At 37.3% G+C, this 139,976-nt stretch overlaps 4 protein-coding genes across 6 annotated transcripts in view; 1 reads left to right on the plus strand and 3 right to left on the minus strand.

The window, feature by feature from the left end:
• The window catches only part of LOC106870385 (hephaestin-like protein), a 65,148-nt gene extending 55,760 nt beyond the window's left edge, over positions 1 to 9,388 (minus strand). The window contains exon 1 of the mRNA XM_014916428.3: positions 9,208 to 9,388. Within this exon, the coding sequence (XP_014771914.2) occupies positions 9,208 to 9,356 (149 nt within the window). The 5' untranslated portion in view covers positions 9,357 to 9,388. The remainder of the gene's footprint in view (positions 1 to 9,207) is intronic.
• A 52,840-nt stretch (positions 9,389 to 62,228) lies between these two features.
• Positions 62,229 to 71,717, minus strand: LOC106870389 (RING finger protein 37). Of its 2 annotated transcripts, none has more exons than XM_014916434.3 (2): positions 71,613 to 71,717; positions 62,229 to 64,505 (listed from the first exon to the last, which is right to left on the minus strand). In XM_014916434.3, the coding sequence occupies exon 2, from the start codon at positions 64,444 to 64,446 to the stop codon at positions 62,770 to 62,772; it is 1,677 nt and encodes a 558-aa protein (XP_014771920.2). In that variant the 5' UTR covers positions 64,447 to 64,505; positions 71,613 to 71,717; the 3' UTR covers positions 62,229 to 62,769. The 2 variants fall into 2 exon arrangements, with proteins under 2 accessions (XP_014771920.2, XP_014771921.2); XM_014916435.3 differs by having other exon boundaries at positions 71,129 to 71,694.
• Positions 71,718 to 75,867: 4,150 nt separating this feature from the next.
• Positions 75,868 to 103,372, plus strand: LOC106870384 (uncharacterized). Of its 2 annotated transcripts, XM_014916425.3 has the most exons (10): positions 75,868 to 76,135; positions 80,810 to 80,934; positions 82,116 to 82,336; positions 85,528 to 87,120; positions 88,266 to 88,432; positions 91,493 to 91,634; positions 94,089 to 94,899; positions 96,851 to 96,979; positions 99,514 to 99,870; positions 102,232 to 103,372. In XM_014916425.3, the coding sequence occupies exons 1-10, from the start codon at positions 76,007 to 76,009 to the stop codon at positions 103,025 to 103,027; spliced, it is 4,470 nt and encodes a 1,489-aa protein (XP_014771911.2). In that variant the 5' UTR covers positions 75,868 to 76,006; the 3' UTR covers positions 103,028 to 103,372. The 2 variants fall into 2 exon arrangements, with proteins under 2 accessions (XP_014771911.2, XP_014771912.2); XM_014916426.3 differs by lacking the exon at positions 99,514 to 99,870.
• Positions 103,373 to 105,178: 1,806 nt separating this feature from the next.
• LOC106870386 (peroxiredoxin-2) lies at positions 105,179 to 121,610 on the minus strand. The gene is given in 8 exon segments (XM_014916429.3): positions 105,179 to 105,413; positions 106,123 to 106,253; positions 108,118 to 108,166; positions 108,169 to 108,187; positions 111,040 to 111,175; positions 113,732 to 113,876; positions 116,597 to 116,678; positions 121,452 to 121,610. Coding segments are annotated over 8 exon segments (663 nt in total). The 5' UTR covers positions 121,467 to 121,610; the 3' UTR covers positions 105,179 to 105,327.
• Positions 121,611 to 139,976: the final 18,366 nt, after the last annotated feature.

A 139,976-nucleotide genomic window follows, 5' to 3' on the forward strand; every position in this document is an offset into this window, starting at 1 on the left:
CCAGCATGGGTTGGACGATTTGACTGAGGACTGTTGGACCAGGAGGCGACACCAGGCTCCAATCTGATTTGGCAGAGTTTCTACAGCTGGATGCCCTTCCTAACGCCAACCACTCCGAGAGTGTAGTGGGTGCTTTTACGTGCCACCGGCATGAAGGCCAGTCAGGCGGTACTGGCAACGGCCACACTCAAAATGGTGTATTTTATGTGCCACCTGCACAAGAGCCAGTGCAGGGGCACTGGCAACGATCTCGCTTGAAAATCCTTACACATGCCACGGGCACAAGTGCCAGAAAGGCGACGCTGGGCACAGGTGCCATCACGATTTTGCTTTTGCTTGCCCCAATAAGTCTTCGCAAGCTGAGTTTCGTGTTCAATGAAGGAGACGACGTTGGCATGGGTGCCAGTCGTCGAATTTAGTTCGGTTTCGAAATAAACATAAAAAAAAAAAAAGAGTAGACTACATTTATAGCCCAAGCTAAGTAATTTGCATAAATTAAACAAAAATAAGCTAAGAGAAATAACTCAGTGTGAGCGTTAGATTAGATTTGTATAGAGGCTCATATGACAAATAGATTATGCTCAAGGACTACTGCTTGTGTTTGTTGAAGGTATTCTTCAGAAGAGCTTAGAATTTATTTTACTAGGAAAAAGCAGACAGTTTATTTTGATGGCAGTGGAACACTCAGTATCTCAAATGTAATCTTTCATCTTTTATTATGCTGGGACACCACCTTGAAGTGTTTTAGTTGAACAAATTGACCCCAGGACTTATTTTTTAAAGCTTAGTACTTATTCTATCGGTCTCTTTTGCTGAACTGCTAGTTACAGGAATGTAAACACACCAAGCGGTGATGGGGGGGGGGGGACATGAACACACACATACACTTATGATAGTCTTCTTTCAGTTTCTGTCTACCAAATCCACTCACAAGGCTTTGGTCAGTCTGAGGCTATAGTAGAAGACTTTGGTCAAGATACCACACAGTGGGACTGAACCCAGAACTATGTGGTTGGGAAGTAAGCTTCTTATCACACAGCCCTATATAATGTAATATGCACCTATATAATGTAATATGAATTTTTCTTTAAACATAGGAAATGACTGTAAGTTCTAATTTTTATGACACCTACCACCACCACTACCACCACCACCACTCCAACTGATGAATCATATCCTTGACAGTACTTAAGGATGAGAAAATCACTAAATGGATGTAGAAAATTGAATGAAGGTTAACTTATTCTTTCCACATATTTTCAGTCCTGCTTAGGGAATAAAAAAGTTCTTAAGGATGAGAGAATTACTAAATAAATGTAGAAAGTTGTATTGAGGTTAACATTCTTTCTACATATTTTCAGCCCTATTGTCAATCATAGTCATAAAATTTCAAATATGCTATAAGGTGGGTTTTTCTATACAATGTCAAGGGAGTGTTTTCATTTACTTTCTTGAGATCGCATGAATTAATAGTGTAAGTTTAATTGTTATTTGATCAGTGCTGCTTCACTTGAGCTTTGTGTGTACGTGTGTGTAAGCACATACCGACATGGCTCAGATGAAGTCAGCTATCAAATGAAATTACTGTATGTACAAGAAATTAATGCACACACAATGTTAGTTGCTGAAAATAATGTAGGGATTAATAATCAGGTATCCTTTTGGTATATAATCACAAATTATGATCTCTCTCTCTTTCTCTCTCTCTCTCTCTCTCTCTCTCTCTCTCTCTCTCTCTCTCTCTCTTTCTCTCTCTTTGTATGAGCTTTGTTAAGTATTGGTTATCACAAAAGTATTAAAATGCAGATATATATTCTTTGATAATAATAAGAAAATGTTCAAAACAGTTTACAAGAAAGTACTTAAGAAACAAATAAAATCAGTGACAGTTAAAAATCTGCTTAGAATTAATTACTAGCTTGTATGGTCTGGCTAAATCAAAATGGTTTTTTTGTATTCTTCCTTTCCATTTGGAGAGTTTAAATATAGTTATAAAAATATGTCCTTCTGTTGAAATGAAATTTCAGTATATTTCTATATCTTTGTGCAGCTGAGGATTGTTCTGCATTTTACATTTGATGTAATGTTCACATTGCTTAAATAAATGGAATCGCATGAAACGATCGTACTGCATTAACTTTGGATATCCTTGTTGCTTATTTTGATATATATATATATTCACTCTACACTGAATTGTGGCACAATATGGACAGATTTCGGAGTACCGATGAACTTTTATGTAAATATATCAAATTAAAGATTCTATGAAGTATATTACAATGGACAATACCAAGTGGAATCTCACCTTTTATCTCTCATGTTTCTGCCTATTTTAATTTCTTCTTTGTGATATAATTCTTGGGAAAGAATATATTTGCGGCTGAAGATAGCTTTATACTATCAATTATATACCAATAATGATGCAACAACTATAAAGCTTGAAACATGTGTACTGCAGAATCCCTTGTGTTTTGTTTTTAATTTTACATTTCCAATTTATATATATATATATATATATATATATATATAAGCAATGTTAAATCTCTGAACGAGGTATTAACAGTAACTGCATGATAAAGTGAAGTATAGTTGCCATTTAAATGTGGCTGACCCCTAAGGGTAGATGTTACTGTTGCTTTTAGCCCCAGGAGAACATCTCCTCCAGCTGGCTTATCGACACACATCTGTGTCCTGTCTATTTTTGCCAAGGGAAGTTATCCCTCCCATCTTGATCTGCGATACGTACGAACCCGAGTTTCAGGGTTATTTCCTTTCTTCGGCGTACGATAATCGCCGACCTTCGATGAGAAAGACAATCTCTTGGCAAAATATAAGTCTTTTTCCAGTGAAGTTATTCTCTGATATCGAAAAAGTGAAAACAAGCAATGTTAAATCTCTGAACGAGGTATTAACAGTAACTGCACGATAAAGTGAAGTATAGTTGCCATTTAAATGTGGCTGACCCCTAAGGGTGGATGTTACTGTGGCTTTTAGCCCCAGGAGAACATCTCCTCCAGCTGGCTTATCGACACACATCTGTGTCCTGTCTATTTTTGCCAAGGGAAGTTATCCCTCCCATCTTGATCTGCGATACGTACGAACCCGAGTTTCAGGGTTATTTCCTTTCTTCGGCGTACGATAATCGCCGACCTTCGATGAGAAAGACAATCTCTTGGCAAAATATAAGTCTTTTTCCAGTGAAGTTATTCTCTGATATCGAAAAAGTGAAAACAAGCAATGTTAAATCTCTGAACGAGGTATTAACAGTAACTGCACGATAAAGTGAAGTATAGTTGCCATTTAAATGTGGCTGACCCCTAAGGGTGGATGTTACTGTTGCTTTTAGCCCCAGGAGAACATCTCCTCCAGCTGGCTTATCGACACACATCTGTGTCCTGTCTATTTTTGCCAAGGGAAGTTATCCCTCCCATCTTGATCTGCGATACGTACGGAAAAATAGACAGGACACAGATGTGTGTCGATAAGCCAGCTGGAGGAGATGTTCTCCTGGGGCTAAAAGCAACAGTAACATCCACCCTTAGGGGTCAGCCACATTTAAATGGCAACTATACTTCACTTTATCGTGCAGTTACTGTTAATACCTCGTTCAGAGATTTAACATTGCTTGTTTTCACTTTTTCGATATCACTGGAAAAAGACTTATATTTTGCCAAGAGATTGTCTTTCTCATCGAAGGTCGGCGATTATCGTACGCTGAAGAAGGGAAATAACCCTGAAACTCGGGTTCGTAAGTATCGCAGATCAAGATGGGAGGGATAACTTCCCTTGGCAAAAATAGACAGGACACAGATGTGTGTCGATAAGCCAGTTGGAGGAGATGTTCTCCTGGGGCTAAAAGCAACAGTAACATCCACCCTTAGGGGTCAGCCACATTTAAATGGCAACTATACTTCACTATATATATATATATATATAGGCAAATCAGAAATTAAAAAAAAACATGTAAAAAACAACAAAAGTCAATTAGACTACACAGTGAATATATTAGATTGAATGCTGTAAAAGTTTTAGATGGAAAAATAGGAGTGGAAATGACGTTTTGAGCATGAGTTTTGTTGGAAAAAGGAATATGTCCAAAGAAGATGGGAAAAGAGGAAGGAACAGAGTCTGGAGAAAAGCATGTAAGTCCTTATATTTTGGCCATGTATTTTGCCATCTAAAACTTTCACTGAACATCAATCTAATATATTCACTGTGTACGTCAAATTGAGTTTTGTTGGGGTCTTTTTTCTTCCTGTCCTGTAATTTTGATCTGCTCACACAGATCTTCTATGTCCATCCATACGTACAGGCATGTTCTTTATGGTCATAATCATCACTCCCCCCACCACACGCACACACACACACATCTAATTCTGTCCTCTGGCAAAACTCACCCACAACCCATCTCCCCAAAACACCCACCATCCACTGCAGGCCCCTCCAGGTCCTCTCAACATTACTTGCTATCTTTAAGTATCTCACCTCACATTCTTATGGTACATTGCTATCCCTTCTGTGCTATTTATACTCCCTCCTCCACTATTCTATGTGGCGAGGCTCTCTCTCTCTCTCTCACACACACACACACACACACACACACACACACACACATGCTCTGACTGTCTCTACTTTCTCTTTCTCTCTCCCACATCCTTCTGTTTCCTTGTCCTACTGGGATAGCCAAGCATCTCTTGTGTAGTAATGTGGATACCCCTGTCTCTCTATCATACTACAACCTAGCACATGGCCACTTCTCTGGGTTTCTCTCCCTTTCTCAGCAGAATCATCCATGTCTTGCAAGCTACTTGTCAACCTCACAGCTCCTGGCGCCACATAAAAAGCACCAGTGCTAGCACCACATAAAAAACACTTGTGCTGGTGCACGTAAAATGCACTTAGTACACTTTGTAAAGTGGTTGACATCAGGAAGGGCATCCAGCCATAGAAGCCATGCCAAAACAGACGACTGGAGCTGGGTGCAGCTCTCCAGCTTGCCGGCTCCTGTGAAACCATCCAATGTATACCAGCATGGAAAATAGATGTTAAACAATGATGATGATATATCATCATCATCATCATTTGACATTCACCTCCATGCTGGTATGAGTTGGATGGTTTGATGGGAGGCAGCCAGATAGAAGACTATACCAGGTTACTGTGTTTTGGCATGGTTTCTATGGCTGAATCCCCTTCCAGATGCCAACCACCCCACAGAGTGGACTGAGTGATTTTTATATGGCACCAGCACAGGCAAGGATATAATGATCTATATCTATCTATCTGTCTGTCTGTCTGTCTGTCTGTCTGTCTGTCTGTCTGTCTGTCTGTCTGTCTGTCTGTCTGTCTGTCTGTCTGTCTGTCTATCTATCTATCTCTCTATCTATCTATATATATATATATATACACACACACACACACCAATCAAAAATACTTGGCAGCGCTTCTTCAGGCTTTGCCGTCTGTGTTCAAATGGTGCCAAGGTTGACTTTGACTTTCATCCTTTCAGAGACAAAAAAAAACAAAACTACCGGTTTCGTACTGGGGTCTATGTAATTGACTATCCTCATCCCCAAAATTTCAGATCTTGTGCCTATAGTAGGAAGAATGTCTATTCTGTATTTTATACACACACACACTTACACACATGCATAAAATGTGTGCATGTGTGTGTATCTATATGTGCATGCACGCGAAACACTTGCATTCTCATAGCAATGTTAGAAATTATCAAGACGGTGGGTTGGTAGAACTGCTGCAGTGCCAGATAAATTACTTTGTGATATATTCCTTCTGGTTCTTCACGTTCCGTGTTCAAATCCCACCGATTTGTCTTTCATCCTTTTGGGATTAATAAAATAGAGTAGCAGTCAAACGCTGGCACAGATTTAAATGACAATCCTCTCTCCTTAGTATTGCTGGCCTTCTGCCTAACTTGAAAACATTATCGTTATTATTATTATTATTCAGTAGTTTTATTTTTATAACGTGCTTTCACTTCACTACCGAGCGCAGCTCTGTGTACCTTGGATATATGCTGTTGTTTGTTGTGATGCTCTTATGGTTACTGTATTGAAAGTGTTTTGCGTAGGATGTGTGCAGTGCCCAGTAGTGCAATTTTCTGTATGTTATATATATTTGTAAGTCCTGGTGTTTTTGTTATGTATTTGTCTGAATATTTTTTTATCATACCTAAGGCGTCTACTATGGATAGGAATTGTTTCTGTTTTTAGATTTCATATTCAAGTTTATTATGATCATTATTATTATTATTATTATTATATGGAAAGTATTAGATTTCTCCGAGATCAGTAAGGTACCAGTAACATACTAAGTTTAATTGAATCGATTAACCACTCCCATATGTCTTTATGTTAGAAGTGATTACAACAAAGGCAGTGGATAGCAGAATCAGTAGAGGACTGGTCATGTTCTGAGGTCAAATCTTGCCGGGGTTGATTTTACATTTCATCTTTTCAAGAGAGATAAATGCCTTCTGATTTTTAGGCGCAAGATGAGGAATTTTGAGAAGGTGTTAGTTGATACCATTGATCCCAGTGTTTGACTTTATCGAGCCTGAAAGGGCAGAATTTGAACTCAGAATGTAAAGAGATGGAACAAATACTGTAAAGTTCTAACGATTCTTATTTCTTTATTGCTCACAAGGGGTTAAACATAGAGGGGACAAACAGGGACTGACAAAGGGAATAAGTCGATTACATCAACTCCAGTGCGTAACTGGTACTTAATTTATCGACCCCAAAAGGATGAAAGGCAAAGTTAACCTCTGCGGAATTTGAACTCAGAACGTAACGGCAGACGAAATACCACTAAGTATTTCGTCCAGCGTGCTAATGATTCTGCCATCTCATCACTCTCTTTCCAGGCCGAAATAAATAACTGTCATCTACTGTGGACAGTTTAATTGGCTAAATTCTTCTCTTTATTGCCTATAAAATACCTTGGATGTGAATGGAATGAAGGACATTGTACAGATTCTACAAAATTATCATTAAAAAATAAATAATTTTTTTCTAATTTTTGGTCAGCAATTTTGAAGGAAAGGAGAAAATCATTTACATTGTTCTCTGTGCTTGATTCAGTGGACGTCACGGATAGGTCGCCCACATTAGCAGGAATTTCTCTGTTTTGACAGGGATTTTCAGATTCTTTTTTTTTTACAGTGCTCTTGGAAACAATGGGGACATGTTTTCAGAAAGAAAAAAAAAGATTTATGGGGGAAAATGATGATTTCTTTATTCCCCCTCCTCTCTCCGGACCGATTTTGGTCGATTTTTGTGGACACCAAGCCCTTAAAAACGACGAGAGAACCTTTTTGTAAAAAAAAAAAAGAAAAACCTTTTCAATTTCATATTTATGAATTTCTTGCTTAACAGGATACATGGAATATTTTTTTCTTGCACATTTTCCCATTATGCAATTAAATGGGGAAAAAAATATTAAACAAAGAAACAAGGAAGGTATCACATAATCGTGAGATGTGCTAAAAACAACAGCTAAATCGCCCTTAACTTTTTCAATAGTGAAACCATATTCAACACCGTATGAAAGAAATTCATAAATATTGGGTTCAAAATTTGTTAGTTTTTTTCTTTTTTTTTTTGTTTCTTTTAACGAAAAGGTTTCTCCCCTTGTTTTTTTAAGTGCGTAATGCCCACAAAATCGACCAAAATCGGTCCGGATTGGGGTGGGACAAAAAAAAAAATCATTTTTCGGAAAAAACTTTTCTGCTAAAAGGATGCCCGCCGCCTCCCACATCTTTTCCAAGGGCACCGTGAAAAAATGAAAAATATCTGAAAAATTCCCGTCAAAACGGAGAAATTCCAACTTCTGTGGGCGATCTAACCCTGACGTCCACCACCACCACCCCCAAAAGCATGAAAGGCATAGAGAATCTCAACGGAATTTGAACTCAGAAAGTGAAGAGCCGGGAAAAATGTAGCTAAACATATTTGTCTGACGTGCTAACGATTCTACTGGCTATAATCATTCTTTCTCCTATAGACGCAAGGCCTGAAATTTTGGGGAAGGTGTTAAGTCTAGTACATCGACCCTAGTACTCAACTGCTGCTTATTTTACCGATCCTGAACAGATGAAAGGCAAAGTCGACCTCGGCGGAATTTGAACTCAGAACGGAGAGGCAGACGAATTACCGCTAAGCATTTCGCCCGGCGTACCAACGATTCTGCTATCTCGCTGCCTTAGTTGCTGGCTATAATAATAATCCTTTCTACTGAAATTTTGGGGGAGTGGGGGCCAGTCGATTAGATCGACGCCAGTACGCAACTGGTACTTTTTATCGACCTCGAAAGGATGAAAGGCAAAGTCGACCGCGGCGGAATTTGAACTCAGAACATAACGACGGGCGTGCTAACGATTCTGCCAGCTCACCGCCTTTATAATAATAATAATAATAATAATAATAATAATAATAATAATAATAATAATAATAATAATAATAATAATAATATGCACAATATATTCACTGGGTAATATGCAAAAACCTGGACTTGCCCCATGATAAAAACTGGTGGGAACACAAACCACCCCCAGTACTTGAAAATGATCACATTGCACTCCTCTGGAATTTCACCATTCAAACTGACAGAAAGATAGACGCAAATAGGCCAGACATCATACTGAAAGACTTCAGACAAAAATCATGACAAAAATCATGCCTCCTCATTGATATGACTGTCCCAATCGATATAAACGTATCTGTCAAGACCTACCAAAAATTGAGCAAATATAAAGATCTTGAAATAGAAATTAGCAAAATGTGGAATCTGAAGACGAAAACAATACCTATTGTCATAGGTGCCCTGGGAATGACAGCGAAACGGGCTGATTACTACCTAGCTCAGATACCAGGAAACCCAAAAATGGCTGAAGTTCAAAAGATAGTGCTCATGGGAACTGCCCATATCCTACGTAAAATACTGTCTATGTGATCTCAAATTTTAAAGCAAACACATAATTTTCTTATGGTTTCTTAAACATTCACTTGAACAAAACTGTACAAATCCAAATATATGGTACCCTAGGCATAACACCTACATGAACTTCTAACTCGTTGTCTCTTGAGGTCTCTGGGTGAGACTTGGATCCAACTTGTACAAATGCAAAACAAAAGTCAAACATAAAATAATAATAATAATAATAATAATAAATAATGTTCTACTCACTCTTCCCCAGTGACCAAATCATTTCCACTCGGTGCATAATCCCAGATAACTTCTTCAGCTGCGATATAATAGTTAACAGTCTCTGTCTTCACTTGGGAAACTATCCCTAGCATACAGAGAAAGAAACTCGTCCACAAAGAGTGAGACATGTTTTCGCTATAGTTGTGAAAGAAACTCAGCTGAAGTGATCGTGATAGCAACAACTTATTTATAATCTTAAGGGAATTCCTTTTTTTAATTTTATTTGTTTAATATTTTTTCTTTCCCGCCCAACCTATGAGAACGTTACTAAATTGACGTGACCTGCTCGCTCCACCCTATCATACACTTTGCTAACTCCGCCTCCTTTACAACAGTACACTAAATCCTCTGTTATCCAAATAATAGATATACTTATTTTTAATCCGATAGAAGAATTTTTTGAAACCTTCTCCTTAAATAGCTCTCTTCTCCACAATCTCACCCAGCTATTCTTGCTCAGTTAAACGAACCCTCCCCCTTATTTCCCCTTCACACATAACCCCCACCACCAGCACCACCACATACACACACACGTTAGTGATATGAAATTTCACTACCCTGAGGAAATCAGGCAAATAAGAAAGCAGTGGAAAAAGGAGTGACTATGTGGTAAGTAGCTTGCTTACCAACCACATGATTCCGAGTTCAGTCTCACTGCGTGGCACCTTGGGCAAGTGTCTTCTACTATAGCCTCGGGCTGACCAAAGCCTTGTGAGAAGATTTGGTAGACGGAAACTGAAAGAAGCCCGTCATATATATGTATATGTATATATGTGTGTGTGTGTGTTTGTGTCTGTGTCTGTCACCACAACATCGCTTGACAACAGATGCTGGTGTGTTTACGTCCCCGTAACTTAGCGGTTCGGCAAAAAAGACCGATAGAATAAGTACTAGGCTTACAAAGAATAAGTCCTGGGGTCGATTTGCTCGACTAAAGGCGGTGCTCCAGCATGGAAAACTCTGAAGGAGACCAAACTCACCGTTAAGATCGTTTGAAAAGCCAGGGAGCTCCATCAGATCACAGTTATGTAGGACGTACCTCTTTGAGAATACCACATGCACCAGTGAGAACTGCATGGGAAGTAAGATTAACCTTGGCATTGACTGTAGAATTAGAAATATAGTCAACAGCATAAGGTGCATAGAGAATGCTTGCAGAGACAAGAACATGACATACATTGGTGCAACATCTAGAAGCATTGCGGAGAGATTAAATAAACATTTGAGACAATATTACGACAAAAAACAGTCCTCCATACTCTATCAACATGCTAAAGACTAAAATGAAGGCACACTGGGTTGACTTGACATTTGCATTTTATTCTGTGGAAGACATCACGCATGTGATTAGCAGCTATCCTAAAATATCGTCACAGTACTACCTCCCTATGCGGCACGATGTTGTCGCTCAAACAATTTACAATGCCATCCGCAAGAAAAGAGTGTCCTGAAATAAACTTAGAACACTCACTATGGAATACATTCATGAACACCAGCTCAAAGAATACTAGTGGAATATTCCCATCAAAACTTCTGTCAAATGTAAACATAACAGACCAGATATTGTTGTTTGGGACAGAGGAGCAAAGGTATGTATCGTCATAGAGGTCAGCTGCCCTGCAGATATAAATATCACTTTGAAAATTAAAGAAAAGGAGGAGACGTATGGACAACTACTTCGAAACCTCCAGCTTCTACATTCGGAATATGAATTCATATTCATACCAATAATAATTGGAACACTAGGCTTTGTTAGTAAATGCTTAAAGGAGAATTTGGATAAACTGAGATTTTCAGAAAGAGAAATCGACCGGCTAATTCGCACATTACAAGTGCAATCTGTGAGTGGAACAGTAAAAATATGCAAGACTTTTCTCAAGTTCCAAATGTGAATTTGCCTGTGTTAACTACCTCCCAAAGACGGAGCCTTGTATCTTTGTTGGAAACAGTTTCCTTCCTCAGTGAAAGATTTATAATAATTAAAAAATAGAAGAGACATACATACATACATACATACATACATACATACATACATGCATGCATGCATGCCTGCATACATGCATACATACATACAAACATACATGCATACATACATACATACATACATACATGCATGCATACATACATACATACATACATACATATGTGTATACACATGCACACTTACGCATACACATGCGTACAAACACACAAACACAAAGAACACAGCTCCAATAGCGGACAGAATCAACAACTATTGAAGAGGTTGCAAGAAGCAACGAAAATTTTAGAAAAAAAAATGAGTGGAAACTGAACCAGTGAGACTCTCCCTGGACACAACAATATATATATATATATATATATATATATATATATATATATATATATATATATATATATATATATATATATATAACTGCTACTTTAGCGTGCGGTCTACCTTTCTTTACTCTTTTACAGCGTGCAATCTACCTCCACTATAAGAACTTTTATACTACAGGATGATAAAAACAAATTGAATAATGTTGAATAATGATTTATTAATAACTTACACTTAAATCTTAATTAACGATACACACTTTATACTTCATTTATGAATGCCACAAACAAACCTGCTGCATCTTTTCTCAAAACTTTCCAAGAAAAGTGATTAAGGTGTGACTGGAAAAGCTCATTACTAACGCCTCACATTGTTTTATTGTAAAAATGCAACTGCTGATATATAGCCAAACCACACACTCACTCACACACATACGCACATAGACGTTCTGTTATTACATACACACACGGACTCGCGCGCACGCACACATACATACATCCCTCTCTTGCACTCTCCTGTCTTAAAAAGAACTTTTCTCCACCCTTCCCTTCCGGTCATTCCACAATGTAACCTCGTGTATATCGTTGGCGATTTTTTCTTCCTCCGTCTTCGCTTCTTTGGTCTTTCCTATATTTCCGACGAAGAGCTACGCTCGAAACGTCAAATTCTATTTCTTTCCTTTCCTCAGCGTCCAGTAACACAATATCTGTATCACGTCCTCGCGTTGTTGTTTTTGTTGTTTTTTTTGGGGTCGTTTTTCTTTTTTGAACTCACTATATATATATATATATATATATATATATATATATATATATATATATCAGGTCATCCCATAAGTTCTGTCCGATTCTACCTTTTTTAAAATTGAATGAAATTTAATAGTATTTTAGAATGTGTAATGGAATTAAAAATTATTTTTATGCATTTGTGTACATTTAAACTAATTATATATTATTTTACAGAATAATAGAATTAAAATTTCTTTCATTAAAACCCTTTGTAACTTGGACGTATCCAAAGAGCATTTGAGGCACATAATACTTTATGAGTACAAAAAAGGAAACTCTGCAGCCGAAGCGACTCGAAACATACACTCAGTTTATGGGAAAGAATGCTTGAATGAAAGAACTTGCAGAAGATGGTTTGCAAAATTCAGAAGTAGAGATTTCAGCATTGAAGATGAAGATCGAAGAGGACGTCCAGTTGAATTTGATTATAAGCTCCTTGAGGCATTACTTGAAGAAAATCCTGCATTATCAGTTGAAGAATTGGCAATAAAGCTGAGTTCAAACCATACAACTGTTTATCGTCATCTTCAACAACTTGGAATGGTTCCTAAACTTGGAAAATGGATGCCTCATGAATTGTCCGAAAGCAACCACAAATCCTAAGTTGACATCTGCTCTTCTCTCCATTCTTGCGAATTCATTTTACCTTTTTTGGATAGACTTGTGACTAGTGACGAAAAATGGATCTTCTATCGAAATGTTAAACGCCATGAACAATGGCTTGGTAAAAGGGAAAAAGCTCAATCACAACCGAGAAGGGAACTTCATGGGAAAAAAGTTCTTCTCTCTATCTGGTGGGATTCCAAAGGAGTAATTCACTTTGAATTGTTACCACGTAATGCAACAATCAATGCTCAAGTCTACTGTCAGCAATTAGAGCATTTGAACCAAGCTTTGAAGAAAAAAATGACCCACTTTAGTGAATCGAAAAGGAGTGATGTTTTATCAAGACAATGCGCGACCCCACACTGCAAAGATCACATCACAGAAGATCGAAGAGCTTGGTTGGGAAAAAATTCCTCACCCACCTTATTTTCCCGACTTTGCTCCTTCAGACTACTATTTGTTTCGTAGTTAACAGAATCATTTGGGGACATAACTTTCGCAAGCCAAGAGGAAATCGAAACTGACATTTCAGAGTTCCTCGCTTTGAAACCAAAAGACTTTTACATTGATGAGATTAAAAAGCTTGTAAATAGATAGAAGGAAGTCATAGATAATCAGGGAAAGTACATTGATGATTAAATTTCAATTAAATATAACATTTGATCACTTGTTTTCTTTATTCAAAATTCGGACAGAACTTATGAGATGACCTGATATATGAATATATGGGTACAGGGCGTCAACAACAGTAAACAATATGAAATACGAAAACAAATGAGTTAAAATACGCAAATAACGAGAGAAAAAAAGGACAAGTAATACACAGAATGACCCTTCAACTGTTGTCGGTTGTCTGTCTACTTCGAGCAATCAATGTATATATATATATATATATATATATATATATATATATATATATATATATATATATATATATAGTGAAAATTATACTAGATAAACACTAGTATAAATGATTAGTTCCTACGTACGTTTCACCATTGTTTTGATGCCTGGTATGCAATGAATTAGCAGGGGATCACTTTATTGCATTCTATTACATAAATCAAAAATAGAATGCAATGACATGATGATCGATTGGAGTTACGCATCCAAATGCACTTGGAACATCAAATATTGATTTCCAGTTAACTGCAATAGTGAAACAAATGTAGGAACGAAATATTCATATTGTTGTTTATCTAAAATCCCACTATACGCACAGACGCGCACAGATACGCATGCCCCCCCCCCCCCTACACACACACACACTCTCACACACTCTTAAAGAGATAACTTAAGTTTTGGCCGTTATTGGTCCAGACAATGTCTAGCTTAACGGCAGTCTTTGCAGCTGTTTTTAAGTTATGTTATAGGATGTTATAGTCCACTCGTGTAGGGAGTAGTTGTTTACCGAAATGTATCCGGGTATTTTGTACACACACACACACACACACACACACCTACACGCACATATATATAACATACATACATGTGTGTGTATTTGATTATCTTTTATAATATGCATATCAAATTACAATTTTAACATTGTGATAAACAAACACACACACACACAAACCTCTGTGTGCGTGTGTGTGTGTGTGTGTGTGTGTGTGTGTGTGTGTGTGTGCGTGTGCGTGTGTGTGTGACTAAAGAACATTTTTTTAAATTACTAAACGGAAACATTTAGATACTTAAAATAGGTTTCAGCTCGTACTGACCCAGGCCATGACAAATTTAACACCACCTGAAGAAAACATTTAATCATGTTTGAGAAAACGGTAATAAATCTTATTGCCCAGGTTAAATCCTATAACACCACCTGTACTCTTTATTCTTTTGTTTTTATCATCCATTTCAAAAGAATGTCCGGTTCACGTTCCTGTTCAAATGCTGTTGGTGTTAACATATTGCTAACGTTACAATTGAAAATTTGACGTTTAGGAAAAAAAGGTCTTTAAACCAAATCTCTAAAAAGGCTACTTGACAGCTTAGTGCGAAGTCACTTACAAACACGTTCAGCTACATAGTTCAGTTACATCGCCTCCTCTCTGTCTTTTCTATAACTTCTGTAATGGCCTCTGCTTCTTGTAGCTAGCTGGGAATCTTGACATTTCCACTCAATTTCCAACCTATTCGTCCTTCCTCCACTCATCAATCACTCTTATCTTGTTCATCCTCTGACCCTGACCCAGCGTTAACAACAGCGCTCAGTCTCTCCGTCCAAGAATGTCGGTAGGAGGGCCTACGAAATATATGAGCATTACTCTTTCATCTCATTATGAATGTGTATGTATGTATGTATGTATGTATTATCAATGTATGTAGTATTACTCTTTTACTCTTTTACTTGTTTCAGTCACTTGACTGCGGCCATGCTGGAGCACCATGTATATGTGTATATGTGTGTGTGTGTGTGTGTGTGTGTGTGTGTGTGTGTGTCTGTGCATGCATGCATACATACATGCATACATACATGCATACATACATACATACATACATACATACATACATACATACATACATACATAAATATTTAGCGTTTAATTTGAGGCCAACTGTTGCCAGCACACCGTTTAGTTTAATGGTAGAATACACGGCAAGACTTCCGCTCGTCCTCACCAAAAAACCACCCTTTAAAAAAATTATTTTTGTTTTCTATACAAACCCCACTTTTCGGCTACGGGGAATACGAATCTGCAAAAAAAATTGGCAAAAATCGACATTTCTAAATTAATTCTCCACCGACATTTCCTTCATTTTAAACTTTTTTCAGAATTTATTTTATTCAAAATATGCGGAAAAATACGGTGATTATGATTCTGAAAAAAATTTCCAAAAATCTTCGTAAAATTTTTTTTAAGAATTTTTTTTTCCTAAATATGCGGAAAAATACCGACATCATGATTCGGACAAAAATTTCAAAACATTTCTGTACTTACGGTTACGGTTTTAGGGTTAGGGTTAGGGTTTTAGGGTTAGTGTTAAGGTTTTAGGGTTAGTGGTAGGGTTTCAGGGTTAGTGTTGGGGGGAAAAAAAGTCAAAATTTTTGGCAATTTTCCGGAACCTTCCTATCCGAAAACGGGGATTTTTGGCAAAAAACATTACAAAATTACGCGCGTACACACACACACACACACACACACACACACAGAGTCACATACCCTCCCCCTTTACATACACACACATATATTCACACAGAGTTGAAATGCTGTTTGATTTATTTTTTTCACCTTCTATACGAGTCTCTGAGAGTGCAGCTATATCAATTTTATAACGGTTCAGCTGACGAGCAATAAGTGCAGTGCGTCTTTCAGGCCAACAATCACTCTTGTTGTCCAACAGAGTGCGCACATTCCAGCATGAAATGTTTAAGTTCCGTCCAGATTTTATAAATAAAAGACTCCTTGTTTTTCGAGCGCAGGGTGGACATCCGTCAGTCGCGCTAAACTGACCAGATATGGAAAGATAGGCAACTTTTGGTCGGCAGAAACCAGGGCTGCGATTTAAGGACTGTGTCAAGTCTTCATTAAAGGCCTGTGATATGCAGGACACCGACTGGGAGAACAATGCCTGTCATCACCACGGATGGAGGAAGCAGGTTAAGGAGGGGATCGACACTTTTGAGAGAGCACGTATCCATCATGAAGAACTTAAGCGAGCTGCGCGAAAGCGCACGGATCGTATAGTGAATGGGGAAAGCTTGGTCTGCAATGTTTGCAGTCGTGTATGCTTGTCAAGATCAGGGCTCATTAGCCACCAACGGAGCCACAAATGCAAAATATAAGTTAGTCCTAGAGCACACAATGTTCCTGAAGGTCGGCAATGGTCTTCCTCGGTCACGAGTGGATGGCCATCATGTATGTATGTATATATACATATATTGTTGTATTTAGGGATGGTCATGTTGCCAGTTTAGCCAATAAAAACACAAGCACTATACATTTGGTGTTCACTTGCTACAGCTTTATTTTATATTAATTGTATTTCGGTCAGAGTTCTTTCGTCACACTTCTGTGACCTCATTAGTGGTCCTTTGCTTTCTTCTTTCTTCTTTGTGTGTCTCTCCTTACTAATGATCTGCCATTTTGTATTCCTGTTGTATGTCTTTATTTGCGCATGCGTATATCCCTGTGTGTGTATATGTTTAGTAAGTGTGTGTGGGGGGGAATATGCCTGCCTTATCAATATCCCCTGTTTATATACGTTCATTTAATTTACTTTTATTTATTTTATTCATTTGTTTATATCTACTTACTTTTTCTTTTCTTTCTATTTTTTGTATCAATATAATTTAATCTAATTTATTTTGTTTATGTGTATAGTTATTTAGTTCCATTTATTTATCTGTGTATTGTATTATATTCATATTATTATCAGTTTATAGGGATCTTATTCTGTCACAGGTTGTGGTATGTTGGTGGGGTTTGCTAGTGTTCCATTCTAGTTTTTCTATTCAGGCTAGGTTTATCTTCTATTATGTGCGTAGCTTCCGTAATTTGTTTAAGCGTTGCGTCTGTTCTATGTGTGGACAAGATTTTAACTTTTATGTTGTTAAGTGAGCCCCCGTGTTCCTGCTCGGTGTGCTGGTACCGAACCGATGAGCTCTTCTCTTCCTTAAGTTCCCTTCAATGCTCATTTACCCGCTCTCCTATGCTCCGTGCTGTCTCCCCTACGTACATCGTTGTCTTGTTACTGCACTGTCTCTCTATACATCTTATACTATAGACTACATTCATAGCTTTACAGTTTGCTTGTAGGCTAAATCTTCATACAATACAGTTCCTATCAGTACAGGGGGTTCTACTAAAATGGTAGGTTCTACCGATTAGGGATTTGATAGGGTTACCTGGCCTTTCTTCAACCTTAATTCTTAGCTTAAGTTTATCTAGGGCCTTCTAAAGTTGTACGCCAGTTCGCCTCTAGGGATTTTGTCGATAAACATGATACTCTGGTATTTGTGGCTATCATACCATGAGTTGGCCTTCCCTAGTTTCTTCTTAGTCCTTTCAGTGGTGTTCCATGACTTGCTCCTATAGAGTAGGCAAATCCCATTCCTATCATTACGTATGATAGTTTCAATTTTCCTCATGGCTCCTTTGTATACTCTGATCCTTTGTCTATGTCTGTATCCTGAGAACTGCATGCAGTGAACGAAGTGTTGTATGTGTCTCTTTAACTCTAGGGTCGCACATGCGGGACACATTTCTCATTACTCTAATGAGGTCTACCATCAGTATATTGATATAATTGGCATTGTCCGAGATAGCTCAGTTCCGGTGGATCAGGTATTTGGAGGCCATAGATTTGGCATAGTGTGAATGAAGGATTTGGATTTTATTATTCACACTTTCCAGCCAGAGTTCTGTATCCAGTTCTTCGTTGACTTACTTCAACGCTGCGAAAGGTACCGTTCGTTTAGGTTTAAATACCAGTATAGAGTTTTCTTCCACTTGAAATTTCGCCTTCAGGAAAAAAAAATTTTAATTCTTTTTTTTTTTTTTAATCCTTATTTGTACTGGCGGAAGTACCCATTCACATTTTTACAAAAAATATTTATAGGGAGGTCTCTTAAGTTGAATAGTTCCATCTAGTCTGTTCCAAGTAATTTGTCGTATTTTCAACACAAAAACTTTGGCTTTCAAGGTTTTTCCACGAAATGTAACATCACTTATCATTTCGCTCATAAAATGCAATTTTTTCCTGAAACACCTCGCGCAATTTTCGAAGTTTCCTTTAATCTAGGTTCCCCTATTTTTCTCCTTGTATCTGTATTAATTATCGTGATATCATTGCCCGTATCCAGTTGTGATATTCACATTATTCATTTTTATGGACACAAATTTTCTTTTCTGAGCCTCGCTTAGAATTTTTGCTAACGATACATTCTTTCTAGAATTTTTTTGTTTAACCCTCTTTTTTTTTTTTTTTTTGTTTCGCTATATAATGCGAGCTTTTATGTCCGATTTTTACGATTTTAAAAAGACAATTACTTCTAAAATGTAAACTTTGACGTTCGTTTTTCCTTTTTCTTATCCGTTTCAGATCGACACGAATGTATCTGAGAGCAATCTTTTTCTCCAATTTTATCCGCGTCATGTCCACTGCCTGTAGAGTTAATTTTTCGCCCTGTACTAATTTTGTTAATATACGGGAACGTATATCAGCATCTTTACTTGCAGTTAACCCTTGAACAAAAATTAGACATTTGAACAAATTCAGGGTTAATTCATTTAATTTAAATTTTTCACACTCTCTGTTAACAACCCCAGCATAGGTGACGAAATCTTCATCTTTCTAAACTAAATTTAAACACTGCCAACGAGTATTGAACAGGGAACTGAAAATTCTCGATAAAAAATTAACTGTTTCATTGAAACAAATCACACCTGGTTTCTTCGGCTGAATATAATTCCAGTATTCTTCGTGTTCACAGGGGATAACTTTCTTAAATGTAGCCGCACCCTCTTCTCGTCATTCCAATTTTTACATTCTTCTTTGAAGATTTCTTCGTATCTTCTAAAAGATGCAGAAAAAGTAGCACCTTCTTGGTTATAAATACATTCTCCAATTTAGTTTGCTACGCTGTCTGACGAGAACGAACCTGAAGTATTTTCAGACCTCTTCTTCATTACTTCCAGCAACTGTTGGTATTGTTGTTGCTGTAACAAGTTGTTGTTGCAACTGCACAACACAAGCCAATAAGTCTTTCATGATTTTTTTCTTTGATTTCATACCAAAAAAAAATATTTACGTCTGACACAAACTTCGAATATCTCATCGCCACTTTTATATCCTGGACATCTCGTTGCTAGATGTTGTAATGTAATTGTTGCCTGATTCTTAGGTAGTATTGTTCGTGTGGTATGATGTCAGTGTCTGGGGAGGCTGACCGGAAGGGCGAGTCGACCGGAAGGGGAAAAAGGGCAGAGGGAGCCTCGATCGGGATTCGTGCCCTTTTCGAACGGGGCTGCGGTCAGGACAAGACGTGTTAAGCGACGGTCTAGGTTTGGGAAGGTTTGGGAGAAGCAGCTGCTATTCCTGGTGTACTTTGGGTCGGGGCAAGTTTCAAGGATCGGATACCCCAAGACGGACTCGCAGTCGAGGAAAGGAAAACCGAGGTAAGGCGATTACATCTACTCGTACGCACACACCACAAGCTATTTCGGCACCACGTGCAGAAATTCGCCGCGATGGTAGCCACCAAGATTAGGATCGCCAGCGATGTGATCAGCCCTTTTAATGGCGAAGGAGATGTGATGGCTTGGATACGAAAAATTAGGCTCGTTGCCAAGCTACAAGGAATAAGTGATGTGGCGAGTCTCATGGCTCTGTACTTGGAAGGGAGCGCCCTGACCCTCTACCTAGAAATGGACGAGGAAGAAAGATTAAGTGCAGAGAACGTCGAACGGAGGCTGAGAGAGGCATATACGGAGAGCGAGTACGCTGCCTTCGTAAAACTAGGAACGATTAGATGGGGGGGGGGGGAGAACAGGTGGATGAATACGTGGCGGAAGTGCGAAGACTGGCCACGCTGGCTGGGTTTACGGGAGAAGGCCTGGACAGAGTGGCGCGGCTGCCGTTTGTAAATGGATTCCCCGACGACGTAGGGATCCGATTACAGCAGTTGCCTGGCGGGAGGAAGATGGCGCTCAGCGAGCTAGTTGCGCAAGCTCGCGTGTTGACACAGCACGTAGGAAGGAAGCCGATAGCGATGGCGGCGACAGAGGCACGTTCCGACAGACAACAGCCTGAGAGCGGCGTGAGGAAGGCTGCCGAGCAACGACAGCGGCCGTTCTCGGGCCGGTGTTTCAAATATCAGGGGTCGCACATGGCGAGGGAATGCGCCGAATCGGGGCCCGTCTGCTATCGATGCAGGAAGACTGGGCACATCGCCCGTGATTGCGACCAGGGAAACGACCGTGGGGAAGTTGCTGCCTCTCAAACTTTCCCCGCAACCAAGTAGAGGCGCTGCCCGTGGTCGGAGTCGAGGTCGAGGGGAAGAAGTTCAAGGCCCTCGTGGACACGGGTTGCACGACTACCCTCGTGACGCCAAGGGTGGCGAAGAAATGGGATGGGACGAGTAGCGGTCGACGGTAGAGAGATCCGTTGCAGGAGCAGCTCCAGTCTTGAGATAGCGTTACCGAGCGCGGCGCTGAGGCTACGGGTGATCGTGATCGACTATGTGATAGACGGGGTTGATGTCGTGTTGGGGATGGACGCCATCAACCGTCTTGGTGGCGTTAGGATTGCAGGAGATGAGGTCACGTTCGGAAGCGTGGGGGCATCGTGCGCCGTGAGTCGGGACCGCCAGGGAGAGCAGAGCCCCGTCGAGGACAGCGCCGCTTACACCATCGAAGACAAAGATTTTCAGGCGGCGTTTGATGGTCGGAGGTGGACGATAGAGTGGCGATGGAAGGACGAGCCCCCACTACTAAAGAACAGGGTGAGCTGCTACCAGCATACGTTGAAAGGTCACGCCGGCGTCGAGTTCGACGAGGCGGTAGAGAGATGGATCAAGGAAGGAGTCCTTGTCCCGTGGAAAGAGGAGGTGGTGAGTGGAGTGCTGCCTCTGATGGCGGTGGTGCAGCCGACGAAAGGAAAAGTCAGACCGGTGCTGGACTTTAGGGAACTGAACGACCATATATCGTGCCACACGGGAGGCGAGGCAACAGACGTTTGCGGTGAGACGTTACGTGTGTGGAGACAGTCGACCAAGGCAGCGACGATCGTCGACTTGAAGTCGGCATATTTGCAGCTCCGTGTGAGTGACAAGCTGTGGCGATACCAGCTGGTGCGGTACAAGGGCCGGACGTACTGTTTAACCAGGCTGGGTTTCGGGCTGAATTCCGCTCCGAAAATTATGGCGATGGTGCTCAAGTCCGTCCTAGGGAAAGAGGAGAGAATAAGGAAGGCCACCAGTTCCTACATCGACGACATTTTGGTTGACGAGACTGTAGTGCCAGCCACCGAGGTAGTGAGACACCTGGAGAGGTTCGGGCTGATTGCGAAGCCGCCTGAGTCGATGGTGGGGGGAGCTGCGCTGGGGCTGAAGCTACAAAAAGACAGATCGGGCGAGCTGGTGTTCCGGAGAGGAAACGAGATCCCAGAGCTGAGTTCCAGCGTCAGCGGGAGAGAGTTGTTCTCGGTTTGTGGGAAGTTGATCGGACACTATCCGATCGCTGGTTGGTTGCGCATTGCATGTAGTTACATCAAGAGACGAGCAGAGGGGGAGAGTTGGAGTGACAAGGTAGGAGAGGCGATGATGCGGGAAATCCTGGAGAGAACGAGAGCGGAAGACCCGGTCAGAGGAAACTGGTATGTGCCCAAGACGGAGTGCGGGACGGTTTGGTGTGATGCTAGCAGTATAGCGATAGGGGTTGTGTTGGAGATCGAAGGTGCTGAGGTGGAGGATGCGGCCTGGCTACGGAAAGCGGACGACTTCAACCACATCAATGTCGCCGAACTAGATGCGGTGCTGAAAGGGGTGAACTTGGCCTTGAGATGGGGACTGCGCTCGATCGAGATCCGGACGGATTCGGCCACCGTGGTCGGCTGGGTAGGAACAGTAATTACCAGCGAGAAGAGAGTCCGGACGAAAGGTGCCGCGGAGATGTTGGTGAAACGCCGCCTAGGAGTTCTGGGAGAGCTGATCGCCGAGTTTGGACTGAAGCTGAACGTAGTTTTCGTGCCTTCGGAAAGAAACAGGGCGGACGCACTGACCAGGGTGAAAAAGGCGTGGCTGGAGGAACCAGAGGAAGCAAGGAAAGGGATAGCGGCAGCGTGTCGGCTGGGTGACTCCGAACTGAAGGAGCTACATGCTATGCACCACTTGGGAGTGGATAGGACCCTGTATCTGGCGAAAATGGTTGATGCTGACGTCACTAAGAGAAACGTTAAGAAAGTGGTCACGAAATGTGACAGATGCCAGTCCATTGATCCCGCCCCGGGTGGGCATGAGCAGGGGAACCTCTCAGTAGAGCGCAACTGGAGGAGACTGGCTGTGGATGTGACGCACTACCGTCAGGAAATGTATCTCAGCATGGTCGACTGCGGGCCGGGCCGGCTGGCCATTTGGAGGGAGCTGAGGACAGGCATTGCCGATGAGATTGCCCGCATTCTGAACGGGATATTCTTGGAGAGGGGTCCTGTGGAAGAACTGCTAATGGACAACGGGGCGGCGTTTCGTTCGGAAGCGTTGGGAGAGATGCTTGACCGGTGGAAGGTGCGACGATTATTTAGAGCGGCGTATAGACCGAGTGGCAACGGAATCGTTGAGAGGCACCATCGGACGATCAAGGCCATGGCTGAAAGGGGGCACATTTCGCCCCTGGAAGCGGTCTACTGGTACAATATGTCTCCCCGATCCGGACAAGCGGAAGAGTCTGTGCCGCACAGAGCGGTGTTCAAATATGAATGGAGGCATCCCTGTAAGACGCCGGAGTTCTGCGAGGAAGAGAAGGGACCCGCCGGCGTGAAAGTAGGGGAGGAAGTTTGGGTCAAGCCGCCGAAGGCACGCTGCACATCACAATGGGGCAGGGGAACAGTGACAGCGGTCAATTCCAGAAACAATGTATCTGTGGATGGAATGCCGCGTCACGTGGTGGATCTGCGCAGGATAACCACTTCGTCGGATGAAGAGTGCGATGGAAACGAGCCACCTAGCATGAGAAGATCTCGACGTGTAGGGCGCCCGCCCGGTTGGATGACACAATACTACGACATAAACAACAAAAAGCTGTCCTTCGCCCCACATCTCTCTCTCTTTTTCTGTACATGTGTAGCTGTTGTATGTTTGTGTTCACGAAGGATGCAAGATTGGTATGATCCTATTAAAAGATGCTTCAGAGGACCCTGCTCGTGTAATTAGCGCATATTTGGTTGGGATATGTCTTACCTGGGGATGATGCTTCGGTTTGGAATGTTAGGGATGAATGATGGGAAGGAAGACTATAGCTTGTTGGAGGTGACGGCAAGTAGTTATTTTTCTGTACGAGAGAAAATTTGAAGCACTCCTGAATTGATACAGTGCGGATAAGAGATACTTTAATCACACCACGATATTGCAATCAAGTGAGTCCATTTGCATGTAGTTTGGAATCAGAAGGCACACTGCCACATGTTTTCAAAGATCAGGGCAAATCGAGAGAGATAGAGGGGTGTGAGAGAGAGGGTGAGAGATTGAGGGATGAGAGAAATAAGGTGGAGGACTGATAGAAGTGAGAGAGAGACTGAGTGTTTATGAAAGTATCGCATACTATTCTACTTATAAGCTGATTTTTTAAGAATTTGATTTCTTTTTTTGTAATCTTAGAACTTCAACTTGTCACGTTTACTATTCAAATAATTTGATAGTATAAACAAATGTAACAATCATATTAAACGCCAACAAACCAATCAACAAACCAACTAACCAGCCAGTCCGGCTACCTAAATAGTTTGGGTGGCTGACTGCGCTTATATTTGAGAAAACAACAATGGCTAGAGTTTTGGAAATTCCAAGAAATTGCATTCAAAACATTCTTCATCTAAGAACACAGCTTGAAAACAATATTTTGTTTATTCTTTAATTTTCAAATCCAGACCGTCGTTTTATAATCTCAAATGACTTTTTTCCCCCTAACTTCTTTTTCCACGAAACAATTTCACACGATAATGCCATTCTTTATTTTAAATTTTATTATCAAAATTAAATTTTCTCGTTAAATAGGTTGGTGGGTAAAAATGATGCTGTTGTTGATGTTGGGAGAGACAGTAATCCGATGATGGAGCAAGCAGTTAAAAGAAGTTAAGGGGAAAAAAGTCATTTGAGATTATAAAACGACGATCTGGATTTGAAAATGAACGAATAAACAAAATATTGTTTTCAAGCTGTGTTCTTAGATGAAGAATGTTTTGAGTGCAATTTCTTGGAATTTCCAAAACTCTAGACATTGTTGTTTTCTCAAATATAAGCGCAGGCAGCCAACCAAAGAGATGATTATGTTGGTGATGGTGGTGGAGTTAGAGGTAAGAGATGGTGGCGGTCCTAGTGTTGAGAGGGCAAGTGCTGGTGCTGTTGGGGATGGTACTGATGATGGCGTTGACGACAATATTGTAAACAAGCTACAATGCTGATGAAATTTCACAGTAAACACGACAGAATGGTTGTACTAGGGGTTAGGGTCAGGGTTGTGGTGAGTTCTTGAGGTCGTAATAGGTTTTGTGTGCAGAAAGTGGCAGATGTGATTGTAAAAACGGAGGCTGGGCTTAAAGTACCATACTACATTCAATTAATATAATACAGTGTGATTCAATACTCGGAATGCTTCTGAGATTCAATACATTCTAAATTAAACAAATTACAACAATTAAATTGAATGGTATTGAATGGTTAATGAAGAGACTTCAGTTTTATCGGATGATTAATTAATAGACTTACCAGTCTTTGTTGCATTAAATTTAATGCAGTCTTCGATGCATTAAATTCGTTATACAGTAACTGAGGTTAATTATTTTGCTCCCAAACAGGATCGATTGAAAGAATACAATTGTTACTAATATATTAAAGACACCATGCTCTGTGTATGACTTTAAACTGCATTCGGTAGCGGAACCCTGCTTCAGAAGTTCCAGAGTTCTGAAAGGTGCTGAACTAACCACTATTTTCCCAGGCCTACTCTGACTCGGAGTAACAGTACCTGGTAGGGTCCCAGTTAGGGGTTGATTAATATGTCACGAAATTGCTTTCGGAAAAAGGACACTTACAAACTCCAGACGGATCCTAAAAGAAGGCAACTTCACACAACTCCTACATCCTCATAACTAATGGACTCTAGAGAGTGGGATTGGTTCTGAATCAAACTATACCCACTATAATAATATTCATTGGTCAGGTTCTGCAACAAAACACTATCACCAGCATCGTCACATTTTCTTCACAAGTCCAGTAGCGACAGGGAAAGAAACGACGGGGACAGATAGAAGATGCTACTGGAAGTCTTCAGCTTTGACCCTTCACATAGGCGACCATGGTCGTTTGCTGAACCCTCAATTATTGAAGCGACGAGAGTCTAATATAGGCACCATAAAGCAAAATATCAGATTTTTTGAAAAGGCAAGGAACATTTTATTGTGTACAGTTTCTGTTTTAATCATATGCCGTTAAGCAAACTCTAGTACAAACAAGTTTAAAGTAATAAAATCATATTTTCAACGACGTTAGACCGAGGAAACAAATTTACATTATATTTGGGTTGTCTATCACGAAAGACTATTAAACTTGAGCATCTTAACTGGTTAAGTAACAACGCTGTAAGTGAATTTATATAAGCTTCTATTTGTATTTTAAAATTAAAAAAGCATCACCAAGAGCTGACTCCCAGTTGTAACTGTCGAGACCCCGAAGCTTGCCCACTTGACCAGGCGTGTATGATAAACTCTGTCGCGTATGAGACAGAAATCAGAGCAATGCTTCAAGGTGACCTAACCGAAAAGAAAAATTTCATCGAGTTGTGCCAAGGCAATGTCAAAAGATGTTATGCAAACTACCTGTCTTCTTTCCAGTAGAACTACAAAAATAAAGCTACTTAAGTTAGTTAGCCAAGTATAGGGTTTGAAGACCACATACAATCAATCGTAGAAAATGGTCTTTTCCAGTCGAGAAAGCAATAAGGAGCACACTTCGAGGCGTCTGGTTTTTTTTTTGGTTTTTTTTTAAATCTCGTTCAGTTGATATAGAACAAACCTATCTGTTTTCTTGACTTTTCCAATTTTTTACAGATGTCCAAAAACAGTTGTGTGAGATGTTTGGAGTTCTGATGAAAGTTTTCGAACCTTTGTTCTCGGATTTTGTTCAACCAAAGCGTTTAATCCATCATGCCGAATAACTGATTTTGGCCTACCTCTTGGTCTATTTTCAAGGCTATCATCTCCCGAAAGAGAGCTTTGGAACCATCTCTGAACAGTTCTGATGTCAACAAAACCATTACCGCTTGGTACTCCGTAGAGCTTCTGCGGCAGAGTGACCCATTTTGTACTCATACGAGAAAATCACTCAACATAGTTTGGTTGTTATCATTTTCATAAGGTCTGTGGGTACGAATTTTGTATACCAATATTGCTGGGAAAGAAAAAGAGTCAAAATTAAATGCAAGGTATACATTATGGAGTTTTCAAATGACTGAAATAACAAGTAATTAAAAATGCGACATTTCATGTGAAACAACCTAATACAAATGTAGAAGAAAGAAAACAAAACTGAATTTCTACCTCAAAATGCAAAGGCGATGCTGAAAAAAATACTTGAAAGAAATAGTGAAAGCATTGAAGTGAAGAAAGAATTTTAAAAAATTTATGAAAGACACTTCTCATACCTCGACCTATGCAAAGAGAATTTAGAGCGGAAGATTTAGTGTGATTAAACTCTTTCCAGTTTTAAGGAGTCAGCAGTTAAGATCCATGAAAGCATTGGAAAGCAAATAATACGAGGGGGTGGGGACTGAAAAGTTCATTGGTTGACTATGAAGAAGTGATACTAGAGCTGTGAAATTTTGCATGCTTTAATGTTAACACTTCTTATTAATAACTGCATTGTTTCTTTCCAGGTAAACTGACATCTGACTGTTCAGAGTAGATTTCAAAAGTAACTGGTAGCAACTTTTCTTGAAAATCAACAAAATTTGGTCTTATCAAGTGTCTGCAGAAAAAGGGTTAGCCCCCTTGACATTTATGCTGACATGGTTGATACATAAGGGGATGACGCTCCAGCTTTATCAACAGCAGAAAAGTGGGCAGTTGAATTTTTGAGAAGGAGAGTCGTAACGATGACCCAAGGTCTAGACGTCCTGCAACATCTACCACCGAGGAAAACATTGGTTGTGTTCATCACGTGTTGATGGATAATAGGCGATTGACTATAAATCAGATAGCCAATGCTATTAGCATATCCCCTGAGAGAGTTGAGAATATTCTGTACGCTAGACTTGGCATGACGAAGGTTTCTGCTCGGTGACTGTCACGTCTTCTGACACCTGATCAAAGCGCACCAGGCTGACCACATCACAAGAAAAATCTGAGATTGTTTGAGGCTGGTTTCCTTGAACGTTTCTTAAGCCATGATGAGTGTTGGGTTCATCACTTTGAGCCAGAAACAAGGAGACAATCCATGCAGTGGAAACACCCAATCTCACCCGCACCAAAGAAGACCGAGGTCGTTTCATCTGCAGGGACGGTGATGGCCTCAATATTTTGGGATGCAAAAGGCATTGTGTTTATCTTTAAAAGGGCCACACCATCACTGGAGAGTCAACTTGCTGAGGCAGTTACGAAAGGCTTTCATCAGGACACTGCTCTATCACACAACTCCTTGGTTTCAATGGCTGCTGTGCGTGACTTTGGCTTTGAACTGGTTGATCACCGTCCCTATTCTCCCGATTTGGCATCATTTGACTATCATCTGTTCTCCAGCAGGAGAAAACACTTGGCTGGGAACCAGTATTGCAGTCATGATAATGTCATATCTGTTGTTGATAAACCTTTTGACGAACAAGATGAAAGCTTCTTCAACAATGGAATCCAAGCACTGCAACACCAATGGAAGAAGTGTGTGGACCGTAAGGGAGGGTGTGTTGCAAAACTAAGCCTCATTTGGTCACATTCCACGAGAATGTCTTGGTCAGCCTATGAACATTACAGCCAACCCTTGTAAATATTGATAACTTATTTAATGAAGTTGTTATTGCAAATGGCTTTGTGACTTCTAAGGCAGAAGTTTGAACAATATAGAACTTTAAAGATGAAGAAAAGTAGCATTTTTTGTTCATTGCAAATAAAACATATACTCTTTACTCTTTTACTTGTTTCAGTCATTTGACTGTGGCCATGCTGGAGCACCGCCTTTAGTCGAGCAAATCGACCCCAGGACTTATTCTTTGGAAGCCTAGTACTTATTCTATCGGTTTCTTTTGCCGAACCGCTAAGTTACGGGGACGTAAACACACCAGCATCGGTTGTCAAGCGATGGTTGGGGCACAAACACAGACACACAAACATATACACACACACATACACACATATATATATACATATATACGACTGGCTTCTTTCAGTTTCCGTCTACCAAATCCACTCACAAAGCTTTGGTCGGCCCGAGGCTATAGTAGAAGACACTTGACCAAGGTGCCACGCAGTGGGACTGAACCCGGAACCATGTGGTTGGTAAGCAAGCTAAAGATATGTTCGTTATGAATGTCGTAGGTTGACTAGTGAGTTGTTTTTTATTATTGTTTCTGCGTGTTATACCAAAATAAGGAGGCACGAACATAACTGAATATTTTTTATAAGATTTATTGAAGATTACAATAATTGAATATAAACTTCAAATGCCTACTGGTAGAGACGTCAGATATTAGAACTTGAGCTTCACTGTAACAAATACACATAATAAGTGGTTAGTAAGGCTCGAGAAAACAAAGAATTGGTCCGTAATTATACAAGAAGTTGTAGTAACGCCGTGCGCATGCGTAGTCTCACGCATGCGTGGAATTAAACAAGCAAGCGTTCCCGCTCAATTCATTCTCTTTCTTGCTGGCCAGCAATAGAGCATGGACGTGTCAAGCAGTGACTCTGACATTCCAACCTGGAGACAGTCTCTTTACGTGTATAGCTGTCACTCTCCATCTTTCGGACTTACGCACGACAGCTCGCTTACAACTACATACCCACGTCCCAACAACCATGCTCACACACACAGAAGCTGTAACAACAACAAGATCAAAAGATGTATATATTTACCACCTAAATAAAGTGTTGTATAAGTTGATGGTCTGGAGTTCAGCGTTCCGTTTATATTCTCTAATTTTATATAGGAAAGTGAGGTATACATCTAATGATGTATAACCAACTTTCCTATACTGGTGACCCCGACGTGATTCGATCACGCAGCCCGCTGAGCTGCAATAACCCACTTTCTTATAAAGTGGTGATTCGACGAAGAAAAAACGCAGCATGAACTCTGGACTACCAACCTATAACTAGTGAACCCCGACTAAAGAACAAATACGGCCATGGAGACTGAACTACGTATTACCAACACCAACAAGCGCGGTTTTTTTTATCTCGCCTCTGTTAGAGTGGATTTTTCCACTCACGATAAACAAACAAGAATTACAGCCTGACATATTTCCTATTGTGTACTCAAAAAACTTGGTATAAATCTCTCACGTGTTCTGACTTTCTTTCTGCTGTGATATCTCACATACATATAGACGGCCTGTTTTTTATTATGTTCTTATATGTCGCATTCACACTCTCACATACACATACATCTTTTATGCCACACAATAACTCTTGTTATTCATTTCATATGGTTGTCTTTTCTATCGTCTCATTACTGGTATTTACGAAATCTATGTTACCGTAGTATAACATAATTACTTGTATATCATCTTTGATATATATTTTGGTGTTCGACCGTGTGACACGTTTAAATAAAAGGAGTCCTCTGTTTTTCCATTCGTCACCATTTCTCCTTTTTGAGTTCGCACGGTCGTTTTTTCATCTTGGGTTAAGAAAATTTTCTTCGAGGTTTTCGCTAATGGTCGTACAGAGATTTGTCCGTCGACTGTCTGTAAAAGCGTACCTCTTCAAACACTCATCACCAAACAGCCTTTTCGCCACCAGCTTCGTTCAACCAAGATTACCACTACCAACTACAAGCATTCCCCCGACGTCGCCAAGTTTCAACAGATCATTACCACTGTCAACATCATTACCACCACACATACAGAACACAGCTATATTACAGTTCCTGCGCCGACGTCTTCACCATCAATGTACTGTCTACCACAATGTCGTGCGCCAACAACCCCACCACCAGGGACACACCAGATCAACACACTCGGTTTTATCGACTCTGTTAGAGTGGATGTTTCCACTCACGCACAACAGTAAGAGCTAGCCGAATTGAATATTCCGTACCGGGTAACCGGTCACAACTAGCATTCCGACGCTCAACTATAGCTCTGCTCCTTGACCACAACTTCCTGAGTACGGACATTCAAAATCAACTTGTGTAACTTTTATACGAACTGGATTTTTTTTTTGTCTCTACAGACACTTTTACTATGTTCTGTGTTTTTTTCTCACACACACTTGTGCACTCACACACTTTCTTTCATTTGTACATTGCATGCATGTTCTCACGAGTGCACATTCATTTCTTTCATTTTTCTTTGTGTGTGTTTTGTGCTACATCTTGTGGGTGGTTTTCAGTGGCCATCCTGCCTCAGGCGTTCTAACAGATTTTATATTATCGTGCGTTTCTCGCACTGGCGTAGTCTCACGCATGCGTGGAATTAAACAAGCAAGCGTTCCCGCTCAATTCATTCTCTTTCTTGCTGGCCAGCAATAGAGCATGGACGTGTCAAGCAGTGTCTCTGACATTCCAACCTGGAGACAGTCTCTTTACGTGTATAGCTGTCACTCTCCATCTTTCGGACTTACGCACGACAGCTCGCTTACAACTACATACCCACGTCCCAACAACCATGCTCACACACACAGAAGCTGTAACAACAACAAGATCAAAAGATGTATATATTTACCACCTAAATAAAGTGTTGTATAAGTTGATGGTCTGGAGTTCAGCGTTCCGTTTATATTCTCTAATTTTATATAGGAAAGTCATTTATACTCTTGATTGAAATTTAATAAGCTAAAACCTGATGTTGCTATATCAGGCCGCGCTCTGGCTTGCTTGCGACGAGAGATGAGAATGTGTATTCTCTGGTAGCTTTCAAACCTCTACGATTGTTCTTGGCAGGCTTTTGCCTAAATTTTTAAAAAAAATTTTTAGTGCGCGAAATGTTGATAGAACATTTGATTAAGTTCGTGATATGACATGATATCGCTGCAAGCTGATTTGTTGATAACCAAGGCAAACCATATGACTTCAACGTGATCTGCACGACGTGACTAGGATTTGGCAATTGAGGATTTTTGGCTCGATTCCCTACCTCCTACAACATATCGGTAAGCAAACTCAGTGCTGGGATCTTTTCTGTTCGAATTGATTTCGTATTTAGTGTAATGATACACTCTTATAGGTTAATTAATGACGTGAAAGTAATTTTGCCAGGGGGAATTCCAACCACGTTTCGTGGCTCACTACCTCAACAGCTCCTTTATAGGATCCAGTGGCTAAAGACATCATCAGGAGGAACCATGTCCGGTTTCAGCCCCTACTCTTCTACCGTTTTCGACGTGGAGGATTCTTTTGCTTGTTGCCATAGTAACAGTCTTTTGAAAACTCTACGAAGAAGCACGTGTTGACAGCAGTCTTTGAAAAGTCTTTTATCTGCGAGGAAGCACTGAATGTTTAAACGCTTGTTTCTTTTAGTCATTGAGCATTGAGGTGGTTGTGAGGTGTGCTAAAAATAACACCTAAATAAGATTTATTTACCTGAAAGAAAATTACCGGAGACATAACACGTGTTGTTTACAAATATTAACAACAAGTGCTATTTTCAGGATGTTGACGACAAAATGTGCAGTCACGCACAAAATGATAGCTTCCAAATCCTGTTTCCTGACTGGGTGAACTATAACTATAACTTTTTTAAAACATTTTTCTGGAAAAAATGAAATAACTCCAGCAATTCAGTAGGGGAAAGTGTATTATTGTACCAAATTTTAAAATTTTCAGTAAACTTTAATTTTTGAAATGCAGACAGCCAAACCGAAAAGATCCCCGTACTTCTGCACCAGTTGAACGAGTGCTTCCTGAAATAAATAATGTGTGGACAGGTGAAAGTCAGATGCTACATTCAAGGATCTTTTGATGACTATACTAAACATTCTAATAAGCAGTTTCAAATGAAAACTACGAAAGTAGTGGTAAGGGAGTAAAATAATACTTGACAATAAATGTGTGGCAAGATTCAAAACCGAATCTACAAATTGCCAAGTTAAAATCACAGCTAAGAACAACTTTTTCATGTGATCAGCCGAGTTATAGAACAATCTGAATTGAAATGTCACGTAATGCATCTTTCTTTTACATGTTTTTAACGCCAACTTTGCAGAGTGTCAAGGACGCCTGGACGAAATGTGTCTTCGCTTTCACTAGATCATATTGTGCAGAGACCGGCTATTTCATTTCACACGTCTCATCTATTGCCCCAGTTTGTAGCCACCCACAGCTAAGCTAACCACATCCTCGTTTTGCCGCTTTTAACAGTCGTTCTTATGATTTTTTTAATAACTTCGCCAGCAGCTCTAGCTCGTTGACACAAACCCATTGTGTATATTTTCTCTTGTTTTAGCAGTTTAATTACAGAACCTCCTTAATCAACTATTTGTAAGAACTACAGAATTGTCCTTTTCAGTGTGTAAATTTCGTTGTAGCATTTTTAATTCATGGCCAGCATGGAAAATATTTGTGTAGTGAAATAAAATCCTATTAATTGTTCACAGGTAAGGACCGTCCGATGCGAGGTGACGAGAATGGCTCTTTAGTACATCACACGGTTGATACAATAAATACAAAATTGAATAGTACATATAAGTGCCGGAGAGAAAAAGGAGTACCGCGTAGAATGATGAAGAGAAGATTTATCGACATGTAAACGTGTGCCTATTGCGTGTGTCGTATTTACAGAATAATAGACAGGCCGTCATGAGAACAAAATATATGTATGTGTGTGTTAAGAACATGTAATAACAGCAAAGAAGTGAACAGGGAAAGAGTCTATAGCCATCGAAGTGAGAAGTTCGTAGACACAAGAATGAGAATACCAGTTCGTAGTCCATTGTACAGTTGAAATACGGTATCAAGAAATTGCGGCCAGTTACTGAGCCGGTTGCAGGTACATGTCGTACGTGAAGTCGTGGCTGTGATGCTGCTGCCTGAGTCACTTGGTACAGGAGTTGTTGGAACTTGGGCGAGTTGCTTGTTGAGTTTTGTACGTAGAGAGATGATGTTGATGACATTAAGAAGATGATGGTGGCAACGAAGAAGACTGCCGTAATGCAGTTGGACGAAATTGGTCTCAACGTGGCTGCTGTGGTGTTGTCGCTAGAACTGGCCGTGTCTTGTGTGGTCAGTGACTAGACCTTAAAAGGTTTGGAACCAAAGACATATAATGAGAAAAAGGCTGGGTTTTTATAAGGAACTGTAGGCTCAAAACTGACTTGAGAACTGGCTCTCTCACATGATTTTATTTAGAGGCTCCGATTGGTTATACTCAGCAAATTTTGTTTTTGCTAGGTTAACTCTAAGATCCTTCGATTCTAGACCTTGCCTCCATACCTGGAACTTCTTCTCTAGTTCAGGTAGTGATTCAACTATAAGAGCAAGGTCATCAGCATAGAGGATCATCCAGGGGCAGCTTGTCTTAAATTTCTCTGTTATTGCCTGGATGTCTATGATGAACAAGAGAAGGCTGAGGACTGATCCTTGGTGAACCCCTACTTGTACCCTGAATTCTTTGCTGAAATCATTGCCAACCCTCACCTTACTGATGGCATCCCTGTACATAGCTTGTACAGCTCTCACCAACCACTCATCCATTCCTAGTTTCCGCATTGACCACCAGATAAGGGATCAGGAGACCCTGTCAAAGGCTTTCTCCAAGTCAACAAAAGACAAGTACAGAGGTTTATCTGCAGTTATGTATTTCTCCTGCGGCTGTCTTACCAGAAATATAGCATCAGTGGTACTTCTCCCTGGCACAAAATCAAACTACATCTCATCTAGGCTCTCTCTCTAATTAGTTGGGCTATGACTCTCTCCATAACTTTCATCACCTGATCCAACAATTTGATACATTTGTAATTATTTCTATCTAAGGCATCATCACCTTTACCTTTGTAACAGTTGATAGTGCTGCTACAGCAGTTAGAAGGTATGACTCCTTTGTGAACCGCCTAATTTTCAATATGGGTGACTAGACCATAACCCACACTGCCAGATATTTTAAGCATCTGATGGACCGGGGGCTTTCCCTGTTTTCCTATCCTTAATTACTTTATCTATCAAGGTACTGTTGATTCGGGTAGCTGGTCCCTCAACTGGGTCAATATTTGGCAGACTCTCCTCTTTTCCATTCATTCTCCACATTCAGCAGTCTTTCATAATGGCATTTCAAGCTTCATTCTTTGCAGAAACATTAAATGCAAATGCACCATCATCCATGTGGGCACATTTCTCTTCTGTGACATTACGATTTTCTCTCGTACACTGTCTTACAATCCAAAACACTTCAGTTCTTTGGTGCTCACATTACTGAACATAGGCAAACTTCTTTTCTGCTTTTTCCTTGGCTAGATATACCTGTCTCCTAGCTGCCCTTCTGGCTATCTGATACAGTTCCCTGCTACCCCAATTCTATGGCCTCCATGTACACCATGAAAAAATACCAGGTTGCTGTCCGACATGCCGATTGAAGTCCCCAGCCATGAAGATGAGATCCTTGTCATTCATCTTAGAAGTAGCCTGTAGAAGGATATCATAAAAATGGTCCTTCTGTTCATTTGGTGGGCCTGCTTGTGGGGCATAGGCAGAGATAATTGACACACTGCCATTCTGCAAGACTAGCCTGAGCGTAAGCACACTATCATTCACTCTCACTACATCTATGACCTTATCCCCCCATTTCTCTGCAAGAAGTATGCCCACACCACCTACCCTGTCACTGTTATCTTCCCAGAAGATTTTATGCCTATGTATCTTGCCTGTGAGGAACCTGGTTGAAGCTCCTCTCCACCTTACCTCTTGGATACATCAACACGCCTCCATTCAAGCAGCTCAACAATCTTGCTAGACCTACTTTTCAATGTGCCTACATTGACAGTGCCAACCCTGAGAACTGGGTAAGGGGCACAGGAGAGATGGTATTAGGCACTGAAAAGAAGGTTTCAGTGTTCGTTTGATAACAGACATGTCACATCAGTTGATCTCACTTTAACCTACCATCATTCAAACATGTTAAAATTATTGTCCTTACTGGTAGTGAGTAGCGCTGTAAATATAAGCAAGCATTACTGCTGCAAATATAAATAGGTTAATGTATAAATTAATTATATATATAAATGATCTGCTATTGGTTAGTCTATTATATATAGTGAGAAAGAGGCAGGTGGTTTGTTAATTTACTAATAATTTCCTAAATAACATATCACCTTTTGATGCATGCAGTAGTGTGGGCGATTATTGGTGGCAGGGAAGGAGGGACGAGAGTATGCAAGTCTTTTGGTACAGAGTGAGGCAGAGCCCTGAAGGGGACAAGCAATGGCCAGTTTACTATCGTTGTGGAGAGAAACATGGCAACAGTGAGAGACATAAGTAAATCAAGAATGCATACGAATTTTAGAGAACAATGGCGCAAACATTATGAAACAAGGACAGAGGACTAAGATTTTAGGGTATTACGGTTTGAAGGTTATTTGAAGAATTAAATAGTTACAGGTTATGATAGTACATGTTAGTATTACAGGTTAGATAAGTGAATGAATGAATGAATGAGGTGATTAAAAAAAACGAGAAAAATTCTTAGCTATGCATGTCATGAAACAACAGTGAATCAAGTGGTGTGAAAGTGTGTACATATATATATACATATGTGCACATGTGTGTGTGTGTGTGTAAATATATATGTGTGTGTATATATATATGTGTGTGTGAGTATGTGTATATATATATATATAGATAGATATTGCAGGTAATATGGGTGTCTGAAGATGTAAGACAATAGGCACATATTACTGCGTCGGTGATTCAAAGCCTTGACTGCTAGATAACTAGACAAACACCTTGAGAGAACCACCACAGTTTCACATGATTGGTCTATTAAGCAACCAATCAACATGAAGCTGTAGCTTGATGTTGTTTTCTAGAATGTTCTTCTTGCACCCTAAAAAAGATCACTTTTGGTACATTTTAATTGCAGAATGTTGATGGTAGCTGAGCAACATGTACCTCCACTCTTACTTTTGTGACGGTTCCAGTCAGTTGTACAGACAGCTTAAGACAGACAACCAAGGATCTCTGATTCATGGAGATTTGCACAGTTGACTTTGTATGCTTTGAGCCAATCACATGTCATACAGATAGCTTTCCATAATTTCAGAGTAGTTGTCTCTCTCCCAGTATGTAACTACTAATGTTGTTAACTCTAAATGGCCAACAACAAATATCCTTCTGTCCAGTAATAAATATTTCAGTTAAATGTTTGCAGCTTTTGCTTCAGTTATTATTTATGCAGCCAACAAAATATATTTTCATTTACCAACTCCGCATCGCACCAATCAAACAGACCAATGTGACACTACAGTTAATGACCAGATTGATTTCCTGTCTAAACTTCAGCTTCAGCAGCAACTTAAAATGCAAGGATGTTATAGTTGCCTAAATGAGGACTGGCTAATGGCAATATATTGATTGAACTGGTACATGTATAATAGAACAAAAACTGGTAAAAATCTGGTATCAGGTCAAATTATGACATTTATATACTTATACAACATATAGAGAGAACGAAATGCTTTAAGGGGTTCAAAACACAAGAGATCAATAAAAGTTCCATTCAGGAATTTTCACAATGGTTGTGATATATGCTGGTCTATTCCTGGAATAGTTATAAGGTAGGTCTGTAGTATTGATAATAAATAGTAGGCGAAGGTGCATGGCTCAGTGGTTAGAGCACGGCTGGCCAACCTGAGGTTCAAAGGCCACATGCATCCCGCAGACTTTTATCTTGTGGCCCACTTGACACTTTCTTGAAATGGGTTTATTTAAACAAACATTTTAAAAATTTTATCAAAAATTAAAGCTTGTAATGAAAAGTAAGAAAAGAAAGATTCTACTGTTTTTGCAACAATAATATTTCATTCATTATTGTAATAATACTTCCTTTTACTTGCTTCAGTCATTTGACTGTGGCCATGCTGGAGCACCACTTTTAGTCGAGCAAATCGACCCCAGGACTTATTCTTTGTAAGCTTAGTACTTATTCTATCAGTTTCTTTTGCCGAACAACTAAGTTACGGGGACCTAGACACACCAGCATCGGTTGTCAAACGATGTTGGGGGGACAAACACAGACATACAAACATATACACACATATACATATATACAACGGGCTTCTTTCAGTTTCCATCAACCAAATCCACTCACAAGGCTTTGGTTGGCCCGAGGCTATAGTAGAAGATACTTGCCCAAGGTGCCACACAGTGGGACTGAACCCAGAACCATGTGGTTGGTAAGCAAGCTACTCACCACACAGCCACTCCTACAGTGGGACTGAACCCGAAACCATGTGGTTTGTAAGCAAGCTACTTACCACACAGCCACTCCTATGCCTATAGCATGAGAAAGCAAAATGTTTTCAATTCTGTCAGCAGTGCTGCTCTATTCTTGTAGCAAGCATATGTATGTTCTGAAGAGGGTGTTAGAGTTTGAGGTAAATGGAGAGCGAAAGCGATGGAGACCGAGGAAAATGTGGAGGAGACAGGTGGAGGAAGAGATTGGGAGGGTTGGCTTGAGAATGGAGGACACCCAAAACTGGGCAAGATGGTAAGATGGTGTGACGGCGGTTGTTTTGGCATAGAGGTAGATCCAGCCACCCCTGTTAACGGGGACACAACCTGGATTCAAAATGATAGGTGATGGATGATGATGAAGTGTTAATTGAACATCATTTTTTGCTATCTTTTATATGTAATCCGGTTTCACCAGTCCTCAGTCAAATCGTCCAACCCATGCTAGCATGGAAAGCAGACGTTAAACGATGATGATGATGTTTATGTATACACTTTAGAATAAGTCTTCGAAAGACTGGGCGCATATGTATTATATATCAAGTGTAAGTAAAATATACACTGTATCATACAATATTCTAACTCTAGTAGTAGTGCTTTCATTGCATACCATACTTTTCTGTATAAAGTGATCAATGTAAAAAATGTCTGTCAGTAAATGAGAGATTATAGCATAAAAACTACAACTGTTTGAAATGATCTTTTATAGTTATTTGTGTTTCAAGCAGCCTTGCTAGTTGTCTTTGTTTTTGTAATTATTTATTTAAATCAATTTGTTTGAAAGCATTAAAAAATTTTTAAGATCAGATTTGTTTTCTATTAAAAAAAATAGTTTTTTAAACTTTCGTATTAACAATCATTGTTTTTGGTGTAGCTTTTTAATAAATAATTCAAAGTATTAAGACAGTGTTGTCAATAACATAATACACTGGTGTACTTTAATATTCTATAATTTGATGGTGGCGAGCTGGCAAAAATGTTAGCACACCGGATGAAATGCTTAGCAGTATTTCGTCTGTCTTTACATTCTGAGTTCAAATTCCACCGAGGTCGACTTTGCCGTTCATCCTTTCGGGGTCGCTAAATTAAGTACCAGTTGTGTACTGGGGTCGATCTAATTGACTAGCCCCCTACCCCAAAATTTCGGGCCTTGTGCCTAGAGTAGAAAAGAATGTTCTATAATTTAAACATTGTTCTCTAATAATATTTAGAAATTAGATGGAACAACTCCTTGACAGTGATTATTAAATGTTTTTGAACAAATTCTGTTAATAGTTTTAGAATGAGCTCAAAAAATACAGGAAAATAGATGAAAATAGACAATTTAGTAGTCAATGAGAAAAAGAATATTGTTATTCATATGCCAAAACTCAAAGTTGATTTGTCTCATCTGCAAAGGAAGTATTGTTGTTTTTAAAGAATATAATGTGAAAAGATATTATAAAACTGTTCATCCTGAATACTTACAGTTCAGTAAAGATGCAAGGAAAATGAAATTAGATAATTTCAAAGCTGACTTAAAAAAGGAACAAATGATATTCAGTTCAATGTTTCAACACCCATCAAATATTGTTTGAGCAAGTTATTCAGTTGCTTTTTTAAATGGAAAAAAAAAATTTTTTTTAATAAAACCATTTTCAGACAATGAATTTGTGAAAGAGTGTTTATCAGCTGTTGTAAAAGATATTTTAGCAGAAAAAAGTGAGCTGTTCTCAAAAGTGCCTTTGTCACATCAAACTACATGCGACCATACTAAAGAAATTTCAGATGAAATTCAGTTATGCTTACAAGAAAAAATTCAAAACTTCAAGTTTTATACTTAGGCTTTTGATGAAAGCACTGATATTTTTGACATACCTCAACTTACTGTATTTGTTTGTGGAATAAATGAATCATGAAGTTTTGTAAGCTTGAAGAATAAAGTTACAGGTGAAGATATTTTTCAATCAATTGAAAGTTGTCTTCTAGAAAATAATTTAAGTTTGGAAAACCTTTCAGGTATAATAACTAATAGAACACCTGCTATGGTTGGTAAAAACAGCAGTGCAGTAACATTACTGGTGAAAAAAGTTGAGACTGTAACAAAACAAAGTGATGATGTTTTTGTTGTTCACTGTTTGATACATCAACAGAATTTATGCTCAAAAGTGTTATTCATGAATCATGTTATGGATGTTGTTGTAAAAAACAATAAACTACATTCGATCACATGCACTTCAACATAAGTAAATTCTCACAGAAATAGATTCTGAATATGGTGATGTAATCTATTTTACTAAAGTTAGATGGCTAAGTCAAGGTTCTTGTCTAAAATGATTTTTTGTATTAAGAGAAGGAATAAATATTTTTTTGAATGAGAAACAGAAATGCATCTATGAATTAAGCAGTTATGAATTGTTATCTGATTTATGCCTTTTAGTTGACTTAACAGAGGAATTGAATCTCCTTAACTATAAAGTACAATGTAAAAATAATTTAATTATTGATGCTCACAACTGCATAAATGCATTACAAAAACGTTGGAGTTGTTTGAAGTACAACTTAGAAAAAATAATTCTGTACATTTTACATTTTAGAATAATTTTTGTAAAAAGAGAAATATTTCAAAATATGTGGATGATATTAAAAAGTTATCACATGAATTTGACAATATGATTTTAAAAAACATATTAAAAAATTTGAAATTTGTTCTTTTCCATTTGATGTTGATGTTGAGACTGTTCCTGAAAATCTACAAATGGAAATGATTGAAATGCAGTGTAATATGGAACTTAAACTTCTTTTTGAGAAAACTTCAAGATATGACTTTTACAAAAATTTAATCACATTTGAGAAATATCCTAATTTGAGAGCCTTTTTGCAAAGAATTTTGAGTGATTTTGGCTCTACTTACACATGCGAAACGTTCTTTTCAAAAATGAAGTTAGCAAAAAAAAACAAAAAAAAAAAACACGAAGCTCAATAACTGATGAAAATTTGAGCAGTCAACTGTGCTGTGCAGTAAGTAACCTTGAAATAGATTTGAAGAAAATAAGTCAAAAGAAAATAAAGCAAATATCTCATTAAATTATAATTTTGATACTTTTTCTATTTTTACTGAATCCTTTATTGTGTTTAATTTCAAAATAAAATTGTTTGTATAAAACATTTGTTTCAAAATAAATTTAAAATTTATAAGTGGCAATAAAGCAATAGCCTACAATTTTATAATTTTAAACAAACAAAAAGTATGAAAAATTCTCGATTCTGTAATTTGATTATTTGACTATTAATGCATAAAGTATACAAATGGCCCTCAAAAAACTTTCTGGTGATTAAAGTGACTTGCGATGTAATTTGAGTTGGCTAGGCCTGGGTTAGGGCATTAGGATCAGAATCATGAGGTAGTGAGTTTGATTTCTAGACTGGGCTGTGTTGTATTCTTGAGCAAGACACTTTATTTCATGTTGCTCCAATTCACTCAGCTGTAGAAATGAGCTATGATGTCACTGGTGCCAAACTGCATCAGCCTTTGCCTTTCTCTTGGATAACATTGGTGGCATGGGGAGGGGAGGCTGGTATGTATGGGCCACTACTGGCTTTCCATAAAACAATCTTGCCTGGACTTGTCCTTCAGAGGGTAACTTTCTAGGTACAGTCCCATGGTCATTCATGACCGAAATTGGTCTTTAACCTTTTTTGCATAGTAGGTTAAGACAGGCGATCATAAATAAACTCAAAGGTTTAAGGAAATGAGTACTGGGATCAGTCTGTTTGATTTAATGTTTCAAAGCTGTGCTCCTGCATGGCCACAACCCAATGACTGAAGTAAATAAAAGATAGAAGGTAAACTAATGATGAAAAGATTAACCCATGATTAAAAATTAACAAGGTATGTATGAACAGACAGAAAGAAGAAAATTCAATATCCTACTACTATTACATTTGAAAAACAAGTGTATTTCAAAGTGTGTAATTCAGCTAGGCATAGACATTTGGTGTCTTGGGATTTGTGAACTGACCTCACCTTACCTCAGCATTTTCTTCAACATTATGTATAATGTATTACATATATCATATCACAAGTATGTATTATATATATATATAAATCATATCACAAGTATATCAAATTTTCAGAACTTGATCATTTGCAGTAATAGTATTGACCTAAATATATATAATAGTATTCTTGCCTATGAAAGAGTTTGCCATAATAATAATAATAATAATAATAACAACAACAACAATAATGATAATGATAATAATGATGATAATAATAATAATAATAATAATAATAATAATAATAATAATAATAGTCTATGCTATAACAAAGAAATCTGCTTTTTAGTTTGTTTGGAGTATGTTACTTGTATTAAATGAAAGCGATTATTTAAGTTTACATTGTCTACAAAATTCTTTAAAAATCCTAATTTCATAATATTTTTTTATCCAAATATGATTTCCAAGTTTCTTGAAACAACAACAGCAACAATTCTTTCTAATTTTAGCTCAAATCCAGCAATTTTGAAGTGAGGAAGTTAGTCATTCACATTGACCCAAGTACTTGGCTGGTACATTATTAATCTCAATAAAAATGCTGTCTTTGATTCCTCATGTATCATAACATCCTCTGAGAATAAAGATTGCCATTGATTGTTATTTGCATAATCAACTTCAAAACACTTGGATGAAGCAACCCTCCCAACCATATAACAATACATAAAACCTCACAGCAATAACAACTTGCAAGATTTTGAATACTCTGGGCTTAACCAAGACCACATCCATAAACCAAAAACAGTTATTATTCGAGGAATGCTGACATTGGCTGTCAAAGCTGTTTAACTGGTGTGGAACAAATCAAAGCAATTTAGTTATTTAATAAAATAACTGAAACTGAAGAAATCATTGTTGACATTGTTGATGTCATCACCCGAACTAAATTCAACGACTGGCACCCATGCCAACATCGTCTCCTTCATTGGACATGAAACTCGGCTTGCGAAGACCTGTTGTGGCAAGTGAAAACGAAATCGTGATGGCACCTGTGCCCAGCGTCGCCTTCCTGGCACTTGTGCCGGTGGCATGTGTAAGACATTCGAGCGAAATTGTTGCTAGGGCCGCTGGACTGGCTCCTGTGCAGGTGGCACTTAAAATACACCATTTTGAGCGTGGCCGTTGCCAGTACCGCCTGACTGGCCTTCGTGCCGGTGGCATGTAAAAGCACCCACTACACTCTCGGAGTGGTTGGCGTTAGGAAGGGCATCCAGCTGTAGAAACTCTGCCAAATCAGATTGGAGCCTGGTGTAGCCATCTGGTCCACCAGTCCTCAATCAAATCGTCCAACCCATGCCAGCATGGAAAGCGGACGTTAAACGACGATGATGATGATGATGCTCACATGGATTGAAATGACCATTTTCATTACAGCATCCTGATGAATTATCACCTGACGGTGGATCAGAAGCCACAGCTTGCATCAGCAAGAGACTTCATACATGTTTGATGTGTTCATGATCAATTTTCAACCCTTACTTTTCTATACAAGAACTGCTGAAGTAGCTTTGAAAACAGTAAAATGCCTGATATCAACAACAATGAACCAAGTGATAAACTGGATACAAATGTCTTTCAAATAGCTATACTTTAATATTCCAATATGCCAGTCATAAACACCAAACTATCACCATTGATGTGCAATATTTGACTCATCATCATTTAACAGCTGTCTTCCATGCTGGCATAGTTTGGATGGTTTGACAGGAGCCGGCCGCCTGAAGAGCTGCCTAGGCCCCATGTTTGTTTAGTTATGGTTTCTTCGACTGGATGCCCTTCCTAACGTCAACTGCTTTACAGTGATCTGGATGCTTTTATGTGGCACCAGTACAGTTACTTTTTATATGGCACCAGCACCCATAAGCCCACAAGATTAGGAATGCTCAGCTGGAGAGGGATGCAGGGCACATGCCTGTATGCAAGGACAACTATGATTTTACTTAGCTTGATGTATCTTCTCAAGCACAACAAACCACCAGGATTACAGTCCCATGTCATCCCCTCTGTGAAACCCAACCTCTGAAGATCTTTTCTCACCATTTCTGTACATGGCAAATACAAACCCCATGAGATATTGCAGAATCTTCAAGTAACGAAGTAGGCAGATGTAAATGGCCAAACGATTTGAACACTCATTGTTAAGGATAAATCAAATTACAAAGTCAGATTAAATCAAATCCTACTAAAATGTGATAATATTAGTTATTTTAATTACATAAAATTTTATCAGTATATAATAAGGGCAGATGTCTGTGGAAGAATTACTCTGTGTAACAGAAAATTCTTACAGAAATACATTCCCATGGTTCTTGGGCTGTTGCTGATGCTAGTGCCACATACAAGTGCTCATACTGGTGCCATGTAAAAGTACTTGTGCCAGTGCTGTGTAAAAGCACCCAGTAATACTCTGTAAATAAATTTTATTCAAATAATTTTTCTGTTATTTCAGGAATAGGACTGCGATACTATAAATTGTTGCCAAACCTCCTTGTAATCATGCTCTCCTATCTTAAAGAACAACATGAAAATGCACTGCAAAAACACAGACATGAATAACATCACTAAAAAATAATTCTTAATTGCACCAGATATATCTCCAATTGCAAACAAAATGACTGCAATACAACAGTAAAATTAAAATCCTTTCATAGCTGTCAAATATACTGACACAAATGACAGTTTGATTAAATTAAATACAAAGATCTTCCATATGTACATATTATGACCAGTCTGAAATACCACCAACTGAAATTAAAAATGCAATCAAGTTCAAACAAAACTTGACTTTAAGATTTAGAAATATTTTCTAATTGTCACTATTCAAAAATTTCAGTATTTAACCTTTTAGTACTGGCCCCAGTAATCTGGTTTATGCTAAAACTGACCAGATCCAACCTCTCACACTTACCCTATAATGTCATTCTAAGAATGAACAATCACATCATTGAAATCTTGAAGCTACAAGACAATGCAGAATTAATTACAAACAATGTGAATAAATAAGCATTATATTTCACTAAGAAACCTAAATGCTAAAGTGTTAAAGGTTTATAATGGAATGGAAGGTTTATGATGCTTGTGGAGTATCTCCTTCTCCAATTATAATTATTTTTGTAGTTTCAAGGAACTGGAGCACAAAGAAGAAGTTCACAAGCAGAGTACAATTCAATAGCCGTTTATTTACAGAGTTTTCGTTCATGTGGTTCGCTCTCAGTCACTATCTTTATAGCAGTGAGTGGTTTGTCTTAACTCCGTACACTTGAGGTTCATTACCTCTGGAGATAAGCATGTGGAGTCAGAGTAGGATAAGAGTCCGCTGTGAGCTTCTGGCTGCGCAGTGTTTCTTGGCATAAGCGTGAGAAGAAAATGAGAGAGTGAATGTCGTTGTTTCTTGCTTAAATACTGGTTGCTGGCGAGAATCTCATTGTTGTCTTGTGCATGGCAAATGGTTGCAAGCAAGATCTCGTTCTTGTCTCGAGCATGGCAATGGCTATTGGTGAGATCTCGTTCAAAATGGCGCTGGCTTCTTGTCCTTCGCTACAGATTCATAATATTTACTACTAATTTTTCAAAATAAATGTTCCTAATTTTTGAAATTAGCAAGTAAAACTATGTTTGTATTGAAATTTTCAGTAAAATAAGAAGACATGAATCAAACTGAAAAGATCAAGAAAAATTGTGTTGGATTTTAAATAATGAAAAATCCATGATTCAAATACTTCAGAGAATCTCAGCATGAATAATTCAGTTTGTAATGGACAATGTCAATTTCAGCAAACCCCTGATGTCCACCAACAACTAGAGCATGCTGTTCAACAGGAGTTACCCCATACCAAATGTTCCCCTGAAAATAAGCAAGCAGAAATAATGTCAGAAAGAACTATTTGTTGTTCTAATGAATTAGACAGAAAAAAAGGCTACTTGGTAGAAACTTTTGTCTTATGACTTATAATTTCTTCTTTGACACTAAGGACTTCAGCAGTCATTGCCCTTGTATTAGCTTTCATAATTATTGAAAATATGTTTAATTCTACATTGTGTTCTACTTCCATATTTATACTGTAATATTGTTGCATCTCTTTCTCGTCATATTTTTTAACATTCTACCATTTGTGGTATTAGCCTCAATACAGAGTTCACATTTAAAGAGAACATAATTCCATCAGGCTTATAATGTGATATGCAGTGTTTATGTAAAAGTTGAAATCAGATATCTCTCTCTCAGACAAATAAAGTCTCTCTATATATATACCCTCACACACACACACATGCACACACGTGCACGCACACACACACACTCACACACTCACACACATGCACACGCGCACACACACATGTGCGCGCGCTTCATTTTTGTAATTGGTTTGCAAGGTTCTTGATGTGAATTCAAGCGTTGAAACAAATTTTGTTATGTCCTTGGAAGAGTCATTACACCAATAATAACATACAGAGAGGTTCAATTACAATTTTTCGTTATTAGTTAATTGCTTAAATATCCAACCAACCAAGTCAATGATCGTTCATATAATGTGCTGGTTAAACAATCAATCGGTTATTTCTAAGTTAAAATTCTTTTGGCACTCTTCACGACCTTTTCAGTGATTTAGTGACTTCCCCTCTTTCTGCAAGGTTTGCACTGAGAGGCTTAGAGCAGGCCCAGCAGACTTTGCAGAAAGAGGGGAAGTCACTAAATCACTGAAAAGGTTGTGAATGGTGGCAAAAGAATTTTAACTTACAAATAACCGATTGATTGTTTAACCAGCACATTAAACAAATGATTGTTAAGTTAGTTGGTTAGATAGTTAAGCAATTGACTAACAAAGAATTGGAATTGAACCTGTCTGTGTGTTATTTTCATTGTTGTAATGACTCTCCTAAGACACAACAGTATATAACAGTGACCGAGACCTTTGGTGATGTGCTGTGCATGAGATGACCTGTGAAGCCAAGTGCACCCATGCTGGTGGCATGGAAAGAACACCTTTTGAGCATTGGGCTTCACGGTAACAAAGTGGCTGAGTTTCTTTCAAGCGTTGGGCAACGAATTCTTGTGAACAAACTCAAGCATCCCCTCCAACTGAACATACTTTGGTTTTTCTCAGATGAGAAAAATTTCTGCCAGGATCAGATGGTGAACATACAGAACAACTGTTGGCTTGCTGTGTCCCCAAAACATGTAGCAAGAGTGATAAAAAATCAAACATCCAGTCAACGCCATGGTGTTTGAAGTGATCACTAGTGATGGCGACGTTGTGCCTCCATTCGTCTTTGCACATGACCTCAGGCTCAACACAGAGGCATACTTCAAGTGCCTGGAGAAGGTAGTGCTGCTCTGAGTCAAGAGGGTGGATGCTGAAAGACCCTATGTCTGACTACAGGACTCTGCACCATGCCACACAAGCAGGAGAACCCAGTCATGGTTGTCAGACAATTTCTGAAACTACATCACCCATAACATCTGGCCACCTAACTCTCCAGACTGCAAACCCCTTGATTATTATGTGTGAGGTGCAGTTGAGTGAGAGACCAACTCATGCATTATCTTGTAGTTATGAGATTTTGGTGACATGACTTTATGTTTAGAATGACAAATGTTGGATAGGTGTAAGTGGATAGATGAGGCTAGTTTGAATATAAAACAGGGAGAATATTTAGGTCAGATATGGCCAGTTTAAATACTAAACGGTTGATATTGTTTCATAGGCAACCTACTACCAATCACCTCATGTTAGACCAAAACAATCCCGACAAAAACCTGGGTCTAACTAATCCAGAGGTAAAGCTCTGCCTTTTCCATCATGGGAAGATTATTGTGTTCACCATTACATCTATAACAACACACAGCTCCAACAATAAGCTTACAAAAGTACTACAGTGATGATTTCTGCTAAACTGTCCAGCCAACCTTTTCATCATTCACACACACATGCGCACACGCACGCGAGCACACACACACACACACACACGCACACATACACGTACGCACACACACACACACACACACACACACACACATACATCCATGCATTCTCATGCATATTGTTAAACATATCAGAATTGCTTGGATGGGCAATGATTCAACATGTAATTTATGATTCAACATATAATTATCAATTCAGCAATAACTATTTACACTTTGTAGGTATTCCTATAAAAAGCATTTTAATATATGACAACAAATCAACAAACACCTTGTTTTCAATTGGTGACTACTGCATTCACATATGAATTTTACATTAGGTAACACTAGTGGCATCAGTCCACACACAACACATTTTCATTACATTTCCCTATGTTAACATTCATATATATCATCATCATCATCATCATTATTGTATGCCTACTTTCTCTGCTAGCATAGGTTGAACAGTTTGACTGAGGACTGGCAAGCCAGTAGGCTTCGCCAGGCTCCAATCTAATATGGCTTGGTTTCTATAGCTGGACGCCCTTCCTATTGCCAATCACTCTGAGAGCGGAGTGGGTGCTTTTTACTTGCCACCAGCATGGGAGCCAGTCAGAAGGTATCGGTATCGACCATGTCGGGATTGAACATGGTCAATGCCAGTGCTTTTTACATGCCGCCGGCACGGGATCCAGTCAGGGGGCGCTGACATCAACCATGTTCAGATTGTGCTTTTTAATGCCACTGGCACGGGAGCCAGTCAGGGGGCACTGGCATATATGTGTGTATATATATATATATATATATATATATATATATATATATCCACACACACACATACATACATACACATACACATATATTATGATATATGTAGTATATTTTTAATATATTAATATGTTATAATATCGTATTGTATTTGTATATATATATACGAACATATTTATTGTTATAGGTATAAATATACCATAAGCAATTATAGAAAAATGGAGGAGAAAAAGATGTTGAATCAAAATTAGATTTAATACAAAATAGGATTCAATACATACACATGTTTCAAAGGACAATACAAATATGAAAGAAAAAATTATAACCATAGTAATTATTAAATTTATGCATTGTCATTTTCATCAATGTGAGGAATTTTTGTAAGGGCAGCAAAAAAGGTTTAATAAAATAAAGTAAGTTGATATTAATCTAATTAATATCAATTTTTACCCTTATTATTTAAATTTAAATAACCATATTCTCTAACCGGCAGGCTTCAATGCAGAAAGTTATTTTCTGTAGAGTCATTTCTGGCTTCAGCATGCAAAAACGAAGACATTTGAAATATACTCCCAAATATAATTGATAGAACTGTATGCATGTTATCTCTCGGGAGGACGTCTTGTATATAGTTCTATAAATTATATTTTCTATGACAGTCACACTGAGGATTTGCAGACATTTACGTAATATAAATGGTAACAATGAAACCATGGTATGTGACTAATCACTTCATTTTGCATCTTTTCATTTGCCTTGCTCACTTTACGTTCTGGCGTTTTGCCGAATTTTCTCGAGAACAATTTTTCTTAGTGGTCAGACCATATGGGATCTACATTTAGCATATACGAATCCACCTAGTGGTCATTCCTCTTATAATGTAATATAATTTTCTGAATCTTTGGGTTTTTTCAATATGCTAAGCCACTGGTTTAAGTTGATATTAATCTAATTAATATCAATTTTTACCCTTATTATTTAAATTTTTATATCATCATCATCATCATCATTTAACGTCCGCTTTCCATGCTGGCATGGGTTGGACGATTTGACTGAGGACTGGCAAACCAGATGTCTGCACCAGGCTCCAATCTGATCAGGCAGAGTTTCTACAGCTGGATGTTTTTCCTAATGCCAACCACTCCGAGAGTGTAGTGGGTGCTTTTACGTGCCACTGGCACAAGGGCCAGTCAGACAGTCTTGGCAACGGCCACACTCCAAATGGTGTTTTTTACGTGCCACCTGCACAGGAGCCAGTCCAGTGGCACTGGCAACAACCTCGCTTGAATGTTTTTTCATGTGCCAGTTAGGCGACGGTGGTAACAATCACGCTCAAATGGTGCTATTTACATGCCGGTGGCACATAAGCCAGACAGCTCCTTTGGCAATGATCATGCTTGGATGGTGCTGTTAGCGCTCCACTGGCACAGGTGCCAGTCATCGAATTTGGTTTAATTACGATTTCAATTTCACTTGCCCCAACAGATCTTCACAAGCAGAGTTTAGTGTTCAATGAAGGAAAGGTTGGTACGGGTGCCAGTCGTCGAATTTGGTTTGATTTCGATTTCACTTGTCTCAACAGGTCTTCGCAAGCAGAGTTTAGTGTCCATACACACACACATACATATATATATATATATATATATATATATATATATATATATATATAAATTCAATAATAGGACGAATTCTTTTACAAGAATTTATCAAGTAGCTAGCGTGAAAAAAACCTCATAAGGGAAAAAATCCATCATTTATTCCCGAAATATATATTTATATTTATATAAGGGCATTACTATACAATAACGCCTCACGCCATGAGGGACTCTAAGGTCAGACTACTATAAGAAACACATTTTTACCGAATGCGAGGAAATGCAACTCTCAAGGCCGTGCTCCAGTCACATGACTGAAACAAATAAAACAATAAAAAACTATGCCATTTTAATCCCGAACAATGCCAGGTATCTCTGCTCATACATATATATCTTTCAACTGGGAGATGAAACTGGGAAAACGAGTTTATTGTTATCTAGTAAAGTTAGTTTATTCATCAGACTGACGTGGTCCATGGGAAAATTCATTCAAATACAGTGTCTTTATTGAAAAAGTCTGAAACTGCTTCATTAATATCTGGAATTTTCTTTGAAAGTCAGAATATATTGAGAGAGAGAGAGAGAGAGAGAGAGAAGGCGGGAGGGAGGGAGGGAGAGAGAGAGAGACGGAGAGGGATGGAGAGGGAGAGAATATAGGTGTATCAGATACCATACAACATAAATTCTTGGTTTATTAACATCATCTCCACCTCTCAAGGATATGCCACAATTACCAAATGGTAATTAAGACCAGCTCCATATGAGAAGGATGGTGGGGGGGTGGGATAATTTCAAGAATCAAGAACTTTCTGAAGTTGACATGCCATTGAGGGAAAGGACTGGCTTATTATCTGGAGATAAGAGAATAGTGTTGGTGTATCAGCATGATAATTGTCTAACCTTATCTCCAGTAGCCAAACACACACACATACTCTCTCTCTCTCTCTCTCTCACGCTCTCTCTCTCTCCAAAACCACAAGTTACTCACACACACACACATTCTCATCTTTATATATATAGATGACAAGGTGTACAACTCAAATACTTGATTTAGTGAAATTCACTCTGCCTCCAAAGGAGGTAAAACAATTTTCTAGTAGCAAGTGGGACCAACTCCAAATGAACTAGGAGATAATATCAAAACTAAAAAAAAAATTGACTTTCTGTTAAAAGAAAAGACAGTCTGGTTGTCTGAAGACAACAGCAGAAGGAATGACTGATAAATTGAGGTAGAAATTTATCCTAATCATTGTTTAGATTTTAAATATTTGCTTAGGGTTTGTATAGGTAAGAAATGGATTACTTGTTCATCTCTCTCTCTCTGATCCTCTTTTCTTATATCCATGTTCACAGGAGAAGGGGAGGGAAAGGGAGAGAGATAAGCCATATAGTTCAATAACAACATTGGTGCAGGCGTGGCTGTGTGGTAAGAAGCTTGGTTCCCAAACACATAGTTCCGGGTCACTAGCGTAGCTAGAGAGTAGGCCGCCCTCGGACCCCACAAAAGACACATATTGTCTAAAGCGGACCCAAAAGTACCGCCCCTTTAAAAGTGCTGCCCGGACGCCCCCCTCCCCCGCCTTCTCGCCCCCACCGCTACACTAGTGTTCCGGGTTCAGTAAAAGAAGTATGTTGTTCTGCTTAGAACAACTAGCTAGCCACAGAACGGCATCTTAAATGAATAAAACTATTTCGTAGCCGCTAAATAAACTGATACCAGCGAATTTGACAACGTGGAAGTGCTTAACTTATAATAATGAATCGCTAGTCTTCTGTAATGCTTGTATTGGCAACGTCATCACTATTTTTTTTAAAGTATGTAACGGGTGTGAATGGTGAGATATGGCTGCTATTTCTAGCAGGTCAAGCGACTGTATAAGATGTTCCTTTGCAATATAAATATCGTATTGTCAAAATGATTTGAAACACGATTGTCATTGGTTAAAAGGTTTTCTTAATTCTTTAAAGGCGGATGTATATTAATCTTTTACGTAACTTACTCTCACGTTGTAGGACGCACGTAAACACTTAATTAGTCCCCACTACCACCACACACACACATACACGATTAGACAGTGAGACGTAGACATGTAGGGACAATACATACGCAGTGAAAATAGCTAGGTTTGCAATAGTACATACGGGTGTGTTTGCAATAGTACATACACCTGTTTTATAATCTTGAGCTGTAATTTTAGAACTTTTTATTCCTTTATTTATTCTCTTTTTCTTTACATTGATACAAGGTCTCCAAATTAGAGACGAATGAGTTCTTTTCGTAAGCTCTTAATTTTGAATTCGAACCTGTTATGACACGATATAACATTGGGTTTTTCCAATACGTTGGGAGAGAAATTTGATTGTAGTGTTAGAAACTAGCTTCTTCTATCAAAGAAGAATTCTAATAAACAGAAGTCACACACGCACGCACGCATGCACGTACACACACATCTAAATAAGAAATAAAGTATAAATTTAAATTGATTAAAGTTTTTATAAGTTCTACAAGATTTAATCTGTTGGAAGTGAAATCTTTAATGTATCCACCAAACATCTATGACAAACAATATCCAGTTGAGACTGTGACAGTAATAAACAATGATGATGATGATACATATACATACATATGTAGTAACGCCGTGCGCATGCGTAGTCTTACGCATGCGTAGAATTAAACAACCAAGCGTTTCCCGCTCAATTCATTCTCTTTCTCGCTGGCCAGCGATTGAGCATGGACGTATTTAAGCTGTCTCTCTACATCTTTCGGACTTAAACTCGACAGCTCGCTCACAACTACAGAACAACGTCCCAACAACTATGCTCATACACACAGAAGCTATAACAACAAGAACTAAAGATGTATATATTTACCACCTAAATAAAGTGTTGTTTAAGTTGATAGTCTGGAGTTCAGCGTTCCGTTATATTCCTTTAATTTTATATAGGAAAGTCAGGTATACGTCTAATGATGTATAACCCACTTTCCTATACATACATACATATATATTGGGTTGCCCAGAAAGTTCGTACCGATTTTTAAAGGAAAGAAAAAGGTCAATAAATACATGCCATTACATTCTTAATCAACCAAATATGAACCATTTTGTTGCACACTGCGTCTCCATCTTTCCTTTAACTTGAAAATACTCTCTTCCCAGAATCGAGGTGGTTTCATGGCAAAGAATTCATCAAGGTATCTTTTTACATCATCCAAGGAATCAAAATTTTTACCATTAAGACTATTCTGCAGAGACCTGAATAAGTGGAAATCTGAAGGAGCAATATCTGGTGAATATGGAGGGTGGGGTAACACATCCCAGCCGAGCTGCAGCAATTTTTGTCTGGTTCCCAAAGAAACGTGTGGTCTTGCATTATCATGTTGGAAAACAACACCCTTCCTGTTGGCCAATTCTGGACGTTTCTCTTGAATTTCTGCTTTTAACTCATCCAGTTGTGTGCAGTATTTCTCAGAATTAATTGTCTGGTTACTTGGGAGAAGCTCATCATAGTACAGAATTCCTTTCCAATCCCACCAGACACAAAGCAAGAATTTTTAATGGTGAAGACTCGCTTTTGTGGTGGCTCATGTCGCTTACTCCAGGATCGCTTTCTCTGAACATTTTGGTAGATAATCCATTTCTCATCACCTGTCACGATTTGCTTTTAAAAAGGCGCGTTTTCATTCCGTTTATAAAGCGAATCACAGATGGAAATGCTATCCAAAAGGTTCTTCTCTCTCAACTCATGTGGTACCCAAACATTGTAGAGATTTGTGTACCGAAGCCGTCACTGATTCAGTTGCAAAGTGTTATTTTGAGTAAAGTTATTTGGTTGCAGACCTCCTTTGAGTCTTTTTATTATCACTGGGTCAGAGATAGTCCCCAGATGGTAAACTGAAGAGCCAGTTATGCATCCTAGTTCAAATTATTTATGCATCCCAAGCATGGAAGCAATTTGTACTGCCGTTTTCACATGAAAAGTGAATACATACATTATTGATACTATTAAGAGTGTTTTTCGAGAATTTACCTGTTTATATACTCCACAGAAAAAACTGATGATATACTACAGTAAAAATTAAAACATCAAGAGATTTAGGAAAATATGAGATGAAGTGGTAAAGTAGTGACTGATCTCAGGATACTGAGCCTCTCATAACAATGATTGGCAGTATGCAGTGCTGGAAAAAAATTTGCACTTCTCCATGCAAGCATCACATAACTTTAAAATGATGGCAATGATGGAGGATGAAAGTTAGGACTATTGTCCAATATATCCTTGTTGAGTCAGCATCTGCTCTCCATCACCTTTATTTGAGCCTCTTGTCCATTATATCCTGTAAGCCACCAGCTACTCTTTGATGTCCACTCATCTCTCTGTCACTAATTTCCTTGTCACTCACCCATTCTCCTATCTACTGTACTATCATTTTGTTTCTTCCATCATGTTCTTCGATATTCTCTCATTTCTGTTGCTCACCATCTCATTCTCTCCTCTATCCTCTGGATTGTCACTGTTTCCCCTCTCATACTCTTGCTCCAGCACTGTATCTCTTCCCTTACACTGTCCTTTGCCACCCTCTCATTCCAATCCCTATTTCCTTCATCACACTTTTGATCTCTGCTCTCTCTTAGTCATATTGTTTTGAATGAACAGAGATACTTTTTGAAAGTGATTACTCTTTAGTCTCGTCTATCACAAAGCAATCACAACAGTGCTGGTATCATGAGAGAATATACCCAGTAAATTCTGAAAAGTGCTCACCGAAAGAATGGCAACAATAGACTTCTGAGGACCTTTAGCTTATCTGAAGACATGGGTGCCTCTCTAGTGCTGGTGTCATGATAAAATACACTCTATATTCCATAAAATGTTTGGTGATAGAAAGGACACCTAGTCATAGAAACCATGCTGAAAATGAAAGGTTTGAAGTGAGATGTGTCCTTTGACCTGCTTAGGAGGGTAGAAACTTTGAATAAGAACTGACCCAGATCATGATAACCTACCCAATCCATAAGAGCATGGAAAACAGATGTAAAATGATGATGATAAATGCAACTTTATATCATTATCATCGTTTTAACGTCTTTTCCCATATGGCATGGTTTGGACGGTTTGACTGAGGACTGGCAAACCAGTAGGCTGCACCGGGCTCCAATCTGATCTGGCAAGGTTTCTACATCTGGATGCCCTTCCTAATGCCATCATGGTGCTGCTTTTCTCACAGATGGTGCCTAACTGACCCTACTATACTGTGTAGTTGACAAAATCAAAAACAATGTGCATGCACGAAATTAAAAATATAAAATGACGACAATTTACCCATTGCACTTTGTACATATGTTCTTTTATTTTTTTTATTTGCTTCACTCATTTGACTGCAGCCATGCTAGAGCACTACCTTTATGTATATATATATATATATATATATATATATATATATATGTATACATATATATATGTGTGTGTGTGTATATATATATATATATATATATACACACACACACACACATATATATGTATACATATGCCATGCTTGAGTAGAAGACCCATCAAGCCAAGTGAAGTCATAGTCATAGTAGCTACTGGTGTCACGCAACTGGCACCTGTGCCAGTGGCATGTAAAAACACCCGTTACACTCTCAGAGTGGTTGGCATTAGGAAGGGCATCCAGCTATAGAAACCATGCCAGATCAGACTAGAGACTGGTGTGGCCCCTCAGCTTGTCAGCCCTGGTCAAACCATTCAACCCATGCCAGCATGGACAACAAACATCAAACGATGATAGTGATATGTACATATATACGATGGGCCTCTTTCAGTTTCCAATTCAATTCACAAGGCTTTGGTTGGCCCAAAACTATAGTTGAAGACACTTGCCCAAGGTGCTATGCAGAGGGACTGAACCTGGAACAATGTAATTGGGAAGCAAGCTTCTTACCACAGTTACGCTTGTGCCTATACATAGAATATTATGTACTGTCCTTCTTTATTGGTTCTGAGTTCAACCCACTGTGCAGTTCCTTGAGCAAGTGTCCTCTACCATATCTTCCAGTTGACCAATATCTTGCAGGTGGAATTTGATAGATGGAAAATGCAGAAGTCTATATTATCATTCTATTACATGAAAGAAATGCATGTCTGTCACTGCTTCCAGTAGTGCATGTGCAAAAATTGATAAAAAAACATATAGAAGCTAACTCACATAATTTTCTGCCTTTTTCTAGGCTGAACTTTATTTCACTAAACTGTCAAGTATATTTATGTGTGTGCACTAGTGTTAACAATACAATACAATATAGTACGGTATGGTACAATACATGCATGCATACATACATACATAAGAATCCACAATATGGTAGAAGCTGTAGCCACTCATAATAAAAAGGAATACTGATGGAATGTACCAGTGAAGACTTCAATAAAATATAAGCACAATAGACCTGATATAATGATTTAGGATAGAGAAGAGAAACTGTGCACAGTTGTGGAAATTAGCTGCCCAGCAGATGTTAACATAAAGCTGAAGATCAGTGAAAAAGAGAACACCTATGCTGAACTATTGAGAAATCTGTAGTTACTCTATCCAGATTACTAGTTCAGCCTTATGCTGTAATTATTGAAGCCCTGGAAAATGTAACATGCTGCCTAAATACCAATCTTTAGAAATTAGGTTTCTCAAAACCAGAAAGGAGAAAGCTAATTCGAAGACTACAGATACAATCCATCACTGGAATTGTAAAAATCTGTAAAACTTTCCAGAAGTTTATCATTTAAATATATATGAGCATGTCTAGATATGCAACTATATGCATGAGAGTACATACATACATACATACAAACAAACAAAAATACCCTGTTGTTGACATTGAAATTCCAATGAAGAAACCAGTTCTTTCTCTATTGACCCGAAATCTTGAAATGAATAATGACATACATACATATGTATACATATTTATACACATATATATGCATACATATATTTTCTTTTACTTGCTGCAGTCATTAGGTTGTGGTCATGCTGGAACACCTCGAAGAATTTTAGTTGAATGAATTGATCTCAGTATTTACTTATTTTTTAAAACTTGGTACTTACTCTAATGGTATTTTTCTCTGAACTGCTAAGTTACAGGGACATAAACACACCAACACCACTTGTCAAGCAGTGATGGGAGGCAAACTGGGACACAAAGGGGACACACACACACAGATAAAACCATAAAGTCAGGAGGTATGAGAGGTGAAAATGAAATTTAAAAACCTTCTTTATGCAGTATTAATTTAAATATGGAAGAAATTTATGTGTACATGTTTACTTCAAGCTCAGCTCATTACAATACAATTGTATATTCACAAATTAATGGAAATAAAGAAAGCAGCTCATTAGGTTACCTGAATATCATGGTTATGCCAACAATTCAACTTCAAATATGTGTACAAAATTTTCTCTTCATATATATTGTTGTTGGCACTCCGTCGCTTACAACGTCGAGGGTTCCAGTTGATCCGATCAACAGAACAGCCTGCTCATGAAATTAACGTGCAAGTGGCTGAGCACTCCACAGACACGTGTACCCTTAACATAGTTCTCGGGGATATTCAGCGTGACACAATGTGACAAAGCTGACCCTTTGAATTACAGGCACAACAGAAACAGGAAGTAAGAGTGAGAGAAAGTTGTGGTGAAAGAGTAGAGCAGGGTTCGCCACCATCCCCTGCCGGAGCCACGTGGAATGTTTGGTGTTTTTGCTCAATAAACACTCACAACGCCCGGTCTGGGAATCGAAACCACGATCCTATGACCGCGAGTCTGCTGCCCTAACCACTGGGCCATTGCCCCTCCCCCTTCATATATATATATATATATATATATATATATATATATATATATATATATATATATATATATATATATATATATATATATATATATATATATATATATATATATATATATATATATATATATATATATATATATATATATGTATATGTATATATACAATATATGGAAGGATGAAACTGGACAAAATTGCGTTGGTTGGTTAATAAAAGAAAAGATATATTGCTTCATGTCAATTAAGTCAAAGAACCAGATAGGAATTGATAATCATCAATGTAAACAAAAAGCAAGAAAAAATATGATGAAGCAAAAATAAAGTGAAAAATAGCATAAAAAGTATATAAAAACAAGTATACAAAAAAGCAAATAAAATAAAAGAGTTTTTAGCCAAACATCTGGAGATTTAAATATTCAACACAAGCCAACAAGGTCACAAAACCTCACTAAAGGATTTGAACTGTCAAGAATTTTACACACACATTCCAGCCTCACCTGAAATATACTTTGTAGCACAATGAACTGGAATAAAACAAAGAATAGAAACACGTACATAGAAACATATTTACAGGAATATATAATCACTAGCAGAAATACCCGGCGTTGCCCGGGTTAAAGAGAATAATGAAATCTAAAAACGCCGTCTAGACTACGCATCATCTTTATATATAGAGATGTATATACACACACGTACCCAAACACACGTATATATATGTATATCAATATAAATATATGAAAGTCAATGAAGTTTCGTAAAAGAAGGTGATCATGTACATACTTTCTTGCTGTTGTGATCATAACACCTCATTGTAAACTATGTTCCTTGTTTTCCCTTGTGGAGCATATACAAATAGGTTTTTTGTTGCTGCCCACTCTTGAGCAGCCAACATACAGTTGTCCATGTGAGAAGCAGGGCTCTTCCAAGAGAAGACCAGTTACAGACAGTGTTTGACCCTGATATTTGTTTATGGACATGGCAAAAGTCACACGAAGGGGTAATTGTAGTCTTCTGAATGTAAAAGGAATGTCTGCTCCTGATGGAGTAAGAGGAATTCTTGGAATAAAGACATCATCCCCTTTTGCACATCCAGAAAGAATGGTAGCCTTGATAACGTGTGACATCATTTTCTAAATAATGCTCATCTGTTATGTTCGGGTTAAAATTTCATCAACATCAAAAATATATGAATTTTCATGGGAGTTATGGCCGTTATGCAAAGAATATAATTTCCAAATTTCATAAAGATCCATTCAGTACTTTTGACGTAATTTTGGATAAGAAAACAAATGACTAATGTGTGTGTTTGTGTGTGTGTGATGGGTGTATATATGTATAGATATCTGTATGCATGTATATATGTATATATGTGTACATATTACATGTACATCTATATATATATATATATCTACACATATGTATACATATACATGTATGTATAGATCTATATATATATACATATACGTGTACATCTATATGTATACATATACATCTCTCTCTCTCTCTCTGAAAGTATCTGTCATTACAGTATCGAAATGGTGTACATATACATGTATATGTATACATATACATCTCTTTCTCTCTTTCTCTCTCTGTGAAAGTATCTGTCACTACAGTATCGAAATGTGATTGTTTCAGTTAGTGGAATAGTTTCATTTTTAAAGTGAAAGTATTTGACATGAGTGTTTTTGTTTCACTTTTGACACGTAATACTTAAATAGTGGAGGAGATATTATGTTGCCGTGTGCTCGAACTCTGCAAGAAGTTAATAATTTTTTTTGACTAAAACAACTGGAACCCTAAGTAAGGCATGTGTAAAATTTGAATGAAATTGGTTGCGTAGTTCTCGAGTTTTAGGGATTCACACAGACAGACACACATTCTCATTTTTATATATATAGATACACCTCAATATATAAAACTGAGAATGTGTGTCTGTCTGTCTGTGTGAATCCCTAAAACTTGAGAACTACACAACCGATTTCATTCAAATTTTACACATGCCTTACTTAGGGTCCATGCAATGTCATGGGCCAAAATTTTTTCAACTTCTTGCCTAATGCGAGCCCGGTGCAATCTCTTATCTCTTACACTATTTCAGTATTACATGGTAAAAGTGAAACAACATCTCTATCATAGTGTGAGATACTTTCAGTTTAATAGTTTCACTATCAATACTGAAACTATTATCTCACATACATATATTATGTATATATATATCACATATGTATGTATATATAGATGTATAAGTGTATTTGTATATATATATATATATATATATATATATATATATATATATATACATGTATATATATACACATTTATATGTATGTATATATATAATGTCTATGTATATATATATATATATATATATATGTGTATAAATATATGTATGCATGTATATATGTATACATATATATGTATATATATATATAGAGAGGTAAAAACTGAGTACATAAACATTGAAGAAGATGTAATGCTGGCTATAGATGAGGTTGACACAAACTCAGCTGCTGGCTCTGATGGAGTTCCAGTTGTGCTTCTCAAATCATGCAAGCGAGCCCTTGCAATACCACTTCAGCTTCTCTCTCCGAGCTTCCTTGGAAGTGGTAAGCTCCCAGACAAACTGAAAGAAGGGATAATGTTCCCTATCCATAAGGGAGGAAGCAGGGCAGATGCTAAAAATTATAGACCTACCTCTCTGACTTCACACATCAGCAAAGTCATGGAATGAATAGTCTGCAAGAAATTAATCGCGTTCTGCAATGGGAATTGAACGCAATATACAGGTGGGCTGAGATCAACAACATGCAGTTTAATGCAGGAAAATTCCAGGCCCTACGCAACCAACACACAAAGCTAAAAGACATGCAAACAGGATACACTGGCCCAGGAGGAATTGAAATCCCTGAATCAAAATCAGTGCATGACCTGGGCACTGACATGAGCAATGATGCATCTTTTCAAGTGCATATTACCAATTTGGTAATAAAATGCAGACAGCTGGCTGTATGGAACCTCCGAAAGTTGAAAACAAGAGAAAATGAAACATTGATGATCCTTTGGAGGACATACGTTCTCAGTTGCTCCCAACTATGGTCACCACACACTGTAAAAGCCATGGCAGAACTCAAGCAATCCAACGAAGCTACACCAAGAAAATTGTCTCAATGCAATGTATCAGCTACTGGGAAAGATTGAGAGAATTAAAAATTTTCTCCCAAGAACGAAGGCAGCAAAGATATGCAGTGATATACAACTGGAAAATCCTAGAAGGCCTTGTACCGAACATTGGCATTTGAAAGTTACTCAAACTGCAGAATGGGGCGCCACTGCATAGTGCCAAAGATCCCAGCATCACCATCAAAATACAGGACCAGATACTGCAACAGCTTGGGCTACAAAGGCCACAGCTCTTCAATGTCCTTCCAAAATGCCTGAGAGACCTGCATGTTGTGGATGTAGGTGTCTTTAAAACAAAACTAGATCTCTTCCTGTCAAGGGTTCCAGAAGAGCCTACCTCACGGCAAGAAACACAGATGAGGGTAGCGGCATCAAATTCCCTCATTGACCAAATGCCACATATCAGACAAGGTTTACTACTTACTTAAGTGCATGCACACATACACACATGTACGCGCGTGCACACACACACTCACACATAACCCTCACCATGAGTTGGATGGTTTTTCAGGATCCAACAAGTTGCAGGACAATCTCAAGCTCCAACATTGGCTTTATGTGATTTCTATAGCTAGATGCCCTTCCTAATGCCAATCACTTGGGTGTTAAATAATGATGATGATGACGATGATGATTATGGTGATATATGAAGGATTACCAAAATCAAGAGTAATGAATATCAAAGATCGATGTTTAAAAACACTTCTCATTTAATAAATTTTTTTTAATATTTGTCATCATTTATAATGTATGAATTGATTAAATTGAAATCATTTGGAATTTAATATCCAAACTAATGATTTATTAAGTTTTCATCTCTCCCTCTCACGCACACAACTGTTTCTATTTTGAATAAAATGAAATTGTTTTATGAGTTGTTGCTTAGCCTCAAGTCAGCTTTGATGAAATGCACTCCAGTTAGGGCCATCCCATCATTTTTTCAAATATAATATGCTCTTAGCCATATAATCAAATGTGTTCATTTTTACATTGGCAAAATGTAATTTGAGGTAGATTTGGCTGCTATCTCTAGCAGGTTATGTGACCATGAAGTTCCCATCACTTGCTTAAGCTTTAGGATGTATTTTCAAAAGGTTATTTAACCATAAGAATTTTTATAACAAATTTCAAAGCAAAAGTACATTCTTTCCAACTTTGTATGAAACATATTCAAGTCACAAAAAAAAAAAAAAAATCTTGTTTAAGAAATTTATTCATATATCAGAGAAGAAATCAATCATAAAGTCGCTGAATCTCTTTGGAATTATAAGAATCCTTGCACTGTAAACAAAAATATTTCATAGTACCATTCTCATTTCGGTAATTACTATTGAGACATTTTCGACAAAGTATATGGGTACAAGGCAACACATAGAGATGTGCCTCATTGCTTATTTGACATATTGCACATTTTTTAACAATGATCTCTTTGCTATTCATAACTGGTGTACTGAAAGATGGAAGTGTACTTAAAGTTCGAGATAAAGCTGCTTCAAGACTTTGGTTTAAATCATTCTCATGTGAATCTCTAATTACCTGAACACTTTCAGATGTCTGTTGTCTTTTGACAGTGTTACCAACATCATCATCAGTTTTTGAAGAAGATAAAGTTTTTCTCTTTAATCCAGGAGTTAGCATTTGAAAATTTTTTCCATCAGTAGTTCTGGATTGTGCAAAACTGTTGGAGATATTTTCGTGCTTTGTGTGAGATTTAATATGACCGTTCAAACTTGAAGCTGCCATATTCTGATGTTTGTTTAGTGATGAACATGATTCTTTAAGTTTAGTTGAAGAGTTACCATGCTGAAGAAATGTTTGGCTGCACGTTTTTCGAGAATCAGCTCTTAAACGAGCAGGTTGAACCCAGTCTTTATTTTCTATAGACAATCCTTGATTCTGTATGTCTGAAGCACGACCAATAGTTCTTGGTACATCAGAAAGTTGCTGAGAGTTGTCTAGGAGAAATTTATCAATCCTTACTTTGAGTGATGTATTAGGTACAGGTTTGTAATTTGAAGTGAATTTAATGGAAGTGAAAAGGTTATTTGGTGTACGTCCCCATTTTGATTCAGCATTGTTATAATTGACTAATGTAGATTGGTCCACAGACTGACCAGAAGGTAACAACATTGGCATTGTCATTATTTCACATGTGATAGGATCAAGAAAATCTTCAGGAACATCAACACCATTTAAGTTAAAAGAATTGCTATTTGCAGGTAAAGAAGAAGCTGGGTTTTGATTAATAAAGTCGTCCTTGGTCACTGTGTCTTTCTCACAAACCTGATCATTCAAAAGATGTTCTTTAAAACAGGAATAAACTTTGCTTACGAGATTTGTAACACTGTTTGACACAGGTTTAGCCCATATTTCAAGTTTCCCAATGCAAGGGACACTACTCCCCTCTGTCTGAGTTATTCTCAGTGACACATGACTAACAAAAGTAAGAGATTTCTGTTGGTGGTGTTTCAAAGGTAATTCTAATTGACAACTCATTGTACTGGGTATTTCCTGTTGGCCTTTAAAACTATAATTACGGAAACAAAACATTTTTGCTTCTTTAAGAAGAGTTCTTCCGACTGGAACAAAAATACCATCTGTATTAACAGAAGGTGTCAGACTGGAGTTCATCAACCACGAATCTATCACAGCTTCAGATTTTGTGTGTACCTCAAAGCCTAGAGATTTTTGTCGACCAACAAAGGGATTAATACATATTTTGAAAATTTCAACGTTACATGGGAATTTTAATGTTATAGTTACTGGTGGTTTGATAAAGCGTTCCACCATAAAACCTTGGTTTCGGTAGGATGTCTGCTGTATAAGATTATTAACTTCATAGCCATCATAAGTTGGTTTGTTACAAACAATCGCTGGTTTTAAACTACTGTGACAAAGATTAACCAGCATTATTCAAAGAAGATACTGACTGATTCAAAATATCGTTCATTGGTGTAAATATATCCACCCTACAACAGAAGAAAACCAGTTTAGTAGGGAAAACAATTTTAAATTTAACCATAAAAAATATTTGTTGACATTATTATCCAAAATTATAAAATAAAAATAGGCAAGACAAAAACTAGGTAAATATTAGCTTCAAATTTTGGCACAAGGCTAGGAAGATCAGGAGAGGAGTGTAGTCAATTACACTGACCCCAGTGTTCAACTGCTACTTATTTTATCCATCCTGAAGGAATGAAAGGCAAAGTTAACCTCAGCAGAATTTGAACTCAAAACATAAAGACATGTCAAAATACCATTAAGCATCTTGCATAGTGTGCTAACAATTCTTATTTCTCTATTGCCCACAAGGGGATAAACATAGAGGGGACAAACAAGGACAGACAAAGGGATTAAGTCGATTACAGTGCGTAACTGGTACTTAATTTATTGACCCCGAAAGTATGAAAGGTAAAGTCGACCCCAGTGGAATTTGAACTCAGAACATAACGGTAGACGAAATACCGCTAAGCATTTCACCTGGCATGCTAACATTTCTGCCAGCTCACCACCTTACAATTCTGCCAGCTCACATCTTAAACTACGTAAATATTATTAAAGATAATATTAAGGCTGAAAATAAAGGGAAAAGGATGTTTAGGATACAATTTTTAGCAGATGGTAATGTTCTGGTGGTGAGGTGAAGGAAAGGCAGATAAAGACAGATGGGTAGGGGAGGCAGTTACATTGAGAGATAGAGAGAGAGTTAGTGGTAGTGAGAGGTGAAGAGAAAGAGAGAAATTTTAAAGACATGAAGATAGAAATTATATGGTTAAAAAGATTGTTGAAGAGGCAGAGAGAAAGAGAGAAATATAATGTGTTTAGCAGAGGGAAATTTTAAAATATATTATTGTGATTGGAAGTGAAATACTTAGCAAAATAAAAATAAAAATGCAAATCATGCTTTCTTTCTTAAATAAATTCTCTTAATCTTTTTTGTTCTGTGGAATTTCCACAAGTCCCACAAGGATGTATAAAATACACTGGGTTTAATAACTTTGCTAATTTAGCTGTTTCAGCCATAGATTAGCCCAGGCCATGTCTAACTTAATAGCACCACCGGATAGGATTTGTTAAGTTATTTTCACATCAAGTTTTGTGGTATCATAGTCCATTCAAGTAGGGAGCTGTTGTTGTATCCAGGTACAGGTGGCTTATTTGGTATCTCTTGAAGAAATTTGTCTAGGTTTCGTTTGAAGGCAATAAGATCATTTTCTTATTTAATTTGTTTTGGGACAATGTTAATTAGAGCAGGGCCTGCTGAGGAAAAGAAATTGTGTTGCAGTGAATTTATGTTGTGAGCCTGAATTGTGTAGGGGGCGTATGGCATGTAACCCCAGCCTTAGATGTATTTGTGTGTGTGTGTGCACGTGCGCGTGTAAACAAACATGCACAATGTGTTACAATAAATGAAAAACATAATTGTCACTAAATGCAACTAAAGGTGTCAGGATACCTACATTGCTAGAAGTAAGAGCTAAAATGCTTTAATGCTGTAGGAAAAGCACATAAATGTATACATATACGTTCACAGGGGGTGCAATCGCCCAGAACACATATATATGATACACTGGGTGGGTGGGTAGATAGATAGATGGATAGACAGATAAATAGGTTGTAACACAAAATTTCAAACTGTTGAAGTTGTTCCCCTTTAGATCATTTACTTCTTAAATTATTCAACATGGTTTGCAGTTGTTTATTTTTTTATATTTGAAAGTTCATTCAGTTGTCTTCTTAATCTCATTATGCCTGACTAATGTTATGTTCATAAATTCTGATGATCAAATTAATCTTCTCATTTCTTTTTTGCATTGGTAAATCTAATCAATATATATAATATGCTGTGTCATCAATATATATTTAATATGCTATAATGCATTTGAATATATACTTATTCCACTATTAAATATTCTACTTCATATATTCCACTGTTACCTTTTATATTCAACTTACTGAGAGGTATAATGCATTCCACTTTCGCTTATATGCTTATTTTACAGCACACATGTATTCCATGTTTTAAGTAGGAAAAAAAACCTAACAATTTGAAGTTATAGATTAAAAATTTGGAAGGTTATGGTGTGTTGGTGTTTCATCATGTCTTTACAAGAAATATTGTTGTTGAGGAATGTGAATAATAATTCTTATTATGTACACTTGTAGCCTTAGGACAGAATGCATCTTTTTGCATAAACGAAACCTGCTGTACCTTGAAAACATTTAGAAAAATGTTTGTAACCTCTTTGTTAGATCATGTACCCATGCATATATTTTAGTAGTTTTGAACATATAAACATGTACAATGTTTATATGTACAATAACAAGTGAACCAGTAACTACAACATGTTGTACATATCAAAAATAATCAAACTTGTGTATCTTTTTTGGGATGGGGGATAAATATAATTTTCTTTTCTTACTATTTGGGTATTTTCGTTTACTTTCAACTTTCATCATATACATTTTTTAGCAATACCTCCAATTGGAGAAAATTGATTATTCATACATACTTGTGAAAATATTGAAATTGCCACTAAGTTTAGTTAAAAAAAAAAAAAACCACCACCATAATTGATGGTACAGACACTCTAGTTTGGTTTAAAATTCTTGTAAACAGAAATATCATATTTCATTTCCTAATGGCTACCTCTGAAGAGCACAGGATTACATAATCGGATTGTTACCTAACACTCTGTTAAACCCCAAGTACAAAACCGATTGGTAAGATTGGCTGTAATGGATATATAATACTGTACACTTTGATTAATATATATATATATATCTGCTGTTGTTTGACTCCTGGTAGCCAACCACCAAACGAAATTATAGTATTTACTATTTGACAGAGTGAAGTGACTCTACATTTAAGGATAACTGAAAAGACATCAGATGAAATGTTACAAGCTGGGGTAAAAAAAACGAAAGTGGGACTTGATTTTGTCGAAATAATTCAGTAGTTTTATTTTGAAAAAAAAAATCTCACTTTGCAAAATATATATATATATACCCACTCTACTGACAGATATATGAGTGCATCTTATCTCTGACTTATGATCTCTTAGACAATTCATGTGCATATTATATATATATATATATATATATATATATATATATATATATATATATATATATATATATATATATATGCACACATACATACACATACATATATATATATATATATTATCTGAAATGTATAGTATTAAATATCCATCACAGCTGATCTTACCAATTCGGTTTCACGTAAAGAATACAATGGAGTGTTAAGTAACAATCCAATTATATAACTTAATGCTCATCAGAGTAAGCTGATATGGAAGGGAATATGGCAACTGTTCTTTATTGTCGGTGGGGGGCGGATTAGCACAACCAGTGGCTGCTGTGAAAAAAGTGTTAAGTGAAAAAGAGCCAGGGAATTATGTTCGGAGTTATGTCCCCTGGTTGGGTATGCTGTGAAGCCGGTAAGAGTTATCTTGAAGTGGGAAATGTGTATTATTAATGTGGTGCTCCTGTGGGGGTGAGGTGTGTATGTGCAATAGTGTCATATGCATAATTTTTTCCAGGGGTGTAGATATATATAGCTGTGATCATTGGTCTGTTTTCTTTCTGTAAAGGATAAGGCCGTGGAATTTTTCTTATGTTGGCGTGCAGTGTGTAATGTATGTGTGTGGGTACAATTTGTGTGTAGGGATATGTGTTGGGGGTGGTGGGAGACGGTCTGTTTTGTGGGGTGTTGACCTTATAGGGGTGTGCGTGAGAGTACATGGGTGCACTGGTGTGTGCCTTGGTCAAATTTGTTTTGCTAGGCCTGAGGGCATTGGTGGAAGGTCATTGATGGAGGGGACTTGTGGTTGCAGTCATGGTGGGGCACGCAGGTACGATAGGATGTACTTCTTTTCATGCAGGCAAGGATTAAACACTTCACTCCTGCTATTCAAGTAGACATCCGGGCATTGCGTACTTTTTAATATTGCTCTTTTCTCAGCCAGGCATAATCTGCACTTCCTGCTGCTATTGAAGTATGGTTTACATTTTTCTAGGATCTTCTACTTTCAAAGCCCAGACACACTTGGCGAGAGTTGTGGTGTTACGTCTCTCTGGGATGTTGAAGGAGGGCTTGTGGTTATTAAAGCAGGTTCTGAAGGGGCCTTCCGTTGCCCCCACATACTTCTGCATGCTCGGTTGTCCATTGGATCCTGTTGCTGTTGCTTCTTCTTCATAAACAACTGTCTCTGTATTGCAGTGGTCATTCAGTGAACAAGTTGTGTTACTCCTGCCTCTTCCTTGGGTGTGGGCCTACCTATTAAAATCTTTTTTTTTTACGCTAGGTGCACAGCTAAAGGAATAATCTCAGGGTATGTCTATTAAATATTTTGTTGAATCTATTGGTATGGGGGAAGTGTCTATCAACTAAACTGAGGAAGATCTTACCTACTCTGGTCTTAATGTTTAAAGAGAATGGAGACGTGAACCACAGTACTTTCCAGTGACACTTTCCCTTGTGGGGGCTAGGCTCTGGCATGTAACTAATATTACTCTTGAAGCTGCTGGCAGCCAAAGCCTGGTTGTAGTACAGAGCAGCAGCATTAAAGATCTCTTTGCTTGAAGACAAGCTGGAGATTCTCCTGCTGACACCCTTAACAAGGTTCCTGAACACTATGGCTGGATGGCAGGAACCTGAGTTAATATAAGACAATTTCTCATTTGGTTTCCTAAAGGGCCTATAGGCACCATATTCTAGGTCCAGGGTTATGTCAAGGAAATCTACCATTTTCAGGTTGGTCTCTATAGTGACCTTCAGTCTGAGGAAGTTCATGATGCTTGTGAGGTCCCTTCTGATCCTATCTAGAGTGTAGGGATCTATTTCAAAACGGGGGCACCAGTTTTCATTTATGCTTTATGTAGTGTTTTTGGTACCGAAAGACTTTCAAACTTCGTATACTTATCTATTTTGTTATAGAACAGAAAAAAATTTTTGTATTCGAATTTATTTCATGTAAAAAATTGTCTTATTTCGATAATTTCTACTAATCACTGACGTCTATTCAGTTGAAAACAGTTAGCGCTGTAACGGTGTATATCGTATTAATCCCCTAACCCTAACCCTAACTAGACTGTTACCCTAACCCTAACTCTAGAATCCGAACTCTAAAATTGTTACACGCATAGATACACACAGCGTAATTTATTATATAAACAATATATGCGTATAAATTACGATTAAACCGGATGAAATATGTCACAGGGAATAACATTTTTATGACCGCCCAGCAGTAACTCTATTCAGCTGAATAGACGTCAGTGATTGGTTGAAATTACAGAAATACGACAACTTTAACATGGAATAACTTGCGATGTACGTTTTTTTGTTAAGAAGACTAAGAGTAAAAGATATTTTATATGACACATTCTACCAGTGTCCCAAGTTTCAAAGTGTTTTGTTAGTGTTTCGTTAAGAAAATACTGGTGCCCCCGTTTTGAAATAGATCCGCGTGTAGCTGTTAGCACCTCTTGATATTGCCAGCGTGAAGAGGTCAAGACTAGTTGAAGGGAATTTCTTTTTTAGTATATCTAGGATGAAGAGACCGACTAGGTCACATACGTCTGCACTGTCAAAAGCACCCATTGCCACGTCAAAGGAGCCCTCTGGGTCAATGCGTTTGACCCAAGCAGACCCCTTACTGAAGAGTAGGGTTCTTTCTGACATGCATAATGTTGGTAATCTTCCAATTTAGGGAGGTAAAAAAGTCAATAAAAATACAAGGGAAATAACTCAACGTCTTACTAGTATTATCCGTAATCTCTCCACCCCACCCGTTCGCGCATTTTTTTTCTTCATATTCGTTCACAGCAAGTTGTTTTACACCTATTGCACTTTTTTTTTTTTTGAGCTCGGGTCAAACGCTTTAGTTTGACCGTTATTTCCCTATACTAGAAGATTACCATAAGTTGTTGTGCAGCCGGTACTATGATATTCAATCACGTGTGTGATTTATTTATAAACAGCTAAAAATAAAACACATTTCAGAGTAGTACGGATAATACTAGAAAGACGTTAAGTTATTTCCCTTGTATTTTTATTTACTTTTTTTTACCTCCCTAAACTGGAAGATTACCTGTGTGTATACATGCATATATATTCTTTGTATTATATATATATATATATATATATATATATATATATATATATATATATATATATATATATAATTATGTGTATTTCTTCTATCTTAATGAATAAAAATTCTTCTGATAGAATAAATGGGTTAATAGAAACCAATGTAGCAAAGAACACAAAATAACTGTGGTTAGCTCCTGTTCTCCAATCCCTATATATATATATATATATATATATATATATATATATATATATATATGTGTGTGTGTGTGTGTGTGTGTGTGTGTGGAGAAAGAGAGAGAGATTACTCAATAAAAAAAGAATGAAAATATTTTTATCAAAAAATAGTTTCAGAAATTAAAATTCTTACTATATAAACCTTATTATATTTCCTATCACGCTAACTTGTTTCAGTCTATCGGCTGGATACTTTCCTATAACAAAGATATTAACAAAGAAGATTCTTACCAATTGTTCTGATCGAACGGACCTAGCATCAAAAACATTCACCGTCCGGTCTATTTTTGTTTTTTAGTCTTCTTCAGACATAGTGTACCCCAAACAACACAAACCAATATTTTTGTCTTTTAAGTCATTAGGGTGTTTGAGGAAAATTTAGACGTTATTTCTAGTTGGCAAATTTTCGCTCGCTTCTTATCAGTTGTATGTATAATGCAATACCAGCAAACCAGCTCAAATATTTAGTATTTACACACGTTTCCAGAGACGTGTGGGATGTAAGAGAATAAATCGACCCAAAATATTACTAATACTTGTTCAATCACACATCAGGAAGGGATAAAACAAAACAAATTCAGTAAATCCTTGAGGTATTTCAATGTAAAAATACGTGTGGGTGGGAGATTTGATGAATTTGTTTAGCTAAAGACAATGTAAAAATAAAACAGTTAAAAATCATGTTAACTGATAATAATACAACAAAAATATTTACGTTAATATTAAATCCAAAACTACTGCATCGACCTCTGTAACAATATTTCATGCAGTCACCATTTCATAGCACCGGAATGTTTATTAGTGAAAACTAACCGAAAACTTCAGCAGAAAATAAATTATAGACAGTTCGTAATATAGTGATTAGTTTTAAGAAAATATATTTAATTTCGTCTTTTATTTCTGTTGCAGTGAGAGTCTTAAAAGGAATAATACTTTTAATTAATTTTTTTAAATGGACTAGCTATGTCATTAGTTATGTCTGAAATATCCGTAAACTTGTACATTTCTTTGTTGTCATCTAGAGACGATTCCTTTTCCAGAGGATTTCTTACAATAAATATTTGTATATTTCACACTTGTTTTTAATTTTCTCGTATCTCTCACACTAAAATAAAATATTCTTCGATAAATATTACAGAAACAGATTATTGCAGAGAAGGGAATCAATACTTCAAACATCTTAAGCTTCTGGTGTCTTGCTGGGTGTCACATAGTTTGTCTACTCCTCAGCAATAAATGGTCGGTAGCTAATGACAAGTGTTAGTTCATTAACACCACACCGAGTGTGCATGAAATGGGGGAATATTCAGGTGGAGGAAGACTGGAAAGCGGCTGGCACTCGATGTGACGAGGTACGAGAGAAGATCGTATCTCTCAATGATCAACTGTAGACCAGGGCAGACGACGATATGGAGACAAATCGGGATAGGCGACTGCAATTGAAATTTCAGGAATGCTGAACGAGATATTCCTAGCAAGGGTCTCAGTGGACAAGTTATTCATAGACAACAGCATCGCATTTCGTTGAGGGCTGCTGAAGGAAACGCTCGACAAATAGAATGTCAGACTCTTCTTCGGAGCTGCATATAGGCCAAATGAAAATAAGATCATGGAAAAACACCATCGAACAATCAAAACCATTGCCGAGAAGGGGAAATCTTCCCCCTTGAAGCAGTCTTCTGGCACAACACTGTAATAAATCTGTTCCTCTTACTATACCTTATCTTCTCATCACCTTGCCTCAAATCATCTCTATCTCTCTCCTGTTATGGTGGTTGCTTAGTTTTGCCAAATAACAAAGCAACCTTGGTAGTTCTGGTACCATGAAAGAAAAAAAAAAAGCACCCAGTACACTCTGTAGAATGGTTGGTGTAAGGAAGTGCATCCAGTCCTTCCTAACCATGCTCAACCTGAGACATCAAAGAATGACATAGTCCTTCTGACTCGTCGGATTTATGTTGAAATAATATTTAACTTATGCCACTATGGAAGGCAGACATAAATGATGAAGATGACGATGATGATGGTGGTGATCATGATTATGATGATGATTATGTCTGTTTCAGTAGTCTCTCCTGGTGATCTCAAGCTCCTCCCTCTCCTGCTGTGTGTGTGTGTGTACGCTTGTGTATGTTTGTGTATGTATACACGTGTATATATATATATATATATATATATGTCTGTATGTATGTATGTGCACACACATACATGTATGTATGTCCTGGATATGACTTTAAGCTGCATCCAGTAGTGGAGCCCTAGCTCAGGTGTTCCAGGATTTGAGAAGTGTGGAAACCTCCTCTTAGCCATTATTGTTCCCAGGTCTACTCTGACCCCAAAGTGGTAGCATATATCAAGGTCTCAGTTGTTGGTTAATTAGCATGTTAGGGCTTTCCTACCTATGCATATGAAGACTAGGCCTGGTTGAATTATGCAGAAGAAACCTTCATTGTTTGATGAAAGAGAAGGCAGCTGCAGCAATGCAATGTAGAGTGTCGAGAGCAAGACAAGACAAGTAAGACATCTTGGTGATCCACTGTATCTACAGACATGGAAGTGCTGTTGGTTGGGCATATCCAAAATGTAGAAAGAGTGACAAGACTGTTCTGCATGCTCTTACCCAGTGCCTGAGCATTGCTGACTTGTGAGTTTATGCTGAACACCGGCTATTACATGTAGAATGGATCCTTCTATTGGCTGAGTTCATTGTGAAGATTGTTCTGTCACCTTCCTTTGGCCAGGAGGAGCAGGCAGTGTTTATCTGTTTGGTGGCCTTAGCAAAAGAGGTTGTGTGGTGGGTCAGATGGAAAAGGCTAAAGACAGACACTTTCCTCTTTGGCCAAGCCCTCATGAATTTTTTTTTCAAGCTTCACTTGAATAGGAAAGTGAGGGTGGAAAGGGAAATGCTGTCTTCTAGTGATTTTTTGGAAGGTGGGTGAATGTGGCAATAATGGTCAAAGCATGCACCTATAGATTGAAGGGAGAGGATGAGGAAAAGGCACTTGCCCTAGTGGTCAGGGTAACTGTGGATTTGTGGGGTTTCCACAAGCAACCTTAGGAAGTCTCCCAATTTTGAGGAATATTTCATTGTTGAAATTATATTTACTATTGTTATTTTTTCCATGCTCCTTTATGTAACCCCACAGTGTATTCTACTGTACCGGCTCCCATGTTTCTGTGAACCCTTTAGTGGTTAATAAAGTAAATATTATCATTATTATTATTACCATTATTATTATTATTATTATTATTATTATTATTATTATTATGAACAGGCAGAATCGTTAGTATGCCAGACAAAATGCTCAGTGGTATTTTGTCTGTCTTTACGTTCTGAGTTCAAATTCAACCAAGGTCGACTTTATCTTTCATCCTTTCGGGGTCAATAAATTAAGTACCAGTTGCGTACTGTGGTCGATTTAATTGACTGGCCTCCTCCCCAAAAGTTTTGGGCTTTGTGCCTAGAGTAGAAAAGATTATTATTACCATAAACTGGCAGGATCATTAGCACGCCAGGCAAAATGCTTAGTGGTATTTCATCTGTCTTAATGTTCTGAGTTCAAATTCTGCTGAGGTTCATTTTGCCTTTCATCCTTTTGGGGTTGATAAAATAAGTACCAGTTGAACACTGGGTTGTAGTAATCGACTCAACCCCTCCCTCAAAATTGCTGCCCTTGTGGCAAAATTTAAAACCTTTATTATTGTTGTTGTTGTTGTTGTTGTTATTATTATTATTATGAGCTGGCAGAATCATTAGCATGCTGGACAAAATGCTTAGTTGCATTGCTTGTCTTTACGTTTTGTGTTCAAATTCCACTGAGGTTAACTTTGCTTTTCATCCTTTCAGGGTTGATAAATTAAGTACCAGTGAAACACCGGGATAAATGTAATCAACTAGTCCCCTCCCACAAAATTTGAGGCTTTGTGCCTATAGTAGAGCGAAATGCTTAGCAGTATTTCATTAGCCATTACGTTCTGAGTTCAAATTCTGCCGAGGTTGACTTCGCCTTTCATCCTTTCGAGGTCAATTAAATAAGTACCAGTTACACACTGGAGTTGATGTAATTGACTTAATTCCTTTTATTAGATTGGGATTAATACTGGCATTTCAGTTTTGAGCTTACAGCTGTACAGTCTCCTCTTTCTACCTTTTCAACTGTTCATTGAAGCTGGTGGATCTCATGCCACTCCAATTCAAGCCATCATTCCTGACTTTCTTATCTCAATTCTTCTTGCCATCCATATTGCCTCCTCTCCAGTCCTTGCACTCATCACTATGTCCAGTTTTGTTTTCCTTGGGTATTGTTCATCTAGAATTTCTTTGCTTGTCAACAACTACAGGATTTTCCTGCTATTGTTGACTTGAAACTGTCAAAACTGCATGCTCCTCACGGGCTTCACAGTAACTGCATGCTTCTCACAGACCTCAGAGGGCCTTGTAAGGCTGTGGGTGCAACCGGTTTCTCCAAACCAAACTAATAGGAAAAAGGAAAGCAATGTTGCTAGCAGAATACTTATCCTTACATGTATGCAACAGTAAACAAAATACAAGATCTTGTCTTTCAAGGTTACTATTAATGACCCTTAAGTCAAAACAATTCAGCATCTAACCGACACTTTGTAATATTTTACCTTTGAGAATTTATATCTCTCAATACCATATTATTCCTTAAATTCTGAGACTTTTTCCTAAGTAAGAAATTCTTATTTAGATATTTTCCCATTTTGTTCACAGAATAAACACAGCTTGTAGCATTTTATTTCAAAATGATATAAAATAATATAAAATCTTAACATTATATGCTATTTTTCCAATTTTTTCTTTTAAATTTCAAAAATAAAATATGTTTATGATTAAAAAGAAGCTAAAGTGCGTTTTTGTCTCTCACTTTGCCTGTAACAACATGGCCGATTTTAGATCTAGCATTTAGTTATCTTGGCAGTTATTTGATCCAAACTATCACTTTCTCAGAACGAGACTCAGCAATAATGGATGATATGTCTGTGTGTTGTGTTACAGTTGTTAACATTGTATAATTCAAATTCTATATTTTTCAAGGATAAATAAGACAGAAAAATATTTGTATATGTATTTTCTGATGTTGCATCATGAGTACAGCAGTAACTTCATCTTCCCCTGGGGATCCCAAACTTGTTCAGGAGATCATAGACAAGTTGAAATCTCAAGGTTTGTTCGACCAGTTCCGAAAGGAGGGAATGGGCGATGTAGATACAAAGGTAAGTAGTATCAGATACAACTTACGTTTTAATGATTTATTGAATCGTAAAGATGTATTATTGCATGTATTATTGATTGATAAGTTGGATTGTGAAATATTTTAGTGTAGTTTGATTAAAACACCGCCGTTAGAAATAAGTAAACAATGTATTATAAACGTGCTTACGGTGATTATCCGGCTTGTGTTATTACTAGGCAACATCTTAAGCAAAATTATCAACATTAATCTCCTTACAGTTCTATATTTAAGAGATGAGGAATTATTTACATTTGACGGATATTTGTCCTCATCTTGTTTGTTGTTAACACAACGTTTCGGCTGATATATCCTCCAGCCTTCGTCAGGTGTCTTGGGGAAATTTTGAATAATAGTAACATCGTTAGGAATGGGAACCCAGGTTCAAAATTTCCCCAAGACACCTGACGAAGGCTGGAGGGTATATCAGCCGAAACGTTGTGTTAACAACAAACAAGATGAGGACAAATATCCATCAAATGTAAATAATGTAAATAATGTATTAATCTCCTTATATATATATATATATATGTGTGTGTGTGTGTGTGTGTGTGTGTGTATATATATATATATATATATATATATATATATATATATATATAATATAAGACTAATCTATATATATCTTCTAGATATTTTACTAGGAAGACTAAACTTGTTAATAAACCGTAAATGTTATTTCCAAAATATTCTAGCGTGAGTTTGGTATTAAGAGTACAAAAGTGCACAACTAAAAATTTATAGAAGAGTCGAGATTTTGTGACGTTCATGCATTTCCCAAAGGCGTTGCCAACGCAAATGAAATGTAGTGTTCAACCGGTAATCAAAACCGGCTTGCTGGACTAAAAGATGCTTCAGTTTCTTCTACTAGGAACAACACTCTTTATTTACGGGGAATCGGGAAGTGAAAATCTAATAAACAAATTAGCGTTGTTGAAATTGAAAGGAAATGTTTTCTACAGGGAATCGAAACGTAAACAGGTTTCTCCTACCACGCTCGACTGAGTCAAGTAAAGATGACATCTAAACAAAACAAAACAAAAGAAAAAAGAAAGAAAAAGAAAAAAAAAACGTCTTTTAATATCACAATTATTTTCTTAAGATTCAAACATCATTGCTTCCGTGACATCACACTGGAGGAGTCTTCAGTAAAGCCCTTTGTGTTAAATGATCATAATAAAAGGACAATCTCCATACACCAGCAACAAAAACAGTGCAAAACTAATTCTGCAACCATGTTATGATGCCCTACTGTTTGGCCTTTCACCGATTCTCTCCAAACTGCATTAATAGTGCACAATCTTAATAAAGTCATATAAGTTGAAGAAGCCTTTGAGCAGTCGTATGATCTGTTGGAAATAGTAGACAAGTCTCTTTCATGTCACACATCGTAAAAAAGATCAGGGTACCTTAGATAATATGGTCCTAAATGCATTATGCCACTGATATGTGAGACTACATTAACCAATTGACACTTTAGATACACCGAAGTCGAAATGTTCATGGTTTGAGCAACTTTGATCACAGTTGATTGGGGTCTGAACCACAACTTTTACAATAAGTTAGATGAATTTTCATAATTTATTTTATATAAACGAAGATACACCATTTCAGAGCCTTTTGGGGCTAAACGTGCATATATAACTACATACACTCTCATTTATATAGTAGATATATAGTTCAAATAAATATTTGATTAGTCTTCTGTGCTATTGCCTATTAACAGCAACAAGGGGTTTATACCTGTTTTAACAGTCCAGAGCTCATCAATTCGAGTCTCTTTCTCTTCTCAGTGACCATTGTGTTTTTCTGTTGAGTCAGATCTACAGAAGCTTGCTCTTTTATTTTATGTCCAAATGTTCTCTTACTCTTCAGAACTTTGGTAAAAGCAAAATCTTAGTTCTTGTCTACCCACTTGTGGCCTTCATTTATATCACATCTCTGAAATTGAAATTTCCTCACAGACCACTACATTGTAGCATGCATTTATAGAACTCTCCTCGATCCACACTTTAACAACTCTAATGTATCCAAATGTTTGATTACATCTACACTTGTCCTTTTGTACATTAATAGCACACATGCTGTTGCTTCTAACAACAGGCTCCTACAAATTTAATATTATCTTTCACCTTTTCTTAATCTATTGCACACAGAAAAAAATAATAAATGCGCCCTTTTAAAGCCTAGCCAGGCCCGGTTTCTTGGTTTCTGTGGCGTATGTGTTCCCCAGCTGGACGGGACGCCAGTCTATTGCAGCGTTACTTATTTTTGCCAGCTGAGTGGACTGGAGCAACATGAAATGAAGTGTTTTGCTCAAGAACACAATGCGTCACCTGGTCCAGGAATCGAAACCACAATCTTATGATCATGCTGCTGACAACCTAACCACTAGGCCATGCGCCTCCAGTATTGCACACAGACACCTTCATATTTAACCGAGATAACTCAGACCAAGTATTTACTGGTTTCACAAACAGATGAACGGAAACTTCAGTGGAATATGACAACTTGGTCTTCTTCAATAGCATATATGAAAGAAATAGTCTTATTCTGCAACCTCCTTGTAAATTAACAATAGTTAAGCATTCGAGACCACATCCAAGTGAAGGTCATTTGGTTGTTTGGTGATAATTCCCTTAACAATACACTGCAATCTCTAACTGATAGATGTACTCTCTGCTCCTTCTAATACTTCTATTACCTTACTCTGCCACCGAAGTTCACCTATCCTACTTCTTCTCTGCCTCATTGTCCTTACTGTGCCTAATGCTCCAAACTTTTTATTACTTTTCCTAATAATCCCACTTCAGGATGGGTCTTCCTACCCATCCCTTGCATAATATTAATGTTTTTTTTTCTTTGATAAGACCTCAAAGTTTAACTCTTTTGATACCAATCTGTCTGAAATTGCTCCTGGTTCTACATTATAAACTTCTTGTTTAAAGTGATCTAAATTAAAACCTTCCATTAAAGTTTCATGTTAATTTATGTTCCAAACTCTAGCTTAATAATGGCGAGAGTATTTTACTAAATTCTTCAAAATTAATTGAGATGAAGGCAGTGTATTTCATTAGAAGTATGATAATGAAAATGTTATCTCTGTTATGTTCTCATATTCGTTTATAACCTGTAAACACACAACAATTTGCAAATCTAGCCAGCATCTATAACTTGATGCCAACCATCTGTACATCAGCATTGAATTTTCATTGAAGATTCAAAAGGTTCTTTAATTTACTTTCAGTCTGCAGCTGTGCATTATCCCTAGTGACAGTTCTAATTACCATTTAATCATTTTCCTTAATGACTACCAGTAATTTCTCATCCTTTAAGAAAATACTATTCAAGAGGTTTAACTCAGTTACAGGCATGGCTGTCTGGTTAAGAAGTTTCCCAACCTCATGATTTCAGGTTCACTTCCACTGTGTGGCACCTTGGGCAAATGTCTTTTACTATAGCCCCAAATCAACCAAAGCATTGTTAGTAGATTTGATAGATAGGAAGTGAAAGAAGCCCATGTGTGTGTGTATATATATATATATATATGAATATTATATAAGTCATTATACTTGACCAGCTCCTGTGAACTGTCCTACTTATGCATGCATGAAAGATGGAAGTTAAACGATGATGATGATGATTATTATTAATCCAAACATGTGGTAGTACAGAAGAAATGAAGTCAAAAATGCTCAGAGAATGTATGAGAATTTATTCAGATTTTAATACACACACACACACACACACACACACACTTGAACAGTTTCACATTTGATTTTTCAGAAGTATATGTTATGTGGAGCTGTGTTGCAAATTGCATCTTTTCTAGCTATTGTTGTAAAAATCGTACACATGTATTTAAAAATGTGTGTGTGTGCGCGTGTGTATTTGTGTCTCTTTGTCTTGACATCACATGATTGTTGCAAATGAATATCAGTCATTTCCAATATTCTGTGAAAACATGTCTGATTATAGGGAAGCAGGTAAGTTCTGTTTGACCCATGCAAGTATAGAAAAGTGGACATTAAAATGATGATGATGATGATCTCGTCAAATTTGCTGCTAGTGAGGCTGGGCTTGCACTAATCTAAAATTGATAGCTACTTTACCATCCTTTCATTAATAGATTGGTTCTTTACTTAAGTTTCTTTACCTTAACTAATGACCTCTCACCTCAAACTATATTACTTCTGAAATAACATTAAGTTATCTTCTGAGACATGACTGTAGATACAACAGGTGGGAAGAAAGTAGTAATAAAAGGCGTCGAGCTGGCAGAAACGTTAGTACGCAGGGCGAAATGCTTAGCGTTATTTTGTCTGCCACTACGTTCTGAGTTCAAATTCCGCCGAGGTCGACTTTGCCTTTCATCCTTTTGAGGTCGATAAATTAAGTACCAGTTACGCACTGGGATCGATATAATCGACTTAATTCGTTTGTCTGTCCTTGTCTGTCCCCTCTATGTTTAGCCCCTTGTGGGCAATAAAGAAATAAGAAAGTAGTAATAATTGTAGAGATTGTGAGAAATGAATACAGTTGTTGCATTAACAAGTAATATCCAAGCATGGTAATGAAGTTAATTTTAAATTGTCTCACCCACACTTTATGTGTTATTATAAATAATTAATTTTTTGTTTTTCTTTTCTTTTTACAGCCAGCCTATCAGAATTTGAGGCAACGAATGGAAGGGCACGTGTCCCGCTTTTTGGAGAAGCAGGTGTGGAGCCCAAATCTGAATAAAAATCAGTTACGAGACCAACTAAGAAAGCATATCAATCAGTATGTTGACAACTATTGTATTCTTATATTTTTATATTATTAAAGCAAAACCATTTGGGTCTCAGAAAAATTGCTTTGCAGTATTTGTTCTAGCTTTTTATGTTCTGAGTTCAAATTCCTCTGAGGTCAACTTTACCTTTCGTCCTTTCAGGGCTGATAAAATAAAGTATCAGTTAAGTGCTAGGGTCAATTTAACCGACTAGCCCTCTCCCTACAAATGTCTAGCCTCATCACCCTTTTTTGATACGCCTTGCTGACCTTGACTTTCATTTCTCTGTGTAAAATATCATCCAGCTCCAAAATCCCTAAATATCTATACCCACTACTGTCAGGTTCACCCATGGTCTCTCCTGATGGTAACCACAATCCTCTGCAGGCTGCTTTCTTCCCTCTTTTCATATTAAGTACTGAGCATTTGGTAATCCCAAATTCCATACCGATGTCCTACCACACTTCTGGACTGTTTTGGTTAAGGAATCTATCTGTTTCTCAGATTTCCCAAATAATTTCAGGTCATGCATCAACAGAAGATGGTTCCATGATGGGTCTTTCTTCCCACATCAGTAACCCATCTTAACTCTCCTAAGTGTCATTGTTATGGGTATTCGTGCAATTACAAAAAGTGATGGAGAAAATGAGTCACCTTGGAAGATTCCCCTTTTAATATTAACTTCTCTAAGGAATACATTACTTGAGTACAATTTGATTTTCCACTCTTTCATGCTATGCATCAGAAAATTTGTGATGTTGTCAGCAACACCAAACATCTGCAGGCATTCAACAATCCAAGAATGAGGCATCATATCATATGCCTTCTTAAATTATTATTATTATTATTATTATTATTTTATGTTTGACTTTTGCTTTGCATTTGTACAAGTTGGATCCAAGTCTCACCCAGAGACCTCAAGAGACAACAAGTTAGAAGTTCATGTAGGTGTTATGCCTCGGGTACCATATATTTGGATTTGTACATAGTGTTGTTTATTTGTACATAGTGTTGTTTATTTGTATATAGTGTTGTTTATTTGTATATAGTGTTGTTTATTTGTACATAGTGTTGTTGGATTTGTACATAGTGTTGTTTATTATTATTATTATTATTATTATTATTATCTTTCAGATAATAATAATAATTATTATTATTATTAGATATTATTATTATCATTATTATCTTTTAGATCTGGTATTTTGGCTAGTGGAGTGGAGCGAATCATTGAACAAGTGGTTAACCCAAAGATATTCTTGGTAATCAAACCTCGCATTGATGAAGTCATATGTGAACATTTGGAAATTGACTTTAAGGAGCGGCAGGAGAAGCTGCTGCGCAAGAAACACCAGCAGCAAGCCCTGGCTGCTGCTGCAGCTGCTGCAGTGGCTGCTTCAAATAATGCCATGGCAAGTAAGTAGAAATATTTTTCTATCTATCTATCTATTTATCTATCTATCTATCTATGTATTTATCTATGTATGTATGTATGTATCTATCTATCTATCTATCTATCTATCTATCTATCTCAATGAGAATATTGACCAAGGTTACCGTGGGCTTTTCCTTCCACGGCTAAACCTAAACTGTCCTCCCCTCTTTTTACACGAGAACATTACTGTGTGATACACGATCCCTATTGATCGGCCTTTCCTTTTCTTTTTTTTTCGATCCCTTTTGATCGAACTGCCCCTTTTTCCCTTCCTACGATCCCTTTTGATCGACACCACCAACTTTTTTTTTTTTTTTTTTTTTCCTTCCTTCCCCCTCCCAAAAAGAAAAGCTCTACATTGTATTTGTCCCATCTTCGTTGAGCCCTGTGTGGCTAATAAAAGAAATGTATCTATCTATCTATCTATCTATCTATCTATGTATTTATCTATGTATGTATGTATGTATGTATGTATCTATCTATCTATCTATCTATCTATCTATCTATCTATCTATCTATCTATCTATCTGTTTGTCTATATATGGATGTGTGTGTTTGTGTCTATCCTTGTCTTGATATCCTGTGATGATTGTAAATGAGCATCATTGTCATACAAGCAATGTTGTTAGTTTCTGGTCTTCCATGAAAAGTGTGCCTGGACAAGGGGTAAATGTTATCTTGCTTGGAAACAGGAAATGCATCTGGCTGCAGAAAATTTGCTTCAATTCCATTTTTACCTGTGCAAACATAGAAAAGTGGATGTAAAAACGATGATGATGATGAAGATTGTGTGTAAGACATTCGTACAGCGAGACAGAACCAACAGAAACAAGCAATCTAAACTTTATATATAGAGACTATTCTTAGAATATTCATCATCATCATTATCATCATTTAACATCTGTGTTTCCTGATGACATAGGTTAAATGGTTTGACAGGATCCGATAAGCTCAAGGACTGTATCCTGCTCTTGTTTAGCATGGTTTCTGCGGCTGGATGCCCTGCCTAATGCCAACCACTTTTCAGTCTGTTACTAGGTGCTTTTGCATGCCAGCAGCACTAGTGAGGTTGCTGTGCAGAATGCCGAAGCAGAACAGGTTTCTTGGTGTAATGGAGCAACATGATTACTCATATTTTAGAGGAGGTGGGCATGATATGGAGTTGGAAATATTGATATTAGTATTGGGATATATTTGAAATAGATTAGTTTCTCTGTACATAGAAAAATTGATAGAATCAGTCTTAAATCAATATATGCCAAGATTTGCTCCATACAGTTAAGAGTACCACTATTTTGACACCAAATCCTGGCAGAGCCAATATTGTTCATTCTTTTAATTAATATTGATAAGATAAAATACCAAGATTGATTATCTCCCTTGCAAACTTGTCTCATATGTTGCCCAAACGATTTATTTCAATTGTAAGATATGAGAAAGGAAGGCCATATATTTAATTTATTTATTCCTATATTTATTGTAGATATTTATTTCTAGGGTGGTAATAAGAATTTTGGCTGTTATATCAGAGGTTATAATGCTGCGAAACTGAATTGGTGCTGACCAGCACCAATCATGCAGCATCACAATTCATGAGAATTGCCCACTGGAGTGTAACTGTTTGGCAAAATCGATAATATTTAGTGCTAAGGTAGACACACACAAAAAAAAAAAGATGAACCTAAAATGTATATAGCAGCAACTGACATTCAAAAATTGATTCCATTTGTCAGCCATGTTAAAAATGCACTATAGCTTCGACAGATTTATGTTCCATGTCCTCACGAATTCAAAATTACCTGGACAATTGTCGGTAAGGTACAAACATATAGAAACAGTAGCTTCAAATCAAAAATATGGTGTGATCTTTGCACAAAAAATTAAGAATCTTGCATCAAGGAATTGATGATTTGAACAAAAGAATTGAATTGTTAGTGTCTTGTATATACAAAGCTAAATATTTTTTTTTGTAAATACCAGGTTCCTTAAATTTCGGTCTGGTTTAGGGAATAAGAAAACTCCAGAAAACATTGGCTTTGAAGTGTTTAAAGAAAAAAATTTTTTTTTAAATATCACTTGATGCGATTTCATGAGGGTAGTTCTTAGAGTGATCTCCCCTGTCAATTGTTTTCATGAGAGTTAGAAATGAAAGGAAATATGCGAACTTAACAGCTGTTTTTATATGTATCACTTGCTTGATTTTTTTTTTAAACGTAAAGATAAGTGTTTTCTTGATAATTTTAGTATAATATTTCGAAATATATTCATATAATAGATAATTCAAGAGAAAACATATTTAGATTACCAACTGAAAGACTGGACACCTAAATCTTGAAGTACTAGAAATTATATGCCTTTTGGTTGTAATGTATTAAAGAATACTATACATTTATATATTGAATTCTGTAATTTATCATTTTTTAGTGAACTGTGGCTATGTTATAAGAAGCTTGCTTTCCAACCATTGTTTCAGGTTTAGTTCCACTGCGTGGCACCTTGGGCAAGTGTTTTCTACAATAGCCTTAGGCTACCCTAAGACTTGTGAGTGGATTTGGTAGATAGAAACCGAAAGAAGCCTGTTGTATACGTGTGTGTGTTTGTGTTTGTCCCCCACCACCACTTGACAACTGGTGTTGGTATATTTACTTCCCTGTAAATTAATGGTTTGGCAAAAAAGACCAGGCTTTAAAAAAAAAAAGTACTGGGTTTGATTCATTTGACTAAAACCCATCAAGGTGGTGCTCCAGCATGGCTGCAGTCTAATGACTGAAGCATGTAAAAGAATAAAAGAACATATATGTATATGTAAGACTGGTAGGCTTGATTCTTTTCTCCATTTTTTTTACCTTCAGCCTATATAGTGATAGTAATAGTGCCATATTAATGTTTGAGATTAGAGAACATGGAAGAGAAGACAGTAGTTTGATACAAGATCCCTATTAGCTACATGACTGTATCATGTTGGAAAGCTTCTAGCAGGCACTAGTCATATTGGTCATGGAGAGTTCCAACCCTGAAAAGTTGATGACTGATATTGGATAGCTGCTAGTAAACTGACTAAATTATTCACATTTCCACAGCCTTTTTCTCTCTCTGATTTTTTCTAGATTTAGTTTCAAAAAAATGTTTTATTAGATATATTTGTACTATAAATTTCTTATTTGTATTACAGGTCATGCTTCATATGGAAATACCTATTTTCCTTATCAACAAACCACATATTGGCAACAGCAACAGCAAATACGACCACTTCCACCAAGTACTTCACAGCAGTCACAGCCTCCAACGCCATTGGCTCAGAATCAACAGAAACAGACCATACTGCCATTTTCATTACCTGATACATCCAAACCACCACCTGCAGCTTTTCTTCCTGCTACAGGTGGATTTGGTCTTCCTCAGCAACCGTATCCAATAATCCCACAACAGACCTGGAATACTTCTGTCACAACAACTACTGTCTCAACTACTACTAGTTTTAATCCCATGTATCCTCCCCACATACTGCCACCAAGCGTACCTTTAGCTGCTGGTGCCCCTCTACCACTTATGAATTTTACATCAGTGCCACCCCCAACTTCAAGTAGTAAGGCTAGTGTTACAAGTAGCACTACAAGTTTGACTAATTCCAGTATCAAGGAGACAGGTCGTGGTTTACTGGCTACTCCTAATTTGTCTCAGGCAATTGCTCCTATAACATTACCTCCCATGAATGTTCCCCCTCCAGTATCACCTGCTCCTCTACAACCACCAGGTATAGCAGCCCCTGCTTTACATCCACCCGTCCTTCCTCCACTAAACATGCCACCTCCACCTATCACAGATCCATTAACTCGACCACTTCCCAGCCTTCCACCTCATGGACATGGTCCTTCTAAAGCTCCTTTAGATAATGTTCCTATGAAAGTTGCTGTAAAAACTCCACTTCTTCCTGATCCCATTATTACAAAACTTGTTAACAAACCTTACAATAATCCTGTATTACAACCTCCTGTTGGACTACCAGTAATGCAGTCTTCTCTGCCACCTAATGTTCCTGTTCCCCCATTAGTTTCACAACCAGCACTGCCTCCTTTAACTAAACCATCTTTGCCTGCAATTCCACCAAAACCCCTTTTGCCACAACCAGCTCCTCCTCCATGTGTCACTGATATCCTTCCACCACCAACATCTTCATCATCATCGTCATCATCATTACCATCTCTACCAAATCATGAAGATCATCAAAGTTCTAAAATTCCAGAGATAAATAGGGAAGACATCAATCAAAGAATAAGTGAGCCTCCAGAATCTCTCAAACTTGCTATTGAAGAAAAAAGCTGGTCTGCTCCAAAACTAGAAGACATTCCTTTGCCTCATTTACCATTTACAGTCGCTACACCTGAAAAAAACAAACCTGCTGAACCATTAGTTAAAGAGAAAGAGACTAAAGTTCCTGAACAAACAGTTGAAATAAGTGAAGAAAAATCAGTTGCAGAAAATTCTTCAACTGTCAAGAATAACAGTAAAGATGTGCCTTCCGATGGTTTTGTGGAACAAACATCTGCTAGTACTCAACCTTCTGCTGATGTTGAAGCAGCTCCAGAGGAAAAATCTCGGACATACAAGTTCTCATGGAGTAAGGGCAGCATGGAAGGCGAACTGTCTGATTTTACAATCAGCTCTGTGCACACCAGTGATTTGTCTTCTTTTGATGAGGGAGATGGTAACATTTCTCTTTCAGATGTAAACAGTAGTCCACGTCATGACAGTGATACTAATCCTGGTAAGATTTTTTTTCATCGTTATTTAATGTCCGTTTTTCATGCTGGCATGGGTTGGATGATTTGACTGGAGCTGGTAAGGCCAGGGATTGCACCAGGCCCCATTGTCTGTTTTGGTAAGGTTTCTGTGGCTGGATGCCCTTCCTAATGCCAATCACTCCACAGAGTGTACAGAGTGTTTTTAATGTGGCACTAGTATCAATCCTGCTGTGGCAGATGGATCTTCTTGAGTACAGCAATGCACAAGATATCTCAGTCTTTAGTCATCTCCTTTGTGTGTGTGTGTGTGTGTGTGTGTGTGTCTGTGTATATTTGTATATATAATACATACATATATGTATGTATGTATATATTTGTTTGTTCACTTTTAGGTCAGTTTTTCCATGTGAGTGTTGACTAGAAAGTATCATTTCTAATTTTATTTATATACAGCTATCACTTCTTAGTTTATTTACACATGGGTTCAAAAGGTCTACAAATTTCCAACAGGAAATGAAATGAAATACTACATAACTCTTTACATTTTTATGTTTGTATGTCTAGCACTTGAGAATCAATCTCTGTGTCTCTCCTAAAAGGAATGAAAAGTTGTTTAGATTTAAAAATGAGAAGAGTTAAATAGTATTTCATTTTCTTATGAAAATTTGAAGACCTTTTATATCCATACTTGATCTTTCTAAGCTCTATTATTAATCATTTTGCTTCCCATCCATATGCTTTTGGGTTCACTCCCATTATGTTATACCTTAGGTAAGTGTCTTCTATAGTCTCTGGCTAACTAAAGTTTGGTCAGAAACCAAAAACCAGAAACTGAAAGAAGCCCATCATGTATGTGTGTGTATTTAGTGAGTGTGCATGTGTGTTATTATCTCCTTGCCTTGACTTTGCATGTAGTAAATGAATGTCACCAACATGCAAGCAGTGTCCTTTGTTTTCGATCATCTGTAAAAACATGCCTGGGGAAATATTATCATACTTGGAAACAGTTGAGAGTTGGTGATAGGAAGTGCATTCAGCTGCAGAAAATTTGCCTCAACAAATTCCATCTGATCCAGTGTAGAAAAGAAGATGTTAAAACATCTCAGCTATATTTACAGTAAAAATTGTTGGCAGTTAATTCATAATATAAATATATATTTTTTTGTAGACTTGGAAGATGTTGCTGAAAAAGTTGTTGAAAAAACAGAGCCAAGTCCATGTAAAGAGACTAAGAAAGCTAAAATTCCTCCCAGACCTCGTAAACTGATTTCTTTATCGTACAATTATTCTGACAGTGATGATGATGAAACACGGGAAGAACGTAAAGAACGAATTGTAAGTATTTGGTTTTAAAACGTTTAGTTTTTGCTGGATGTATTCTACTTTACAGTGGAGGCGCAATGACCCAGTGGTTAGGGCAGCGGACTCGCGGTCATAGGATCGCGGTTTCGATTCCGAGACCGGGCATTGTGAGTGTTTATTGAGCGAAAACACCTAAAGCTCCACGAGGCTCCGGCAGGGGATGGTGGCGAACCCTGCTGTACTCTTTCACCACAACTTTCTCTCACTCTTACTTCCTGTTTCTGTTGTGCCTGTAATTCAAGGGGTCAGCCTTGTCACACTGTGTCACGCTGAATATCCCCGAGAACTACGTTAAGGGTACACATGTCTGTGGAGTGCTCAGCCACTTGCACGTTAATTTCATGAGCAGGCTGTTCCGTTGATCGGATCAACTGGAACTTTCGACGTCGTAAGTGATGGAGTGCCAACAACAACAAATTCTACTTTACAGATTAATTGAAAGAATAGTCATGTTAAATTTTCCCCATCGTATGAAGTTCTTGTGTTGTGTTAGTGCTGCCATATAAATACAGTTGTTCAATCAGATTTGGTTACAACTGATCATGGACCTATCATGTTTTACTGTTTACCTTTGTAATGAAAGTATAAGACTTTTCTTTATATTTAGTATTTTGTTTTGGGAGTGAACTTGTGTCAGTTTTTGTTGCTTGTTCTACCAATCTTTTGTTTTGAAATTGAATTCTGCAATATATTTTTCCTTCCTTTCTAAGATGGAACATTTGTTTGTTATTGTTAGCTGGTCAACAACTTTATTTAGCTTCTCTTATGATGCCTCCAGAAATTAATGCTGAAGAGTTGCAACTGTTGCATTCTGACTGAATCTGTAGTAGAGGGTGATTCTGAAAAATAGTCATCCACTGCAGTTGTTACCAGAACCTACAGTCTTCTCACAAATGCAAACAGCACAGTGAAAGAAACTGTCTCACACAATAAACCACTGTATGTTGGAGTGTGTTATATGATCCTCAACCAGATGGTATTACATCATATCTAAAATACTTGATCTGTGATCTCATGCTCAGTCATTTTATTGACCACCTGGTGTTCTAATTATTGTACATATCAAAAAAATAAAAACACTTGTACACCCCACCACCTGGTCTTGGACTGAAACAATGAACCTTTAAAATTGCTCGTAATCACTGATCTCTTTTGGTAGTCTTACATACTTGACATGAAAGTTACGTATCAAAAGACTGGCCTTCTTCTTTGAAATCAGAAAATACTTCAGTTCTCAAGGATTACTAAATCTCTTTAAAGCTCAAGAAACACTGACAGCAGAATACTCCTCCCACATCTGAGTTGTGCGCACAGGTTTCCTAATTGCATCCCAAAAAAGTTACCTGATTGATAAGCCTAGAATTACTCACTAAAACACCCCAACCCCTGGCTAACAGATGTATTGTCTCCTCACAACTACTACAGTAGCCTCTGTTCTGGCTTTTTTCATATCACCTTCACTCAGGCCCACCAGAATTGTCACTTGTATTGTTTCTACTCCTGCTCCATCTAGGCCCTGCATTACCCACTCTATCCAATCCTTCCCAGAATGTCAGCACTCTGATATTCCTTTCATATCTTTTCTTTGCAATCTTTGACTTTTCCAAGAAGACCATCAACCACATCAGTCTTATCAGTTTCAAAAAGTCCTGAGTACAATCCCTTCCACTTGACCATTTAAAGAAAAAAACATTTTATAAGTCTGCTTAAGCAGAGCCAACTGGATTAAACAAGCAACAACACTAAACTTTCGTTGTTCTTTCAAGATAAAGCTAATTGCAAGACTGCAGTTGGCTACATATAATTAATGAACAGCTAATTGCAAGACTGCAGATTTTTTGAGCTCAACATCTTATGTTGAGAAAGATTAATTCTGATTTGCCATGATTTGAGGTAACTAAGTATTCAACTCTGTTCTTTTGCATTACAAATCAGAGATACAGGGTCTTATGATAAAATATACATGTCTTATGTTGAAGGTCTAACTAGATTCAAGGTTAGATTTAGTGAGGCTTCTAACCTTGCCATGGATAGGAACCAATGGTGAAAGTCAACTGTCCAGTGTTGAGTGCACAACTTATGTCAAATGAGAAGATATAGTCATCTTATAGTTACACCATGGAATTACTCTGGAATACATTTAAAACCAAGAAACCTCTCTTTATTAATTAACCAGGAAGCTATGTAGAATTATTGATGATATGGCAGAAATTATTTTTAGTTACTGTTTCTCTTCAATTTTAAAGTTTGTGTTCTATCAGTTTGTTCTGGATAACATTTTGAAATAGATTCAGGTATCTTTATTTATCTCTTTACCAAAGTAATACATTTTTTCTTGATATTTTAAATATATATTTGTTTGTAAAATTTGAAAATAAAAATGAATTCCTGCTTTGGTAAAGAGGTGAATAAAAACACAATAAAAGAATTTCAGCCTTGATCTCAAACTTGCATATTTTTAAGCATGAGAATGTCTTTGCAGATATCTTAATCATAAATGACTAGTTTGTGAAATGAGATGAAACCAAACTATCATAGATTAGCTGAACACTTGAAAGAGGTCAAATTTCCCCTGTGAGGAACAGAAGTCTGATGTCCTTTGGAAATAAAATGTGACTGCAGTTTCCTAAGCTTGACAACACCAGTCTTAAATTGCACACTGTCACTTTGTATGTTGTTATATCATACTCTCAACTTAACTGGTGAAATCTATTGTTGATTTTATTCAGTTCTGAAATGATATTTTTAATTATCAAAAACTTGTCAGTGAATTAAAACTGGAATAAACTATATTAACTGTTTCAACAATGTTTGACTCTATTTATATCAGCAATTTTGTTGAAACTTCTAAGAGGGTATCTTAACCACAAATTCACAGATTTTATGGTCGGGATTTCCTAATTTAAAAATATTCAATTTTCATTTGTCAACAATTATGTAAGTAACATTGGTTGTAAGTTTGTTAGTGCTTTTATTATTGTATTTATTGATTATATATGACTGACGCAATCTGCTGTTTTCTCTTTGTTGAAGGCTAAAGAAAAGGAAGAACGTTATCTTCGTCGGCAGCAAAGACGAGCTGGTTTGGAAGCCAAAAGAAAAGACAGAGAGGAAGAGAAACAACGTCTGTGCACAAAGACGAATGTTGATTCTGATGAACGGAAAGAAGATTCAGGTTAGTTGAAGAATTATTCTAACAATAATTCAATGTTTGTTTCATTATTATGGGAGAAGTCATTGGATTCGGTTTTTAGTGTCTTACAATTTTATCTCCTCTCCTAGAAAGAACCTCGATGCCTAGAAAGAGCTTACTTCTGGAACTTGTCACTTCTTCAGCACTCCTAAATTAAAGTAGTTGATGTACTGGACTACTGATTCACTGATTATAAGATCAAATTCTGTTATATACCACCTGACAAAACAATTTATTTATTAGCATCAGGTAGTCTTGTGGTTGAGTGATGAAGTATCCTCTACAAAGAAAAATTTCAGTAAGTCGTAAGTATAGTGATAATCATCATCATCGTCATCGTCGTTTAACGTCCGCTTTCCATGCTAGCATGGGTTGGACGATTTGACTGAGGACTGGTGGACCAGGTAGCTACACCAGGCTCCAATCTGATTTGGCAGAGTTTCTACAGTTGGATGCCCTTCCTAACGCCAACCACTCTGAGAGTGTAGTAGGTGCTTTTATGTGCCACCGGCACGAAGGCCAGTCAGGCGGTACTGGCAACGGCCACGCTCGAAATGGTGTATTTTACGTGTATTTAACGATGATAATAAGTATCTAAAATGTCACATGTTTAACATGCTAACTAATGTATGTTCTGTTTAATCGAAGCCATGTTTCTCTTTCTGTTGAACCTCTTATATTTTATCAGATGTCTCTGATACGTTTTCTGCTGCCTCTGTTACATTACTACTTTTACCTGGCATAAAGAAATGTTCCCAGTTTGATGTCTTAGGTTTATTTATTTTTGTGGTGCAGGCATGGCTGTGATAGGCACAGGAATGACTGTGTGGTTAAGAAGCTTGCTTCTAGGTTCATTTCTGCTGCATGGCACCTTGGGCAAGTGCCTGTTACTATAATTCTTGGCTGACCAAAGCCTTGTGAGTGGATTTAGTAGCTGGAAACTGAAAGAAGTGTGTGTGTGTATAAATAGGAGTTTTGAGATTTTAAAACTCATTCCTTTGTGTTTATATATATCTGTATATCATCATCATCATTTAATGTCTGTTTTCCATGTTGGTATGGATAGGATGGTTTGACTGGAGCTGGTAAGGCCAGGGTCCTCATCAAGCTCCATTGTCTGTTCTGGCATGGTTTCTACAGCTGTATGCCCTTCCTAATGCCAACTACTCTAGAGTGTACTGGATGTCATCAACAGTGCTTTTAATGTGGGTCCCAGCGCAGATGCTTTTTATGTGGTACTGTATATATATGTGTGTATGTAGACAACACAAAGAAATAGGGATTTCAAAATTTGGGTAGATACTTTATAAGCACTCTGTTGTAATCAGAACTTGGTTAAGTATAATGACCAGTAGGAAACAAAAGGATTTGTGTAGATCAAATAATTACAATTGTACTCCAATTCAGTTAGTAAATCCAAAGAATGTCGCATAAAATTCCAGAGTATATTAGAAAGACAGAATGGAAAATGGAGAATTACCTATCTTTAATTAATATTTTACAACATATAAATGAAGACGCATGGCTCAGTGGTTAGAGCATCAGGCTCACAGTCATGAGGTTGTGAATTCAATTCCCAGACCAGGCTCTGTGCTGTGTTCTTGAGCAAGACACTTTATTTCATGTTGCTCCAGTTCATTCATCTGTAGAAATGAGTTGTGATGTCATTGGTGCCAAACTGTATCAGCCTTTGCCTTTCCCTTGGATAACATTAGCAGTGTGGAGAGGGGAGGCTGGTATGCATGGATGACTGCTGGTCTTCCATAAGCAACTTTGCTCGGACTTGTACCTTGGAGGGAAACTTTCAGGGTGCAATCCAATGATTATTCATGACCGAAGGGGGTCTTTACCCTTTACAGCATATAAGATGCCAACACGTGTTTCTGTTCTGCAAGTACTTTAGCATCCATAAATGTGATCGTAGTACTGATCAATTCATATTAAATTGACTTAATATGAATCAGTTTGTTGTACAGAACCATCGCATCATATATTGTGTATATGTGTAAGCTGGTGTCTTCTTGTCTTGGTGTCAAGTGATTGTTGTAAAGAAGTCTCACTGTCATACAGGCAGTGTCCTTCATTTCCTATCTTCCATGAAAACATGCCTAGTAATGGTAAATCATTACCAGGTGAGGATTGGTAATAGGAAAGGCATCTGGTTGTGGAGTGTCTGTCTCAACAAATTCTGTCCAACCCACATAAGCATAGAAGAGGATGTTGAAATAAGGATGATGGTGGTGGGGATGGCATGCTTTAATGTTGTCTTATCATTAATTTGGTGTAAATTTTGGGGGTCAAATATTCCATAAGTTTTAAGGTAGCCTGCAGTTATAGGATTTTTCTCTTTCAAAGAAACTTGATTTTTTTTTTACTTTATCAAACCAACTTTCTCTTTGAATATTGTTGACTTAGTAAATAATTCTATAATTGCAGCACTACCCCCATCAAAAGTTGAACCTAGTATTACTGTTAAATCTGAGGACAATGAGAAAAAGGAAGCTGTTGCTGTACCCCGTAAGAAGTCAAAGGAAGAAATGAAAGAAGAGCTACGTAGCCAGAAGGTAATGGAAAAGCGCCTTGCTCTTCGGCGGCGGCGCACCCGAAATAAACGCTACACTTCTGAGGAATTTACCTCCATATTTACTGAAAAGGGCCAATCATTTTCTAATTTAAGTTATCAAGATATTGATGAAAGCTCTCCAGATCAGCTGCCTGGTGAGAATGTGGCCCAGTTTGAGTCAACTGAGAATGAAACTGGGACCTCACAAGCAGTTGAAATGGATGATTGCTTTCCAGAGTCACCCCCTACTCCCACACAAGATGAACATGACCCTGATATCTATGATACACCTGCATCTGAAGTACTTGTCTCTGAACTGACTAAAATACCAATTTATGAAATGGGTGGGACAACTGCCTATTCTGCTGCCCTTGGCCTGGGACCGTTAGACGAGAGTGTCCCCTCAAAACAACAGACTTCATCAAATGCTAACAGCAAGAGCACTAATCCTGAATCTTCTTTTTCTGGAACTCGATGTACTAGTCCTTACAGTGATATTTCAGAATCTTCTAAAGAAGATTTAATTGATGAAATGCCTAAAGAAAAGAAACCTATTTTAAAGAAAAAGGAAGAGAAAATAACAAAGATTGAGAAACCATCTCAAAAGATTCCCTTGTTGGATACTTACAGTAGTAAAAGAAAACCTAGCAGTCATGGTCATTATAATCTGGGACCTGCAGCACGGTAAGTTGGTTTAATTGTTTTTTTCTATTTTGTGAGTTGTGTCAAGTAACTATTGTTGATTTTTGATATTCACACTGAAGATTAGAATAGTTTTATCTACCACATCAGTTACATGATTTTAGCTCATAGGCCTAGCATACTGTAATTTCATCCTTGATCCTTGGGTGCCATTAGTTAGAGTTCACTGTCCTTTCTCTTCTGACTAAATAGAGAGAAAAAAACCTCCAAAGATTACTTAATCTTAAAAATGGCAAGGTTATATTATATCATCATCATCGTCGTTTAACGTCCGCTTTACATGCTAGCATGGGTTGGACGATTTGACTGAGGACTGGTGAAACAGATGGCTACACCAGGCTCCAATCTGATTTGGCAGAGTTTCTACAGCTGGATGCCCTTCCTAACGCCAACCACTCAGAGTGTAGTGGGTGCTTTTACGTGCCACCGGCACGAAGGCCAGTCAGGCGGTACTGGCGACAGCCATGCTCGAAATAGTGTATTTTACGTGCCACCTGCACAGGAGCCAGTTCGGCGGCACTGGCAACGATCTCGCTCGAATGTCTTTATATAATGTAGTCAAAGATATTCTCCACTCCATAAAAGGATGGGATGGTTACAGTCGGAATGCTTTTAATTATAGATTAGCAAAGCTAACCCTATGATCAAAGTTAATCTATGATCACCTTTTTGTAGCTCCCAAATCTAGCTGCTTACAAGCCATCAATGTTTGCACATATCAGACCATCCACCAGGAGGAGGTATGATAGGTTTAACTTGTACACTTTGTTTCTTTTGTATATTGCCATTGGTTCTTGGCATTGTATATTGTCACTGATTCTTGGAATTGTATATTGCCATTGGTTCTTAGCTTTCGGATTTCTCTGTCCAATGTTAATGCTTGTTTATTCACACTGTTTTGATGTAATCATGTGTTATCTTGTGGCTTTGAAACTTTGATGATATGATTGTATATTTTTAGAATGACATTGTAGGGTAGGTGTGAGAAGCTGGATATGGCTGATTTGAGCATAAAACAGGTAGAATATTTGAGCCAGATATGGCTGGTTTAAATGCATAAGGGTTAAGTAACTTTCACTTTATCTTCCTTGGAAGTTAATATTGCTTACCCAACAGATTATATTCAACTAATTTTTCTCCACTTATTACAGAACCTCTACACTTTGTGTGTATGTGTTAGTAGTATTGAGTCTGGTGGAGTGGAGAAAGAGTTTGGATGAATGTTACCGTGTGCATAGAGTTGGGTACAGAACAAGTAACAAATGGAAAGTTCTTTTTTTTTCTACCGGGGTACTTCTTATGGAGTCATTATTATCGAAAAGTAGTGGGTAAGAGATTACTACAAAGAGGATCTTTTTCTTCAAGGGATCAAAATAATTGGCTGTTTGAAAGGTAGGAGAGAGCTTATAAGATATGTACTGTATGAAGGCATCTTTTGTTTTGAGTGATAACTTTTAAGTGGGTAAAAGCCACCCAATTTGTAAGTGTAAGTGATTTCTTTTACCAAGTATTATAAACTGTGTTCTTACTCTGAACCACTGTAGTACAGCTACAAGGGAATCATTTGGAAGATTTTGGGTTATATGTTTTGTTTGTTTGTCTATGATGTGGAAAGACATGTGTAGTCATCTGCTTAGCCATGTCTTTTAGGTCAGAGTGAGGTACATGCACTGTCAAAGATAGTGTAGAGCTGGTTGAACTCAGATCAATCAGCTTACTTGAAGTGATATAGATGCATTGTATGTATGTAGATATGTGGTCAGTACCCAGATAAGTTAGTGGTTGGATGATCTGTGCAAAATGTAGGTGACAAAAAATCAAGAATTAACTTTGTGCCTTCGCAAAAAAATTTATTATTAAAATATCCCTTCTTTTAGTATTATACACAGTTTAATAATTTATTTTTGATTTAATTTTTATGTACTTCTTTCAGGCCGCCTCCTCTCTTACCTAAACTGTCAGCAGCTGATAATCGCAGCCGTTCTGGTCAGCGCTACAACATAGAGGATTTATACAAACCTCGTATCAGTCATCGCCGAACCTTGTCACCAACTGATTCTGGGTAATTTTTTTTATTAATTGGTAGTTTTATTTTACTAGTATACAAGTTGTTTTTAACTTTTATTTTTACCAAGATATTCATAAAATCAGAAGCCTTACTATGGGTTTTGCATGTAAAAATAAGTCCAGTTGCATTGACTGTGTGATAGTTTAATTGTTTATGACAATATAAACTTTTTAATTGGGCTCAAAGTCTCTGGTTTTTGGAGCTTATTAGTGACTATGTTTACATCTGGCAATCAAAACCATGACAAGATCTTATCAGGATCTTATTTATTTATGGTGTTTGCTGTATATCTGTGAAAAAGAGGCATTGTATTTTCCTCACTTAAATCCTATTTAGACGTGATGGTTAGTTCTAGAATGGAAACAGGAAATTACAAAGAAAATTTTAAAAACTATCCTAAGAACATCTGTTAGTTTTAGAATCCCTAAATATAATCTAGTATTTGCTAGCATTAATAACACAACATTTTAAATAAGGTTTCTTACAAGTGACACCAGTTATGAGATGGAAGTTCAATTGATTGAATAAAAAATCTTGCAGTTGTTCCATCATCATCATCATCTTCATTCAATGTTTGTTTTCTATGCTGGCATGGGTTGGATGATTTGACAGGAGCTGGCAAGCCAGAAGACTACACCTAGTTCAACTGTCTGCTTTGGTATGTTTTCTATGGCTGGATGCCTTTCCTAAAGCCAAACACTTTACAGAGTAGGTGGCACGTAAATAGCACCATTTGAGCGTGATCTTTACCAACGTTGCCTTCCTGGCACGTGAAAAGACATTCGAGCAAGATCGTTGCCAGTGCCCCTGGACTGGCTCCTGTGCAGGTGGCACGTAAATTACACCATTTCAAGCGTGGCCGTTGCCAGTACCTCCTGACTGGCTGTCGTGCCGGTGGCACGTAAAAGCACCCTTTACACTCTCGGAGTGGTTGGTGTTAGGAAGGGCATCCAGCTGTAGAAACTCTGCCAAATCAGATTGGAACCTGGTGTAGCCATCTGGTTTCACCAGTCCTCAGTCAAATCGTCCAACCCATGCTAGCATGGAAAGCGGACGTCAAACGATGATGATGATGATGACACCAGCACCAGCAAGGTCACCAAGTAACTTGTAATGCAAAACCCTCTCAACTGTGAGGGAGAGTAGTATTAAAGACATGGGGAGTAAAATATTTTAGGATATTGAATTAACATTGGATACTACACATTTGCTTATTTCAAATAGTGTTGATAGTTTGATAGCTCTAGTTATCAAATTTTATCTCCTTAGATGTTTTTATTTGTTTTATAGAACAGAGCAGCTGGAATAATTACATATTGCATTGTATGCTTTGAAAGGGAAGTTTGAGAAAATTTCACTTGATGTTATTGAATACTAAAAGTTGATTGTTTACTGGGAGGCAATGAAGACATTGATGAATTCATGCTTCTTAGTACAGTAACAGTAGGTAAACTGGTCATAAATGCCTATTTGGAAGTTAAATACATTTATGGATTTCTATAATGTTGCATATTTGATGTGGTTTCATGTGTTATTTTGGATATGCAGATATAAAATGACAATTTACTATAAAACTATTAAAGGTCGGAATATATATGAACTGTGAGGAAAGAGAAAGTCTAATCTTTGAAGTTGTTCTAATGAAGATAATTGCCCTAAGCAATTAATTCTTTATGACAATATTGATTTTTTCCTTTTATGCAGGCACAGTGTCAGATTTGTAGGGTTCACTATGTTTACAACTGGTAAATCAAAACCATGACAGGATCACATCAGCATACCATTTTCTAACTATATCATACTGACCACCACTATCCTCTTCAAATTTTCTTCCATTACTTTTATTCTATTAACCTACGCTATTAATGTTTACTCCCAAACTGAAATTATTTTCTCTATCTCATCAACTCTAACTAACACTACTAACTAAACTGTCTTAATAATATCTAAATCTATGTTTCTTCTAACCAACTTAGTTTTTTAATGGAGAGCTCTTCATTCAACAAAGCAAAAAAGTTAATACTGATCATTTTAAAATTGCTTTCCATAGTTTTTATTTTGTTTTCTACATTTTTGTTACTTCTCAAAGAAGGTTTGTATTTCTTTAGTGATACATCTCTAAACTATATATTTATTTGGAAAATCAGTGCCTTCCTTTTGGTTTGAAATTCTTGGAGGAAGGAAATTATTTGATAAATGGTCAATTTTCCTTCATAAGGTCTTATGGAATGTTTGTGTTCAGATGTGAATAGTCTGGATTTGAAGAACAAGTTGTTCATTTAGTTCTTTCATTTTTAAGGAGTTGAGTGATCTTTATTTAGTTGTCTTTAATGTTTTAATACTAGTAGTTCTATATTACCAGTTATTTGTAATCATAGGGTAGGAGTAATATCTACAACTTGCTTTTGATTTTATTGCTAGTTCTGCCTTTTGATGGGCACTGTCTGAATAAGCTAAGCATGAAACACTCATACAGAACACTTACATGTTTAGTTACTTCTGTCATGGTAGACTTCATGTATTTCCAGAAGGTACCCGGACTCTGACCGGCATTACAATGCTCAGCGTTACAGCGGTGATACCAGTTACAAAAATCGCACCACACTTAGCAGTTTAGGCAGTTCTGCCAAGCGACGTCATACAACTCCACCTTCCTCATCTCCTTTGGAGAATAGAAATTGTATTGTAATGCCCATGCCTCGAGCAAGTTCACATCATGAAAAAACCAAAATGAGAGACAACTCTTTTAGCAGCAGCCATATTTCACAAGAAGAGCAGCAGACTGTAGAATCAGAGAAGAAAAAATATGAAGCAGAATTACTAGCAGCTGAGAGCAAACTCCAAAAACAAAAGTCTACATTGGAATCCATGGAATCAAAACAGAGGTGAGCTGTTGGGTGTAGTCAGTGTATGTATGCTTTACTGTAACATGTCTACTATTTGAAGCTTGTTTCAGTTGGTTGAAGTCTATTCAACATAAGGTCTTTGAGTTTGGCCATTTCACTCAAAGGCTTGTCTCACACAGAGCTGTTGGAGAAATTTGCATGAATTTGCAAGAGTTGATTTCTAAAACCAACATTGTTGCCCCTGTCTAGTGTTTGTCTAAGTGTTTGTTGTGTGTCTAAGTCTGCATGTAATAATAATTAATAGAATTGTTACTGTATCCAAAGTGATTGAAATAGTTTATCTCTTGGTCACTGTTTCATTAAATAGGTAAAGAATATCAGCGAAGAGAGTTCTTAGAACAGTTATTTACAATTTCTTAGCTTCAATCTGTTTTCATTGTCTGTAAGATAGTTTCAGTGGCTGTAGTATTGTGCAAGTGTTTCAATCTATTCTTTACTATGGTTATTTTAGGGATAAATATATGGTTTTTACCGTAAGGGCAGAGCTTATCAGCTTCTTCCAACAAGAAATTTTATTGCTGGATTTCTTTTCAATTAATTATTCAACTGCTCAAACACATTGTGAGAATATTGTCACCAAATAGATTGCATCAGATACAGTGTCCTGCATATGCTTTCTAGAACATAAAACACTCATGTACATACCTATGGACTTTCTTGACTACACTTGAGAAAAAAAATGTCTGTCTGATAGACAGTCCTACACTCACTAACATTTCTTAACCACCTGCCCACTGAATCCTCCTTCTGTTACTATTGCAGTGGTTTCTACTCTTCTGAATTTGTTGACTGTACAACCTCTCCCGCTCGCTCATCTCTTCCCCTGCCATTATCTTCCAAAACTGCAGATTAAACATCCTCCAGAACCCAACCTCTAATATATTCAAAAAGAATATTAACTTTATTACCCTTGTATACTTATCCCCTGGCCTAAGAGAACCCAAAAAATCTGTAGAAACTCTCTCCTTTTAACAAAAATATGTAAAAACATCAGCTTAACAGTAATTGTTACTCCAGTCATTTAAACCATAATTTTTTAATTTTAACAGCAATTAAATCAGAAATTGAGAATTTGGATTAGACCTCCATGAGAAATTATATTCATATTAGATATTTTTATATATTGACATCTGATTTCGCATCCTTATTGTAAGTTGATTTGTTCTGCAAATTCTCTCCTTTGCATGAACTATTTTTCACAGCAGTTAAACCATTTTGAAAAGCAATAGTGTTTTGTTCCTCCTTTTAGATAAAATTCTTATTACTTAGTTTCTATGAAATGCTTTCTCAGTTGCATTCAGAGATTTTATAAAACAACTTCAACTAGCCATGTTGTACATATTGAAATTGTGCTTAGTGATTATGTGACACAACAACTCTAAAATAACTGACAATATAGTGTTGAGTATGATGTTAGTACTTTGTCATTTTTGTTTCTAAAATAGTTATGCTTTCCTATCAGAAGTGGATATTACTCAAAATAAAACTGATATTGAGAGAGTGCATTTTTAACAATGACAAATATATTTCATCTTCTCAAAGTGCTATACTTCAAACTACATATAATTGTTATTTTACCAATTACAGTTTTTGAATGAAACAACATTATGAATGTCTTAACTTTTATTATATACTAACAATATAAATTATTTATTCACCTTGTCTTTATAAGCCATTCATCCTCATCACTATACCAGCTGCTTTGACTGTCTAAGCTGTCTTATTATGTTTTCACACACTTGCCTGTTCATGGCAGTATACATACTACTCACATTTCATGGTTGAGTGCTTAATGTTTAGGAAATCCAGCTTGAAAACTCATCTTTCAATAATTCATGCAAATACCAAAATTACTTCAGACTATTTTGTTTAATTATTGGATAATACAAAACTCATTAGTTATGATATGAAGGCACAACTTTAATTCTTGAAAAACTGTGTAAAAATTCAACTGTAGACATTGTATTATGCTTTTAGGGCAGGTACATAGATCTGTATTTGAATCTTAAAGTAAGTATAGAAACACTTGCTTTAAGATTTAATGCAGATGTATCAATTTTCAGGGAAGCACAGGGAAAAGCAGATGTAAACAATAATTTAAAAAGATAGGTCATCCAATTTATTATTTAATTTCAGTAAAGGTTTAATGACTATGACATAAAGTACAGGGTTTAGTAATGTGATTTACACAATCAGTCCATCCGGTCTATACTAGCTTGTGAAATACATTTGTGGAGAAATGGAACAAAATTGTAATGAGTAAAATGTTATGTTTTTTTCCCCTTAAATCTAATTTTTGTTCACTACTATATTGTTTTAAAATGTTTATTTTTATTTTAGAGTGCAACAGGCTTTAAATCCAGTGAAAGACCGGTACCACTATGATAAAAGGAACATAACATACCCCACAACTGCTGCTGTGGAACCTCGCACTAAATCACCACAAAGGTCTTTTGCTGATACTCACTATATTTCTCCGGCTGCTGAAAAGGATGTGCGGCGCAGTGTTCCAGTTCGTGAGATAATACCTGGTCGCATGAGAGAACCTTTTGCCCGAAGTCCATTGATTTCTACGAGTCCCATTGGCCTGCATGATAAGTCTCCTTCCCTCACATCTGACCTTGCCACTTCACGCACTTACTATCCAGAGACAGATAGCAGACTTCAGTCTTCTAACAAAAGAACTCCTGGTCGATCACCATCCCCAGTAAGCAGCTTACATGGTGCACGGTCACGGCGAATCAGAACCCCACCTCATGCCACTGAAGTTGACAGAGTTAGTCAATGGCAAAGTCCACCTCGACGACACAGCCCACCAAGACGTCCTACTTTAAGCCCAACATCGCCAATTAGACGAAGTGATAGATATCCCTCAGGCCATAAGGTTTTGCTACCCTCCTCTTCCTCCTCCTCTCAAGGTCAGCTGCCTATACGTGATCTTTGGCGCCATCGAAATCGTTCCCCAGACAACACTGATATTGGACACAGAACTTCAATTTCTTCATCTTCTTCCTCGTCATCATCCTCACAGCTTCCAATGAGAAGACGTGCTCCATCTCCCACTGGACTTGCTGGTGCTGGCAGCAGCAGAAATCGCCGAGAAAGGAGTCCTATTTCTAAGAGACCACGACGGTGATAATTCTATGTTTCATTTCAAATTCACTCCCCCATAATTGCAACTTTACAAATCAACATTTGGCTTCCGTCAGACCAAATTCAGATGGAGTTAACGACTACTCTCAACTTTTAGTTGGCTGAGTCACACATCAAAGATTTAACATATCGTTTTTCCTCCCAAATGTTTCCCAACTAATCACTTCAGATTTCTTTATCATCCTTTACATTATTTTCCAAGATGAATTAAGACAGAAGGGTCTCAAATTTACTGAGAAAAGCAGTCCTGTATCTTTGAGCAGTTGTATGCCAAAGTACTTATAAATATAAGAAAAAAATATTAATTTTATTAAAAGAAAAATTGTAATGAAGTGTTATTGTATTTGTTTTCAAAAAAAAAAAAATCCTGTTTTACCTTGTATTGTTGTCTTCAGCTTTATTTTTAATTACATTTAAATGATTGTCTGCCACTTTCTCCCTCTCACATCATTTAGTCATCTATTTGGAATTCTTATTTTTTCACATCTGTACATGCCAAAACAGATGCTTTTGCAAATTTGAATATATGCATGGTATTGTTGGTTTTAGTACCCTGATCAACCTGCTCAAATGAAGTAAAATATTTTAATTAATCTTTTGATATTCTACTAGTACTGAATTTAATTGGATCTACAACCTTGACAGTTTTGTTGAGTCATGAAGGCGCAGGAGTGGCTGTGTGGTAAGTAGCTTGCTTACGAACCACATGGTTCCGGGTTCAGTCCCACTGCGTGACACCTTGGGCAAGTGTCTTCTACTATAGCCATGGGCCGACCAAAGCCTTGTGAGTGGATTTGGTAGACGGAAACTGAAAGAAGCCTGTCGTATATATATATATATATATGTGTGTGTATATGTTTGTGTGTCTGTGTTTGTCCCCCTCAACATCGCTTGACAACCGATGCTGGTATGTTTACATCCCCGTAACTTAGCGGTTCGGCAAAAAGAGTCCGATAGAATAAGTCCTGGGGTCGGTTTGCTCAACTAAAGGCAGTGCTCCAGCATGGCCACGGTCACATGACTGAAACAAGTAAAAGAGAGTTAATCTAAGTATACAAACTAATACCAGTGCATAGGTATGAAGTTAATGACCTTTTGCTTCAGTAACTCATCATTTTGAGAATCAATCCGACTATGTTTTTCACGCTAACAGGGAATGAAATTTGAAACTTTTACATATATTAAATTATTGAATTACCTATGGCTAACTACTCAATAAAATACAAATGTCATAACTTGGTATATACAATTGAAACAGTATTAAATTAAAATTGCCCTCTGTGTATCATACTAAATGTATATATCATCATCATCATCATCATCATCATCATCGTTTAACGTCCGCTTTCCATGAGGACTGGTGAACAGGATGGCTACACCAGGCTCCAATCTGATTTGGCAGAGTTTCTACAGCTGGATGCCCTTCCTAACGCCAACCACCGGCACAAGGGCCAGTTACACGGTACTGGCAATGGCCACGCTCAAAAAGGTGTTTTTTACATGCCACCTGCACGGGAGCCAGTCCAGCGGCACTGGCAACGATCTCGGTCGAATGTCTTACACGTGCCTTGTACTTACTTTTTAAATCTGGTTCCTATCAGTCACCTTTGATGCATCAGTAGGTTATGGGGACATAAACCAATACTTGTCATCAAGCGATGATGTGGGAAACAAATATATGCCATTCCACAGTTTCCATCTACCAAATTCACTCACGAGGCATTGGTCAGCTACAGTAGTCATCATCTACCCAAGGTGCTGTACATTGGGACTGAACCCAAAACCATGTGGTTGCAAAGTGAACTTATTAACCACACAGCTATGCCTGCATACAGTTATAAGTTACATTATTTTAAATGTAGAATAGCTTAATTCCTTACAGGTGGCACTGGTTACATAATAGTAAATTTGCTCTCACAAATTTCTAGAAAGTACAACCATGAAAAGAGTTTATGTTATGCAGAAGATGTAATTAAGAAAAGTTAAGAAAATATTTTTAAAAAATCAAAATTTATTTAAAACACACAAAATAATAACAGGATTTCTAACAAGTATAGCAGCTCTTCAACATACAATTACTTATCTCTTAGAAATTTGTTGAATAGGACTGAACTCAGAATTAAAAAAAAAAAACAAAAAAAAAACTGCAGCTTTATTTCCATAGAAACAAAGACTAAATGACTGAGCAGTAAAGTTGTTATACAGTTTTTTTTTTGTTTTTTCTTGTTGGACTTGTCTTTATGGCAGAAGATACAGGGAAAACAGTCTTAAGAAATTTCTTGTTTAATTAACTTTTTCAAAATATTCTTTGGAACCATCTACTGTGGGTTTTATGGTTTTGCTGTCAGGTTGCCAATTGGCAGGACAAACTGAAAAAAAAAAAAAAAAAAAATCAAACAAACAAACAAAAACCATAAGAAGCAGATTACAGTGTATAAAATTATGTTCTCTACTTTCTTCAAAGTATCTATATACAAGCTCCGGAATGACTCAAATTGTACCTGGGCCTTCTACATGTTTATAAATGAATATACTCTCCTTTCTAAACATGTTTATAAATGAATATACTCTCCTTTCTAAACATGTTTATAAATATATTCTCACCCTTCTATGCATGTTTGTAAATATATGCGCACCTTTCTTTGTGTTTATAAACATATATATCCCCTCCTCTAAGCAGGTTTATAAATATACCCCCCCCCCCTCGAAACATGATTATAAATAATATACCCACCTTTCTAAACATGTTTATAAATACCTCCCTTTCTACAAGTAATTGTGCTTTGACAACAAAATACATTTATATTTCCAGTTCTTATTTCACCTTGAGTCAGCTTTGATCACATAGACCTATGATCAAAGACTCTCCACTCACGACCACCCTATCTTTTCTTCAGACATACAATATAGATAAGACTACTTTATTCAAGGTGTTCACTTTTTATTCAAAAAGTAAGGTGTCATTTAAAGGAGATTTGGCTGCTATTTCTAGCAGATTGATTGACTGCACAGGGGTTTAATATCCACAAGAAATGCTCATAAGCAACTACTGAAGATTGAATGATATTAAAAACTCACCTTCTCCATGTTTCTCAACAAATTGAAATGCTTTGATCAATCGTATGGTTTCATCAACTGATCGGCCCACTGGGAGATCATTAATGGTGATTTGACGAAGAATGCCATTAGGGTCAATAATAAACAGACCTCTGCCAAAAGAAAAAGGGGGAAAAAAACCCAGTTTTTATGGTGACAAAATTCAACACTCGGAAAATGTTTACTGTTTTTTTTTTTAAATATCAAGATTTTCTAATGATTAATGAAAAATATCAGATTGGTGGCTGTGTGGTAAGCAGCTTGCTTCCCAACCACATGGTTCTGGGTTGAGTCCCACTGCATGGCACCTTGGGTGAGTGTCTTCTACTATAGCCTCAGGCTGACCAAAGCCTTGTGAGTGGATTTGGTAGATGGAAACTGAAAAAAGTCTGTCGTATATATATGTATATATTATATATATGTATTTGTCCCCCCACCATTGCTTGACAACTGATGTTGGTGTGTTTATGTCCCAGTAACTTTGCAGTTCGGCAAAAGAGACCAATAAAATAAGTACTAGGCTTACAAAAAGTCCTGGGGTCAATTTGTTTGACTAAAGGCAATGCTGCAGCATGGCCTCGGTCAAATGACTGAAGCAAATAAAAAAAGTAGAGTTCAGATAATTATTTTTTGGTGACAGAACAATAGTGGTGTTAATTGGCCAGTTAGAGCATGAACTGGTATCCATTTCTTGTTAGATAGAAGCACAGTTGATTCAACCACAATGTATTATAGGTGCTATTTTATTAAGAGATTTTGAGTTTAAAATGTAGAGTGTCTCAATTATATAAAGCATCAAGTTTAGCTTTCTAATAATTACACCTACTGCACTGCCATAGCAATCTGTATTGTTTCTGAAACTGATATTTTAGTTGGTCATGATTATCAAGCATCTATAAAGACAATGGAGGAGCCTCTACCTCCAAGCCAAATACAAGAAAAAATTGCTTAGTGGTATTGTATGCTTCTTTCAATAGAATAACACACCTTAAAACAGAAAATGTAATAGCTATAATTTGGAAGTGTAGTAAGTCTCATAACATTAGGACATTGGAACATCCTAGAAGATTTGCCCCATTTTGTGTATACAAAACAAGTGACCTTGGTGGGACCAATACTTGCCAATCTTCATCCATGGTACATTAAACTAATGAAACACTCTTCAATTATAGTGCTCTCTCTGTGTTTGACAGTGTATTGTATCTATCCAACTTGAGTTGGACAGCAATTGAAAATTGTGAGTCACATACACAGTTAATAATGAATTGTCAACTTTTTGAGTGCCAATTCAACATCCTCTGCACTACTCTGCATTGTCATTGAGTTTTAAAGGAAAACAACAAACAAAAGATGAAAAATGAGAAATTTTTCAGTATTTACATGTTCACTACATTTTGACCAATTTGATCTCTGATTATCATAAGAGGTCTTGTTCTTGTAGGTGTATGGTTATCAGACAGTATTTGAACAAGTAACCATTGTTTCTAAATTAACTTTAAAAATAAAAGCTTCTAGTTCAAAGATCAAATGTCATGAACATGCAAATATTATAAATATATTTTATCTCAGAAGATGAGCTTAACAGAATGGAAGTGATCATGTTATTAACAACAGCTTACCTCATACATTCTAATATTTAAATTAACAAGTCAATTTTTAAAAATAATTTTGCTTCAGGCATTATCTTTAGATGTAGCTACTTATTCAGGTATTATCTATCCTTCATGAAACTACAGGATTAAAGAAATTAAGGAAAACTTTACAATATAGCTTAATAACTAACCCCTTTAGCATTTAAACTGGCCAGATCCAGCCTCTCACACTTATCATAAAACGTCATTCTAGAACAATAATATTAAAATCTCAAAGCCACAAGATAATACATGATGAATTCAAAACAATGTCGATAAATAAGCATTACATCTGACAGAGTAATCTAAATGCTCAAGGGTTAAAGTAAAGACACAAAAAACTTACCGAAGAGCAATACCTGGGTTTTCAAGCAAGACACCATAATCAGATGCATTAGTTGACCAAGGCCACCTTCCTGGAAGAAAAGGAAATATATGCGTAAATTATACATTTTATATAGATTAACATTCTTTAACTATATATCTGTCATTCTGCCTAGTTTTCTATTTAACCAACTGAATCGTGCTGCTTCCTTCAGTCTCTGACAAAGTCCTTCGAGTGAAACAAAATTTGTCAAACTCAGGGTTATGGATTAAATGCACACCATATCATCATCATCATTTAACATTCATTTTTCATGCTGGCAAGCCAGAGGATTGCACCAAGCTTCCTTGTCTGTTTTGGCATAGTTTCTACAGCTGGATGCTCTTCCTAATGCCAATCACTTTACAGAGTGGATTGGGTGCATTTTACATGGCACCAACACCGGCGAGGTCTGTTTTCACATGGTTATGCATGAACCCATTTCTCGTCTCCAGTCACTATTTGGTCCAAAAAAAGGTTCATTCGTGAGACGTGACAGCAAAGAAGAGCACACATTCACTCTCTGTGTGCGATTAGATTCAGAAAGCTTGTGAGGAACCCACTGAACCAATTTGCTGACTTTTCTGATGGCACGCAGGTGTCAATGAATAGTTGAATGACCAAATCCAAGCTTCTTTCTTAGTTTCTCTACAGTTATGATGGGATTTTTGTTCCACCAGGTTTCGCAGGACGTCCTCATCGAGCTCTACAGATCTTCCAGGACGAGGCTTGTCTTCTAGGCTGTAGTTTCTGGCTCGAAATTTCTGGAACCACCATTGACACTGGCTTATGCTTATTAACCAATCCCCATACACTGTACTAATATCCTTTGCACTTTCTGTTGCATTCTCGCTTTTATGGAACTCATAAAGCAAAATGTGCCAAATATGCCCCTTTGTCACTTCTATTATAGCTTTGAAAAAATAACTGTTAAAATCGAACTGCCATCTTGAAAACTTGCACTAAGAATAAGGATAAGGTAAAATTACTATCTGTTTTAATAGCAAGTTGATGCAGGTAGTTTATCCTGTCCCCCTCTGACTTTTAGTTCATGCAACTGAAAAAACAGCATTATTTGTGGGATGATCCACTATATACATAGACACACTAGCATAGGTGGGGTGGGGGTTGCACTTTTGGGTCTGCGGTAGGCAATGTGTGCTTTTTGTGGGTTCCAGGGGTGGCACACACTCTAGCTACGCTAGTGCATACACATATACACACACACATGTATATACACATGGATATATACAGACACACACACACGCATATTCTTTTACATGTTTCAGTCAGTTGACTGTGACCATGCTGGAGCACTGCCTTTAGTTGAACAAATCGACCCCGTGATTTATTCTTTGTTACCCTAGTACTTATTTTATTGATCTCTTTTGCTAAACTGCTAAGTGATAGGGACGCAAACACACCAACATCAGTTGTCAAGCAATGGTGGTGGGGGACAAACACAGACACACAGGCTTCTCTCTGTTTCCATCCACCAAATCCACTCACAAGGTTTTGGTCGGCCTGAGGCTATAGTAGAAGACACTTCCCCAAGATGCCACGCAGTGGGACTGAGCCCGGAACCACGTAGTTGGGAAGCAAGCTTCTTACCATACCTACTATAAATTATTGAAAGAAATAAAGAAATACAATTGACATATAAATTTATTAACATTATAATATAATAATACTATAAAAAAATAATATATAAAATAATATAACAAATACATATTCTACAATTTGTTTCGATTCATATCCATATTTATGTATATGAATCATGTCTATTTTATGATTTAGCAGTCCTTGCATGAAATTTTTGTCTTATTTTTTAGACAAATATTACCCTGACGAGATTCATATACATAAATGTGAATTTTTTTATAAATCCACTAGTGGATATTAACCCATTACCTCCCATAATTCTATTAACTGGAATTTTTTTTATGAAACTTTGGTTTCTAGCATAAAAGAGCCTTAGAAACACGCTGGATCAAAATAACATTTTAAATAGAAATAAGCGAGATATTGGGTGAAAAATAAGCAAACCTCATTTGAATATCAGAGAAATATACCTAGTAGATATAGCAAAAAGGTTAGATATGTGTAAATATTGACAGATTTGTAATTTGTAATTTTTAAGTGAGCTCATATGAGATCACTGGTAGGTAATGGGTTAATCGAAGCGAATTGTAGGATATATATTTGTTTTGACTTGCTCCTGTACCGGTGGCATGTAAAAAGCACCCACTACACTCTTGGAGTGGTTGGCGTTAGGAAAAGCATCCAGCTGTAGAAACATTGCCAGATCAGATTGGTACCTGGTACTGCCACTGGCGTTCCAGACCTCAGTCAAACCATCCAACCCATGCCAGCATGGAAAACGGACATTAAACGATGATGATGATGACAATATTACATCTTTTCATAGTATAATTATATTATATTATAATGTTAATAAATTTATAATATGCCAATTGTATTTCTCTATTTCCTTTAATATTTATATATTGAAATTATACCATTTTAAGTTCTGATTTTTTTCTCTACTGTATTGTGGTATTTAACTGAAGAACTAGTGAAAATTGTATCTTTTCCATCCCTTTGAAAGAAATTGTTTTTTCCTTGGATTGAATAATAATGTATACATATATATATACACACACATGTATATATAAATACATGCATATACATACACACACACACACATTGAAACCCAAAATGAAGAGAGCAGCTGGTCATTAATTTGTATATCCTATTATAGGTTTTAGTGTTCAAAGTTACATACTTAGTCTCTACTAATGACTGTCCTAAAGCTGTTATAAATAAGATGCATTGAAGTAGCTTTACTAAAAAGACTAATTAATTTTCATTAAAACTGAAGAGAGTATAAAGCCATAAATTTACCTTTCTAGGAGTGTTGATCCAAGCAAGGTGACTGAAATGGGAATCAATTGAAACACCAACAACTTCTGCATTGATCTCTTTGAATTTTTTTATATTATCACTAAATGCAATGATCTCAGTTGGGCATACAAATGTACTGAAAACAATAGATAAAAAAGGTTGGTTTATTGATTTCTACCACAATGAATAAACAAGTGAAAGGTGAGGCTGATGGGCTATTAACACAAAAATCCAACAACACCATTCTAAAACCATTATTCCTCCCACTCGGTCCATACAAACATGAAATGCTTTATACATACACAAATTGCAGCAGTATCAATAACCTTATTAACCCTAAATACTGTGCCTGCATTTTCACAAGAGATAAATGTAGAGGAACAGTAATTGATGTATTTCACCTGAATTCAACTTTCTAGCCTATGTTCTGGTTGCTACTACTTACAGTAAAGCAGAAACAGACTGCTGATAGAGAAAAATTAAACACACATGCTGTCCTCACCCAAGTGGTAGCAAAATATACATGGAGAGTCGGATCGGTAGTTTGTATCCAGTTTCTTCAACTGACTTCTGACATTAACAAGCACTAACAACAGAATACTTGTTTCTTGATGGAGGACATCCACACTTACACACCTTTTGAAGTTCTTGAGAACTTTAGCAAAAACTGTTACCTAAAAGCACCCAACTTGAAAAAACAGTTAAGGGTTGGTGACAGGAAGGACATCAGGCTATAGAATAATGTCTCAAATTTTTGTCAAAATCACAGCAGTATAGAAAATGATATCATTTGAAGAAAATATGCTACAAAATGAGTACTCACTTTCCTTCTTCACTCCCTTAATCCACTCTCTGTAAGCTCTTGCTCTGGCACTCCATCACTACCATCTTTATCTCATTCCCACTACTCCCACTTATCCACTCCTATATAATGTGTCTATAGCAAGACACATATGCTTGTCCTATCATGCTTTAGCCTTTCAACACTTGGCATAAAGCTCCCAAATCCCAATAGCTTGAGCTTTATCCGTTTCCTTTTTGTCTTACAGGTTACTTGACAAACTCACTAGAGCTTGTAGCATGAAAAAAACAAAAACAAAAGTACCCAGTACACACTTTAAAGTGGTTAGCATTAAGAAGAGCACTCAGCCATGGAAAATCATGCCAAAGTTGACGTGAAGCTCAATGCAGCACTGCAGTTTGCCAGATCATGTCAGACCATCCAACCCATCCAAGCATAGAAAACAGTCATTAAATGATGATAATGATGCTTTCAACAATTTTCCCAGTTACTCATTAACCTAGTCATGCTTATTTTATCTTAAACCTTGTAGTCTAATTAAATTCCTGGGGTTCACCAAGGATCAATCCTCAGCCTCCTCTTGTTCACCATAGTCTTGCAGGCAATAATAGAGGAATTTAAGATGAGCTCCCCCCCCCCCCCCTGCTGATGACCTTGCTCTTATAGCTGAATCACTACCAGAACTAGAAAAATTTCAGGAGTGGAAACAAAGTCTGGAATCAATGGGCTTTAGATTTAATCTAGCAAAAACCAGTCTTAGTAAGTAATCACAAATCCCTTCAGGTAGATGGCCCAGCTTGATCTGTAGAAAAGGTATAGGTAGAAACTCCATAAGATGTACCCAGTGCAAGCTATATCAGAGGAAGGTTAACTGGGAAAATAGTTTTCATGTGTGGAAGGTGCACAGGTAAAATAAATACTAAAAATGTACAGAAAAATAGACTCCATCAAATGCCAGTGGGGAAAGCTAGAAGTAGTTGATAGCTTCCATTATCTAGGTGACCAAGTCAGTAGTGGATGCTCCGAGAATAATAGGCTGGGCAAAGCTCAGAGAGCTTCTACCTCTGTTGGTAACTAAGGGCCTCTCCCTCAGAGTGAAAAGCAGATTGTATGATGCCTGCAAACAACCATGCTACATGGCAGTGAAACATGAGCTGTGACTGCTGAGGACATGTGTAGGCTTGAAAGAAATGAAACTAGTATGCTGTGTTGAATGTGCAATGTCAGTGTGCATGAACAACAGAATGTAAGCATCTTGAGAGAAAAGTTGGGCATAAGAAGCATCAGATGGGGTGTACAAGAGAGACAACTGTGTTGGTATGTTTATGTGATGCATACAGATGTGGACAGCTGTGTAAAGAAGAGCCGATCTCTAACTGTGGAGGGAACCTGTGGAAGGGGTAGACCCAGGAAGACATGAGATGGGGTATTGAAGCATGATCTTTGAACGTTGGGTCTCACAGAGACAATGACAAGTGACCGAGACCTTTGGTGATATGCTGTACCTGAGAAGACCCACAAAGCAAAATGAAATCTTAGTCACGGCTGATGCCAGTGTCACATAATTGACACCTGTGCTGGTGGTAAAATAAGAAGCACCCATTACACTCTTGGAGTGGTTGGCATTAGGAATGGCATCCAGCCATAGAAACCATGTCGAATGAGATTGGAACCTGATGTAGCCCTCCAGCTTATCAGTTCCGGTCAAACCGTCTTATCCATGCCAGCATGGAAAGCAGATGCCAAATAATGATGATGATGATTCACTGTTGTTATTTTAATGATGTTATTGTAAAAAGAAGAGATTAATATGATTTCTCTAAATCAATTCAGAAATATTTACAATGTGCTTTTCTTCAGGACATCTAAATGAATCAGAGAAAAACTTACAAATCTAGTGGATAAAAGAAGAGCACCAAATATTTTCCTTTGTAATCTGCCAACTTAATGTCTTTGAATTCTCCATTGACAACAGCAGTCCCTTTAAAGTCTGGAGCAGCTTGTTGTATTTTGGCTGTCAGCAGTGCAGGACCACCTTCAAATAACAAAATAAATTTAGTTAAAAATAACTAAAACTGATATGGAATTGGATTATTAACTCCAGAGCCATGAGTTCATATAGGCTGTATGAGTTGCTTATGTTTCAGTAGGAATAACTATAAGACAATGTCTATAGAATATAAAGTAGCAGAACAAAGCAATTAGGGGAGGGAACTGGCTTCTAAGACAAAGTAGGAATGAGGAGGAAGAAATACAAGTATATCAGTTGAAGGTGTGCAGCTAACTAGTTTAGAGAAGTAGAGATTGCTGTAGTAGTGATGAATAAACAGAGAAATAAGGTAGTGAATGTGTGGGCTTGAAGCCAAAGCATGTCAGTGAGTTTTTACTAATTAGCTGGACAATCTTTTTGAGATATGGATATCTTGTACACTCAGCATAACTGACTGACATACTTAGGTTTATACTTTTGTTATATAATCTTTTGGTTGAGGATAGGCTCAACCTAATCTAAATATGACATACAGCATTTAAATCACTGAACGTAATCTAGAAACATGCTTACATACATATCTTCATATATATATATATATATATATACACACACATGTAAACCAGGTCAAAATTATAAATTGTTTTATTGTAAAATTGATAGAATTTTGTCATTTCTGGCTGATTGTATACTCTTTTACTTGTTTCAGTCATTTGACTGCGGCCATGCTGGAGCACCGCCTTTTAGTTGAGCAAATCGTCCCCAGAACTTATTCTTTGTAAGCCTAGTACTTATTCTATCGGTCTCCTTTGCCGAACCGCCAAGTTACGGGAACGTAAACACACCAGCATTGGTTGTCAAGTGATGTTGGGGGGGACAAACAAAGACACACAAACATATATATACATATACATATATAGGATGGGCTTCTTTCAGTTTCCATCCACCAAATCCACCCACAAGGCTTTGATCGGCCCGAAGCTATAGTAGAAGACACTTGTCCAAGGTGCCACGCAGTGGGACCTTGGGCAAGTATATATCATCATCATTTTAACATTCACTTTTCCATTCCATGCTTGCATGAGTTAGACGAAGTTTAGTGAGGTAGATTTTTAACAGCTGGATACCCTTCCTGTTGCCAACCCTCACCTGTTAGTATTTCCCCATTGCCAGATATGTTCGTACAGAATACTGGAAATAAATGACACTGCTTGTGTGACAGTGACGGTCATTTACAACTATTACGTGATGTCAAAACAAGGACACACACGTAAACTGGCTTCTTTTAGCTTCTATTTGCTAAATTCACTTAGAATGCCTCGGTTGGCTATAGTAGGAGACACTTGTCCAAGGTGTCATGTAGTGGAACTCAGCCATGCAATTGGAAAGCAAACTGCTTACCAAACAGCATCATCTCTGCCTAGCTTGTGGATGAGAAAGACCCAGGGAGACATGGGATGAAATGGTGAAGGCTGACATCACGACTAAGCCTCGTGAGGAAATGACAAAGCATTAGGATATCTAGCAAAATGAGGTTCTCATGAAAACTTGTCCATTATGATAGGACAGACTTCTTGAAGTGGTTTTATATATATGAACACCCGTATCAATGTCATGTCCTTCCTCACCACACCATATCATCTATTGCAGTTGCTCCCCCCATCTCTATACCACATTTCTCTCTTGCCACTCAGAACGACCTCACTTGTTAGCAATTCTTCATTCATCAATATTGTTCTCCACACCCACATGTTAAACGGCCATTCCTCCATCCTTACCCAGACCATTAAATTATCTCTCTTTATGCATTACATCTCTTTACTCTGCTGCAGCCAATCCAAACATGTCATCTCTCTTCTTCCCAACCTCCCCATCAACAGTATCATTACTATTCTACTGCAAGCATCCTTGTAACCTGCTTGACTAGTGCACCTGCCTCCCCTCTTCCACTTCCCCCAACACTCCTGCAAAACCCCAACTCCTTACCCACTACTGCTCCTGTTACATGAGGTGCCACCTGGGCACCTTATCACCACAGTTTATCTTCTTGGAGATACTTCTAATCCGTTCTTATTCTCTCTCCTAAATGTGATCAGTCATGTAGCTCCTTTACAATGAGAACCTGCTCTACCCCAAACTTTTCCCTCATACCTTAACCTCCATCTAACATACAAATGCAACATCCACCCTCCCTGGGTTTGTTGACTTGCAAACTACATGGTGACCTCAATAGTGCTGGTGGCACAACAAAAAGCACCCAGTACACACTGTAGTGTGGCTGATATTAGGAAGGACATCTAGCTGTGGAAAACACACCAAAGCAGACACTGGAGCATGATGCAGTCCATTGACTCATTGGATCCTTAACAACCCATGCTGGCATGGAACATGGTAGTTATATGATGATGATGAATTCTATTAAATAAAAATAGATCAACACCTTTGTTAAGCTGAGCTGGCATGCTGGTCTTAATTCCAGTTGTGATTATTTCATTTTTTTTATATGGTTAATATCATAATTTCCCCCACTTCACCTAAAAATTTCATGCTATTTAAATTATGCAAGAAACCATTATTAAACAACCTTGGGACATTTTTCCAATCTGATTTAATCTTAATCACTAAAGCTTGTGTTCTGATCATTCGTAGTTAATCGCTAATGATGGATACACCTTACGGTCTAAAACCTTTGGCATGTTCTTGGGAAGTGAATACAGAAAAAGATTGCAAATGAATGTAAAGAAGGATGTATGTAAAAGTATTACCTGTTTTAAATGTACGACATCCAAAGTATAATCTCTGTGAAGTTCCAGATGTAAATTTAACAAACTGTTGGAATCTGCAGAGCTGTGAAATCACATGAAATGAAACAGATAAACTAAGATTAGAAGACAAAAAATATATCATTGTAGGCTATTAGTTATTAGATGATGAATATTTTACAGTCTCTACTAGATAACATTTAGAGGGAGAATTTAGTGAAGAAATAATCAATAAATAGATCCATTTGATTCTAAAACCAGGAAATAATTCCAACCAATTCTACTGGAATCTGATTAATAAATATATTCAGATTTTTACCAAGAGAAGTTTTTAGTTTTTTAAGAATTTTCTCTGCTGCCAGAACTTTCTGAAGTGCTTGGTTTGCAATAATGATTTCCAATTTGATATTAACTATAAAAGCCTACTTTAAAACAGATTTATATTTTGTAACTAGCAAATTTTACATAGGAATTCATGTTCTCTGTAGAAACTATGTTATTTATATTATTGCAACCAAATATAAAAGTTTGTGAAGACAAAACTTTGCACTTTTTCTTGGCCAACATTGATTCCTGTTAATATATCGCTTACAGTTATCAAGCTTATGACAGTTTCATTTATAAACAGAAGCCAAGATAAGGTCATGCCTGTGCCCCATTTTGAGAACAACCTCACTGATCCTGCCAATTACATGCTAATCACTTTAACTTCTAATATCCCAAAGAATTAGAAACAATGACAATCAACCAACTTCTTTATCATCTTGTGTGAACAGTAATTTCCATGTATTTTGTACATTAACAATCTCTTGCTGTCATTTATAATCACACAGATCTGAACAGATGATTCAATTCTTTACAGAATATCATTCACTTTCGTTTAAGGCACCTCAAACCTGACATGCAGAACTATGAATACTGACATAAAATTATCACTTGATGAGGACATGATAACCTAGTCTCATTAAACACAGTTATTGCACAAAACACAACATATATTGTCATTCTTACTCATGAAAAATATATGAACCTTCAATCTTAGAAATGCCAAGCCTCAACATTCTGATGATCTCTCATGGAAACTATATAGTTACAACATAAACAACATCTTCCAGGATATTCGATGTCAAAAAATACACAACTCACAGCTGCTTAATGGCATAATTTCACCTTACATTAGATTTCATGAACAAACACACAGGAAAAAAGCAACCTAACTAACTGGCGAATCTTCACTGGCCAACTTGCAATAAACATTACCAACTAGCATGCTGCATTCTCTGTGTGCATCTTCTAGTGCTACTAGAACAGTTCATGATACTGGGAATTAACCAGCTGTTACTAATCAATGATCATCTCCTTTTGACAGCTTTACTAGTGTACCAAATATTTCTCAGAATCTTTCCTACTTAAAACTGTAATTTCATTGAACTCACTTCTTGCTTAAGTTTTGCCTATATAGACTTGCAGAAGTTCAAGCTGAACATCAACCATGTTATCTCACTGCTCTGAAATGTTGGCACTCCGTCGCAAGTTCCAGATGATCCGATGAACGGAACAGCCTGCTCGTGAAATTAACGTGCAAGTGGCTGAGCACTCCACAGACACGTGTACCCTTAACGTAGTTCTCGGGGATGTTCAGTGTGACAAGGCTGACCCTTTGAATTACAGGCATAACAGAAACAGGAAGTAAGAGTGAGGGAAAGTTGTGGTGGAAGAGTACAGCAGGGTTCGCCACCATCCCCTGCTGGAGTCTCGTGGAGCTTTAGGTGTTTTCGCTCAATAAACACTCACAACGCCCGGTCTGGGAATCGAAACCGTGATCCTATGACCGCGAGTCCGCTGCCCTAACCAGTGGGCCATTGCGCCTCCACGCTCTGAAATGACCTGCGAGGTTATAGGCACAGGCCCTTTCCTTGGCTTTATAAAAGAGTAAATGACGGTATTACTTGCTAACTATATTGATATCCTCTACTTTATGACTTGCATTTCTTACATGCTAGCTTCAATCTGATCATTCAGCATTTTTTTAAAGCATCAAGCTTAATAACAAACTCTCAAGCATGAAGTTGGCTCTTTCAGTGTGAATTGTGAACATGTATTTAAAAATAGATGAAAAAGGAACACATTTTAAAATCTACACAGCTACCCTGGTGATTCATCAACTTGGAATGATCTGGTTTCATTGTTTATACATCAGTATTTTCGTGATACAAAAGGTTAAAATCTAAGTGAAAAATATTCAGAGAAGATACTATTAAGATTTAGGAAAAAAATGTTTAAACCAAACCAGAGAAATTTGATTCTCATCTATTATATAAGAAGATACTGCCCAAAGTTCAATTTTTCCCAGCATTGAAAAAAAAAACTAATGATTAGAATTTCTATTCAGAAGCACCAAGGTTTTACCTCTTACTGGGTTATAATACATCAGAATTTTTTCTTATAAATGTTAAACAAGATATTTCAGCTAACCTTGAATTGAAAACCCATTTTCCTATGCTTTTTTAAAACAAATTTGAATAGGTAAAAAATTCACAGTGCCTGTTCCACTAACCACTAATTATATTCATTTAATGAGTGAATATGTTCATTATGATATTTAATTAGTTAAAACTTAAAAATCTAGTGTACTTCCTTCTCAGCTTAAATGTTTAAGATTACAGTAAATATGTGGCAGGAAAGGAGAGACTGGTGATGGTGCCATATAAAGAGCACCCAGTTCACTCTGTAAAGTGGTTGGCATTAGGAAGGGCATCCAACCATAGAAACCAAGCCAAAACACACTATGGAACCTGGTGCAGCTCCTGGCCTTGCCAGGTCCTGTCAAGCCATCCAACCCATGCCAGCTTGGAAAATGGACGTTAAATGTTGATGATGATGACGATGATGTAGAGAATAAGAACTGGTATAAGGGAGGTTGAGCTCTAGAATTTTAACTGCTGAGTTAAGTGAAGTGGTCAACAACTTTGATATTTTCATCTGCAACTGAGAGATGAGACGGAGTACCCCAGGAAGCCAACAAAAGACTGGATCTGTCTTGATCCAAGTAATGAAGGCCAAGTGATTCTGCTTTCTCATATAGTGAAAAGAGAGCACTTGAGACATCCAGAGACTCAGCAAGAATAACTGCATCAGCAAAATCCCAGTCAACAATCTTTATTAGTGTGGTCCATAGCAGCATTAGCTTTTAATGGTTATAATACATTTAATATAATTTGATGTTTGAAAATTATATTGTATACTATTTGAAATAAAGAAATCTCTCAATTCAAAATTTGTAATGTTCAATTAAAATATTTGGAAGATCGATTATGTCCCTTGAAATAGATTTAGTTTAGTCTATGAAACCGAAGAAATGGAATTCTAAAAGGGAACCTTGGTCTTTCAGGGTAGCTGTCACTGATATTCATTTGAATAAATTATAAAAGAGCATTTTTGATTTGAAATTCTACAGATCTGGGAATAGGTTGAAAGAAAGATAATATAGTTGTAAACAATATGACGACTCGTCAAAAGCGTATTACGTTACACTCAAAGTCAAAATAGAAGTGACTAGAAATATTGTTTTGAATGTTACATTATGTGGCGGGAAAATAGAATTTTAAAACAAGCATACCTGAGTTTTGATACACGTGCAGCAATTAATGAAATATGCAAACTGACTCGTTAAAGCAACAGACAACGAGCAAGAACCTTTGTTTTTTCGCTAACAACTTTTAATGGTTATAATACATGTAATATAATTAGATGTATACGGTCACATAGCTATACCGGCTCGTGTCTATGCGTGCATGTGATATTGGTGCATTATTCCATTTTTTTTTTCTCTAGCAAAAGGTTACTGAAGAAAAAATATCTTTTTATTCATTTCGCAGATGGCTACTGCATTAACAATGATCATAAAAATAAAAAAGAATTGTTAAGGGATATAAGCTCAATTGGGATTAAATCTGCGATGACTGGTTTAATTTGGTGTTAATCGTAACTCAGCCCCTGCCCTGCTCGGGCTATACGGTAATCTCTCCAGACTCGATATAATTCTGTCTGATCTAGTTACACACACACAAAATAAATAAGTGTTGGTGATGGAGAACAAGACAAGCTGTAATCAATGATACTTATTTTGTCGCTCCATTCCCGGTCAAGGTTAAAGATAAAGAGATGTTAGTTCCTTTTGAGTACTAACGGAGATTTGAAGGACATTGGATCCGAAAGAAATGACGTTTAATACCGGGTTAGGCTCCGATCAAAGGTATTATAGATTTGACTAGGTTGTCCTTCCCCCAACCCTGTTCAAACACGGTGTATCTTAGATTTCGTTATTATGGATATCTTTTTTTCAAGGCAAAACGGCATGAAATAGATTTGGCTGCTTTTCCATGCTGGTGGAATGACTGCGAAGTTTGTTTCGTCGGCTGAAAACCATATGCACATTACGGAACTATATAAAGATACCAAACTTTGAAATAAGTTCAAGAACAAACAAGATAAAGGGACAAATGTTCATTTACCAAGCAAAATAATAAAAAGTGAAACGAATTACTTGGAAAGTAGAAAAACACCACTATAATAGGAGATATTCAAACATTTTCTTATTCAAGAATAAAAAGGTTAATTAAAATAAAATATATGCATATTTTGAAATATAAAATGAATGCTAAATAATAAATGAAAGATGTATAGGCTTCGCAAGATAATGGTATTCCACCCGTCTTGAATGAATAAACAAAATATTATGTAAAAAATACAAGGTGTCTTGGGTACAGGTTAATTAAGCGTTCGACAACAATAAAATAACTACGTTCTCATAAAAATTCAGTATGGTGTTAAAAAAATTAAAACATTTTATAATTACCCCTGAACGTAGCATGACTGATGTGCATTAAAGAAAAATTGATAAATTAAACAAATTTTTTTAGTCGCAGTGGAAAACCCGCAAAACGTTATCGACAGCGCAGTTAGAAATCAATGCGCATGCGTCATGCACGTCATATAAATTAGTAAAGATACAGGTGTTCCTAGCGTGTAATTCAATTTCTTTTATAGATGCAATATACGTAGCGCTATACTATCCTGTTAGAATACATTTTTGTTATCTTTCAAATAATTTGTGAGTTTTTTTCTCTTGTCAAGGCTTCTGGCTGTGATTAAAGAAAAACAAGCCCCTTCCTCCGACCAAAAACAAGAAGGGCGGAATTCTGGTTTAAGCACCCCAAATAACCTCAAATAACTTCCTTTACTTTTTGGAATTTTCAGAAAATTTTTGCGAATTTGTGTTCTTCACATGGGGGAATTCATACAATTATGAAAAAAAAAATTTTTTTTTTTGATTTTACGGATCTTTTTAAATATCAGTGTTTAAATTACAGGCAGTCCGAATTTTTGGCTTAAATCTCAGCAATGGACCATTAAATATGTTTATGAGGAGAAAAATATTGGAAAACATCAATACATGTCAGACTGACACGAAGAAACAAGGAAAGTAAATTGTGAGATGTACTAAAAGTAACAGCTAAATAGCCCTTAAATCACACACACACACACACACAATTTTTAAAAATTGTTTTGCATAATCGTATGAATTCCCATGAGTAAAACAAAGTTATAAGGGGTACTTAAACTAGAATTCCCTCCAAAAAAGTAACACTTTTCGCAGCTAAAATATATTTTACTCTATTATCCCTATACCTAAAAGTTCGGACGACCTTTCACTGATTGTTTTGGTTTATTAATCCTGCAGTGATATGTAGCTAAAACCAAAATTCAATGGAAGAAACACAAAGTTGATTTGTCGTTAATAGTGAAATACCTAATGTTTCGAACACACTTGTTCTACGGCTGCAGGAAGATAAATGAGAATAGAAACAGGCGAGACAATAACATGGAGTGGTAGGTACGGTCCCAGGGACACACGAGACGGATGTGCTAGAAGGATTAAAGTGAGAAAGGGAGTAAAAGTTTGTAGCGAAAGTCAGATCAAGTGAAATGTTAAATCGAAAGTGATAACTCATGGACACAAGAGTGACTGTGTGGTAAGTTGGTTGGGCAAGTGTCTACTATAGCATCGTGAGTGGATTTAGTAGACGGTAACTGTAAGAAGCTGGTTGTGTGTATATATATATATATATATATATATATATATATATATATATATATGTATATATATATATATATATATATATATATATATATATATATATATATATATATATATATATATATATATATATATATATATATATATATATACTAGCAGCTAAACTCGGTGTCACCCCGTCTGTTTGGATGATGTGGCTGTAATCATTTTCGGTTAGGCATAATCTATAACAACGTTTCTCAATCTTATCATTTCGGGTCCCTGTTTCGATAGGAGCCTCCAGCTGTATGAAGATTTCACCCCCACTACCCTGTCAGAAAATGGTTTCAGGAGTTGTGAAGAAAGAATTTGTACGTAGTCTGTTTCTGAGAGCTATTCTATTGGACGTCTGTCTAATCATTAAAATATTTATTTATGAACATAGAAAGAAATTATACATTAATCCCAATCCCAATTTTTGTAAGCAGTTGTATCCGTAAAAATTTTATTTGCAGAGAGCAGGAATTGAAAGATATATGAAATGGACGTGCGTGTGTGTGTGTATGTGAGAGAGAAAGAGAGATAGAGTGAGTGAGTGAAGTTGTGTGTCATTGACTTACGTTGGCTGGCACGACAAGTACAAAGCCAGATGCTAAAGGAAAATAATTGAACTGCAACCAGGCTCAATAAAAGGAGCCAGAGTTATTGGCTGCAATTACATACTTGAAGTCAATTTGGCAGAAATTAAATCAGCTTGCAAATACACGTTCACTTTCCTAAATTTATACTCTGGTTAAACTTCAGCAGCCCGAGTGCCGGAGTCGCCACTGGTATACATACATGCATATATATATCATCATCATCATCATCATCGTTTAACGTCCGCTTTCCATGCTAGCATGGGTTGGACGATTTGACTGAGGACTGGCGAACCAGATGGCTACACCAGGCTCCAATCCGATTTGGTAGAGTTTCTACAGCTGGATGCCCTTCCTAACGCCAACCACTCAGAGAGTGTAGAGGGTGCTTTTATATATATATTATCTTTTACTTGTTTCAGTTATTGGACTGCAGCCTTGCAGGGACACTGTCTGACAGGATTTAATTGAACAAATCAATCCCAGTAATATTTTTTTTAAAGACTGGTACTTATTCTATAGCTTTATTTTGCTAAACTGCTAATTTAGTGAGGCATAAGCCAACACTGGTTGTTAAGCAGTGGGATGAGGATAAACACAAATGCAAAGCCATACACACATGCATTACAGGCACTCACACAGTTTCCTTCTACCAAATTCACTAACAAGTTATTGTTTAGCCCAGAGCTGTAGTAGAAGACACTGGCCAAGATGCTGTGCAGTGGGACTGAAGCCAAAATTACATAAGTTTGAAGTGAGCTTCTTAACTACTCACCCATGCATCTGTTTCATATCATTATTTTCTCGGTCTACATCACAACCACAATTTTTATTACTTTTGATCTGCCATGTTTACTCTGCTGATTGTATCTACTCCAATAACATGAACTGCAAGTTCACAGAGGTCCCTTGTCTCAAAATGCAACATCTTGTGAGCAGTCTTTGGCCAAGTTTTTCCAAGTGTCTCTCTCTTCTGTAAATTCCATTCACTTTGTGTGTGCAGTACTTAAACAGTTGTCATCATCCATATGTATCATGCATCTACACAACATCTGATTCCTATAATATCCAGCCTGCCTCATGGTCTTTCGATTCCTTAATACTCTGTCACTAAAATTACACATCAGGTGTGTAATTCTTCTGATGTGTTACACATTATCAGAAGAACGATGTGTAATTCTTCTGAATTACATGTTATTGAGAAGCTTACTTGCTTTATTTCTTTCTCATTTCAGCAAAACCTCTGCATTTAGGATCCTTACCTCACTATAAATTATTAATTTATTAATTGTAAATATGATTGAATTTAATAATTTCTGACTTGGTGTTTTAAAAGAAGAAAAAATATTGTAAACAGTTTTTCGAGCGAGGTCGTTGCCAGTGCCGCTGGACTGGTTCCTGTGCAGGTGGCACGTAAAATACACCATTTTGAGCATGGCCGTTGCCAGTACCGCCTGACTGGCCTTCGTGCCGATGGCACGTAAAAGCACCCACTACACTCTCAGAGTGGTTGGCGTTAGGAAGGGCATCCAGCTGTAGAAACTCTGCCAAATCAGATTGGAGCCTGGTGTAGCCATCTGGTTCGCCAGTCCTCAGTCAAATCGTTCAACCCATGCTAGCATGGAAAGTGGACGTTAAACGACGAACGAACGATTTTGAAAAAGTGATAAGGGAACTTTTGGGAAGCTGAGCTTGCAAGCTGATTTTAATTCCCAATTGTAGTTATTTGTTTATCTGATGAATGTCATTGTTTTCCAACTTCTAAAAATCTCACGTGATTAAAATTATGTAAGAAATCATTGTTAAACAACATTGGAACAGTTTTCCAATCTGATTAAACCATGATCTGTAACACCTATGTTCTGATCTTTCATAGTCAATCGCTAATGATGGATTACACCTTACGGTCTAAAACCTTTGACATGTTCTTGGGAAATGGATACAGAAAGGAATGCAAATGAATATAAAGAAGGATGTGTCTAAAAGTATTACCTATTTTAAATGTGTGATATCCATATCCAAAGTGTAATCTCTGTGAAGTCCTAGATGCAAATTTAACAAACTGTTGAAGTCTGCAGAGCTGTGAAATCACATGAAATGAAACAGATAAACTAAGATTAGAAGACAAGAAATATATCATTGTAGGCTATTAGTTATAAGATGATGAATATTTTACAGTCTACTAGATAACATTTAGAGGGAGAATTTAGTGAAGAAATAATCAATAAATAGATCCATTTGATTCTAAAACCAGGAAATAATTCCAGCCAGCTCTACTGGAGTTTGATTAATAAACATGCCCAGACTTTTACCAGGAAAGAAGTGTAGTGAGTAGAAGAGAAGAAAATAGAAGTGATATCATAATGTATATAGTTGCTGTTAGAGAAATATATTTGCTTGTTTTATTATTTTTTAATTTTTTAAAGATCTCTGATGTCAGAACAACTCTATTTACAAGAATAGCATTGCATGATGAATGATTTCTCTGTCTCTGGCAATTTCTACCGGCAAGCATGTTTGTGTGGTTAAGAAGTTTGCTTCTCAGCCTGTTGGTTCCAGGATAAATCCCACTGTGTGGCACCTTAGGAAGTGTCTTCTGTCCCAAGCAGAATAAAACTTTGTGAGTGGATTTGGTAAATGGAAAGTGAAAGAAGCCCATCGCACATGTGTGTGTGTGTAAGTGTACATGTGTGTGAGTTGGTATTCACTTGTCTTGAGATTATATGATTGTTGTAAATGAGCATCACCATCCTACACAGTGTTCTTTGTTTCCATACTTCTGTGGAAATAAATCCTGTCATAGGGAAATATTACCTTACTTTTAAAAAAGATGAGGAATGGCAACAGGAAGGGCATCCTGCTGTAGAGAAATTTCCCCAACAAATTCCATCCAAGTCATGCAAGCATGGAAAGGTGGATGGTAAAAGAAGGATGATGTGAACAGAATATCTATAGGCACTGATATGGGCCCCAATTACGATAACTTGTTTGTTGGTCACAGTTTAAGTTTACTCAAACAATCTCTGAGTCATGTAACCTGTACATTGATGACTGTATCAAAGTACAAGCACACTCATCCAGTTAAGTAAAATCAAGACCCTAAAGATGTGTTGTTTATGCTCTTGCCCTTACAGACAATCTGTTCCTGATAAACTTCTCACCAGAGGCCACAAATTGCATTCAGTTTTCCACAAAAATTCAGGTTTCTGTGCAGTTTTGTTGCCAGTGATGGAAATATGTTAAGTTCTCACAAGTTTACTGTCTATGGCAACACTCATAATTTTAGTTTGTAATTCCAAAAGTACAATTCAAAGTTTGATCAACTTTTCTTTGATAAAATTCATTCTTTGTACTTTATTGGGTCAAATGTCCTTATCCAACTCTTTATTTAGGCCTTATCCTGATAGGGTCATCATCGTCACTGTTGTCATTGGCATTGGCATTGGTGGTGTTGTTGGCAGTGGCGGTGTCAGTGTCATTGGCGTCAGTGGTGTCCTCATCAGCATATCTGTTTTAACATTCTCATTTCCATGCTTGTATGGGTCAGGCAAACTTCATTGGAGCAGATTTTCTGTGATTAGACACCCTTCCTATCACTAATCCTCATTTGATTCCAAGCAAGGTGTTGTAGTTAGGCAAGTAAAGACACGACTATCTATGACCAACTCTGCTGACTTCTCGACATCACAGTATTTGTAACAACTAACATATACCACTCATCACGTGGGAGGGGTGTTCCATTATTATTATTAACCCCATAGCATCTCTCCTTTTAAGTTTTTTTTTTCTTAGGGAATGTAATTTTATTTCTTTTTATTAGCAATAATTTTTACATCACCCCACCTTCCGTTTTAGAGTTTTTTTTCATACAGTTACAAATTGAATATTTTTTGCGATTAGTATCCACTTCTTGGAACTCCATACATTTTCTTTTTCTTTCATTTGTGCATCTGGGTTCAATTATTTGTAGTGGCATTGATACTTGAAAAGTATCATATAACTATTCCATTGGTTCTTCTATTCTCTTGGGTTCGTTCTTAATGAATCTTTTTTTTAGTTGAATTATGTGTCTCTTGTATACCTATTTTCTTCCTTTTACAAAGTATAGTATTTTTCCTATACGTTTGATAATCATGCCATCTTCCCAACATTGTTTTCCATTCTTATATGCCCTAACAAATGCATTTTCACCAATTTTGAAATATTTTGCTGTATTATCCATTGCAATTTTTCTTTTCTTACCAGATAGCAATTTGTTGAAGACTGATTTTATTTTCCTCACAAACATCAGCTCTGCTGGTGACATACCTGCTGGTGACATACCTGCTGGTGACATACCTGCTGGTGACATACCTGCTGGTGTGTTTGGATTTGGTGTCACTCGGTATACTCTTAAAAATTGTTGTAGGGTTACCTCATTCATGACATCCTTATTTGACTTTCTTAGAACTCTCTTGAATGTATTGATAAAGCATTCTGCTTGTCCGTTAGATCTGGGATGGTATGGTGCAGTAATTACATGTTATACAGCAAATGTTTTACAAAACTTTTTAAACTCAAAAGACACAAATTGTGTTCCATTATCAGACACTATAGTGTCTGGGACACCAAATCTCACAAACAACTCATGAATAAAGCTTGTAGTTGAGAAAGTTGGCTTTTTACACTTACAAATTTCTGGCCATTTAGAGACACCATCTACTACCACTAAGTAGTATGAACCATTTAAGGGACCAGTGAAACCAATGTGCAGTCTTGATCACGGAACATCTACTTTTGCCAAGGTTCACTTTGTATCGTCGGTAATTTTGCTGCTATAAGCACATCCTCTGCAGCCTTCCACTAAATTTTTGATCTCTTTATTTTTGGCCAGTACACATAGCTACATTAAAGCTTTCGTCCTTGAAATACCAGGATGTCCAACATAGAATTCCCTCAGCATTTTCTTTTGCAGTGTTTCAGGTATTACTACTCTCTGTGCATACATCAGTATGCCATCACAAATTGAGTATAAGTTCATGTCTTGATTTTGTTTCACACCAATCCTGTACCTATTTACTTATCCTGTTCACAGTATTCTTTGCATTTCAGCTATGAATTTGTCCTTTTCCACATTTTGTTTTATATCTTCTAGGGTCACCAGTAATTTGCATACCATATTCCACATTACGTTTTTTATTTCTCTTTCTGATCTTAATGCTGCAATTACTATTTCTTTGAATGGCGCACAGTGCTTTCGGATCAGTCTGGACAAACCATTTGCTTTCCCTTTTACGTGTCCAATTTTTCCATAAGGACACAGGAAATGTGTCAAGGCCGACAGGAAGCGGCCTAGCTTCCTAGGGCTAAATAGCAGCAGTATGATTCCCTTATTGGGACTGTCACATTGAGTTGACAGTAGACAACTGCTTTATATATATATATATATATATATATATATATATATATATATATATATATATATAAAATGAGTTAAAACCATATAATAAATACACCATCAAATGGGAAACAAATACAAATAACTCCTCATCAGTTATCAGCCAGTGGGGCAATCACAATTTTGCACCTAACCAATAATATTGCATCCCCTACTGGTGGCACTAATAGCAAACGCTGCTGGGAATTGGTGAGCCAAAAAATAAGAAACAAGACAGAAAATGAACAGACAAATATATATGTATAAAGAGAGAGAGAGTGAGAGAGAGAAATAGATAGATAGAGATATAGATATATACATACATGCACAAATATATATCATCAACTTCGTCATCATCATTTAATGTTTGCCTTCCATGCTGGCATAGGTTAGATGGTCTGGCAGGAGCTGGCCAATCAAGAGCCTGCACCAGACATCTGTTTGTGTATGCATATGTGCACGTGTGTGTGTGTGTGTGTGTGTGTGTGTGTGTGTGTTCGTGAGCATGTATACTTTCTTGTCTTGACATCAGAGGATTGTTGTAAACATGTGTCATTACCATACAAGTAGTATCATTCATTTCCAATGTTTTGTGAAAACATGGCCAGTCATGGGGAAATGCTTCCTTGTATTATGGGAATAATAATAATAATGGAACACCCCTCCCACATGACGAGTGGTATGTGCTAGCCATTACAAATACTGTGACGTTGAGAAGTCAGCAAAGTCGGTCATAGATAGTCATGTCTTTACTTGTCTAACTAACTATACTGCTATACTGGAGTGGATGTTACAACAGTCCAACATTGGATTACAACAGTGGTGACAAGGAATAAAAGAACTCACAAGGAGTTACAAAACTCACAAACGTTTTTTGTGCGAATTTTACGGTATACAAAATCATAAAATTATGGAAGATTTGTTGGCCAGTTTGCTCAAGTTGCAAAACCAGCAACAACAACAACTGAAAAAAACAACAACAATTTCTGTTAAAGCAACAAATGCTGCAACTAATGAATAGTAAGTCATCAAAAAATTCTGTAAAGATGTTCTCGCCAGATTATGTTGCAAACTCAATAATGGAATTTAAGTATGAGCCAGATGAAAGAGTTACCTTCGAGGCATATTATAAAATGAAAACACATCCAATCCTAAGAAAACTGGCAACAGGATAACATGAGCATTACAGCAATTATGTACACACAAAAAAAACCTTCTGGCATAAACTTTAGAAATATAATAGATATATTGTGTAAAATTTTTGTGAGAAATCTCATTGTTCAATACACACTGGAAATGTTTGAACCTAGAAAAGAACAAGGAGGACTACATCACATATGCTGGTAGAGTTAACAAAGAATGGGAAAGTTCAAAATGGACAACTTAAAACCTGGTATTTACTCAAGGAGTAACTGCAGAAAAGGATGCAGAAGTAAGGACAGGAATTCTCACAGTAACTTTACAAAACCAAGCTGTAACCTTAAAACAAGTGTCAGAAGAGTGTGGAAGAATAGTAAATCTAAAGCAGGACACAGAGAAAATTGAACATAAAAATTGCTCCTTAGTGAAACAAGTGTGTTGGAAAATACAGAGCAAGCAGAATAGAAATCAAGTGTGTATTAAAATACAGTACAAACAGGACAAAAGTCAGGAAACAAACTTATATTCTGTCTATGTGGATGTCTACACCTGAGAATGTCCTTATGTTTATGAGGGGGAGACAAGCACCTCCACACAGCTTAGCCTGCATTCAGGGACATGTTGCTGAGTCTTTGCTCGTCATCAGCCTGAAGTAGCATGACCAGCTGGCTGAAGATGCCTGTCAATCTCTCATAAATAAATAAATTATAAATGATCTAATTATAAATCTCACAGAGAGACTTAAGCAGCAGTGTTATGATAAAGCAGTTGTATACTGTCAACTTAATGTGACAGTCCCAATAAGGGAATCATGCTGCTGCTATTTAGCCCTAGGAAGCTGGACCACTTCCTGTTGGCATTGACACATTTCCTGTGTGTATACATATATTGTATATATATATATATATATATATATATATATATATATATATATACCAAAGTAAGCACATAAATGCGAAACAAGGTGGAAAAAATAGTACTCAAATACCAGAGGTAGAGTAATATGCTTTATTAAAAAGCACCAAAAATATCACAAAAACTGTTACTCAGAGTTTCATGTTCCTGTTCATCAGACAGAATGGGAATGTGAAACTCTGAGTAACAGTTTTTGTGATATTTTTGCTGCTTTTTAATAAAGTACACACACATATATATATATATATATATATATATATATATATATATATATATATATATATCTTTATCTCTCATCTGTATTTTTTATCCCAGTCATTAGACTGCGACCATGCTGGGGCACTGCCTGGTACTAATTCTATCGGTCTCTTTTTGCTGAGCTTCTAGGTTAAGGGAACCTAAACACACCAACATCGGTTGTCAAGAAGTGATGGGGGACAAACACAGATATAAAGACATATATATATAATACAAATAATAAATAATAAATGAGTATATGCATATATACGTACATGTATGTACATACCTACATCTACCTGTATATATAGATGCATACCTGGGTACAGGACGTTGCAAACAAAACAGACAAAATGAGGAACAGAGTACAGAAAACACACAGGCCAGATAGAGAACATTTCCTTCATCAGCTGTGTATTTATACACACACACATACACACATATAATGGGCCTCTTTCAGTTTCCATCTATCAAAATCCACTCAGAAGGCTCTGGTTGGCTCGAGGCTATAGTAGCAGATACTTGCCTAAGATGCCATGCTGTGGGACGGAACCCAGAACCAGGTGGTTGGGAAGCAAACTTCTTACCACATAGCCACGTTTATGTCTCTCTCTCTCTCTCTCTCTCTCTCTCTCTCTCTCTCTCTCTCTCTTTCTCTTTCTTTCTCTCTTTCTCTATGTATATATATATATATATATATATATGATGAATAAGCAAAAGCAAGAAAAAAATGATGCATCAAGAGGGATAAGTTATAACATTCTTCAGACTAAACAAAGGAAATAAGCATAAGAAAAAAGAAAAATCAATATAGTGAAGAAGAAGGTGTGTAATATTAGACAATAAGTTTCATAATTACTATTTCAGAATTTTTATTAACTCTGTAAAACCTGTCATTTGATAATTAAAGTGAAGCGGAGAGATAAAATATATGAAAAGAAAAGTAATTTTGAGTAAATTATTTGAAATTGTTTTGGAGCTGGCCTGGCTAGAATGCTAAGGAGTTCTGAGTGCAGACTCACTACACAACACCTTGAGCAAGGAGGAAGTGTCTTTTACCATTACCTCAAGTCATCCTTATCCTTGTGAGTAGAATTAGGTTGATGGAAATTGTACAGAAGCCCACCAGAAGAACTACCATAAAAAGGACTATATCTGTACTTGATGGAAGAGCTAATTTGCTACCAGCATTACCACTGGTACCTTGGTGCTTGGGTACCTCTTAGCAGAGTTCATTCTATTGCAAACATTTGAAGTAGAGCTCTGGTCTGGAGTATCCCAGTGTTTTGATGTGCTTTTCTCCGACTGGAGCAACCCATGAATTATGGTTTATTCCTTTCTTTCCTCACAATGACTCTCAGTATCTTTGAGAATGTTTATGGGTACAAGGCACAGTCTTTCCTTCTCTGACTAAGACATAAAAAAAGTCATTCAAAATTAATTAAAATCGTAGGTATTATTAATTGCTTTGGAATTAGTGTTTGTAATAAATAGTAATTTTCTTTCTAATGTGGTTTGTGGCTGTAGTCATAATCACCATTGAAAATGATGATACTGATATTAGTGATTGTAAAAGAAAATTGATAGTGTGATGATGATGATGATTATGATGGTGGCGATGGTGGTGGTGGTGATGGGGATGATGATGATGATGACGGCGACAGTTGCAATGGCAGTGATGCTACTGCTGCTGATCACATGAAAGAAATAATGCAGTATTTTCTTCTTCTTCTTTCTTCACTCCATCTCTGTCTCTCCTTTGTCTTTCTGAAGTGCCCGTCTCAAGTTAAGTTACAATAGTGTTACTATGGCGAACTGTGAAGGACAGGCTGTTATAGCCTAAAATGGTTTCTTATAGTGAAAATATTATTATATCATCATCATCTTCATCATCATCATCTTCATCATTATCATCATCAACATCATCATCCTCATCACCATCACCATCACCTTCACCATCACCATCATCATCATCACTATTATCATCAACGTTTTATGCCTAATTTTCCTTGTAGGCATGTGGGTTGGATGAGACAGTGCTTTATGGCATACATATGTATGTATATATATATATATATATATCTCACCTATATATATATATATATATATATATATATATATATGTAATAATTACTATGAAGTATTGTGTAGAATATATTGTATAAAAGATCATGGGTAAAGCTAAAACAATGCAAAGTAAATCACAAGAAAAAAATATGTGAATTAATGTAGATTTACCTTTTATTCAATATTTTGGGGTTATGACAACATTTTCAAGAAATTGACAAATGTAACATATGAATAGTTGTCAGAGCAAGAGAGAGGAGAGGCGGGTGGGAGTGAAGAGAGGAAGTAGGTGTGAGAGGAAGAGAGGAGAGAGGAGGGGAGTTAGATGAAGAGGGGAGAGGAGTTGAACCCATGTGGTGCAAAGGAATGAAGAGAGAAGATTAATTCCTATTCATGGTGAAGACGGGAGTCTGGATGGCCCCTGTGCAATGACAATCTGAATACAGACAGGTGTTGTAAAGAATGACTAGTAGTACAGAAATGGCACGAGACAGGGTGTCGTTGCCAAGTCTGATGTCTTGGAGGTGTTCCATGAACCGGTCAGCCAAGCAGTATCCCATTTGATCGATGTACAGAGAAGGGCAGAGAGAGCAGGTGATGCAGTAAATGACGTTGCTAGAAGTGCAGGTGAAGTGGTCAGTGATATGGTATGCATATATATATACACATACACAGATATATATATACATATATATGTGTGTGTGTGTGTGTGTGTGTGTTTCATACACATGTATATACGTACATACATACATACACACATACAGCCACTTCTTACCACACAGCCACTCTTGTGCCTATATATATATATATATATATATATATATATATATATGTATATGCATACATACACTTTATCATTAAAACTACAAAAACATCACAAAATATCATGAAAACTGCTACTCAGAATTTCACGTTCCCATTTGTCAGACAGTTGTGATTGAGAATCACAACTATCCAACAACTGTTTGTTGGACAGGATTGTGAAACTCTGAGTAGCATTTTTTGTGATATTTTTGCAGCTTTAATAATAATATTTTGGTATTTGAGTACTATTTTTTCCCACCTTGTTTCACATTTATGTGCTTACTCAGGTATATATATATGTATATATACATACATACATATATACACACACACACACATACCCTTCACACACATTGTACCTCCACACAAGTCAGGTCGCTCTTCTGTGCTGCTGGTAACATGTAATCCAGTACAACTTGTCACATGGTTGGGTTGTCGGTGACTAAATTGGCAACCCCACCAGGATTGCTTGGTGAGGAGGGTGTTGTTGGACACCCTGCAGGATGAAAAATAAGACCCGTCAAAGGGTGGACGAACTCCATGGCAATCCAACAAAATGTTTGTAAATATGTATATACCATTTATTTTTATATATGTATATTTTTACTTGTATATTTTTACTTTTATATATATATTTATTATTTTTTCATTTGTATTTTTTCTATATGTAAAAATATAAGTAAAAAAAAAAATATATATGTATATATATATATATATATATATATATATATATATATATATATATATATATATATATATATATATATATATATTTAGAGACAGAATCCTGAAAACGTGGCTAACGGGGCTCTGGTATTGCAAGTACCCAACGGCGGATCTGTTCCTAGTGAAGGCGGATGAGGGTGATGTCATGCAAGCTGGCTATAAAGGTGGACTACGACAAACTGGAGTTCCAGCAGCTTGCTGCAGGAAGCCTGCAAACAAGACCAGATGGGCTGGTCCCAAGGAAGAGCATAGGATCTTATCCACCAACTGCGGCAGCTCATTGCAGCAGAAGACAAGGGTCAATCGTCTCGAGACTCCTCCTGCTATTGAACCCCCCTCGCCTTCTGTCAAGTGCATGCAGCTGAGAACTGTGCATCCTCTCCAGCACCTTAAACTTTTCACAGCACAAGCTTCGCCTTTCATCCTTCATTCTCTTTCATCCTCTCTGCAAGTCCTGCGGCGATGAGATCATCTGGTGATGGGCAGACTAGGATGCAGTTGGAAGCCTCTAGTTGGAGTCCTGCATGTAGGCAGCATAAGTAAGATGGTCGTTGTTGTATGAACTTGTGCATGAACATCCACCTCGGCCCTGCCTTTGTGTTCAGGCAGCCCTTTTCAGGGATAGCACTGCCTGCTCCACATGGGGAAGGGCCTAGAAAATGTGACTTAGAAAAAGCTCGTTCTCACTTTCTCGACTGGGTAACCGCTCCCAATGAGTCACCCCCAAACATGCAGTTGAAACCAAGCATCAAAATTGAAAAAGAAAAAGAAACCCTCGAACCTCATCCTTGCATGTTGGAATGTTCACACTCTCTTTGACGTTTCACATGATGAGCCAGACACTTGACAACCCCTGCGATGTACTCCTATTGTAGCCACCGAATTCAAGCACTACAACGTCAACATTGCTGCACTCAGTGAGACTCATTTCTCCAATGAGGGTTCCCTCACTGAAGAAGCTGGTGAATACACCTTCTTCTGAAAAGGACATCCCTTTGGAATGCCCCGTTTGCATGGGGTTGGTTTCGCAAGCAAGAACAACTTGTTGCAGAAAATTCCTGGAGTACCCTCCTGTATCAGCGAGCACCTGATGACAATCAAAATCCTACTGAGGGTGTTCCAGAATGAACTATCTGTTTCAATGAAGTTGAGCATATTTAAAAAAAAAAACTGACAAAAATTATAAAATTATAAACAAAATTCAAAATCATAGACTTTTAACACATATTAAACATGATAAACATAAATAAAAGTGAGTTTTTAAAAAATGATATGTCAATCTCTATTTTGTAAGCAGTTGTATGTCTTTATTTTTGTATGCAATGTAAATGAACCAAATATAAGCATATGTACAAACTGCTAATTTAACAGTAAATGCCACGATAATTGTTATAGATAAATTACTTAATGTATATATATATATATATATTAAGCACATGTATTAAATGTCAATTTAAGAGTTAATATGTAGCTGTAAATACCTTGCAGCCTCGCAACTGCTGCGATAATTATTAACTGTTAATTGAATGGTATATGTGTAAAATAAGATCATCTTAGTGTTATCACATCAGAATTGAAAGTGAAAGAATAAAAGTGAAGCAATATTATATCACACTAGTCCTGGTGATGTGAAATAAACCAAGCACCATGAACGCTCTTTAAACTGGATCTCATTAGGGAAAGCATCCAACCATAGAGATCATGTTAAAGCTTAAACTGGAGCACAACACAGTTCTCTGACTTGTTGAATCCTGTCAAACTATCCACATTAAATGAGGAAAATGATGACAATGATATATATATGTATGTGTGTGTGTGTGTGTGTGTGTATGCATGTGTGTATGTTTAGGGTTAGAATTGTTGTACAGATATTGTATATTGAGAAAAAGGAGGCAGTCAGAATTTTGGACAATTCTTTATTAGCACTTTCATCTGTTTAACCAAATTCTTCAAGAAAATTTTTGTTGAAGAATTCGGTTAAACAATTGAAGCACTAATAAAAAAATTATCCAAAATTCTGACTGCCTCCTATTTCTTAATATATATATATTAATGATGGGCGACTTCAAACTACCCTTTGTAGACTGGTCCACTAAGAACCTTCACCTCAAGCTCAGACAAAGCAGCAGTGGTATTACTTCTTAAATTGATGGATAATTTTGTTCCTGTCACAACTCGTCCATGAACCAACCAGAAAAAACCAAAGTGTCTTAGACCTAGTGCTAAGCAACCATGCTAACACTATTCATAACATCACAGTGGAAAGAACCCTGCTTCTCTGATCATGACATATTACTCTGTAACATCAACCTTCAGCATCCAAAAATTTGACATAAACCACTATCTTCAGTGCACCCATTTGATAACATGAATTTATGAAAGTCAAACTGGAGTGCCATCACTCAAGACTTATTGCAAGTGGACTGGTCTTTCACCCTTGCTTCCTCCAATACCACAACAAACACAAAACGTATGGCAACTATTTGAGGATACAGTCACCCACATACGTTCAAAACACACACCCTGACAACTCATACATAATAGTAGATGCAGGATTCCAAAACAGAGAAAAGCACTCACCAGGAGAATATATATATATATATATATATATATATATATATATATAATTATATATGCGTATGTGCGTGTGTGTGAATATTGGAAGAAAGATGTTAAAAAATTCAAAATGATAAAAAGCATATAGAATATGTATGAAATTACTATAGAACAGGCAGACTATAAACTTACAATCTAAATGTTCTGTCTTCATATTTCTCTATTAATACACTATTGATAGGCAATTAACTTAATAGTGATGCACACTTAACACATGCAACAGGCAATTAGTTAGTGAATTGAGAGAGAGAGAGAGAGAGAGAGAGAGAGAGAGAGTAAAATGTCTGTACTTAATGGTTTAGTCTAGTCTGGATTACTTTATAGTAATGGACTGAAATGGATGTTTAGAGATGAGATGTAATGGTGATATGACTATAACAGGAAAGGTGTGTATAAGATGGGTTAGAAAACTAGATAAAAAGCATGTAGGAAAGAAGGAAAGAAAGGCTGACAGACTTAGTTGGATAGATAGATAGATAGATCACATGTAGATCACATGTAGGGAGGTAGTGTTGTTTGTTTTCAAACTTCCATAAAAACATGTGCAGGCATAGGAAAATATTATCTTATGTGGAAACAAGAGAGGGTTGATGAGGGAAGGGCATGTATCCATATAATATTTACCTCAATGATTTCTGCTTGAATCTATGCATGCATGAAGTGGTAAATGTTAAAAAATGATGATGATGATGATGATGATGATGGTAATATGTATGCATCTATATATTTAGATATACATGTATATCTCTATCTATCTATCTATCTATATGTATATACACACACAAGAATATAGATAAATAGATAGATAGATACATTTCTCTTATTAGCCACACAGGGCTCAACAAAGATGGGACGAATACAATGTAGAGCTTTTCTTTTTGGGAGGGGAAAAAATAAAAAAGTAGGGGTGGGTGTCGATCAAAAGGGATCGTAGGAAGGAAAAAAGGGGGGAGTTCGATCAAAAGGGACCGAGAGAGAAAAAAAAAAAAAAGCGATCAATAGGGATCGTGTATCACAGTAATGTTCTCGTGTAAAAAGAGGGGAGGACAGTTTAGGTTTAGCCGTGGAAAGAAAAGCCTACGGAAAAGACCACGGTAACCTTGGTCAATATTGTCATTGCAGAAACTATAACAGTAAGTGACTCTCTTTTGCCTTTTTGTTTTTTGTCTGGATTTTTTTTTACTCCTTTATAGTGTTATGCTCCGTCATTCACACGTGCCATCCTTGCTACATTCACCCATCTTTTTTTGAAGCATTCACTAAACAAGACTTCCCTTTCTACTCTTACCTTCCTCTTCAGATGATACTTGAAGAAGTTGATGAGAGATTGCCCAGAGAGGAAAGTCTTTGTCTCTAGACCTTTCAGACGCGTCCACCATACACATTCTTTCGCCATAGCCACAAGTACGATGAAAATAGCTCTTCCTTCCCGTTTAAAAGAAGGAGGCTCGACAATATTCACGATAGACTCGGCTGATAGACCGACTTGTCCCACACGCGATAGCAGTTATTCGACGTAAGCCCACAGCTCGGAAATGGTGGGACACTGTACGAGTGCATGCAGAACGGTTTCGTCGCTCCGCCCGCATCTCGGACAGGTCAGCCCCGTGTTTCTCGAGCCATGCCTGTAGAGCTTATCCCGAATGGGTAGAGCTTCTCAATAGCACTGCCAGGCCAGGGATCTCTGGAAGTTGTCCATAGGTCCTGGCCTGAAGGTCGTCTTAAACAGGCGGGTCAGGTATTCCTCGTCGACGCTCAGGTTCACCCCGAGATTGTCGTCATACCTTCCCTCCACTAATCCACTATAGAATGCGTTAGTTGTGATGCAGTTGCTCAAGGTTGACCCAGGGTGTTGGAGTTGCCGGAGAGCAACGCGACACTTGTGGTGCCATTCGCCCTTCCTCGGCCTCTTCTTGATCCATGACTGCAGTTCGGTCATGGAGACGAGCTGCGTGAAAGCGCGCCGCACAAACGGCGACCACACCTGTTCACCGGAGATGTCGCAGTCTCAGCGCATGTCTGCGCATCATCAACCATGGCATGCCCAGTCCTCCTTTTAACGGGTGTTGGCAGCAAACGGATCGCCTAACCATTGGAACGCTTCCTTTCCACAAGAAGCGGAAGAGGATGCGCTCCAGCTTGGTGATGGTAGGGTCAGGACAAGGAACGACGATTAGGTGGTAGTAGATGACAGACGTGATGTACGTGTTCGCCACCTCCGCCCGACCTTTTAGGGACAGCTTCCTCTCGGCCCATTGCCGGGCTAGAGTGGCCACCCTTCTCGTTATCTCGTCCCAGTTCTTCTCTGTTTGGAGGTCCGGACCAAACCAGACCCCGAGCAACTCAACCGGACCGTCAGTCCAATGTCACACGATGGAGGCGCTGCTTGACGGCATGGTCTTGCTTCTCCAGGTGCCGAACCGCAAGCCCACTGACTTATCCCGGTTGATTTTCGCTCCCATTACCGCTTCGTAGTCTCTTAGTGTCTCGCCGACAAGCTCGATGTGCTTTTTGGCTAGACACTATGACGGTGACGTCGTCCACGTATGCCGACACGCTCGTCCCACATCCCAACTCTCGCGAGATGCCCCTCAGCGTCGCCAGCTTCCGCAGTAGTGGCTCGAGAGTCAACACGTACAGAAGCGACGAGAGGGGGCATCCCTGACGGACCGAACGTGCAATGTCGAAGGGTCTTGATAGGTGCCCATTGACGCGAACTACCGAACGGATGCCTCTGTACAAGGC

Source organism: Octopus bimaculoides, chromosome 2 (assembly GCF_046866305.1).
Source record: "Octopus bimaculoides isolate indiv1 chromosome 2, ASM4686630v1, whole genome shotgun sequence".
NCBI lineage: Eukaryota > Metazoa > Mollusca > Cephalopoda > Octopoda > Octopodidae > Octopus > Octopus bimaculoides.

What these genes read in the sequence shown, in the direction of transcription:
- LOC106870389 (XM_014916434.3), bottom strand. Translation starts at nt 64,446, where the DNA reads ATGCTGGTTAATCTTTGTCACAGTAGTTTAAAACCAGCGATTGTTTGT.
- LOC106870384 (XM_014916425.3), top strand. Translation starts at nt 76,007, where the DNA reads ATGAGTACAGCAGTAACTTCATCTTCCCCTGGGGATCCCAAACTTGTT. An exon ending in TGACAGTGATACTAATCCTG is followed by an intron (nt 87,121 to 88,265) that starts GTAAGATTTTTT and finishes ATTTTTTTGTAG; the next exon opens with ACTTGGAAGATGTTGCTGAA. An exon ending in TCCATGGAATCAAAACAGAG is followed by an intron (nt 99,871 to 102,231) that starts GTGAGCTGTTGG and finishes TTTTTATTTTAG; the next exon opens with AGTGCAACAGGCTTTAAATC.